The 144,179-nt window shown below is 39.3% G+C and overlaps 3 protein-coding genes across 4 annotated transcripts; 1 reads left to right on the top strand and 2 right to left on the bottom strand.

The window, feature by feature from the left end:
• Nucleotides 1-21,903: 21,903 nt before the first annotated feature.
• hsbp1l1 (heat shock factor binding protein 1 like 1) lies at nucleotides 21,904-24,363 on the bottom strand. The gene is made up of 3 exons (XM_084739285.1): nucleotides 24,130-24,363; nucleotides 23,993-24,059; nucleotides 21,904-22,152 (listed from the first exon to the last, which is right to left on the bottom strand). The coding sequence occupies exons 1-3, from the start codon at nucleotides 24,172-24,174 to the stop codon at nucleotides 22,058-22,060; spliced, it is 207 nt and encodes a 68-aa protein (XP_084595411.1). The 5' UTR covers nucleotides 24,175-24,363; the 3' UTR covers nucleotides 21,904-22,057.
• A 2,337-nt stretch (nucleotides 24,364-26,700) lies between these two features.
• On the top strand, nucleotides 26,701-65,575 carry slc66a2 (solute carrier family 66 member 2). Of its 2 annotated transcripts, XM_084739688.1 has the most exons (5): nucleotides 26,701-27,585; nucleotides 29,119-29,252; nucleotides 34,005-34,055; nucleotides 46,715-46,931; nucleotides 64,236-65,575. In XM_084739688.1, the coding sequence occupies exons 1-5, from the start codon at nucleotides 27,383-27,385 to the stop codon at nucleotides 64,444-64,446; spliced, it is 816 nt and encodes a 271-aa protein (XP_084595814.1). In that variant the 5' UTR covers nucleotides 26,701-27,382; the 3' UTR covers nucleotides 64,447-65,575. The 2 variants fall into 2 exon arrangements, with proteins under 2 accessions (XP_084595814.1, XP_084595815.1); XM_084739689.1 differs by lacking the exon at nucleotides 34,005-34,055 and having other exon boundaries at nucleotides 26,707-27,585.
• A 22,039-nt stretch (nucleotides 65,576-87,614) lies between these two features.
• kcng2 (potassium voltage-gated channel, subfamily G, member 2) lies at nucleotides 87,615-128,346 on the bottom strand. The gene is made up of 3 exons (XM_084738798.1): nucleotides 127,905-128,346; nucleotides 115,556-116,456; nucleotides 87,615-89,247 (listed from the first exon to the last, which is right to left on the bottom strand). The coding sequence occupies exons 2-3, from the start codon at nucleotides 116,342-116,344 to the stop codon at nucleotides 88,420-88,422; spliced, it is 1,617 nt and encodes a 538-aa protein (XP_084594924.1). The 5' UTR covers nucleotides 116,345-116,456; nucleotides 127,905-128,346; the 3' UTR covers nucleotides 87,615-88,419.
• Nucleotides 128,347-144,179: the final 15,833 nt, after the last annotated feature.

Here is a 144,179-nt window from a genome sequence, read left to right as displayed (position 1 = left end):
CTGCCTCTACTTCCCTTCACCCCCCTCTAATTCAAATATGTATTATTGAAACCATATTAATTGATATAAAATGAATCTCTCGCCCTCTAATTGAAATATGCTTTATTGAAAATGACATGAATATAGCATGAACCTCTCTCCCTTTTACTTCTATGAATATTCATGGATGTATGTGTGTGTGTGTGTGTGTGTGTGCGTGCGTGTGTTCAATGGCAACACAGGGTTGCCACGGGAGACAACCCATCGAGCCTGTCCTCATCCTCTCATCCTTCTCTTCTCTCTTTCATCTCTCCTATCCTCTGTCCTTCCATTAATCTCTACACTTTGGCACGGTTCACTGTTGTACTTCCTTCGACTTGTCTTTTAACTACTTATTCTATTGACATTGCAGTTTTTTGGGGGGTTTTTTGTTGCAGATTTTATGCTGCTTCATATCGTTTTATTTAAAATTACTCTCCAATAAACTCATCTTCCTCTGAAAACAAGTGGAATTATCGAATCACAGGATGATTTTTGAGAAAAAATGATTTAATATGGATATTTCTTACAGTGTGCTGTTATTCTAATAAGGGCAGGCCTGGAGGATGTGTGGCTCACAGCTTGATTTCAGGCCTATTCCCTCAGCGAGAGGTGATACAATCTTATTCATGCTAATTGATGGGCACGTTGGCAGCCCGATAATGAAATTCAAACCTCCATTCATGCCTCGGTGTGCGTCTGAGGTTTGCGTGCGTGTGGTGTATAATTCTGCGTGATGGCGGCCTGTAAACTGTCTAATTGACCTTTCCAAACGCCACAAAGGACGGCTCCTCTGCCCGCCTCCTTCCAGCTGGCTATTCCCTCCCTTCTCCTCTTTCTCCCATCCTCCTTTTCCATTCTCCCTCGACACTTCCGCTCCTCCTGTCCTCTAGTTTCTCCTCCCCATTTTTGCCCTTATTTTCATTCATCCATTCCCTTGTTGATACAATATCTCTGCCATTGCTGATCTGATCTTAAGTTTAAAAATGCTGCTGCTGTAACCACTGCATGCTCCTCTTACAGACACCCTGTTTTTTGCTTCTGAAATTTTAAAATTCTCACAGATCCTTTAAAAAGATACATTTTGCCTGATTGAATGCTACATTTACATATTTAAATTAGAAGAGTGTACTCAATAGAGTGCAGATCTCCACCAGTCAACCTAAAAACAATATTTGTATGTAAGATTCTTATAAATAACTGTGATAAGTGGGACAGTCATAAGTGTCAGTTAATGCTTTTTCTTCTTTCATCTGTTTGTCTGATTTAGTTTAGTTTTCTCTGTATTGTTTTATGCTGCCATCTTGGTCAGAAGAGGTTTGCAAAAGAGGTTTCTGATCTTAGAGGTACAAGCAGTGGTGGACAAAGTACTCAACCCCAGTACTTGAGTCAAAGTATAGATACTCCTGGTCAAATATTATTCAACTACTAGTGAAAGTTGCTCAGTCAAAATTTTACTTGAGTTAAAGTACTAGAGTTCTTGCTTTTAAAAATACTTAAGTATTCAAAAGTACATGTTTTTAAAAATACTTAAGTATTCAAAAGTACAAATTACAAAGTACATTTTCTAATATCAATACACGCTGTATTGTTTTCATGATGCATTTACAGAAGCTTGTAACTCTCTGAAACCATCTAATGATGCACTGATGCTTGTAGAACCACTCTGCTACACAAAGCCTACAGAAACACCTATAAAAACTTCAGCATAGAAATACAATCAAAACCAAAAAGGACAGTTATTGTCATTTTCTGATGTAACTGTATTAAAATCACATCATAACATTAGATTGAAGATAACTGTAAGAAGTTCTCCAAGTCTGTTAAATAACTGAGATTTCTTTCTGTCCTCAGAGGCAGTATATATACATGAATTATACTGTATTTTTCACCACGATAAAAACAATCCAACTTTAAAAGCTACCTGGAATAATGAATAATTATAATAACATCTTGAGATTTAATTTTGTCTTTCTCCTGCCATCACCATTACCGCTTTTTGTTTGAATGAAAGAGTGGGAGTTTGCTTGTTCTTGTTAAAGAGAGCACCTGGATGATGTATTTCCACTTTTACATCAATCCCATTTGAGAGGAGCTACTGTGATTGGTTTCCTTTTGTGAGGAACACAGCATGTGATCAACTGCATTTTAGAAAAGAAAAAAACAGCAACAGCTGACTTCAAAGCTCAGTCGAAAAGTAACAACAACCTTCCTACAAATGTAGTGGAGTCAAAAGTACAATATTTGTCTTTGAAATGTAGTGGAGTGAAAGTAATAAGTTTCCAAAAAAACAAATACTCAAGTAAAGTACAGATACACAAAAAATGTATTTAAGTACAGTACTCAAGTAAATGTACTTCACTACTGTCCACCACTGGGTACAAGTAAAGGTTAAATAAATACAAAAATATATAAAGTTCTGTTCCTGCCCTCTCATTCTATTATCCTTGCTTGTCTTTACTTATCTTCCTCCCTACCTGTCTTTCCTCTTCCTCTTTTTACTTCTTATCTCACTGGCTGTAAAGAGTGTGCGTGAGAGGAAGAGATGACGAGTGAGTGAGTGTCTAGGAGACAGGAATGTGTCCTAGCAGCTGATTACCAGCACTGATGATTAAACACACCTTGTGCTGTGTGAGTGTGTGCGCGCGTGTGTGTGTGCGTGTGTGCGTGTGTGTGTGCCATTCAGCTTTGTCAATCAGTCTGGCAAATAGTCACAAGACCTCATCTACTTTACACAAACCTGTAGCGTACTATAGGGTTGGGTACCAAGCTCTGTATTTTTGAGGGGAACCAAATTACATTGGTACTACAGAGTAGGGGAGTGTGGGGTAAGACGAGCCACTCAGTATTTGTAATGGGAAATTCAAAGCTGCTGAGGGCAACACATCTAACCAAACTCAAAGTATACTGAATCGGTAAAAAGTGTTTTATGTTTAATAACCTAAAGGCAAAGTTGCCCAAAGGAGCTGTAGCCAATGTTAGAATCAGAATCAGAATCAGAAATACTTTATTGATCCCCAGGGCACCCTTCAAGAAAGACTAGAATATAAGTATAAGTATATATGTACAACAAAACAACAAAAATATACAATAATATATATAGTAGTGGTACTAATGTACTAATGTAAAACACTAAAACAGCATGGTGAAGATGGGAACAAATGAACAACTAGCACGCCTGCTAGTGCTGAAGTTTACCTTTACCCTCCACAGAGGACAAACGTTACCAACGACCAACGTTAGCCAACACTCAGCTACTAGCTTCATCCAAAATTCCTTACCGACATGACCCTACCAAAACAGTGGGTGAGATTTATTAGTATGTACTAAACCTTAATATGAAACAATAGTACATAAATTGCATTATGGGGAAATATCACAATATGCTTCGTCTGAAACACACACAACAGTGGTAAATGCCGACTGATAGTTTGGAGGTTTGTTACAATTAAAATGACATTTTTGCCTTTACAAAAACAATAAAATACGGAATAAAACGCCTACTGTTGGGTGCCGGTATTGTATCAGTTCTAATGTGAACAGTACCCAACCCTAGTGTCCTAAAACTTTGACTGTCGTCTTTCCAGGTTTCCTGTCTGGAACAGTGACTTTTCTCTCATCCCTCCTTTTAATGACCCTTCCTTTCTTTCCTTCACCGTCTCTCTGCGTCTCCTCCTCTCTCCTGTCTGTAGCGATGTAATGAGATTAGGGAAAATGTCTCGTGATGACCTCTCCATCGCAGGTCAACATCTGCCATTTTGTTTGATGGTGTAGATAGAAACTGGGAGTCAGGCTGCCTGAGGCAATACCAGCACTGCAGCATCAGAGCTGCAGAAGAGTTATAATGCATCGTGTATGCAGAAATGTTCAAAAGTGACAGAAAGTTAATGTCATGGTGTTTATTCGGGATGATCTTATTATTCAGACTGAGATCAACCTCCAGATAGGCAGGAGAAGTGGAGCTTTAGATTAGCTGAAATCTACAATCTTCTTAAATCTGCTGATGACAGAACTCATTCCTGCGTGTGTGTTTTCTGTAAGTCTATAAAATCTGCAGTGAAAGTTGCTTTTAGGAGCTCCTAATGTGCCTTAAAGGTAGAATCAGCAGGATTTGTCTGAGCTGTTGTAAACTCACCAGAAATAAACCAGGATGTCAAATACCCATGTTTTGGGTTAACAAAGCCGGTGGACAGTGGTGGTGACAGGATGGTGTTTCTTGTCTTCAGTGTCGGTTTGTTGGAACTGAAGTGAGCTGAAGTGAACTGCTGGGCTGATTTGGAGAGTCACTGGAGGCGGGGGAGAGCTGTTGGGAGGCCAGGGGTCTGGATTAGGGTCAGTCTCTTCACATGTTGTCAGCAACTATGTTCTAACTAAATGCTGACTTTTGGCTTCACACTGGGCATGAATCACAGTCTCTGTGTTTGTTTGAGCCATCCACCATATGTGGACTGTCTTACTCTTTTACTGCTCCTGTCAACATTACTATGGCCAATAAAGTTGTGAAGTTGCCACTTAACAATAAACATAAATATGTGTTTTAATACTAATAATAATACCTACACACCCATTTTCCTGGCTAGGATGGGCTGGCATCACATTGTTTCTTTGAGTGATGCTCTGTGGAAGTCTCAGCATAACATATCTGAAAATCAAGTCTGAAAACCTTGTTTTTGCTGACCTCCAGTGGATTAACTTGCTGCAGGTGTGCACCAGGAGCCTGTTACCTCACTGGATACAGGTGCAACAACACACACACCTCCTCTCAACACACCTAGCATCACTGCTGGAGAGGGCACTGAGACACTGCTCTTCAGCCTGATGTCAAGATACTCTTTCACTGAAGACTCTTGAGCTGCCAGTATACCGCAGGATACCAACGATCCTGCTGGATTAGGAACGGCTGTGTCAGACCAAAAATCTGACATTCACAGCCGCCTCACACTGTGACTGGTCGGCTGTGAGGAAGGAGCCAGGGTTTGAACTCTGTAGCTTGCTTTTTTCATTTGTAACATGACTATTTCTGTCTCTTTTCATGTGCACAACCAAGTGCAACACTATGACTGAGCTGCAGAGAGGACAGCGGGCAGACAAACTGACTAATATCTGAAATTTACTGGACAAAAACAGCCTTCAGTATACTCACCACTTCAAAAAATGTTATCCGTAAGAAATCTGTTACCACTGGACAGTTGACCTGTCCAAAAACCCAACAAAGGCGTCATATAAAGCTGGAATAGAGGAGTATTTTTTTAAGTATTCTTTTTTTCAGCCCAACAGCACAACCTTAAATGTGATATTGCTTTTATACAAGAGTTAAACTGGCGCCATTTATTAATTAACAGTAATAAGCAACCAGAGATTATTATTTATTCTAGCTACTTAGTGAAGGTCAACATGTTACCGCAGTACAGCTCCCCTTTAGTTTTCCAGATGGAGCCACAAAACTGCCTCCAGACTGTTGATGTTTATACTTTTGAGATGCGGACCAGACGGGCCGTGACCAGTTAAAAAGGTCGGACTTGGTCCGCTTCCAAACTGACTCTAGAGCAGTTTGTTTGTGGTCTGAATGATTTCAGATATGTGACTTTAGTATGATTTTAAAGGCTGAACTACTAATAAATCAATCTGCAAGTGATAAATTTGCTGTGCTTGGATCCAACTCTATACACTTTGTCAGATTAAAAAGTGTGTTTGTGTAGTCACTGTAATGTTAATGTTGGCTAAAAATTCTTACAACACTGTCATGCTGATCGATACATGCAGTTAAAAGTGCCAGTGATGCTGTATTCTATAGATAAATTCTATAGGCGAAGTACTGGAAGTTACCAAGCCGCCATTACTGTGGTCTGTCTCCCTATGCTCCCAGAATGCAAATTAATCCTAACTGTCATACGGAGTTTACAGTATTCTACCTTTACACTGCTTTTTATGCAATATTACACTTGACAGCAGTGTCTAGAAAGTCTGGAGGAACCTGTGCAGTTCAGCTGCTCCAACAGTCGTGTCAAACTTCAACTTTGGGGGAAAAAAAAGGGAATGCAAAATACACAAACCTTTACTTCTTGAAGAGTGCTGCTGTCTGAGAGCAGAGACTCTACAGAGATTCACTGAGTGTACAGAGGACCATGATTTGATTTGTCTCTAAAAAATCTTCTATACCTGATGGAAAATGTGTACTCCATCACTTAAATGTGGCACAGGTGGTCTGTTTTTTTCTCTTCTTCATTTCTGGCTGTTGTCACAACCAACATCTGACTACTATGTAACATTTGAATAATGTTAATAAAAGGAACCTTCACCACTTACTGAGGGTCGCTGTCGATCCAATTATCCATGCTGTCACTTTTAACAAGTAACAGCAGATAGTGTTGACTCAAACCATGAAAAATCTTGCCAGTCTTGCAAATTTGGGGTTCCCTTCTAGACCCAACAGCAGACACCAAGAGTGACGGACATGATGCGCCATCGCAGCAATGGTGGCGTTGCAACATGGCAGAACACAAAAAGCGGTCTGAATTTGTCTATATGGCACTCATGGAATGTCTCTCGTCCAATCAAATTACTTGTTTGGAACTAAGTGTTGCATAATCGTTTATATATCCTGAATATTTTGGCCATACCTTTAAATATATATTAGACAAATAAAAAAATAATATTTGTACTTATCAAATGTTGATTTTTAATTGGGTTCTTGGTTTTTGTGTCTCAGGCAAGTTCTCCCTCACATAAAAATGTAATTTAAATAGCAACTTAAAAGCAACATCTTACAAATGCTGGTTATACGTCCATAAAAACTGACATTGGCATTGGCCTTAAAAATCCAATATTACCTGAGGCTCTCTTCACTGATAATTCATATTACAGTATGAACTTCTTCTCTTGCCACTTTTTTCCAGACAGCTAACGACTCTCACCTCTCTGTAGATGGAGTTCGCTGGTGTTAATGACCCTGTCTTTTAGTAGACCAATGGATGTACCACCTTGGGCACTGAACCGCTTAATCATAGGGGGACAAAAAAGGGAGCAGACAGGGAAACGGGGGGGGGAGTGGTGGTCGGCAACCATGACGATCACTTCCAATCGGACAATGATTTCACTTCAGCGGCTTCACATGGGAAGAGAAGAGGAGCATCAGAGATGATACAAAAAAAAAAAGAGGGAGAGGAGAGAGAGGTAGTCTGACAGATCCTTAATTAACTGTGGTAATGAGTTAGAGAGGAGAGGGGAAGGAAGGGAGGCAGGAGGAGGTGGGGAAACAGTAAGACCTTCTGCACTGTAATACATCTGCACAATTCAAGCAGGCCATATGCTCCACTTTTTTAATGTTCATACACACGTCAAACTCTCCATTCACACTAATGCAATTTACAATCATAACAGGAGATTTACCAAAAATCAAAGTGCACCGCTATTTTACTAACACTGGGTTCTGTATTTCACACACACATCAACAAAAGCAAGCTTCTCATAAACAATAAACTCATAAACAAGATAATCTTATAACGTCATAAACGACTGTATATTAAATAGTGGAAGAAGTTTTTGGGTCTGGAAAGTGAAGCCAATGCAGAAGTGCTTTAAATCTGCATTCTTTTCTAATGGCCATCAGGGGGCGACTCCACTGGTTGCAACAAGAAGTACAATTGTATGTATCCTAATGGAAAAATCCTAACTCTAACCACCCCTACTTTTCACTTGATTTGTTACAGGTTCCCGATGAGTTCATGGTCTTAACTATGAGTTTCAAATTTCCAACAAACTCAGATTCAAACTCAGATAAATCCATAACTTTATTCAAGGTAAGTGGGTTTTCTCCTCCCCTTTACTTGCAGTAACTTTGGAGAAAACACAAGATATGTTGCATACACCCGAGAGTGAGGAGGAAAAGGTCTAAATGCGATGTGAATAAAACTTTATTACCTCGTCCTCGAACCTGATTTCTGAGTCACATCAGTTAAGACAACAAATCCCACGATCCCAAGCGACTTGAAGAACAGTGCTGCTAATGTTAGCCTAAAAATTCAATCAGCTGTGAACAAAGCTCAGGACTAGTCGTGAACATAACCTGTATCCCCACAAATGAGTATAACTGCCTCCAAGTTCGGGTATCGTCCGTGTCTGTATGAGTCGCAGGGCGGTTTGTCAGTAATTCATCAGTATCTGGCCAGTTGGGAGTAAGAAAAGGCTGGACATAATCTCGTATTTTATTGGAAGTTTTATAGCAACTAGCAAGTAGTTAGCAGCTAGCTAGTAGGAAACACAACATTACTTTGAATAAATTCTGTATTTCTCTGGGTGTGACCATTATTGGTAGAATCTGGGACAGGACACAACTCAACAAAATATATTTGTTGAGCGTTTTTTGATATTTTAATTCATCATCATTTAATTCAAATCATATTATATATAGCTTTAATGGAATATTATAATAATATTAATATTTTCAGCACAATGCAGGACACATTACTCTGCTGTGAACATTACTGAACTGAAATGACTCATATAATGTCACCATTATAATTTGAAAAATGTAATTTCATGTGACGTCACTGTCCTCAGAAATTACTACATTATAAGGCATTTTGTACCTCTCACACAAATGTACTCATGAACACAAACAGGCACACACATACACGCACCTGTTCACACACACTTGCTTTTCATCTCCCTGGCCTGTCTATTTCCAGAATGCCCCCAACCTGCACACACATGTCACTGACTCACACACACGCGAGCAAACACAAACACAAACACACGCACGGATGCACACATACCTGTCGCGGGAGAGCACACACGTTTCACTGCCATGGCTACCGTGAAGCTGACCCAGTTTCCATGGCGACAGAGACGGGGTCGGTTTCTGGCTGCCGATCCCCAGGACACACCCATTTTTCAGTTACACAGACAGGGAGAGGGATGGAGAGGTGGGAAGTGAGACGGAAAGGTGCAGACAGAGGAATGAAGTGATGAAATAGTTGAAGAGAGACAAATGGAGAGAGATGAGGGATAAAGAGATGAGGGAGATGGAGAGATGAGAGGGGAACAGGAAAGCACTTCAGAAAGAAGAAGAGTGGAAGTTGGGACCAGCTTGAGAACAGGGTTTGAAATAAAAGTATAAAAAACAGTAAGAAAACACATTATGTTAGAAAATGGAACAGGATGGAGTCTTGTATTTCTTAGGAAAGTGGGTTTATGTAACAAAAAGTAACCAGGCCTCTCACAGTGGTGGAAAAAGTGCTTAAATCTCTTCTTTAGGTAAAAGTAAAATCACATGTAATACACACTAGAAGTACTTCCTGACATTTCAATATATATTTGCATGAAAACTCTCCCTTGTTGCAATCGCAACAGTTAACGCAAATTCAACCAATCCCTGTGAATTCTGCATGACCTTGTAATTTTTTCCAATCAAAGCAACTTTTTTGCAAATTTGACTAATCATCATAGCTTCCTGCAGTTCCACCAATCATAGCAGTCCCCCGCAGCAACGTCATACATGTATGTTTCAGTGAACTGATGAAGAACATAAGGTTTGTCATCATCGTCATTTATCTATATGTAATGTCAAGTCTTTTAGGTAAGGTTACTCTGAAAACTCAAAACAAAATGTGGTTTTATTCTCACTGGGAACCGAATTTGCCACTTTTTTTTTTTTTTTTGCATGTTTCACATGCGTCGTAGGCGGGCTGGTCTGGCTGGATGACTGGCTCAAGGTCACTGTGCTTCCTTTTCCCACATTTATGAGTACAGTTCTTCATATGCTTACATGTATGTGTCATATTTCACTATCCAACCAGTGTTTGCTGAGAGCTAGCTTTAGCCTCAGCCTGTTAGCATGAATACTATATCATGTATGCAACTGTTCACTAATTTCTATATTTAATATAGGGTTCCTGTTTTAAAATGTGTCACATGGAGACAGACTTCTCGGCTGACTCAAGGACTTCTAAAGCATTAGCATTAGCTCACATTAGCCATTTACACTTATGAAATCTGCTAGTGAGACTCTCATTTTAACTGGAAAAAAATACAGTTGTCAGCTAGAAATTAGAAGCTGCTTTTGTTTACTTCTCTGTGGAATCAATGACCTTGTGTTTGAACAACTGAAGTCTGCCACTCTCATTGTTGTAAGTGGCATATGTGCAGCGCAAGAATGGAAAGTTTGACAGGCGTAGCAACAGTAACTAAGGATGACGGGGCTTAGAAAAGGGTCATTTTGCTTAAACAGGGTTTTTCCTGCCTATCTAACTCAAGGGCATGCCACATTTGTATCAGTGACAGCCACCTTTGTTGAAAATTCAGACAAAAATACAAGGACTTTTTTTCATGCCAATACTGTTGTACTGGCTTTCCCATATTAGAGAAAAAATATTATTTATAAATTGTTCTAAAAACTCCAAATCAATACCAAACATTATTACTACACTAGACAAATAAGACCTATTTTTTTCATTGAATTTTAGTGCTTATTTTCTATTTTATGTTAACTTTTTTTTATCAAAATTCAGCATTATGGACCCATCTGTTGGAACCTGTTCACTGGTCACATTGGAAAGCTCTGTTCCTTCATCATTCCTGCCATCACTTTTCCATCAGGCTCTGTGTCCTTTTGTTTTATCAAAAAATAGAGCCAGGAGAGTGAAATGTGCACAAAAATATTGCATACAGATATCTGCAGCTGATTGTTTTTATGTTTATTCCTGTGCCAAAATAAACAGTGTCATTTGTCACAATTTTAAATTTTATTTTTATCTTTTTGTTTCATCTTGGCATAAAATTTTAACCCCTATATAGATGCTTTTGTCTGTCAAATCATGATTTTGTCATCTAAATGCACTGTGTACACCACATACTCCACGTTCTCCAGCCTCTTCCCCAAACATCCAAGGAAAACCATATCACATCCTGCTGTATATCCCAACAGAATTGCATCCAATCTGCCTATACTGTACATGGGTACATTTTTAGGTTGCATGTGAATACTTGTGACATTGCGAGTTTTAAGCTTTGTAGTTATTTAGGTTTTCATGCAAATCTAAATGGTCTAGTGCAGTGATTTCCTTTATACCTCAAGACTCCTTAGAGGTCCAGCATATAAGATTTACAGAGATTTATTAGCAGATTATTGCAGAAATGGTGCAGGTCTTCCTCCACGGAGACCGCCATGTTGTACCGCTGTGTTTCTACAGTAGCCTAGAAGAGACAAACCAAATACTGGCTCTAAAGAAGACCTTTCACCTTTTTTCACAAGTTTCCTGGCCACAGTAGGTTCTTCTAAGCTCTTGGAAGGAGAGGGTGACATTCAGGCTACATGAGCAATGTGCGTGCAGCTCACACGCTTATGAAGCTCCACTTGATTTAGAGATTCTGCATCTTGCCTGGCACACATGGTACTTATTATCAACATCATACCAGCAGCATGACACCTCAGCACTAGAGTTAAAGAGAAAAACATACAGAAAAAAAAAATCAGGCAGTATTTTTCCAGTGCTCTGTGCACTCTGGTCACAGCTGTCACTGGCGTGGAGCCATATAAAAAAAGTTTTTTCAAGGTTTTTGAAAATTGTGAATCACAGATGTCCTTCACCATACACTCATGAATGTGCACAAAATATTTAGAGATCGATGGGTATAGTATGCAAGATTAGCTTTGGACAAGCTGCAGGTCTGTTGATCACACACATGTGAGCAATCGCATGATCTCCTCCCAGCCTACGCCTTGCTGAGATAATAATAATATAGTCATTTCTCCCCTGCTCCTTTGCAGACCTTTTCTGTCCTCTGCTCTTTCCTCCTGCCATGAGAAGACTTGTGTGGCAGAACAAAGTTGGAAATCGGTTTCTATTCCTGTAGATATAAATGTATTACAGCAGACAGAAGGTGATCTATGTTACAAAGGCCCTAAAATAACTGCTGGGGTAAATTTAGGCGCAGCCCGCCTCCGGCACAGTAGAACAGAATAGAATATATGAATGAGCCCTTGTATGGGCTGCGAGTCTGCATTTACTATGACAAAGATAACAGGTGGTGGTCATTTGTGGTTTGTTTGTTTGTGTGTGTGCAGAGAGAGTGAATGAGAGGCGAAGGTGACAGGGATTTTCACTTCAAAGGCAGGCAGGAGCACAACACAGATTAAAGCACACCAGGAATCAAAGGGCCTCAGGTGGGAGGCAACACACAGGTGTCCCCCTGAATGTATGTATGTATGTGTGTGTGTGTGTGTGTGTTAGTGTGTGTGTGTGTGTGTGTGTGTGTGTGTGTGTGTGTGTGTGTGTGTGTGTGTGTGTTTGCGTGTCGCAACAGAGAGAACCCATCTATTTTTAAGTCTTATCTCCCCCACCACCTTTCTTGGTTCTTGCTCTTTTTGGTTTGTTTGTTCAATTCAAGACCTTCAAGTGTTACTGTCAGAGATGAAGGACAATCTCCCACAGATGAGAGCCGCTCTCTGACTGTGATCTTGTGTAGACGTCCACAGAAGATACAACGTTTGAGGAACCTTTTATAGTGCGCAATATCCTGTGTTGCACAAAAAGCAGTGCTGCCACTAGTGCAACTACTGCTACTGCTGCTGCAGTGATGGAGGACCAATTCAGACCTCTATTTGAAGGCTACTTGAACGGACAAGTAGAGGTCTTTTTGACAATAACAAAAGATGTAGTTTGATGACATTGCAAAGTGGTGTAGGGTCATAGGAGTAGAGGTCCTCATGGGTCAAGAAGTTTGTGCTCGAAACCAAAAAGACTTCCTGGACCCAAACTGGAGCCATGTCCTATTTGAAAGCTGGAACCAGACATGTCCAATGTGTCAGAGAGTGACAAAAGGAGTCGGCACACATGACTAAGCATAACGTGAATTGAAGCTTCAAGCGGTGATGATCGGGCCCTCACACCTTGTTCAATATCACTATCAATATCACTTCCTGTCTCTGCTAGGTGGTGTTACAGAACAGCTAGTAATTATATGTCATGTTCCAATATATTAAGTATGGACCACACCGTGACAACTTGATGCAAATCAAATGGTGATTTTCACAAAAGGTTTACTTTGTGGTGCCGGTAGGTGGTGCAATGACTATGAGTCCTAATTGGTATGTAGACATCATCAGGCCAGGACTCTTATTAAATGTGAAATTTTGAGGGGATTGGACAATTTACACTGAAGTTACAACAACTTCCATTTTCATGGTGAAACATCAAAATTCAACGCCACGCCATGACCACACTGTTGAACAAAAATGTCATCTTTGAATAACTTTTCATCACAAAGATATCTAGATCGCTACCACCAATTTTGAAGTTGAAATCATTAATTCTGTGGGAGTATTTTGTTTAAATACAATGTATGGAAATCACCCAAAATTATCACTACATTCAAAATGGACAACTTCCTGTATGGTTTAGGCAATTAGTCAAAGAGGCTTTTCTTGTACAGCACAGACACAGAGATTCTTGCTTTCTTTTGTACAAAGGTCTCATGTGAACACGCAAACATTCAAAACTTCAGATAACTGTGTAAATGATCTGCCTGTGCGTATCTGAGTGCACCTTTTCATTCATGAAAATGGCATCAAAGTGTAAAAAGTAAAGCTCTATGAATTTGGAGTTTGACGCTCTGCTTTCAGAGATCCTTAAAGACAAGTCTGTCATTTTAACAGCGACAGCAGTGGAATTAAAGGACTTGATAAAGTAAAGAAATGGGAAAATGAGTGCTGTTGTACTGTCACTGAAAGAGGACATGAAAATGACTTCAAAGAAAAAGAAATGCCTCGCCACAACAAGGCAATCGATGACTGCAACAGGAGGAGAGAGATGAAGGACAGAATAAGTGAGGATGTATCTGTGGAGAGAGACTTCATGAACCTGCATGTGAACAGGGGCAGAACTACCATATGTGCAGGTAATGCAGTTGCATGAGGCCCTGCGACTGACTAGAGCCTGTGTGCACGAGCCTCGAATCATTCACTAAACAAATACAGGCCCTAAGTCTCATGAGACAACATAAGACTGTGCTAGTACAGCTTCTATTTCTTCACACACCTTTTCTCAGTGAGGTGTGGATGGTATTTATAGTGCTTGTTTAGTCAAGATACTTGGGTTATGGTGCGACATATTTGCTGTCATTCACCAAATAAATAACATTACAATAACACAAACTAAGTTTTACATATACAAGCTTATAGTTTCATGACTCATACACCTATGTCACGTTTCTAAATTAAGTTTACATAAGAATTAATTGGCAATTTCTTGTTCGAGATTGTACAAAGAGTGCCCACGTAGAATTCTGGGTTATTACAGTTATGGGAATGCGCGATACCGCCATGAGAGAAAATCAACAGAAAGTTAGCTAGTGAAATGTTAAGACAGCAAGAAAGTGAGAAACGAGCAATATACAAAAGTAAGTTTTAGGAGCTAGAATTGAAGGAAGCAGCACATAAAGAAAAAGCAGATTCCTAAAATAGTTTTCTTTCAGAAAGTTTCAGAAAGTTGGGCATGGGTTATTCTCATGGATGTATTGAAAAGAGTGCATCTGTGATGTAAGAAGACCTTATTTATTATTTTATTTGACAAATAATCAACTGACATACTTATATTTTTGTTTATTTGGTAAGGCCACTGCATGTGAAGTTATATGGCCAATACACCTGGCTGTAGGTGATAATGTGTCATTAAATTAATGATTACAAGCTTTATATGTAAATTTACAATTAAATTACAATTTGAAGTTCAGTCAAACAGGATAATGTCGACATAATTATGAAGAGGAAGCTATTTTTCAAGCTCAAAATGTCTTCAGACTAATAAAATATGCAGTCATTCATGAAAAACTTCTGTCTGGATAAAAGCTGAATGACTGCACATGACTTGTATGACAGGTCTGGACCGTTCGTAAACTGTGTTCGTATCTGAAAGAAAATTCAAAATATGAGAAAATTGGTGAACGCGACAACTTCTCGTAAATCACTCATATGCACCACTTAAGAAAAGTTTGTATGAGTGGTTCTTGCATGAGGCCCATTGACTTGGGAACTGTTCACCTGTAATGGCTTTTTTTGCTAAATCAGGTCTTTACCCTGGTTACCAAACACTCAAGATAGCATCTGAAAGTTAGAAAGTTTCTGTAATACACGCCCAGGTGATTTTAAACTATTGAAAACACGGATATTATATTCAATTTCTGCAAGTAGATCCCCCGAAATCTTACACACTGGGCCTGAACAAAATAGCTAGCTAGGTCTGCATGGATGGATGGATGGATGGATGATTGGTGCAAGGATCCGTGGATAATGAGAGAAGAGGGGAAGCCACTTTAGACTATTGACATTTACTTTGTGTTTCACCTCGTAAGTGAAGTGTGCAAAAGTAGCATTAGGGAGAGGGAGAAATAGGGCGGACAAGTGTACACACCCACATGCAGTCTCACACGCACACTCGTACACATCCTGAAGAGCTTCCCCCCCCTATCCAGTGCAGAATGCTAACCAAGCGGACAGCCATTAGAGCCCGTCCCTCCCTCCCAGTGGAGAGCACCCAGCGTGGGCCACAGGGCTGAACCTCTCAGCCTCCCCTCTCTGCCTCTCCACACACCCACTCTGCACTTCACCGCGGGGAGAAGAGCGTGTGAACTCCATTTACCGCCCCAACTGCTAAAGTAGCATCGTGCAATGCTAAAAGTGTCTCAGTCGCTCGCACTCACACTGTGCAAGGAACAGAATACACAAGCTTAACACACTTTTTTTTTTTTTTTTAATTCTCCACTCTCCTGTGTTTCAGTTGTTTTCTGAGTGCACATAGCCATGGGTAAACACACACATATACACACACACGCACGCAAATACACTTACATGTATACAAGCTGACAAGTGCCTGCTTCAGTACAGGTTGCCATAGCAACACGGTCAGCGGCGTTCTTGCACTTTGGCTTGGCCGAGCATGACAGTGAGGCTAGTAAGTACACTCACACATGCACACGTGTACCCCACCTCTTTACATGCACATGCATTAACACAACATGCATGCTCACCGCACACACATCCAGGCAATTACTGTATGAACTGTGTTCTGCTGCACGTGAGACATGTATGACAGTCTTAGTTTTATTCATCTGTCATATTTCTGCTGGTCATAGAGGTGATTTGGTGGCTGTAAACTGTCTTAACATTGGAAAACTGCCGCAGTGCCAACATTAACAAATGCTGCCATCTGCAGCGCAAACACTGCTAATGCATCAACAACCACAATCTCTTCATGTGCAAGTATGTGGAACTTAACATCAATAACATGAATATTGAACTTCTCACTCCATTACTGTCTGCATTAACGTGCTGCTGTGACTTGACACAGCGTTTTTCTCCAGACGTGGAACTGAAGGGATTTGCTCCTATTCAGATATAAGAGCATTAGTGAGATGAAGTCCAGCACTGATGTTGCGTTGGCTGATCAGGTCTGACTCACAGTGTTGCAGTGCCTGGAAACCACCTTAAAGTTACTGTAAAGTGTGTTCTGAGTTTGTCACGCCTCAGAAACACGTAGTGTTAACCACCCAGTGACCTGAAACATGGACACTCCATGTAGCAGCTTCATTGGACATGTCCAGACATGTTTGAGCCACCAGAGCCAGAGGACGGTGACGGGATGGTTTTTTTTCCTCTGTGTTGTTTTGTTGGAACTGAAGTGAGCTGAAGTGAACTGTGGGCTGATTCATACTGAGAAAGTCACTGACAGTATGTTTGTAACTGACCATTTTGTATGGTGGCTGTGTCATTGGTGTGTCAGTTTGTGGGGCTTATATAGTGTTGGGGGGACCATGCCTCCAACACGTCACTGAGCCATGTTTCAGGTCCACCCCAAAAATATCTTAGTAAGTCTATTGCAAGTAAAAGACAGGGTGTGACAATGTCTTCTTTTGCCCAAGAATTTTCACTCTACACACCTGTCTACATGAAATCGAAGGTGTTCATGAGTGTTTAATTGTATATTCAAGCATTTAAAAGAATCTTTGCTGCATCATAATCCCTATTATATAAGATGCCATAATGTAGGGAATTACAAAACTTCATCAAGCACTGAAAATAAAGTTAATTTAATAACTTAAGGCTCCATTATTAAAGCAGACACATTTTATTCATTTTTCTACAATAATCACTTATGATGCATTGAAAGTTGTAACAGTAGTGCTGCTGTTTAATGAATTCTTATTATTTATGAGTATAAGTTCAGGACCACGGTCAGCAACTCACAAACTCACTGTAATGAGCACATATGAACACTAGAGGGGAGCACAGCTTCATATCAGCAACACTATGACCACAAAGAGGTCGTCAGTCCACTGTATATGTCTTATTTTCTACAATCCAACTAAGACCCAGAGGAAGAAATGTATTAATATTTAGATTTCTTTTTACGTAAGAAATTTTTTTTTTTTTTTCAAAAATGTTATTTATGTTTTATAACATGTCCCCTTGTAGTGGACATCAGGTCACTATTTACACACATTACAAGGCATCAAATTGGTAATAATACATTTTCATTTCCTCTGCATCCACCGCTATTTCTTTCTTTCTCATTTGATGAATATTGTGGGATCATTTGTCATTTTAACACTTATAAATTTGATCATATAACTCCCGTACTGCTAAAACAATGCCTTTTCTGAAATTCCTGAAATTTTTGAAATGTCAGAAAGCCCAGTGTGTGTGTTTTTTTAAAGGACATTAGGGTTCAAATTAACTGCATGCATGGTGTTTGAAATAAAAGGCCTCAGTGTCATGTCCCCCACAGAGGACACCAGAATTTACATTCTGCTGACATAGGTATGAGCTCTGACCTGACTTGGCCTTGCCTATGATACTAAATAATACATGAGGAAAGAAATGTACCTTTATCTGAGAATTACATACATGAATATGGAAATGTTCTCTTCACAAGCTGCTTTCTCTGACATGCTTTAAATTAAGGTATCTGTTATTTTATCAGTCAAAAAAAAAAGGATGGTGGCAGGGGAAGAAATTTTGCTAAAACTTAAAAGTGGTAACTCAGCAGAGTGCAGAACTGCTGTTAGGCAACAGATGGTGAAGCACCTACTGCAATGTCACCACGGCTGCGCAATGCAACCAGCTGAGATTTGCAAACTTCTGTTGGCTTGCGGCTCCTAGTGGCTGGTTAAGAAGTTTGAGAAGTCAGTTGTCATTGGTCGTTGCCTCGCGGTTTTAACCAGTCAAGCTGCAGTTTACATCCATGTCTGTCCAGACTAATATAATATACGTAGTGAAGACTTTGAAGAAATTTAATATGGAACTTACCACTAAATTGGCTTGTAACTTTGAAGGAATTTAATAAAAGCTATTAAGTGTTTTTCTGATTAAAAAAAAAAAAATGGAAGTTTTCACTGTACATGTATGATTCCAGTGAATAATTCCCAGTGATAAACATGCTGTCTTCACTTAAGATACTATTTTTACAGTGGAGTACAGAGGATAGAGAGCTGAACATTATGATGTCACAGTGAAGCTGACCTTTGACCTTTTGAATATAAAGTGTCATCACAAGAAACTAAAGTAACTAAGTTAATTAGCCATGTTAAACCTCCTCAAGTGTAAGTCTAAAGTTATACAGGGACACATTTTAAATTTGAGCTTAGAGTTTGGTGCAACATAATTTAAAGTTAAGCCAGGATTTAATCAGGTTTCAAAATGAATTCTTGTTGGTGCAACTCAGCCAAAGTGTTTAACCTCTGTTGCTTATTTATCTTTAGAAAACTACTGTATATTTCATAGCAGTAGTATACAGTTAATATGGATATCTGCACTCAAATTTCTAAATAAACGGAACTTGAGTAAAGATACAAAACTTGACATTTTATATGATATGAGCACCAATAATGTAAATGTAGTAATAATGTTAAAGTGATATATCTGGAAAACTCTAGAAAGTATTGATTGATGAAATTGTTTCAAAAAAATCTTTATTTGGTTGCTGCATGTTAGCTTTGGTGCACAGTGATTAACAGTCACAGAACTACAGAAGCTACTATCCATTAAATTGATCTGAAGGCTAATCTGAGTACAACACCAGGTACATTGAAAAGTGGTTACACAGGTTAAAGGACAGAGCTGCAACGATGAGTTGATTGTAAAAAAAAAATTGGTTGCCAACTATTTTGATAATCGATTAATCGTTTCAGTCATTTTTCAACCAATATGACAGCAAATTAAGAGTCTTTGGGTTCTGTCGGTTGTACAAATAAAGCAATCTGAAGACGTCACTCTGGGCTCTGGGAAATTGTGATGAGCATTTTTTCAAAACTGGCTGTCCCTAAGTCCCACCCCTTTTTGGTCTGTTCTCCACTAACAATTGAGGAAACTTGGTACCTCAACTAACTACATCTTTTTACTGTTAACGTGACACATAAGTCACATCTTGATGTTGTTTGCAAAATGCTAGCTAACTATCTGCTAAGGTTAATAAAATGCTTGCTAACTAGCTGGCTAATGATTGATGGAGATTAACTAGCTAGTTAGCTAGCATTTTGCTAACATTAGCTAACTAAAGGTGGTTATTTGTGGCTTTTACAGGTCTCTGCATCATCTTTTAACCATCTTCAAAATTTGGTTTACTTTTCAATATAGACAAGCCTAGCACAAAGCAAAAAGGGGCGGGGCATAGGAAGAGTCTACTGTGAAAATAATTCGCAGATTAATCGATCATGTAAATAACTGTTAGTTGCAGCCCTAAAGAGGACAAAGGAAGACATATGATATGGCATACAGCAGTGTGTTACATGATATAAATGGAAATAAATTGCATAGATGTAATAAACAGTATATTCTCTCAGAAATCAATTTGAAGTATACTAAACAATATAATACCACGGTCTTGTTAACAGTGTGTCAAACTACAAGTGACAGTCACCACTTCATCCTTACACAGTTACAAGGCCACTGTATAGCTCACTTTATACTGCATTTTACAGCTGTTTAATGGAACCACCAAGAAGAACACTATTATTTAGATTACTGTAGTGCAAATGACACAAAACCAGGTACAGTGAGCTGCAGTTTAAACCATTCAAACGATTTTGGTGCTTTTTTTCTGTGGAACACTTTGTCATGCAGAGTGTAGGCTATTCACCACTGTGATACATCGCCTTTCCTTTTTACACTCAGTAAGCATTTAGGAACTGACAACACTAATTAATGAAGTTTTGAAAGCGAAATTCTTTCTCATTCTTGCTTGATATACGATTTCAGGTGCTCAGCAGTCCGGGGTCTCTGTTAAAAATGTTCCACACACTTTTATTTATTTTTAACACAATGCCCCAACTTTTCTGGAATTGGGGATGCATTTCCCAAACCTAGATTTTCTCCCAATAACGTCATGACTAATTTTACATGCCACTGTGTGCATTCTAGCTGTCTTTTAGGATACAGACAACCTACCCATGTTGGTCTGAGCAAAGATCACTGTTGGGTAGGACACAGTTGAAAATGTAGAAGTCATTATCTAAATTATCTGCTGTGTATACAAGGACTACAACTTCACGCTATACACACTTACTTTGATAAAAAACAATGAAGATGCCCTTGTTAATTTGTTTTGAGTGTGCGTTTTGGCTTCAGAGTGCAGCTGAAAAACAGTGTAGCTCAACTGTCAGCAGCTTGACCACCTGCTTCCGACACAGGTTTCAAGACATAACAGAAAGATTTCCAAAATATTGCATGAGGTAGTAAATGCATTCAATGTGTACGCTACGTACAAACAAGATTTCTTTTGATTATAAAACAGTGAATGGAAAGAAAACCCATGTCTTTTTACAAGAGATCTCTACAGCAGTGATACTGAACTTGCATCCCGTAGTTGGTTAATTTGAAAATAAATAATTTTAAAGGATGATATGTTTTAATATTTATTAATTTTATCTGATAAGTAACGTCATTATTAATGCTTGCCCCTGGTCCCCTGTCATTTTGCAAAAGTGCCCCTAGGCAGAGCAAGTTGAATCTCCCTGCTCTACATGATAGGTTTGTACAGTTGCAATCTGACTGGACAAGCTTTGAAAAGAAAAAAAAAGTCTTACAACAAAAATAAATAATGTTCATCATGTTCAGAAGCTCCTTAAAGGGATAGTCTGAATTATCTGAAGCTGCAATGCACTGATGTGGGCAGGGTCTGGAGCAAAATGTATTTTAGCCACTTAAAAAAAGCTAAAAGTTAATGCTATATTTTGACTATTTTCAGTGCGTTACGTTGCCATCAAAGAGCCTTTTCTGATGGGAAACTGCTGTTACATAAGACACTCTCGCTTAACTACACTCCACTGGCAAAATCATTACTTTCACTTTGCAGAACACAGGACATGCTAGTGTACCGCGGCCTAAATCTGTTAGTTTGTTTGTGTTATTGTTTGACTTTGGTGAATTTGAACTAACCCTTTAAAACACCAAAGTCACACTCACACACACAAAAGAAACCCAAAGTAACACAATGAGGCAGCAACTCCTCATACTGAGTGGTAAAATTGCTGATTTTGCCACTGAAGTCTGATGGCTTGAGAAAGAGCAATATTTGGTTTAACAGCGATTTCTCATCGGAAAAGTCTGACAGCAACATAAAGGTGAAAATATTCTAAATATAGCAAACACTGTCCACAACACTACATTGCTTAGCTTCCTACACCACGACTCCTGCTATTTCTCCAAACTAAGGGCGTGTGACCGCCATCTACTGCAGGTAACACACTGGCTATCGATAATACCTCATACAATCCTACTTCAAATAATATGAACTATCCCTTTAACCTGCGTTAGTACTGAGAGATACACACAGATCTTTTAGGAGTATTGTAGCACCTTTGAAAACACACATTTGGCTAAACATTAGGTGTCAACTCAGAAGTCCCACTTCAAGACGTCTGACGAATGAGTGGAACTTTATAGTCACCACTTAAGTGACATCACTGCTGGCAGAACGAGGAGAACCCCTCAGCTTTTGGAGGTCACATGGCGAGGAGCTCGTCTGTCAGATGAACTGTGGACCTGCTGTCACTTTGAAATGTCCTGCTCCTCCATGCCAGCCTGCGTCATGAGCTCGGCCACGTTCTTCTCAAGGTCGTCGATGCGGGTTCCCATCTCATCTAGTGCGAAAGTGAAGGAGCTGTACGTGTCGCCCGGTTAGAACCGGACAGCAACAACACAATACAGGAAAACACAGCAACCAGTTTTAATTATCAATACAACTGTATGTCACACACATGTGAAAAGCAGACACTTTGACTGGGTCCTGATGATGCAAAATGACAATAAACGAGTTGCCTGTCAGTCTGTAAAAAAAAAAAAAAAAAAAGTCACTGTTGACACAAACTGCACCAGGACTAAAATATGTTTCTTTTTTTCTCTTTTGGTCTGGACCAAATTAACCAAACTACAGGTGTGAAAACACCCTACGTCATGGGACCTACTGTCCGAAAAAATAAACAAATAAATAAATAAAAATGAAAACCTAACAGTAGTCTATGGCTAGAAACAAATCATTTTTGATTTCTTTTGAACTATGCCACAAATTACACGTTAGTCAATTTAAAACATAATTTTATAAGTGAAGAAAGCCTCACTTTGTTGTAGGTTTGTCTCTCGCCTCACACAGTATACATCATAAACACCAACCTTGCTGTCCCTTGTAACCTGATGTGTTTTATCCAGTGACTCCTGAGGAGAAAGGACAAGTAAGACCCGCTGTTATGAGACTATGTCCCAGTATGAAAACACATAGGCATCGTAGCTTCAGCAGCTAACGTTAGCTTTTGCAGGGAGAAATGTTTGTAGCCTTTCTAATAATGTTTCTTCACATCCTGATACTTCAACGGTGACAAAGAGTGACTTTATTGACTTGTAATTTTTTTTTTTTTTTCAAACAACTTATGTGTAATTTGTGGCAAAATTCAAGTAGGATCAACAAAACATTTGTCTCTTGCCAGTGACTACAGTTCATATTAGGTGAGTTGGAGATGAGCCTGGCCTGCCCAGAATCCATCACCTACGATCCCGACTTGCTCGTGTCACGTGTTATTCACACACGGGCAACGATAACCTCACGAAACCAAGGTGGCTGCAGCTTTTAAAGCCAGGCGCCACAGTTGCTCTCCACCGACTGCAAGCGCCTGACAGTCACCTGATTGATGAGCTGACAGGTTCTGATTGGTTCTTTATTTTAACAACAAACATCACGTGTTGTATAAAATACTAATTTCTGTGTAATTGTAATATTTGACACTAGATATATTTTAGTCTTATGTTGCGCAATTAAATTTTAATCTGTTAACAAGCCTGCTTTCCAGGTGAGGCGCACTTCCTCTCAAACAAGCCTATTTTTTCCAATGTTAGGTCCCATGGTGGTCCACCAGAAGGGGCGTGACTTAGGCACTGTGTTCTCTGAAGTGTGCATAATTAGTGTTCTTTCATTTTGCAGAGGCATTTCTTCATTAAACGTCTCCTAAAGCCTTCACTAAAGTCTGGCACCAAGCACAACAAAGAACGTCCTGTATGTAACAGCTCTCTTCTTCTTTATTTTCCTTGTACAGTCCAAGAAGAATAAAATTTTAATCAATCAGTCTTAGTTTCCAGATATAAATGGCTCATTCAGGAAACAAAAACACATCAATTCTTATTTCCAGTAAATATTATATTCCATTTCTGCCATATTCTGACAATAAATCTCCATAAACCTTACTCATTGGACCTTCACACCAAGTTTGAACGCCCCCTAGTGGCCATGCACGTTACCACAGGTGTGTGTTTGACTGTGAGGACATGTCTTTGACCAGCAGGTGCTCTCAGGTGTGTTTAAGCTAACATGACACGTCTTCCAGTGGACACCACAGACCACACGTTGAGCCTCAAACACCTAAAAGTGAAGTTAACAGCTGTAGTGTGGGTGTAAACAGTTAACAGTCGGAACAGGCAGACAAAAAAAAAGGATATTTTTGGACTCCAGCTGTGCAGAGACAGCCTGGAATCTGCCTTGAAGTCTCTGCAGTGTTTTCTCCATCTGAAGAGGAAGAAAGACGTCAGAAAAGAAGTGTCTGACAAGAGACACGGCTCACGTGAGACAAACTTACCGCCTCTGTCATGTCTGCAGCTGCTTTGCTGTCTGTTTTTGACATCGTGTCTTCAACAACACACACGTCTCTCCATGGAAACTCAAGTCTCCACCAGTCAACCGGACTGTACTGGTCTATCTGGTTAAACTGGGACGTGACCACGACGATACAAATCCAAACTCAGCTTCCCATCAACATTAACCTAGCTGTGACTCCCATAACTTTGCGGTAAGTTGAGTCGACAGAGAGGAAACAACATGACTTCCGCTTGTAGTGTTCGTCATTTCAAAATAAAGGTCACTCGACGAAAGCAGGATCCATTATTTTTCTTTTTCATTTAAGTAAAAAATTAAGAATAAATAAAGTTATTTTAATGGGTATCTACATTAACCTGTAAGATATGGTTATATCTAGTCCCATCTTAATGCTGGGAAAGGTGCCAACAATGCAAAATGTGAAGTTAAAATAATTTGGTTAGTATGTCAAAATAATGACAAACCTTTTCAAAATAACGAATCTTTCTCAAAGTAATGGCTTAGTACCTCAAAATAGTACAGAACTTTCCCAAAATAGTGACTTAGTATCTCGAAATAATGGGAATCTTTCTCAAAGAGGTAGTATCTTGAAATAATGAGTGAATGAATATTTTCAAAATAATCAGAAACCCTTTCAAAATAATTAATTAGTATCTCAAAATAGTAAGACATTTTCTAAAACAAAAATTAGGTAGTATCTCAAAATAATAAGAAACCTCAAAATAATGAGGTATTCTCAAATAACAACTTAGTACCTCAAAATAATGAGAAAATGTCTCAAAATAATGAGAAAATGTCTCAAAATAATGAGAAACTTCCTCAAAATGAGTCAGTATCTTGCAATCATGAGACATTCTCAAAATAACCCTCTTAAAATAATTAATCAGTATCTCAAGATAATGAGAAAAATTCCAAAAAATATCACAGCATCTCAAAAATAGTAAGAAAAATTCTCGAAGTAAAGAGGCCATTTCTCAAAATAATTAGTTAATATATTAAAGTAACAGTTATTGCATTAACATAATGAGAAACGTTCTCAAAATAATAGCTCAGATATGAATTATTTTTAGATACTAACTCATTACTTTGAGAGAATGGCAGACAGTGGCGGAAATGGGCTTCCACAGATTTGACCTCTTCAACTCTTGACACGTTTCCCTCAGTCCACATGGTTTATGCTTTTATTATGAAGGTAAATCTTACTGCATATCCGCTCTCATGCTGACTTACTTGTGCCAGCTTGACTTTGACATCCATGTTGATATGTATGCATGGTTGCATGTGGGCAGAGCATTTCTATTAACTCTTTATGAACTGGTTCATCCTGTCAGACAGGTTACTGTGTGTTTTTTTTGGGATGTTGATGAGAAACAACAACTCCCTCTCTCCAGACTGAGGCTGTGGTTTTTATGTAAGAGATTATCCTGGATCATACTGACAGATGAGAGATGAGAGGTTGTCTGCCATGAGGGTTACGTAACTTTCATTAAGCCTTATAAATCTTTATAATCTGGATTTTGTGTCAGTGGCAGTCTGTGTTCACTCTTGTTGAATATGTTAAATTTTTACTGTGTAACATAATCACAAATACCTGTTAATGTGGACTGCAGTATTCCATGTGATTCATATGGCACTGGTGTGAAGTCAACTAAAACAAACCAGATTACATGAAATATTTAAGGAGCTCTACTAGGCAGAGTTGAATCTTCACTTCCTGTTACTGTACTGGATGTTACTCTTCAATACAATATTTATTCCCTGCATCAGGGCTGGATTAACTCAGCGAGGAGGCCCAGGGGAAGAGATTAGTTAGAGTGACAAAGAGCCCTTTCAAGGTCTTGGGGGTCCTGTTTTAGCCTTGGTCTTCAGGAGGACTGTTTGAAAGTATAATGTTTAATTTTAGACAGTTAATAGTATTTTGCTTACCATTAAACCATTACGACACCTTTATTTTGAAAGGGGTCATTGCTGTGTTCATTGGTAATGATAATGAACTGTGTCATTAATATTAAACTGTAACTGTAATGCTGTACAGCCACATTATTAATGTTATTCTACTTTTGCTGCTACTATAGCTGTAATCTGTATGCAGTATGCATGGTACACTGTAAAACATCAAGTTCTGGCCCTATATGAAACATTCTGATCATTCCATTATTAGAAATGTGGTCATTATTCGGCCCTTATATCATTTGTATCTGACCCCCGTGAAAAATAATTGCTCACCCCTGATATATATCTTTTTCACAGCAGCCATTTTTACATGAAATAGTAGATTAAACCAAAGACATTGAAAAAATGTATTTTATGTTTTTATTTATTTTCCTTGGGGTAAACCATAATGCTAATCAAGGTTTGGTTCCATTCAGGTCAGAGTCAGGACGCTGCTTGCGCATGTTGGCTAACTAGAAAAGCTCTGTTGCAACTTCAGACAGATATTTGATTTTTTTTTTTTAACCAAGAATTGACCTTATATATATTACATAAATATAAAAGGCTAAAGCTAACCAAATAACTATGCAGCTGCTGACACTGTACGTTTAGAAGTATCGTTTCAGTTGGTGTGTGAACTATCTTGATCGAGTCGGACATCTTTGTCGTCTCGCGTAACGTATGACGTTTCAGGAAGTGTGGGATCGACCATAAAACAGAAATACACCGAACATGGGCCAGTTAGTGAAAAAACTATTGTGATATGTGGACCCTGGAATAAGAGATTCTGTTTTGTTTCAAGTCTTCTGCAAATGCCAATGATTTCATGGTGTTTCTGGGACAGCAGGGGTTTGTTCGGCTTAGTTTAGAGCTGCCTTTCAAAACAACGCACAGCTAGCATCAACAGAAGTGTTGAATCAGAGATGGGACGCATTGAGCAGATTAGAGGCTACAGACGTCTCCTCCACTGCAAATATTACCCCTGCCTTCAGTGAGCCGTGTTCTTCTGTCGGTACAGTAGGTAACACGTTGATGTTGACACTGCTTGGACGGTTGCTGTCAGTTATTTCTGTGACGTTAGCAGCCCCGGCGCGTCGTTTCTGATTCAGCGCTCGGTTAGTGATGGCGTGGCAGTAGCTGCTTCTTTGTCCGTGTCAGGACTGAAAAAACACGGATGTTTCTCTTTTCGCCCTGTCAAAGTCGTCACAAGGAATCGGGGGAGGAGAAACGCGGCGCTTTGGTCTCCATTGAGCCAGTGACACCTAGCTGACATCACTTCACAACTTCTTGGCCAGGTGTTGAAGATGGAGGATGAGCTGTTTGACCAGATCGTGGCCGTGTTTAACAGCCTGGTGTCGTGGGTCGCTGCCGGTGCCATGGTGTTTGGTGGGGTCGTGCCCTACATCCCCCAGTACAGAGACATCCGCAGGACACAGAACGCAGAGGGGTTCTCAACCTATGTGTGCCTGGTCCTCCTGGTGGCAAACATCCTACGGATACTCTTCAGGTAATAAATCATTCCCTGTCTGTTGTCTCTGTTGTGTGGTGACAAATCATCAATCAAAAAATATGCCAATTTAACAATCCTTTGCTAGTAAGATCAAGCATATAGGTTATGGGTCAATACTTGGCATGTCTCAAGAATCTATGGCATATTCTCTGAAATTCGGCTTAAAGGGATAGTTCAGATAATTTGACGTTGGGTTGTATGAGGTACTTATTGATAGTCAGTGTAATAGCTACAGTAGATTGCTGCGGCTCGCCCACAGTTTGGAGAAGCAGAGAGGAATGTACTGTTGACAGGGTTGGCATCAAAACATATTTCGGCCACCTATACATGTCCACCTAAAAATCAGCATCAGTTTAAGTGAATGCTAAATTTTGAATATTTTCACTACTTCACCTTGCTGGGAAACCACTGTTTTATAAGCCATATATCGCTCCTTTCGAACCAACCAAACTCCATAGACAAAATTAGTAATTGCTTTCTTGGAAAACAGGAGTTACAGGTCTACCGCTGATTTGATCTGTTTGTTTGTGCATATTATTGTGTGACTTCTGTGTTTGATCCAGGCAGAAGTGGGTCAGCAGCTCCTATATTCTGCAAGGTAAAATGACTTTAGTCTTTTGAGTTTGGCAGCTTTGGAGAGAATGATATTTGGCCTGTATTACTGTGGTTTCCTGTCAGAAACGGCTGTCAGACATCAAGGTTGAGAGCTGAAAATAATCAAGATATAGTGTAGGCCTACATGTAAACTGACTCATTCACATTTACTAATAAAAGACCTAAAAGTGTTAAATACAGTAATCTGGTAATTGAGAAAATTATGACATGAAAAATGACTGATGATTAATCCGTCATCAGAATAGTTGGCAACTAATTTTCTTTTGATCAACTACTCCTTGCAGCTCTAGTCCTCTGTTTCCTTGACTACTAGTTGCAGCTTTACAGGAAATCGTGCCTTCTCATTTCTCTCTGTTGCATGGTACCAAATCCTCACTCAAAAATCTGTCACTTTAATACTCTAAAACTCTCTCAAAGTATATATAGCTTATGAAACAATACTTGTGATGATTTAAGAATCAGTGGGATACCTTCTGAAATTCGGCTTACAAGAGATCATTTTAGGAGCTTCCGTTGCATTCTACAGGGTGGCAACAGGTCCTTAAAACATATTAAATGTATAATATTCACGTTCACTAATAAAAGGCATTAAAAAGTATTACAGTTTGTCAGGGAATGTCTTAAATATTTATTTTTTGAATGCTGCAATGGTAGTCTAAAATGGTCTAAAATGAACTCCCAAGTGCAAGAGTTGAATTTGAACACCTCTGTTAGGCTGTTACAGGATTGGTTTTGCTAAAAAATGTATTTGGACAAATGATCTTTTACTCAACCAGTTATTGTCATGTTGCATTACTTGTAATTTCAAACAACTTATGTATGCATGATCTTACAGCACCGGTGGCAAAACTTTGCCTTAACACCTGCCATGTGTTACATAAGAAGTTCACACACTCTTCTGTTTTTCTCTATCAGATTCGGCCGCTACTTCGAGACACTGCTGCTGTTGCAGAGCATCATCATGATCGCCACCATGCTCATCATGCTGAACCTGTGCACCAATGTCCGCATGGCCACTGAACTCAACACCAAAAGACGCTCCTTCATAGGTCAGAAACCCTCCACGGGGCCTCTTTACACTGCAGATAAAACTGCGTGACAAAATGTGTGCTTTTAAGTGCAGCTTCATATGTTGTTTGCCTGAAAGAGCGAGCGAGCATGTGTGTGTGGGAGTGAATGGTGATAGAATGTGCGATAGAGATGTGATTGCGTGTGAGAGGATAAAAATATCTGACTGTGTGTGGGCAGGTGCATGTGTGAGCATATCAGAGGACTGTAAGAGTGTGTGAATGAATTTGCACAAGAGTGTGAGCAAGGTGTTAACAGGTCTCCTTATCTCCCAGTGTGAGTGACCACAGGGCCACTTCTTATTGTAGTAATGTGTGAATAAACCAGTAACAGCTGCTTCCACACTTCCACAGGTGTTGCAACCTGTGATCAGAGGTGAACTTTGCCCTTTAACTAGAATGATGATTGTTCCCTGTGACATGATATGCAGGATGTGTTAGTTAATGGATGAATTAAAGTCCCACCCCATTTTGCTCTGTGCTCCAGTAACAGTTGAGCAAGCTTGGTACCTGGCAGAACCTCAGTAAACTTTTTCCTTTCCTGTTTCCTGTACTGAGATAAGTGTGTGCTGGCCTCGTCTATGTTGAAAAGAAAAATCAGATTTTGATGATGGTTAAAAGATGCTTCTTGGGGACCTGTAAAAGTGACATATACACTGTGTATCAGCAAATGCTAGTAAAATGCTACCTAACTAGCTAGCTAATTTGCATCAGTTGTTAGCTAGCTAGGTACATCTGATAGCTAATGTCAGCAAATGTGAGCTAACTAGCTAGTTTATCTACATAAATCCTTAGCTAGCCAGTTAGCAAACGTTTTGCTAGTATCAGCTATCAGATGTAACCATAGATAGTAAAATAAATACTGGGTGGAGCATCCGTGACGTCACACATAGGTTTCTGAAGAGCTCACAGTGCGGTGGTTCTGGCCATTGGAGGTGCCTGACTCTGCTAACTTCCAACAAATCTGAAAATGAGCAAAGAGGTAGAATGTGGGTGAGCTTAGACGGCAAAATGAAGTGGCTACCTAACCAAGATGGCACCTCAACTTTAAGCCTTAACATAAGTTAAATGTGTCAGTAATATAAAAATTCACTGTTGTCTCTAGAGACCAAAAATGTTTTTTGTACCCGTCTGTTAGCATGTATATTTTTACTGTAAATTTGGGCATTTTAAAAAACGGGGACTAGCATTTTGCTAGCTAAACCAGCTTAAGATTTTGACATAATGTCAGAGCTGTCTTGGTAGCTGTCTGTCTTTGTCTGTTATGTTGTTGTCATCACTACTGCATTGCATTGTGGGATATTTATGTCAGCATAGTGTCCAGTGCTTGCATACTGGAATATATACCCAGAAATAGTATGCACCTCATGTACTATTGGTATCAGACATAGTAAAAGAAATACCACTGACTGTTTTATCATTCTAAACAGTATGTTAGGAATTTCGGACACAGCCATCATCAGTTGCTTTTACAGGTCCCCTGGAAACATCTTTTAACCATTTTCAAATGCCTGGTACAGATCATAAGAACAGGAAACAGGAAAGAAGAAAGTTGCCTGACCCTCTGCTGGGGACCAAGCTTGCTCAACTGTTTTTGGAGCATGACGCAAAAAGGGTTGAGCTTTAGAAGAGTCAGTTCTCAAAAATCAGCCTTCTGAAGGAAAATCACTGGCTCCGTAATACACCTCAACACTTGTAAATGAAAAAGAGTTTGCTCACTGTTACCATTTTCAGTTAGAAGACAGGTGCCTGTTTTGAAAACGTAAACAGATGCTGGATTTATTGGTCCATTATTAACATCAAATATCTCATAAAGTAGTAAGTTGTTTTTGATTAAAAGGGGACTGTTTTCCAATTCTGTTAATCTTAATACGTATAGTTACAAATGAGATATTAATAACAGATCCAAAACTATCTAATTATGTGCCCCTAAGAAGGAACTCATAGGGAGAAATAATTTCAAATGTCCACAGGTCAAAGCCTACAGCCATTTGCAGTTAAGTTAACTGAAACTGAGACATCACTGTTCCTGGAAACAGAGAGTGTTTGTCTCTCTAGCAGCCCTATTGAGTTATTCAGTTCCCTACATGCTGACTCAATGGATCCTGTTGTTTTATGTACATCCTCTTGTACACAGACAGACAAGGAACAGCCGTCTCTGGTTTTAACGGCCATGTGTTTCAAACCTCTGTCATGTGTTGTATGCAGAGTTTTCTATCCAGCCATACTGTATACTTGTGGTCCAGGACTGTTCAGCTCTGCCTCTGCCTCCCGTCCCTGTGGCAGTCTGAAGACAGGGCAGGAGAGGACACTTGAATAATGAGCGCTAATGTCCTTAGGCCCAGTAACTGCATGAAAACTCTGGAATATATTACGGAAAGCACTAAAGCTGGAGTCTCCATTCAAAAAGGAAAGCCTAGATACAACCAGTATGATTCAGGAATAATTTCCAGCATCGAAAGATTAATTTCCTTAGACCACTTGGACTTAACAGATTGTTGAATTTACTACTCTGCAGCTGAGCTTCTTTCTACATACAAGTTGTTGTATTCATTTTGTACAAACCAGTTATGATGGTATACATGTTTGTTAGTGGAACAATGACGCAGTCCTGGTCCTGTTCAGACATTTAAAAACTCCTGTTTAAGCTCACCTTTAAAGGAGTAGTTTGACATTTTGAGAAATGGTGCAGTAAGCGAATCCTGACACAGATGGTCGATTGTTGAGTTTCATTCCCAGGTTGTCAAATAGGGACGTTTTGGGAACGAGACTCAACCATCAACTGTGTTTCCGACCTGTGATTTGGCAAAAGTCATCATGGGTCAGATTTTCTAAAGCCTGAAAACAGAGCCAAGTGGAGGAGCAGAAGTCTACTTTTCTCTCAAACCACTCGAGTTACATTGTGCTTAAAGTTTGTTATGAAACTTTTTCCAGTGACGCAGAGTATAAACTCCTTACCCCAGCTTTAATCTGTCCCAAAATATCCATCTATAACCAACAGCCAGTTAGCTTAACTTACACTGGAAAGCAGGGGCAAAGAGCTAGCCTGCCTCTGACAGAAGGTAACAAAATCTGCCCAGCAGCACAGCTAATGCTCACTGATTATCACATTGTATCTCATTTTTTAATCCAGACAAAATCTACATACAAAAATTACAAGCTGTAGTCTTACAGAGACTTATGTGCAGGACTATCTCTTTGCTGCGAGCAGTAAATTCTTGATGTCAGTGTATGGTTAGGTGCCAGGTAACCAGTGAAAGTACATTTCTTTATTCTCAAAATGTCAAACCTGTTGCTATTGCCCTGAAAATGTCATTTTTCTCAATAACAATAGTCATGAATAAATAAATAGCAACCAAAGTTACAGTTTAAAGAAAAAACTCCCCCCTGTATAATTTAAAATTTAACACTAAAAACAAGCTAATCTGCTTCAGGACAGTATGGGTTTGCTGACCTGGCCAAACAGCCTTAGTTTGATTGATTGAAAGAAATATATGGCATCATCTTTTTCCTGCTAAGTACTGCATCGCTTCAAACTATTAAAGGCTGCCTTCATCTGCAATCTTTTCCGGGTTTTTCAAAGGGAAACTGCCACCCATTCATACGCTAAAAGCAGTGATGTAGGTTACAATGCTGATGACCTCCCTTCCCTCAATATATGTAATAAATAAATAAATATTTTCTTAGTTCACAAGTAGTAATCAGTTTAAGCCATTAGTCAGCTAGTTGTCGCCTGTTTATGATATTAATTTAATTATTTAAATATATATTTTTGTGGTGCGAAGGGAGTCGCCTGTCAAATGCTAATGAAAATAGGACTAATGGCTTCACACCTCCTGTCCCTGCCTGAACACGCTGTGTCGTCATCGTCCCCGGAGTCAGGGTCCTGGTTGCTGTTGCTGTACATGACCAGGGTATCGTTACTCTACTGCTAACTGAGCTAACAGCAGCTACAGCACAGCCAGCAGCAGTGTAGCGGTGACTACAGCACTACAAGCGAAAAGGTCTGTGTTACCACAGTCCCCGGGCCTAACGGCGAGGCACGGGTCCCACATAGAATTTGAGCTGGGGTTTAATTAATGAAAACATGATCGACATAGACTTTTCTCACCAACTAATGGTTTAGTCAACTATTTGGGGGCAGTCCTAACATATTGCAACATCATCATCATAGGTCAGGTCACGTGGGAAAAGGTTTTTAAAAGGGCTTGGGAAAATGCTTTTGGCACTAAAACATACTTAGACTAAAATTGAATGATCTGATTTGAATACGTAGGGAACACTGCTGGGAAGCTAAAGAATAATACAAAAAAACTAAAATAATGGACCTGCCCATTAAAAAGAGTGCAGACAAAACCACAAATACAGAAACCTCTCTTTGTAAATCACCAAAACTGTTGTAACTTTGGCAAAACATTGTGTCTTTATGCAGGACCACCTCACTCATAGCAAGAAGCTGAGGGAGAAAGTATGTTTTCAGGGTCTTTAAGGTGTAAAGATACCAAGGATACTTGAACAAACTCTGTAATCAGGGAATAAGACATCATTTTAAGATGCCACTAATTAGGAAAACCTGAAAAGTCTGACCAGCTGTCACACAGTGAAGTCATGCCCAAGTTCAGTAACCTGACACATCATGGGTCACCTGTGGCTTTTCTGAAAAAAAAAATGAAGAAAACCAAGCTCTTTTTTTCTTTCCCTGTTTCTTTTCCTTTATTTTATTTTTGTCTGTAGCAACAGACAGTAAGGACGAGGAGATCAGAATCCCTAAGAGGATCTTTCTGGGTATGTACAGATCTTACTGTGTCTGCCATGAAACATCAGATGTAGTTCATCCGCCTCTCCATCTCTGTGTCTCGTGCATGATGCCCCAGCGTGGCTGTCTCCCTCCAGACCCGCCACCACTAACCGAATGACTAACACCACCTACCACCACATGTGTGGATGAAGCATGAGCCCATTTCACCAGCATCGCATGTAGTCCTGTCGTTGCTTCCTCGTCTGATTCATGGAACATTATTTAATGTCCGTCCATTGTGACCACTGCTGTGATGCTTTCAATGCATGTGACACTTCACTACAAATGAAGGACCAGCTTTCATTGAAAAACCTGTGTGGATGTTATTCTGCATGTTTTAGTTGTGTTCAAATCTGTCATTTATATGTAATGACAGAAAAAAATGATGTATTCTGAACTCATATAGACTAGTCATTAGTAGGTGACACTTTTTTGAAGGGGTGTGCACAAGACTGTAATTACAGTGTTGTAACAATGTCATGACACCTGTCATGAACATGAAGTAGTCTTTAATATTTATGAACAGTTATTGTCTCATTTGGTCAATTATGTAATTTTAACTACAAAGTTGACACTGTTTTTGAGACGTCTTTGTTATGATAACTTGACATTAATCAAGACAAACGTCTTTGTTATGATAATGTGACATTATCAAACTTAAAGAAACTGTTAAGCTTTATGTTTAAACATTACATGACACTGTCATGTGTTGTTAAACCACCAAGACCGACGGTGGTCTGTTTGATGACGGGGAGTACAGTACCGAGGTGGTTTTCTTGCTGGCTTTAGCCCCTAGCATCCCAAGGCTGAGTCAGCTAATTAGGTGGCTAGCTCCACAGCTAAGGAAGCAAACTAGCTAACACCAGTAACAGATAAGAGCAAACAGTGGTTAGCCTTCTTTAGCAACAAGTAAACTAGGTAACCACCATCTGTTCATCAGCTAACTCTGTAACCTTGGTACTGTACTCTGTCGTCAAACTGTCCAAGAAAGTCCAAGAAATTATTCAAGACACGTTACAAAATCATTTGACGGCGTAACAAAACTTAATGACGTCTTTATGACAAGTCCAAAATGTACCACTTTACTTAATGTCAAAGAATATACGCTTATAATAGCCTCATGACATCCAGTGTCAAAACCAACCATCTATGACATCATAAGGTAAAGTTAAAACGTAATTCATAACAGTTTCTTTAAGTTTAATTATGTCAAGTTGTCATGACAAAGACGTTGATATGTACTGTTCTTTTGGTTAATGTCAAGTTGTCATAAGAAAGACATCTCAAACAATGTCAACCTTGCCTAAAGAATGACACAACTGACCAAATGACACATAATGGTAACAGTTAAAAACATTCATTAAGACTTGTTCGTGACAGGTGTCATGACATTGTTATGACAGTGTAATGACAGTTGCATGCAGACCCCTTCAAATAAAGTGTTGCCCTTTAGTTATCAGTGATTTACAGTAGTCTAACTTGTTGACTGTACAATTTTAAGCTGCTTACTGATTTCTTGTAGTTCTAACATTTCTAACTTTATGCTTTTGTTTTTGCACTTTGAAATGATTGATATTCAATCTCAAAACAAATGTGTTTTTGTGTGTTTAATGACCCTTAAACTGGTGCATGCTGATGTTAGCCTGCCCTGAATCATGAATGTAAAGCTTCTTTTTAATGGCTAATTTATGCAAAGTCTAATGACTTGTAATTTATGTTGTCTTCTAACTGGCTCTTTGAAAATCTTGCTTTGAACTACACTTGGTTTCAACACAATGTCCATTTTTTTCTCATGGATATGTGACATTTGCAGTCGTAACGGGAAAAAACAGATATCAGTCTTTCTCTGCATGTGTGTGTGTGTGTGTGTGCGTGTGCGTGTGTGTGTGCGTGCAGCTGTACATTAAGGCAGATCTTTTTTTTTTATCAATAATTTGATATTATTGAAAAAGTTTTTAACATCTTCCATAATTTCAGTCTTCCTGAGAGGATACTGAAGTTTATACACAGCATTTTCTGGTGCCTAATTTAAAGGTAATGCAGATGTTATATGATGTACTTACTCATAGTCAGTGTATTGCCTACAGTAGGTGGCAGGTAGCACACGCCCAGTTATGAGAAGCAGTAGGAGTATCAGCAGAAAAGCTAAGCTTTGGTCGGCAACAAAACATATTTTAGCTGCTTAAAAAAGGTAGACCTTAAAAAGTCTATATCAGTTTAAGTGTACACTATATTCACAATAATTTTACATGAGAGTTACTGGTCCTCCGCTGCATCAACTGGTTACTTTGTGTTACTGTGTGACTTTGGTGTTTCAAAAATATAGTTTGGATTCACCAAAGTTGCACAATAACACAAACTAACAGATCAAGGCAGTGGGAGACAGCAACTCCCATCTCCTACGAGGTAAAATTTCTGCTCCTGCAAAAGGAATGTGGTTGGTTTGGAAAGAGCGGTATTTTGCCTATGTAACTGTGGTTTCCTGTCTGATGACAAGTAAAGGAGTGAAAATATTCTAGGGTGGAGCACACTTACACTGTTATTGACTTTTTCAGGTGGATGTTGTTATACGCCGCTAAAACACACGCTGCTGACTCTGTCCACAGCAGTACATTGCTTAGCTTCCATGTTGGTACTCCTGTCTGCTTCTCCAAACTGGTGGTATGCCAACCACCATCTCCTGTAGATTATAACTGATAATGGATTAGGGTTGCAAATTCTGCTTTATCTAAGTGGAAAAATATGTATTTTTAATTTTGGGGTGAACTGTTCCTTAAATGTCTGAGGTATTTGTTGAATTATTTCATGTTTGTATAAACCTGTCAAGTATATTGATTTCTTCCAAAAAGCACTTAAAAGTTCAGTGTATAAAGCATACTGTTTACAGTAAGGATGGACTTTGAGACTAGGACACAGCCTTGTTGTTCCTGGTGTGGGCACTAGATGGTGGTAGAAAACAACATTTGTAGGATATGAAAAGGCACTTGTACACTTGGCTCAGTGTGCTGTAATACATAAAAAATTCTCCTCTTGGGACTGACTAATGCACACTAGATCGTTTAGTATTGAAGTGCTATTTTGCACCCTTTTGTTGGATGTTTTCAATCATTTTAAGAAAAACAGGAGCTGAATAACAACCAGTTTTACCAGAATTGTTGCTTTCTGCATTTCAGGCCATTTGTCTGTTCCTGGCATCTGGCATCAGCTGTTTTTGCCCACATGTCGACGCCGGCTTTTCAGCGCCAGCAGCTCAAGCCTCTGTGAATGGTCATCGATCAGTGAGCTCTGCCAAGCGTCATTAGAACTGACAGAAAGCCATGTTCTTTGATCGCAGCTTTGCTGGTCCGTGCCTGCTCATTGATCTGCGCGTGGAAATATCAAGCATAAGGGTGTTGTAGTCTGCTACTGGTAGAGGCGTGAAAACACTCAGGTAGAGGGAGGGAAGAAGTGAAAAAGTGAAGCAGAGCTGGGGATTGGTCGGACACGCGGCATCACTTAGAGGCCTGGAGCAACTGTGCTTGGTGTCGGGGCTGATGCACAATGGAAAAGCAAATTATAGAGAGTTAAGAGTATAAGATACAGCACCAAGCCGGTGTCAGAGTGCAGCCGTCAGGTGGAACAGCTTCACATTGTTTCTGCAGTGACTCACTGTAGTGTTTAGTCAGCAGGACAGATTCTCAACCTGTACATTTCTCTGATTGTTCAGTTTGTTCCTTTTATGTCCTCTAAGCCTTCATTGTATTTGTTCTTATAGCAGCACAACATCATTATCACGCCAGGCGCTTCCATCAAGCAGCTGGACATTTGTACTCGGAAAGAAAAACACAATGTTGCTGATTTATAATAGAGCTTTCCAGGACGCCGAAATAAGGCTGCACTGTGATACAGTAGATGTGACTTGCTGTAAGCATTACATGTGGAGAAAGTGCACTTTAGAATGGGTAATTCGCTTAGATGACATCATGCTACCGAGAGCGTACAAAGGTTCAGAGGGCGCCTGTGGTGCCTCAAGCACAATCGCACAACTGGCCACATCTGCGCCGTACAATATGTCCTTTGTTGTCTTCCGTGTAGTTTTACTTTTCAGACGGGAGAAGTCCTGGTGTAATAGCAGCTCAGTGTGATTTATATGGAAGACCGCCTGCTGCAATCCTTTAAGGAGATTAAAAGATCAGATCATTTGGCTGTGTCAGAATCCGAAATGCTGGCGATCACTCAGGTGGAGGCAAAAGCGATTTAGAAGGAAAAAGTGAGACGAAATATTTGCAGAAAAAGGTCTGTCGGTAACGATGGGGAAAGTTTCATCTTGTCTAATGTTGGAAGAGTGTGAGACATTGGAGCTATTTTGTGAGAGGGGATGCAGGGATAGTACACTGATTCGCAGCCAACAGCACAATAACTACATTCACCTGCATCTCCACATGATTTACAACACACATACACATAAATATACACAAATTAACTGAGACATTCCTCTGCGTATCAAGAGGATTTACAGTACAGGAACACTCAAAGCCAACAGCCCAGTAAATTCACCTGTATGCTTATATTCACCTGGGAGGTGACTGCTCCCCTTCTCTTATCTGCCTAACAGTATAGGTAGCCTATTGACAATTTTGGGACAGTGTAACCTCCAGTGAGAATGGCTGTTCCAGTATCAAGTGGGCTGCTGTTTGGTGCAGTAAAGGGAAGTTGTCTATAATGAGGGGGTGCTATCTCAACCCCCGCACCCTTACTTTCATTTGTGGCCTCAGTCAGACTTTGCCGTTGTTATTTTGAAAACCTGAAAGAGGAAACCCTGATTGGATTTTTTTTCCCCAAAAAATCTCCAGCAGCATTTGAATCAATTTGTGTCAACAGGCCATTAAACAGGGCTCTGCTCTGTGATTGAAAATCCTGTATGCAAACTTGCAGGCGTCTGTGGTTTCAGACTCTGGGGGAGCTTGCATGTTTGTTCCTGAAAGGCAGCAGCTCTGTGTGCCACAGCCGCTGTCTCATTCACCTTCAGCTCAGAACTAGTTTTTGATAATTCAGCTGTCAGTAGTGTAGTAACAGTGAATGGAAATCTGGGAAGGGACACAGTAAACAGCAAAGTATTTTGATTAGAGGAAAACTGGATCAACTTTTGCAGAACTTTTGTGTTACTATTGAGTTTTGCACAAAAATACAAAACTTGGACAGAACGCAAACCTTTTTAGATTTGGTTCAGTGTTCAGATCATTGGGTTTGGTTGGTCTAGAATGGCATATGAAGCCAACTTGCATGCAGGACCTTCTGTGGCCCTCCTTCAACTGAGTAGCTAACTTCAGGTTGAGCTCCCTGCTAACTTGACTGGAGTTAAAATAATTAAATTGTGCAGCTCTTCTAGACTTTCCAGTAGTTATTATCTGGTCCAGATGGATCAAACCCATTGTGACTGTGATTATGCAGGGTTGTAATTTTCAAAAAATGTATCCACTGTTTTACAAATGCTTCTTTCACAATGGAAGCTTATAGGGGGAAAAAAAAAGTCTTTTTGGGCTGCATCAATCACGTGAGGGACATAGTGGCCATTACACGGTTTGACCACTATGTCAAATTGGCTTCAAAACCCGGCGCTCCCCCTGGGGGCTGAGCTTATTCTTTACAGGATTGCAAGCGGCTGGAGCCAGTCTCAGCTGACATTTGGTGAGAGGCGGGCTACACTCTGGACAGGTTGCCAGACAATCATGCACGCTCACATTCATACCTACAGGCAATTTGCGGTCGCTAGTTAACCTAACCTGCATGGCTTTGTGCTGTGGGACAAACCAGAGCACTCAGAGGAAACCCACGCATGCAACTTTCTTGCTGTGAGGTGACAGTACCACCCACTGCACTGTCGCTTAACTTCATGTTAGATAACTTACAGACTCCATTCCAAAAAAAAGATGTAACACTGCGTAAGACATAATTAAAAACAGAGTGTAGTGATTTGCAAATCCTTTTTGACCCCCCCAAATAGTCAGTTATGTACACGCCTTCGATGTCTTTGCAAGTTGTAAATAAGCCCAGCAACCCGACACAGAAGAAAACAAAATACCACGCTGTCACCGTCCTCTGGCTCTGGTGTCTCAAACATATCTGGACAAGTCCAATAAAGCTGCTAAGTGGAGCGTCCATGTTTCAGGTTGTTTTCAGGTCACAGTGGTGTTTGACACCGAGACAGCGGAGCGGACACACCCCCAGCATTTCAGAGCAAAAAGAACTGCTCATTTTTTCATGATTTTGAGACCAAATTTTATATACTTGGCAATTTTTTTTAATCATTCAAATGTGGCTTTGTGGTTAATAACATGTTTCAGTGGATTGACAAACTCAGAACAAACATTTATTGTTGCTTTACAGGATCATTATGACGTGTCTAACGATAGACGCCAAGCTCAAAATAAAATTCTGTGAAGTGTTCTATCACTTATTCTCAAGTAAATTAACCAAATCAATAAAACATTTTGCATTTTGCCGCAACACCTTTGGAACAAAACACCAAAACTTTTATTGTGAAATGCAGAAGTCGAAGGTTTTCTTCCTTTCCACCAAAATATTTCTTCCATGTCCCCTCTTGAGCTCCCAAGCACATGCAAATGACTACACTCGGAAGATATAACATCCCACATTCAGCATTTTGACATTATAACATAATAACAACTGGTTTATTGGAATAGCAACGGCAAATTGAAAAAAATAGACCACTTTTTATTACCTTTCCCACAGAAATAAGAAATTCAGCATCTCTGAACTGCTTGTGGCTTGTTCATAAATGAATCTGGAAGGTTTTTATAAAACCTGCAGTTATCTTGGTTATGTCACAATGATTGAGTGATACCATACCACAGAGATGTTGGCCTAATGATGTTACAGAGGTACATGGCAACAGATTTCCATTTCTTTCTAATGTTTGGTTATGGCTCATTGTTCATTCTGGTCCCATGGGGGTCTGTACCTGTAGCTTCATTGGGTTTGTCAGCTTCGAAATAAATCACTGTATCCTGTAGGTGCAGTTATCCGCTCCCTAAGGGCATCTAGAGGCCTAACTTTTCAGTTCTTTTCAGGGGAGATGTAGCCTGAAGTCAAGGTGGCAGTGCAGAATAGTTGCTGTGCTTTGGCTTCCCAGCGAAAGCCTGTTAGTCACTGTGAAGTAGCTCCCTGTCTAAAATTCCGAAAATGAAGCTTGTTGAAATCTGAGGTTCAATTTCCCGGCCTGTTATAACTGTCTTTCATTATAATGTTCCTGCTTCTCCCACGGGTGCTCTTGAGTGACAGCAAGTCATTATTTCAACTACCCCCGTAGACTTTTCCTGGGCTGAGCTGAAGTTTGCCGGGAACAGTTGGTAAACAAGCCATTGAAATCTCCAACTCTGACCCGTCTTCTTCCTACACATGTACCGCAACTCTGTGGGACTTCAAACTGAGCTGTGCACAAGACGCTTGGCCACCACAGGGAGTCTATTGTGTGCAGCTCCAAGTCTGTTCCCACACAGTGCTGCCGTTGCTGCCACTGCACAGGGATTAAAGAGGCTGAGGAGAATGCCCCAGGGTACACAAGTGGCACAGCAAGAGAAGGTGTAAGGCAGGATAAGGCTGCGGTACAGTACTGCGATAAACATCCCGAAGTGGTCAGTGGGAAATGGTTTGACACACTGATCTGCACACAAGATGTTGTTTTTACATTTGCTGCTGCATGGTTTGAGAGCAGATTTATGTATATCTGAAGCCTACACATGCAGGATTAAGAGACGATGACGCTACAGCACAGGCATGAGGGAGTGTAATTACTAAAACATAAGGCTGAGAAGGGAGTGCACAAATAATTAAAACGCGTATCATAATCACAACTTATTTTGCCAGATCCAAAGATGTTAATAAGAAAGATTTTCTGCTTTTTGCAAAGTCCCTGGCCACCAAATTAAGCTGTAAGAAGGAAAAAATATGTTTCACCACAGAGGAATCTTTACACATGGTCCTATCCTCCTCCACTCCCGGATAACAGAGACTGGGAAAAGTTCTGAAAAGTAGGGATGCACAATATTATCTGCATGTCATCAGTATCTGGAGATAAAGGCTTTAAAATGATACATCGGCATGGACTCAAAATGACAATATTTCTGCTGATATGATGACATTTGTGAGTGAAATCAGGCAGAATAAGAGTGATCATAATGCCCACAGCATTGATGATACATTTATGTTTGTTTGAACAAGCCAACTTCATATGGAGTTGTGAGAGTTTTTTAGCATACTGCTAACTTAAAGGATCACTTCACCCAAGAATTGGAAGCACATCTTTTTCCCCTGGCCTGTAGTGTTATTTTTCCATCTAGATAGTTTTGGTGTGAGTTGCAGAGTTTTGACGATATCAGCTGTTTGCCTTCTCTCCAGTATAATGGCACTAAATGGCACTCGGCTTGTGGTGCTCAAAGTACCAAAGAAATGCATTTGGAAAAACTCAAAACCAATGTCTCTTTGCCAAAATTATGACTCGGTTGCTCAAGGTAATCCACATACCTTGCTGTGAACAGTTTCATGTAGGAACTACTTTCTTTGTAGTAGACAGAAAGTAGTTCCGGTAGATATTAAAGTAGCTCTGACAGATCGTACTGCAGAGAGAAAGTAGTTCCTACATGAATCTGCTCAGAAGAATGTCTGTGGATTATTTTGAGTAACATGGTCATGATTTTTGGAAGAAGGCAGACGTCTATATGGCCAATATCACCAACACTCTGCAACTAACAAAAACAAATCTATCAAACCAGGCTCCAGTTCAATCATACATATCATATATTTCATATCATACCATTGGAGCCACACATTACATGTATCATGTGTTGAGTTTTGTGTTTGGTGTGAGGCTCTGTGTGCCTTCAGCAGCCAGGTTGGTGTTGAACGCTGCTCTATTGCCCCTGATTGCTCTCCTCTGTGTTTGGCTGTTATCAGGCAGAGCCAGCCTGGTGCTGGTTGGCCCAGATTCACAGTCTTGTGGCTGTGCTGCCAGCAGGGCTCCACAGCCTCACCACAACACCTACAGAAGAACGCACTGCTATACAGTACACATAACAGCTCTCGACGGATAGTCTTAGTGTTGCTTATGCTCAGAGCAGAAATACATGCCCCATTATACCTTTTAAGAACAGTTTGCTCGTGTTTTGTTCAACACTGCATTGTGTGGTAGTTCTAAGGCTTTGCGGTGGTGAATCGTGGTGTTTGGAGTGTGCGGTGGGCTGACAGGAGGCTGTGACCTGGTTTGAATTGCTCTTTGAGATTTATTCAGTTAAATTTATGGAATTTGTTTAACTCGCCTATGAGAAAGGAGCAATTGGATTGGCTCAATATTGCAGAGCCGGGTTAGCTGGCGTGCGTACCTTGCTGCCTTGCGCATTCATTTAGAAATGCCATCTAAATGTCAGAACCGGTCACCATTAATTCTCTAATGAAACAATATTTCATTAAATCATGAACTCAAATGTCAAAAACGCTTGTATTCTTTCACTTCAGATTTGATCGAGTGTTGGAAAATAGCAGTTTAGCTGTTTAATGGCGAAGTTATTCCAAAACAATGCTTCTGTTTTTGTTTTGTCATCTCTACAGTATAGGCTTTCTACTGGGGGCCAATGCAAACCTATACTGTAGGCCTCCTCAGAGTGCTTAGATGTGCCTCTTAGATAAAGAGAGCCTCATTTAAACGTGATTAAATGAATCGGCTCTATTGCATTTGAGGCTTGTAGAAATCCCATTTAAGATACAGCAGCGCAGAAACATCTTTCGCTCTCAGCCATGATTAGATTTTCATGATAAACTCTTTCAATGTCCTCTGCTAACGCATTAAACTAGCAGTTACATGTGTTCCTTATGCACGGCCCTCACACCATAAAAGCACGTTGTAGAAGAAATTGGAGGTGAAGATGTCTCACCTTGCTTTATTGTACCTGTTCCCTTCATCAGCGATAGTTAAACTAGTACCTGAGGCGATGGACGCCTTGAGAATATTATCACAGTATGATTAGTATTGGCTCGGTGGCTTATTACAGGAAGCCAGGGGTTGTTGTGCTCAGAATCCTTATCTAATCATTTCCTCGGACAAAGAACACACACGAGAGGTGATAGGGCAGAAAACAGGGCGTAAATCATTCATCAGTGTCCAGATTCCCACCCAGCATGTTACTACTGTGTGGAAAATACTATAACCTTGGCTGTCACCCTCCCTCAGGGCTTTTTCGCCACCTTTCACGCTTTCTCACAAAGCTCCCTCCCTCAAGACCCAGAAGTTAAAAGCTTCTGTTTTTTTGCGAGAATCTGAATGAGAAGGAGTCCAAGTTATGTGCAGTGCAGTTCAGTTCGGCCTATTTGTGGCAGTGACATATAGTGTTTTTTTTGTTTTGTTTTTTTTCTGAATACGAGCAGGAGATGTGGGAGTCCTGTGAAAATTCGCAGCTCATGTGTGAAGTTAGTTGAAATTTTTTTTTCACAATAATAGAGTTTTTGCTTCCTTTCTATTCAATAGATACAACTCAGAAAAGAACAGATGGGATTAATTGGTAATTTTTTCCTTGTGCTGGAAAATGAGAGGCGAGGTAAGCGGGAAAAATTTGTTTGCATGCAAGTGCAAAAGAGCATAGAGGTGTCTCACAGCTGATGAACTAATGTGGACTTTAATGGGACAGTTCACCCCAAAATTAAAATACATTTTAGTTTTTGAGATATCGGCCACAGAGATGTCTACTCTCTCTCAAATATCAAAGGACTAAATGGTCCAAGTCCTGTGTGGCACCAAACACCAAAAACACATTTCAAACCAGTGTCTCTTTCTCTTCTAAAAGTCATGACCCAGAAATTCAAGATAATCCCCAGACCTTGATGTGAGCAGTTTCGTGTAGGAACTGTTTTCATTCTATTAGAAACAAAGTAGTTCCTGTTGATTTTACTGCAGACAGAAAGTAGTTCCTCCATGAAACTAATTTCTTATGTGTAGATCCGTGCTCCATAGATGATGACGTTTTATTTATTTTAATTAGGGATGCATGATACGGATTATTTTTCAGATGATCTCAATAACCAATAATTTGCTTTCTTCACATTTTTGTATTTTATTCCATTACTAACAAATAAAATATCACATTTTTGGCCCTGATATGTATCGAGCACAGTTTGCATGTCCTCCTCGTGTCTGTGTGGGTTTTCTCCAGCATCTTCCCACAGCACAAAGACATGCAGATTAACAGGTTAATTGATGACTTTAAATTGTCCGTAGGGGGGAGTGTGTGTGGTTGTTTGTCTCTGTGTGTCAGCCCTGTGGTGGGCTGGCGACCTGTCTAGGGTCTACCCCGCCTCTCGCCCAATGTCCGCTCCTCCCTGCAACCCTTCAAGGATAAGTGGCTACTGATAATGAATGAGTAATGAATCCCCAGACTATATATACATATACATTATATAAATTTCACAACCTTAAATGTGGTTCTCCAACAGGATATTTCACAATTATGAAGAACCTTTATTGTCCAACATGACATTATGAAACTAAAACTGTAAACTTTCACAGGTACTTTTAATAACAAAGTGAAACTTTACTGTTGTCTGCTTTACGTTCTACCAAAAAACAAATATTATTACCACTTTCAGCAGAATCTACAGGTCGGACTGTAAAGATCCAACAATTCAATATAGCGCCTCCATCAAATGCTCATAAAAGACAGATTAAAAACAGAAAGATCAAACTTCAAGTTTCAGAGGCTGAGATCTGACTTTTAGCCTCCAGTATGGGTCAAGAAAGCATCAGAAACATTGGATCCTATTACCATTTCCCATGATGCAACCCAACACATCATTTCTCCATTCCAACTCCACTCCAATATTCTGCTTCCATACATATTTGTTGGTTTTAAGGCTTTCAAAAACAACATTTTCACTGCAGTAGTAAAATTAGCTGTCCTGCTTGCTGTGCTCAAAGGGAACCGTGTGTCTGTATCAACGCAGCAGTCTAACAGCACCACAAATAACATTCATGTTGATGAAACTGACAAATTATAGTCATTAAAGAAAGGTGATTTAATAAGAAAAGATTTACTCTTTTAATTGGATTAATCACTTTATTCAAATGGTCTGATGATGACAGACATTTAAATTTTAATTCAGAAACCTCAAAAGAAGCTTTGAATGTAAAAAGAAAAAGACATTTGGTCCAGCCCTATTAAGCCTGGATAACCCAGATGACATCATCAGGGTTATTTTGTCACACTCCCTCCACAACCACAGATGACATTATACAGCTGATTTTTATGTGTAAAATGAGGGGACTGCCCCTTTCAGAAATGCAAAATCATCATCATGTTGTTTGTTTTATTTTAATTTTCTGGATATATTGAATATTGCATCCTCTTGGGTTTTCCCCATATTAAAAGTTGTCCACTGTAAAGTATCTGAAAACATGCTTTCTTGTCTCTCTCTCTTTTTTTTGGAACTGCTTTGCTTTACTGTTTTTATTTTTACAGGACGAGCGCACACCAAGTAATGTCTCTGTTGCTGAGCCAGTGCTGGCCAGCTGGTTTAGAACTGTTCTCCCTTGAGTGACTAGGTGTTAAAAAAAACATTTCTGTGGACTCATTTATAGTTTGCTTTATGTTGTGCACCTTTTTAGACTTTGACTGGAACCACTTCTGGTCGTGGAGTCACTTCGTGGACTACGTGCAGTGCGTGCTGGCCTTCACGCTGGTGGCAGCCTACATCACCTACCTCCTCCTGGACTCCGCGCTCTTCGTGGAGTCTCTGGGCTTCCTGGCCGTCTTCATTGAAGCAATGCTGGGCACACCGCAGCTCCACTGCAATTATCAGAACAAGTCCACTGAGGGCATGAGGTACGGAGGCAATACTGAACATCCTAGCTTGTTACATTCACGTGCACTGAGAATCTAGGGGTTTTTGGGAACTTTTAGGGGCCACAATAGAGACGGATAGAAGAGCTTTGAGTCAGACCACGAAGAGTTACATCGATCCATCACATGATAGACTCCTTAGCCAACTGAACTACCAGGATGCTATTTTACTCCTGTATTAAACAGGTTACAAAAGCATTGAAATATTTTCTTTTTATGTTTTTGGTTTTCATCGACTGCAGTAAATAACCAGTCATACAATCAGTCGTCCTCAGACTTATTACTTAGTCACAGGATCTCAGACAGTAAAGTAAACAAGTTTAACCACAGCTGTGTTTCTCTAAATATGCAAGCAGCTGTTGTCACAGTGTGTTTCATGTACTCAGATACTAGATATGCCTGCAGAAAGTCTGAAAATGACTCAACACAAAACTATCTAACTAACTGATAAATGATTTACACCCTGTTTTCTAAATCATATTGCCAGGCAGCTATTTGGACTGCAAAATGAATCGCAACTTTTGTGGGAATGGAAATTTTTGCATTTCACTTTCTGTGAAAAAATATAAAAATGATTATGATGTGATTTTTGCTGGGGTCTGTACCTCATGTTCCCTCACGTCTGAACCGGAGAATGTGATTGGTAGGCAGAGTCATCTGTGTAGCACCACAATGCTTCATTTATAATGGTATGTTGTGACACATTTTAGCTTTTATCAAAAAATTGCAGCTCCCACAGTTTGGAATGTGGCCATATTGCGATAATATTTCAATTAGCTCTTCAGCCCTGGGGTGATGAAACTGACGACAGTGCAACACTGAGCAGTGCTAGAATTTCACACTTTAGACAGCTCCCTCCAGAACCACAAATAACATTGTACAACTCACCTTTATGTGTAAGATTAGTGGACTGCCCCTTTCAGAAAAGCAAAATCATTGCCATGTTGTTTTTGAGTATTTTGGATATAATGAATTTTTATCCTCAAGGGACCTGGATCAAGTTTGTTGATTCCCAAAATTCATTTTAAAGTGAAACTCTTTCACTGTGATGTGTCTTTGCATCACCATCTTTATTTTTACAGGATCAGTGCACATCAATGAATATTTCTGTTGCTGTGCCAGTACTGGCCAGCTGGTTTAGTTTTTTCTCATTAATGGTCTGCTTGAGTCGTGCACCTCTTAGACTTTGATTGGACCACTTCTGGTCTTGGAGTCGCTCTGCAGTGTGTGCTGACAGAAACGCTCCTATGCGACACTATGCAGCACTAGGATATTATAACTGAACTATGACCAGGACACACACTTTTCCTTTTCACTGACTGTGTGCAAATTAGATGTTTTCACATCACAGCCGCAAGTCTCAGAAGTAAAAGAGGAAGCTCATGTGGGCTGGTGTAGGAGTTGATTGTAGGGCGACTGTTCTGCTCTGCAGGGGCCCTGGACTGACACTAACCAGGCAGCAATCAGTTACTCAAGATAACCCACACACCTTGCTGTGAGCAGTTTCACGAAGGAGCTATTTTCCTTCTGCCATATGCCAACCATATCACTGCGCAGAGGGAAGTGTGTGCTCATGACAGCATTTGATGTAAACATAAATGGCGTCCTCCTCAGCCGAACTGTAACCTCTAGTCTGTGAGCAGACGTGTGCGTTCCTTGATACGGTTGGTGGGTGTAGTTCAGTAGTAAGAAATTAGTCGCCGCATGAAACTGCTCACAACAAGGTCTGTGGATTATCTTGTGTAACTGGGTCATGACTTCCGCAAAGAGACATTGCTGTTGAGGGTTTTTTGTTCTGTTTTTTTGTTTCGGTGCTTTTGAGCCTCACAAAGAGAAGGCCGACATCTCTACGGCTGATGTCTCCAAAGCTCTGCAGCTCACATCAAAAACAATCTAGATGGATAAACAGCACTACAGGCAAGAGGGAAACTTTTTGATTTCAGGGCTGAATTTCAATGTATTGTTTTCAAGGTTTAACGAGTGCTTGGATTTTGGATAAAGTGCTTGAAACTGCTCGAAACTGTAATTGCACTATTTTCTTCTTTACTTGCAGACAGCTGACAGATTTTGAAAAAAGAAACTTTGTTGTGTTTTCATTTAATTTGTCACCCTGTATAATGCTGTCACAAAGCATGATTTTGGTTGTTTATAGCACAATAATATCAGATTTAATTTGATGAAGAGAAATAATCATTTTGTATACAAATATGTAACTTACAACGTAAAGTGCTGGAAAAGCTTAAAGTGCTTGAATTCGACTTTGAAAAAGGTGTAGGAACCCTGTGATTTTGGGGTGCACTGTCCCTTTAACATTAACCCCCAACCCGAGTATCTTCTACATCATTTCAAGTGCTTTCTGATTGGTTGGCTCGTACACGTAGGTTGTAGCAGCCATCACGTTGTGGGACTTTGCTCTTGAATTTGTGACTGTCAGAACGAAGCCGCAGGCCGTCTCTGGTCGTGTGGACATGTCTCATGGCATGGACGCTCTCAGAAAGCCGAAAGGTTATTTACTGTCACTCCTTCTTACTTCCTCAACTATCTGAAGTACAATTTACCAACAGTCAGTCAGACGGCAATCACAACAAAGCTCGTTTGTGTGCCTGATTAATGATAATGTCTTTACCGTGATGAGTACTGCTTTATTTATGAACATCACATCCATCACACGCAGTGAGGGTGTGTTGTCCTGTAGCACACACTCGTGAGTAATGGCTCCAGATTATATTGTCTCACATATGATCATTAACACTGACACGTGCTTATTAAGTATTTCTGGCACCTGTCGACCAGGCTGTAAGGACGGAGGGGCTCCTGACAACTATTTATTATTGCTAACATGACAATTTGGCCTCTGAAGTTTCTCTGAATATCGATGCGGTAATGAGGTGTTCTGCCTCGCTGTATCTGTTGCTGATGTATCATTTTGGCTCATTAATGTTGATTTGCATCGAGTCTCAGGCTGTAATTAGACAGAAATAGATTTTTGAAAGTATATACTGTTTCAGAATCACGTCTACCAGCTTTACTGATTTTCAAAATAAAATACAACATTGCACTTTTAGCACCACATGAGTAGAAGCAGATACAGATAGTAGAAATAAGATAAAGAGAAGTGTTGAATTTGTGAAAATAATTGAACAGATGAAACTGATATTCTGAGTAATAAAAGACTCGCAAGTTTGAGATTGTCCACAGAGCGCGCAGGCCTGATAAAAAGCTTCCTCGCAGTGTGTGTCCTGCCTCAGAGCAGTGTGTGTGTGTGTGTGCGTGTGTGTGTGCCCCCCCTCCTCTGCTGGTTGGCTTTCTGCAGCAGACAGATAACAGAGCTCCAGCAGGGCTGCCTGTCCACTTAACCGGCCATGACAGCTCCCACGCTGGGCTTTGCCATACCCTCTCTGTCCCATGCCTTATTTATTTTTGATTTTTTTTGTGTGTGTGCATGTGTGTTTGTGTGTACTTCCTACCCACCCGACACTTTGTCTACCATCATTGTCCACCATGCTGTCCCCAGTACATGCTGACAGGATAAGTCCACCCTCAGTTACTCTTATATTTCTAAGTCCAATGGATTATTTCATGATAAGCGTGTTTATCTTACATTTTGTAATCCCCACTTTCCATGATGTCTTTACCGTCTATGTGGTTTCCCAGACTTCATTTTAACAAACCTGCAGACAATGGTAACAAACATGCTCTCAGTCAGGGTGGACATGCTGTAGCCTGCAGTGGATGATATGGATAAAATCAAATAACTGTTGGTGCTTTTAGAAAAATATTAACATAGTGAGATTTTTTGATAAATAGTCATCAGTAATGGAGATATAATGAATAAAAAAAAAAAATAGAACAGTCTGGTAAGTTCATAAAATTCAAATCAGAAAAATGCTGCTGTAATGCCGCCTTTAAAACCAGGAAAAGACAACACTTCTGTTACATTATAAGATTCTAATTGGCTGCAGGGTGTCCATTAATTCCTGATTTACTGTGCTCGGGATGCTTTACCAGTGAGACAATCAACTCGAGCGATATAGTATTTTCTGGTGCATTTAGAAGAACTGAACTGAAATAATCATTTTGAGCTTGTACATCAGCTGTAAAGTGCTGGAAAAGCTCGACAATGCACTTTGAAAATGCTTAAAAAGTGTTTGAAATCGACTTTGGAAAAGGTAAGAACCCTGTTATGACAGTGTAATGACAGCACACCTCTTCAAATAAGCTCTTACCGCGTTTTGTATCAAGAGTTTTGAAATTTAAACTCCAAAGCCCCAAATTAATTGTAAAACACTGTAATCTCCAGGCAGCATGAAGCGTCAGGTTTCATGTCAGTTCTTTTGTCTCCCCCTGCATCAGATTCTGCAGCCATCAGCCGGTGCAGATAAAGCTGCCATAGAAGGCAGAGGACATTGTCATTTCCAGCTCTGTTTATTGTTTGTGTCCTCTCCTCCCTCTGTGCGAAACCTGTTGAGTCTGGTTGGCTGTTGCTAGGTTACTTTACCTCAGCACTCCGTTCAAGGTTCCTGTGTGTGTGTGGATGTGTGTGTGTGTGCAGGGATAGGAAGCAGATCCTATAAAGTGAGGATGTTTTGAAAGCTGTGCAGTTTTTAGAAGCAGTACATCTTAAAGCAGAACTTCGGTGCGGGTTTGTTTTTATGTTGACGGTGTGTTGAGGCACCCAGAAGTAATGATTGGGGAAGAAATGAAAACAAATGTGCGTTTTGCAGAGACAAAAAACAAACCGACAGGAGCAGTAAAGCAGAATGCCCTTTCCTGTAAGTGTGTGGAACAAAAAAAACAACATTAGATCCTGTGCAGCACATCCGTGTGGAAAAACATCAACCGACTTCCTCCCAGTTAATGGGCCGGCCAGTGTGCCACCACTCCAACTGGCAGAACAATTGTAACAACAAGTGTCAGACTGCTTCCAGTTCTTGCATGCTCAGACGCACAGTAGGAAACTTCACCACCCTCCCAAGTAGGCAGGGGATGGAGTCAGAGGAGGGTAGAAGTCGCCAGTAGAATGAATCATATTGGATGTCCCGGCTGTGTATACACACACCAGCGCTGCACCGTGACACACTGTCAGACAGGCAGCAGCAAAGCAGCTTTTAATAATGCAAGAGTCAGGGGGAAGTGTGATGAGTCCTGCGTTGGAGGTGTTGGTCCCATGAGGACGTGACTGAAGGCACTTATTATTTCTCTGATGTTAATTCTCCCCCTGGGCGTCTGTTAACCTCACTGATGCTGTTTGACACCAGTAACTGCTCTGTTACCATAACGGGGCTGTAGAGGTTTGCATTAATGCCACCTATACTTTGTTTGTGTGTGTGATGATCACGGTATTCCCTGTATCATCCGCCTCTCTATTTTCAACCCCCAGGGTCATTTTACCACTCTTCTTCTCTTAACCACTCAAAATTCTCAATAATCTTTGAAACAGTAAATCTGTGATTTCACTAGGATTGACCTCTGATACTCCCTTAAAAATGCAGTAGGCCTATTGGGTATTGGCAGGTATGTACTGATTCTACAACATCCCATTTGTCTGGTTTTTTCCCCTAGGATGGTGAAGTCGTGCTGTGTCTTTTTTTTCTTTACTTTTTTTTCTAATGGTATCATATCAGTATTCAGTATCAGCCAATGTGCAAATTCCAGGTATTGGGATGGAACAGATGGTATCGAACAGCTCTACACAGAGGTAGAGAAAAGTATGTTTATTATTTCTAGCCAATGAGCAAAAACGTTAGCTCTGTGAGTTTTGTCTGAAAGCAGGGTCTTCAGTCTGAAATTTTGGGGCTAAAGCTACTGATGTATGTCCAAGGCAAAAAGCCAGCATCCTCACCAGACGATGATTTATGTAGAAGACATGCACATAAAGAGACAGTGCTCTTCTTGTATTCCAGTGTACAGCTAGTTCTGAGGGTCTGCAACCTGTGGCTCTGGGGCCACATGCAGCTCGGATGTTTTTGTAACATTTTTATTTCCATTTATCATTGTTGCAGGCCTACTCCTACAGGAGTTTTGAGCCCAACACAAATTCTTAAGTTCCTCAAATGTTTTGTTGAGATCATTTACTTGTCTTTTTCTTTTTTTGCATTTTAGAAGCCAGAATATGTATTTAAAAATATTAGAGTAAATGTATTGAAGTGAAGATCAGTGATGTTACATTTTTTTGTATTTTGAATTAAAACCTTTTAATTTTCAGCCACCAAAACAATGAAAAATCACAGCTCATTGTGACCAATTTTTCAAATATATATATTTTTTTGAAGTTCTAAAACCCAAAGAATTAAGTTCATCTAAAGAAGAAAAGTAAATCGTCTCAACTAAAGATTACAGGCAAAACTTAGTTCATTTCAAAAGTCAAAAAGTTTGGCAGTACAGTGCCTTGAAATTTTGAGTTGTCACCATTTTTTTTCACAATGTAAAGTGATTCTCCAGCTTTAAAAATATGTAGTCTATAAACGAAAATTTTAAAAAGGTTTTTATATTTTGTCAACTGAAATGTGTATCATGGCTCGGTGCCTTTTCCTCTAAATTTTGGCGGTGACTAGTCCTCTTGAGTCTCAATAAGCTCTCTATGAATACCAAATAAAAAATAAATAAATAAATAAAAGAAAGGTCTTCAGAGAGAATTTAATAGTTGCAGCACCAGGCAGACCTTTTCCTCTCTCTTTTTGGCCAGAGATGGCTCTTTTGATAGTGAAGGTTGCAGACCCCTGAGCTAGTTATTATCATAAGTAGGATAAGGAAAAACAATCCTCTTTGTATGCTTAGCTTACCGCAGGCTTGGACATATTAATGTTTGTATTTTCAAACAATGTTTTACTTTAAGAAAAGAAAAGAATTTGAAGATGGCAATTTACTGATACAAACTGAATGCTGTCCCAAGAAACTTTGACCGACTTTGCTGGAATTTAAACTTCTACAAATCCAGTAGACCAGGACAGAGCTAACATTAAATCACCTACTACACAGTGGATGTGTCGGTCCAGAACGAGTCTTTTTCTGACATATAACCTTTAACCCTAAAAAGTAATGCTAGCTGGAAGTAATCTCAGTAAGATAGCCATGTCAAAGCAGAAAAACACTATTTAATCATCAGTTTCTTGCACTTTCTCTCTTGTGGTTGTAGCTTTGAAAGGCTTAAGACTGACACCGCTCCTCAAACTATTGAGATGGAGAGTATTGCTCTCACTACAGCTCCATACACACCATCATAGCGTGTGGAAAATCCCCAGATTGACAGGAGAATTGTGTGTGGGTGAGAGGTTTAAAATGTACCACTTTGTGATTCACTCCAAAAGTATCGGCTATATGTGCTGTTCAACAAAAACATATGGTAAAATTAAATATAATACCTTCTTATAAGTCAATACGACTGCTAGCCTTTCTCAACAGTGCTGATATTTAAAGAGGATCTTGTGAATGTACCCGTCCTCCTCCTCAGTCTTGCCTTATATTCCCTTTGGCTCAGGACACCGTGTTGGATTTTGTTTATTGTCTTTTCTCTCCTTCCATCAGTTCTTATTAGCACAAACTCAAGTCAACATTTTTACCAATATTTGGCTTAAAAATGTGTTGCTCTCTTCCTATTTGGTGCCATAAGACAAGCCAGTTCTTGTGCCTTGCGCATCTGCCCAAGAGCCTTGCCCTTTTTGCAGACTCTAGTTATTACGCTGCACTCTGAAGCAGTTATCAAGCCTGAACTGCTCACATACACTGACTGGCAGCCCAGACCTCTCATTTTACTGCTCATCCAAACAAAGGACAAAGGTCATTACGCATTGAATTGAAAACAGAAGTATCTGACAGTCATAAATTCTGGATATGAAATGCCGAGTAGAGGCCCAGAGGCAGCCTGTGTTGTTGGGAACAGGCTTGTTTGCTGCCCATAATTAACTGCAATAATTTGTCTCAGGCATTAATTTGACTTTTTAATACGTTTTCAAGCATTTAATTTAAAAGTCAAACAAAATTAAAAAGCCCCTTATGCTGGCTGCGTTGCTATGGCCCAGTTTTTAAGTTCTGCAATTATTGTTTTCATCAAAGTAAATTGACATAATTGAAAACTTTTCTTGAATCTTCTCAACCACAACGAAAAAACAGTTGAGATGCTGCGTAAAACATAAATAAAAGCAGAATCTTTTGATTTTCAAGTCCTTTGCAACCCATATTCAATTGAATACAGTTACAAAAACTGCTTAATGTTCAGACTTTATTGTTTTTCGTAAATATATACTCATTCTGAATTCGATGCCTGAAACACGTTTCAAAAAAGTTGGGACAGGAGCAACAAAAGAGTGGGAAAGTTGTGGATTGTTCAAAAAAAAACCTGTAAGGAACACAGGTAAACAGGTTCATTGGTAACTGGTGACAGTATCATGACTGGTATTAACTGCTCATCTTCACAGGCAAGGATGAGGCGAGGTTCACCTCTTTGTGAAAAATGTTGAGTTTAAGAGCGTTTCTCAACATCTCACCATCTACAATCCAGAATATCGTTAAAAGATTCAAAGAATCCAGAGGAATCTCTGCACATGAGGGCCTCTGACCTGTGATCCCTCAAGCAGCGCTGCATTTAAAAAAACAACATGATTGTATAAAGCAGGTCTATTCAGTTGGCGGCTGTGGGCGGAATCCGTTCCTTTAACAACCTTAATCCGATTTTATTTAAAGAACCTGCTAACACTTTAGCTTTATGGAGGTTTTACATTGTTTATTAGAAGATCATCGTGTTATTAGTAGTCTAATTATCCCATTCATTGATTTTTTTCTGTTGTTAAGGACAGAGATACTCAAGCTGTTTAGGCAGAGAGAATTTAGGAGTCAAACTGAATGAATTTATATAAAAAGTTGTTAAATACAACATTGTATTTATTAAAACACACACTTGTAGGTTTACACAAGTGGATTTTTTTGCACAAAATGTTTCTTTTCCAATTGTGAAAATAGATTAAGTGGAGAAAAATATAAAAAGGTGCATTGTTTTACACATTTAAATTCCTAACTTTACTGATCAGACATAGGAAATGTAATCGTCCGGTCTCTCGGTGCTTTACGTTTTTTTTAAGTCTGGCTCTTCTAAAAAACTAATGGTATAGACCTGGTGTAAAAACTCCAGAAAACTGTCGCTGCAAATATAAATTCAAGTTAAGATTCTAACAACTTCTATAAACACCGTCGATTTCTCTGGGACCAAGCTCATTTGAGATGGACTGAAGTGTCCACATTTCAGATTATTTTTGGAAATCGTGGACATTGTGTCGTCCAGGCTGAAGAGGAAAAGGATCGTCCAGATTGTTACCAGCACCAGGCTCAAAAGCCAGCAACCGTGATGGTATGGGGGTGTGTTAGTGCCCATGGCAACATGGGTAACCGTCACATCTGTGAAGACCACGAAGGTTCTAAAGATTTGCAAATCATTGCATTCTGTTTTTATTTACATTTTTAAACAGCGTCCCAACTTTTTTGCAATCGGGTTTCAAGTTGAAACTGGATTTGGACCGAAGTATCTCAGCCAGTGCTACTGTAAATACTTGAAGATGGATATTTTATGGGGGGCATTAGGCCAGATGTATGTGCGGTGTGTGGGGGATGAGAGGGTTTTGAAGTTAATAGTTTTCAAGCTGCTGCTGCTGCTATTATTAGACATCTTGAGCTGGGAGAGCCAGAGTTACATGCTGATACTGACCAGCCGGCCATAAAACAAATAAAATACAACACACAGACAAACACAAAACAGGGAGATGGGACATCCAGACAGCCAACTGAAGCCTTATAAGGTTTGTGGTCTTGAGCTGCATCCCAGTATGCTAGATAAGAGTGCCAGAGCCTTATTTAGCCTGCAGGCTGCTGTCCACACACACACACACACACACACACACACACACACAGAGCCACGTGCTGAGATGGATCTGTATTGACTACTGATGCTGCCGGCCCGGCCACCCCTGTGGCCAGCTGCATGGTGCTGCAGTGAGTAGCATGGCGGCAGAACAGAGCGGTTTTGGCTCCCTGCAGCTGGAGAACCTTAGGATCATCTGTCCAACCCATCCTCCCTCCATCTGCTCACATCACTCCGAGGGCTGCTTCCTCCTTATCAGAGGAGATGAAAATGAATCAATATCTTTCTCGTCCTTCAGGGGGAGAATCCCACTGAGATTTAACAGTCGAAGGGAATCTCATTTTGTGAGGCAAAGGAGTCTGTGTTTTGTATGCGATCTGTTTTTTCTCATTAAAAAAAAATGACACATAATTCAGCGAAGGCAATAGACAGAACTGATGGTATAGGCAAGGACCATGAAGAACTGTAAAATGAATTTTTAAAAAAGTGGCATTTAATCTCAAAATAAAAGAAAAATTAATATAAAATTACTTGTTTATCGTAAAGTGCAACAGCCCAGACCCTCAATATCTGAAGACAATTGAACGATGAGTTCCAGCAAAGGCATGGCGAGGGTTTCAAACCTTAGATCTCTGCAGATATGTGTAAAATGATGCGTACTTTTCCTTCAATATCTCCAGTACTTTGTGAAATCATTTCTATATGAGACTATCAGGGTACACCCTCACAGTCTAGTTTTAAGTTCTCTTTTAAAGGACAGGTATGCATTTTTGTGTATGACACATATCTATATGTGTGTATATTTGAAAGAGTTATCGCTGTTGTTGTTTCTCCTGTCCATACTGCCACAAAGTGTGTTTTCCATTCACATGTTTTTATGTGTATTTTCAATTTGGAACACCAAAAACTCAGGGAGGAGAGCAAGCAGCAAAAGCATCAAATCTGTGTAGAGCGACGAGGAGTAAGATTGGGTGATGTCTACTAAACTAGTATATGATGATGTCCACAGTGAAACATCACGATGAGCTAACGGCTAAATCCCCCAGGAGGGGCGCGTTAGCCGGAGCTGATCGCAGCTATTTTACACAATGCTTGTGATTTCACCAGCAGCGCCTCGGTCCTTCCATTCCTTCCATTGGCAGAAAATGGCAGAAATGGAATATGATATTCATAATGTTTTTATCAGTGTATAATCTTGGCTCTACATACGGCCATTTTTGCATGTTCATGGAGGCCATAGGTTCTCCTTAGAGCAAAGATTGATCGATCAATTAATCAATTAGTTGTCAACTATTAAGTTAACACCAACTATTTTGATAATAGTTTTTATCGTTTTGATTCTTTTTTGTTTATTTTGTTTTGTTTAGTTTTCAGGCTGCTGCTGCTGCTATTATTAGACATCCTGAGCTGGGAGAGCCAGAGTTACATGCTGATACTGACCAGCTGACCATAAAACAAATAAAATACAACACTTTTTGTTTTTTATGAAAATATGTCCAAATTCTCTGATTTCAGCTTCTCTGAGATGTGACTATTTCCTGGTTTCTTTAGTCTTCTAAACTACTGTAAACCGAAGATCTGTGTTTCGGACAAAACAAGACATTAAGTGATCAACATTTTTCACCGTTTAATAGCAATTAATTGAGAAAATGATGACTGGTTAAGCAATAATGAAAATAATCATTAGTTGCAGCTAGTTCCCCTCAACACACTTGGAAGGGGATGGTGAGGGGAGGTGGTTGCAATCTGCAAGCTCACTGCAATACATGAAACAATCAGTGCAGGCTTTCATTTTAGCATATACATATGTTTATTCTTTTAATCCCTTAATATTTTTTCTCCCATAAATGTTTTCTCTTAGCTCCATAGTAATTCCCCAGTTTATGCTCCAGTGTGTAAGTGTGTTATGATTCAGTGCTGGACTCTCCTTTACCCTTTATAGAAGTTTAGAAGCAAACAGAATCACAGTTGAATCCTGAGAGATAGAAGCTGCAGAGAGACGGTAAGATTAAAATGAATAACAGACTTCAATAAATCTGTTTAGTAAGATGTGACTGAATATGAAAAAATAAGTCTTTATTAAATGATATTAATGCATCAGATATGCTTGGCTCCCTCCAGGGAGGGTTTGGGTCCCAAACAGACTGTAGCTGTGCAGCTGTTAATGGAGGACAGTCTGAAGACGCACCGCAGTGAGTTTTGTGTCAGTTGAGCAAAAACCATTGGAGGAGAGGTTTAATTAGTTTTACAGCTTTTGAGAAAAACAGAGTGATGGACTTCGTAATTCCTGCCAGCTCCAAGCATCTGAACATATCTGCCCACTGGCTGCCTTCAGTGAAATTTGCAAAGTGGTAGCACATATGACTGTTAAACAGAAGAGGAAGCTGTAATCTTGCTTTTGATTGCACTATGCTACAGATATTTTATAGCAACCATGAAACTGGCTCATAGTTACTAGGAACGTAAGGCACAAACTTGGACAGGGTTGCACCAACATGAATTAATTTGTAGACCCAATTAAATCATTTAGAAAAGTAGCTTAAAATTAAGAAAGAATACATTTACACCTCTCTTAAAACAGTTCAGTTTTTACCCCAAACCTTGGTTTAATGCTGTTGCACCAAAACATTACACTCATTTAAAACATACTCCAGTATTAACTTAAAACCAACACATGAGAAGGTTTAACTTGGCTGCATTTTTGAGATGGATTGAGCAAAATGATAAAGTTCTTCATAGAACAAGCAAGTTTAGAGCTTCTCTGTTGAGCCACCATGAGTAGGATAACGAGGCTAATTCACTTTTTAGCTTGTTAGCAAACAATATAAAGTTGTTTATTTAGCTGATTTTTTTTGTTTGTTTGTTTTAGCCAGCTAGCCAATAATGAAACTTATAAAAAAAAAACTTTTCAGCTAGCAGGCAAACAATGATTTTTTTAGCATGCTAGCAAACAGTATACCTCGCTTTACTAAACCAAGATCAGTTTTTAATTGCGCAAAAGAGCTCTGCTTAATTTTAAATCTGGATTTACTCATTTTAAATCTAGTTTTGCTAAACTCTAACTAGACCTAATGAAATTAATCTTTGTTGGTGCAACTCAGTCTTAGCGATGGATTTATGAAATGGCCAGTACAACCCAGTTCTGTACGGGACTTTAATGTAGAAATTGTGTCGCTCACTACAGTTCTACTTCTCCTCTCATGTCATTACTCTGTCAACTGTTCCAAAATGTTTGTGGTTGCCAATTGGTTCATCTCATCTTAAAATGGCCTATAAATGAATCTGTCTCCTTCAGTATTTTGGTATTAAAAGCAATACAAATACAAAACCAGTGCTGTTATACATACAGTTCTTCTGCAACGCTGTAGAAATTGTCTGGTCCAGTGCAGCTTGACTTCTCCACCGGCGTCATTTCATCCCAGAGCTCAGCGTGCTTTCCCTCTTCCACTCTCTATATACCTCTTGGAGAAAGTGACAAATAAATAGCCAGACATGTTCACGCCCTGTTCCCCCCGGCTCTCCCCATGTTACCTCTTATTAAGGAACCAACGGAAGAATTGATCAAACACGAATCCTGCCTCTCTCATCATTACCCGCAGGTACACGTCGTCATAACTCAGACAGCAGCTGCTGAGGAGCAAGGGGGGGAGGACGGGGAGAGGGGAGTGCTGAGGGAGGGTCTGTTCCCACAGAGCTAACAAGCTCCTTACCAAGAAAGCAAGAGTGTGAGGGCGGTAGGCAAGGTGGGGGGAGGCGAATGCAAACAGGTATAGAGAGGCGAAGGTGCCGGTGGAAGGAGGTGGTGGGAAGATGAATGGACAGGGAGGAAGAGAGAAGTGCTGTAGAGAGTGGGCTTAAGAAAAAGTATGTGAAAATGGAAGCCAGAAGGGACATTCAGAGATGCTGCAGGAAGAGAAGAAGTAAGAAGGGAGGATGAGGAAAATAGCAAGTTTTGCACAAATTGGCCCTACAGATGAAAAGGGCTAAGGTGAAGCGAGAGGGATGAATAATGCAAGAGGAGATTTGGGTGCGAGGCTTTGCCCCCAACGAGGCCCAGGACTTTTGGGGCTATGCTCATGTCTGCTCGGGGGAGAAATACTAGATAACCTCACATCCATCCTTTACATCTGTTAAGAGGCTTACGAAATGGCCTGGAATCCGCTAACGCTAAGACTCATCCTGTTTCCGTTATCGTCACGCCGCCCTGTTTCAGCTGCTGCGAGAATCCAAGCCTTGCCTGTGACGTGTTCACTTCAGCGTGTTCCGACATGACAAACTCAGTTGTAAATTTACAGTCACTTCTTGACCCCCACCATGGATTAATGGTTATGACCCTTTAATGAAATTACAGCTGTGACTGATCTTTCTTACATCAGTGGAATATTAAATCTAATGCATGTCAGATGTGGTGAAGTATGTCATGACCATCAGCTTCAGGTCAATGTTTGAACGCACGTACGGCGTTGAGAAATAAAGGCATCAAGCTGACTAGATGGTTCTTCCCATTACATTTCCACTCAACTTTGAATTTTTAATTTGTCACTTGACTCACATTATCGAACTAGCTACGCCTGTACGTGATTGTTGAACATTCAAAACCATGAGCATTAAAGGGATAGTTCACCCAAAGTGGAAATTCAGTCATTACCTACTCACCCTCATGCTGATTGAGGGTCAGGTTTAGTTTTTTAGTCCAAAAGTCACTGCTGGAAATACCTCCATACTGCTTGTCTGGTGTAATCCAAGTCTCCTAAAACCCCAACATGCCTAGCTGACTAAAGAAATGTTATTTACACCATATTTTTAGCCTGAATCTTCACTGTAGATCCTTAACTTGGAGCCACGTTCACAGCCACATGCACACTGTCTGAACTGGGTGTGCAAACAGCTCATTTATTCTTAACGTTAGGTACACTTTGTGCAGACGGAGACTTCTGTCCTTACTCTGCATTCATCTCAGCTGTATTTGTGCAGACTTACAGATACAGACAAAGCAGGGCAGTCGCATTTGTGGTCGTGGGGGCAGTGTAGCATAATGGTTTAAGCGAGGCATGACAAAAAAGTTTACGACCACCTCCATCTGCAGTACTCCCTCTGCAATTACATTATTAAAACCTCTTCCAACATCGCTGCATTTGTTGCTGTCAGAAACTTTTGACTCTTCTTCCTTCCCTTTTTTTGAGGTAACTTGACTCTGAGAGTGGCGCTCTCTAGTGGACATATCACATAGCATTCATGTCAACAAAAAGGATGCATAGTAGTGTGTGGGCAGTGATGGATTATATCATTTAAAACTACATATCTATTTTAGGACATAAAGGGGCATTAAATGAGCCTTTTTTGTGTCTTAAGGATAAAATATCTCCACACTAAGGACATGTCAAGGTGGCCAACTGTCTCATGTTTCATTACAGTGTTTTCATGGTCCACTGCACGCTCCATGTGCACATCTTACTAATAGAGATCTGGGAGCCAGAAAATATGAGGACCACTGGATATCTTTGTAGAACTGTTTAATTATTAATTAATTAACTATGTTTGCTACAGTGTTTTGGTTATGGACATTGGTCATGAAAACATCAAACTATGGAATCTGCTGATTGGATCAGCTCCAACTGTAGGGATTTACCCAACCTTAACAATACAATCATTGCCATGTGCAGATCTTTATTTTATAGCTAGACTGGTGTTTACAGTTGCCACTTGTCTTAGCGACACAACATGCTTTCCAGCACTCACGTTTTTGCATGGCTGGGTGCCATGAGGGAAAAATCATAAAAGGGGGTGCCATAGTTTAAAAATTTTTGGAACCACTGGTTTAAAGTGCATCTAGAAACCACAATGAAATGCATCAAGATTGATCAATCACATTGTGCATTTCTTTCATATTAATCAGTTGCAGCATATGTATAAATTGGAAAAGTAGAGTTAAGCAGTTCAGTCAGTCACAGTTAAGTGCTGATGCGTGCTGCTGCCCTGCAGGTCAGACACCAGGCTGAAAGTGGTTTGATAACTAACAGCACTCCTGCTAACCAATGTGCACTGGATTCAAGCGGAGGCAGAAAATCTTGAGACAGATATCTCAAAACCTGGACAAACAAAGCCAAAATTATCTTGCATGACTAGATAACGCTGGGGATAAACCAACCTTTCAAATTCAGTTGCAGTTGGCTCAGTGACAAAAAATACCTCCTGCAAAGCTTATTCAAATAGTGCTGACCAACCAAACTGACACGCTTGAGCGAAAGGATTTTAAACGTCTCAGCATGTGTTCATATTGTTGTAGGCAGGTTGCTTTAGGAAGCACATCTGAAGGGTCCTGTGTGTTTATGTGAGCACAGGGGTGCATTGTAGACACAGCGCTGGCTCAGTCTTTTCTTTGCCAGCATTGCCTACACGTATCCCTCCCTCAAGCAACAAAAAAGTTTATAAAAAAAAAAAAAAGCAAAGTCAAATAAAAGTGAGCTCTGCAGCAGTACAAGCACCAGCAATGCTTTAAATGGGGCCTTAAAGGACTTAAAGGAAGCGATGTCCCCACCTTTGTTCCGTGCAGTTGTATTCTGCGTCTTTGGAGACGAGGACATGTACATAAAGTTGTGCATTTGGAGCCTGGGGCTTGGTTCTTTTCCTATGTTTCTTCTTCTCTTGTTAGGCTTCCTTTTCCATCTCATTAGTTGTGTTCACAGCGCTTCTCAGTGCCAGGAAGAGGACAGAGATTATGCTTAAAGTAACTCTGCCTGCTCAAATCACATGGGCGCTTTTCTCCAGTCGCTTCTAAAACAGTGACTCTTTTATTTAACTGTAACTCATCCCCTGGATCGTCTCACAAGCGCCCTGTGAACAGTGATCTCAGTGCGCACCGGAAACGCACGTATGAGTTTTATAGTTAGAGATGTGCCACAGGATGTGGAGTTGATGAGAAGTGTGTGCCCTCAGAAGATTCATTATTCCAATTTCCCATGGTTGTTATTATAGCAAATTTGTTTTTCCCTTCTTGACTGAACTGATTATCCTTCTTCTCTGACCCCTTTTCCTACTGTTATTAACATGAGCTCCTGGTCACTAAATAGAATTTAGACAGAGAGAAAATATATCAAAACCAGGTGGAATTGCATTTAAGATGTATTACAGGGTTGTGTAAGGTCTGGTGACAAGGTGCTAAGGCTAAACGGGGAAATGTGTGGAAAGTATTCCATAAGATTTTTTTTTATGTAATTATGATACAAATACATTCTAAAAAATACATAAATTACTAATTAGAAATATATAATTTGTGAGCATTTTTCACATTTTATAGACTAAATGCATAATCGGTTCATTGTAACAATAATCTGCAGATTAATCAATAATGAAATCAATTGTTAGTCGTAGCTCAAGTTTAATTAAAATTGCATCAGTCTCTTTTATTCATCATCCGCTCTCTTCCTCTCTCCTCCCAGTATCAAGATGGTGCTGATGTGGACCAGCGGCGACACCTTTAAAACGGGATACTTCCTGCTCACCCAGGCTCCCGTGCAGTTCTGGACGTGCGGCCTGCTGCAGGTCTGCGTGGACTTCGCCATCCTGTTCCAGGTTTACTACTACAGCCGCTACCCGCAGAAACCGGTGTCCCACACCGTCTCCCACACCACCAGTGCCAAGGCCCTCTGAAAGCCTCCGCCAGCTCCCAGAGGACGTGTCAACACTCAGAAGCACCAGTGAGGAAGCACTTTTAGAGGCGCTGTGGAGATGAATAAACATACACGAGTACCAAAGCACCTTGAGACGATGAAGGCTGCTCACTCTCACCTCCAAGTATACATAAAGACACATACACACACCCATAAATAAGGCATGAACATACACAGACACTTGTGTTGGTGTCTGCAGTGATACCTGAAGGACACTTGTTACAAACAACCTTTTCATTTTATTTATGCTACTGACTTGTTCTCAATGCGACAGTATGCTTGTGTCATGGAATGCAGACTTCTCAAAGAATATATCCTTCAGTCAACTTGTGCATGTGGAGAATATTATGCACACACACATGAATATGTTCAGTTTATAAACTGCAGATTTATGCACTGAAATCTGCGCTCAAGGAAACGTGGACCAGCTTTTGTCGTCCACGTTAGCTGATGATTGTTGCATGGACCCTCTGCCTTAAAACACACGTTCAGACATGGCTTACCAGCAATAGAAATGTATGAATGAATCAAGAAAAAAAAAATCTTACTACTCAATATTACTGAATGTACCAAACGGCATTTGTTATTTTGTAGTTTTTCCCCAACTCCGTGGTGAAATGCTGGTCAGTCTACCACTTGTTGGACAGATGGTTGCCATGTGCTGTGCTGTGCCACCGAGGCTCAATCTTCTGGGATAACAGGAGAATGGAGGCAATCAGACTTTACCAAAAGAAGAAAATTTCCAAAGGCGTGGAGATGCAATGCACTGGCTTTTAAAAAAAAACAAATGGTCGTAAACGTAAGTGGTCGAGCTTTGTGAAAAGACTTAAGGGCTCTCTTCTGTCTGAAAGCCAGTAGTAGGAATTCAGGTGTTGAGGACATAAAACATCATGACCAGTATTCAGGCTGCATGGGTTGTCACAAGGCCAATGCCGACATTTTTTTTTTACTGAAGCTCTTGATGACATTTCGTATATAATTTAATATTTCTCAGCATTGTTAGATAGGTGCAGCCACCATTTGTACAGTCTGGACATTGGCGCATAAACACAGCCTGACAGAACACTCCAGTGGTCAAATCTGCACAAATAATCCAGGGCAAAAAATTTGCTTCTCAGTCAGTCTGAACACAGCTTTGAGATTTAAAAAGAACAAGATTTTGTTTGGAATTTATTTGGCTGGGGCAGCAGGTCCTCAAATGATCATTCTGGTTTAGTACTTTGTGCTAAGTTCATGCAGCATCAGTAGAATGGGAAGAACAGGAAGACCTGCCCTTATCTGACTTGGGAGCATTTTTCTAAGTTGCTGCTGGTGTTGTGGTCACACCATTTAAAAAGTCTAAATTAGCTACTTTTGCTGTTGACTGCAGATGTGTTCTTTTTTTTTTTTTAAGAAGATGTAACTGCCACCAGCTTATTGGCATTTCTATAGTTCTTTCTTCGCTTGGTGGGAGATAATATCATAGCTGTCAAGATTTTCCAATAGTTCAGTCTCAAAATTACAACTAGGAAGCTGACTTGAATGTTTTTTTTCCCACTTGGCTGCTTGGAATCATGGATCAGTCACTGAATGGACACACTGAGCACAGTCCAAAGGGTCACACAGCAGAGACACAAAAGATCACAAAAAAACACTAAATGACCACAGAACAACAACAATGACCCAAGTGACCACAAAGATACACAGAATGACAGCAAAGACACACAAAACTACCACAAAGACAAACAAAACGATCACAAAGAGACACAAAATGACCACAAAAAGACTGCAAAGACCTGCCAAACAACCACAAAGAAACAGAAAAAGACTACAAAAAACTGCAAAAGAACCACAGACACAAAGTGACTACAAAGAGTCACAAAATGACCGCAGAAACGCAAGCCAAGAGACACAAAACTACTATAAAGACACAAAATTATCATAAAAAGGATGCCAAATGACAACAAAAAATTGCCAAATGAGTCTCTAGATTGTTTTTTGTCTCAGGTTCTGGGTAGAGATGTGGTGATTCCAATTTCAGATTTTTTTTTTCTGGGTCTCACCTGCCGATTCTCATTTTCAGTTTTTTCTAAGACCTATAATTGACAGAACACACAAATATTTTTATAACTTTTCTTTAGTGTTGAATGAAATAGGATGTTAATAATAAAACACTGACTATTAAATAACCTCTACAATCTCCAAAAGTGCTCCAGGTTACAGCCAAGCCTTATTATATTATAATATTAAGAGTATGAAACAGAGGGAGCACAATCTCACGAGATCTCAGTGGTAACGTGACTTCACATGATCTCAGGTAGAAGCAGCTGTAAACAAACCAGAGACTGATGCAGTGTCAACTGTACCGCACCGTCAACTGCTCCGTCTCCTTGTCTCCTTGTCTCCTTGTGTGTCTGTGATGTCACTGTCTGTGTTGTCCAGCTCATGACGAATAACATTATATTATTATTATCTGGAAAGGCAGCCACATCGCTAGAAAGATCAAACAATCAGACATTATTTTAATGAGTACAGTAGTGATTGTTACCAATAGAAATTACAGTCCCAAGTTGTAATAAACCAGAATGATCCTTTAAGCAGAGGTTCAGTCTAGGTTTTACAGACTGACACTATTAAATATGCTCAGCAAAATCATATCTCCACTTCCCATCATATTGGCTGTGGGTAACAGACTGGTCACTTTATTATTTAGATCATAAATCCAATAACGTCCCCTGATATCCCTTCTGATGACTCCACATCACCGCGTCACGCAGGTTGTACTCATCACCATTTTGTCATAAGAAATTAATTTCCTGTGCAGGAGGAGAAGCAGCCGCACAGCAGAGTGGAGATTCTCTTTGTTACTGTTTCTGTGTTTTGTAATTTTTTCTCTGGGGAGGGGAGAAATGCCAAACCGGGAGGTGTCCGACTGTCAGCCCTTCAGTGAACTGTGGACCAGAGCAGACCTGATTCTGTCCTCTTCCTCAAGAAAGCCTCAAGAAATGGAAACTTCCCCTTTGTTCCAGTGGGACGTGGCAGGAGGTTTCTATGAATATTTCTTTCCTTGCTCCTAAATATACAAAAAGAAATCTGGTGGAGTGACACACACCAGTTTAGTCAACCTATTTATTTTTTTTATAATGTTCAAATGCCCCTGTAAGATCGCATGTGCCTGTTGTTAATTCAGACAGTTTTGACAGTGACAGTTGTATGGATGATATGAGAAACGTGACAGGCTCTTGTTATGACCTCAGACTTTCACTCTATTTACTGTTCCATGTATCTGGTGTTACTTTTTTTATTTGCTTTCACGTGTTTTGTATTATTTGGTTTATTCATTTTATCATATGAAGATTTTCCCATAGAAACTGCCAACTTTTGCATTGTGTTATTTGTGGAATCCACTCCTAGTTTGTTAAACCGATCAGATCATTTGATGTGGGGTTGTATGAGCTACATTGTATTTGCTGATGCCAGTCAGTACAGCCCCAATGAGGAGAAGTAAAGAGGGGCACCAGAATAGAAGCAAAGTAGTGTATTACTGTGGACGGGGTCAGCAACAAAACATTTTGAAAAATGGTCTACGGTATGTATAGAATGTTTTCACCAAATTACTTTGCGTCTGACGGTCTTTTCCAATGAGAAGCTGTCGTTATAGAAGCCAAATATTGCTCTCTTTAAACAAACCAAACTCCATGGGCGAAAGTAGCCATTTTACCTGGTAGAACATTTGAGTTGTTGGTCTACTGCTGCCTTGTCTACTTAGTTTGTTTGTGTGACTTTGTTGAATCTAAGCAATCCCTTTAAAACACTGAAGTCACACAGTAATACAAACTAACAGATCAAGGCACCAGTAAACCCCCAACTCCTATATTCTGCAAGGTAAAATTACAGATTTCTACCATGGAGTTTGGTTGAGTTGGAGAAAGCAATATTTGTCTTGTATAATGGTGGTTTCCCATCAGAAAAAAGGCTGTAAAGTCATGAAAATAATCTTAATATGCTGTACACTTAAACTGATGTAGTTTTTTTTTTAAGGTAGACCTTTTTTAAAGGACCAGTCTGTAGGTTTTAGTGACCTGTGAGCTTTAAATTAAAAACATGCTTCCTCACCCTCCCCTTCCAAGCATCCAGGAGAACCTACGGTGGCCCTGAAACATGCACAAAAAGCGATATGCACTCTCTCGAACCAGTGTTTGGTTTGTTCGCTCTGGGCTACTGTAGAAACATGGCGCTGCAACATGGTAGTCTCTGTGGAGGTGGATTTGCTCCCTCGGTGAATAAACGGCTCAATTGAACATAACAAAAACACAGCAACCCTCATTTTCTTGTGATTGTACACTGATGTAAACACACTTATGAATATTATATTATTTCTGCCATATTTTGCAAATCCTGCACACTGGACCTTTAAGTTGCTGAAAAGCTTTTTCTGGCTAACCCTGTCCACAGCAGTACATGGCTTAGCTTCCCTGCTGGCGCCCCTCTCTGCCTCTCCAAACTCAGGTGTGCTGACTGACTGTAGTTAACACACTGACTTTAGATAAGTACCTTCTACAACCCCACATCAAATAATCTGAACTATCCCTTTAATGTACCAAAAATATTCTTTCCAGTGTTTCTCATGCCATTTTTACTATGTTACATCAATTAGTTTGTATTTAATGTTTTTTTTATTGTTCATTTCAATAACTTATGACATCCATCAACATTTGAGGATGTTAAAACGCCAAGTTCTGTTGAGAATCTAACGTGGCATTGTCACCCAATAAAAGAGGACACGGAGAGACTTGTGCGTCATGTTTTGTTTGATGGAGACGTTTGTGTCAGTTGCGCAGACGTTCACCGTTGCTCCCGTCAGCTCGTCGTGCAGCTCTGGCAGACATCAGTTGTCACAGAACAAGAATAAGCCCCACCGGCTGTGGTCCTTCTTTGGGCTTTGAGAGCGTCCAAATAACAAGCACATAAATTGTAATGTGCTGGGCTTTCAACATCAAGCTCTGCACTGGCACAGAGAGGAGACAGGACACAGATAACAGATGTACCAGACAGGAAGGGTTAAAAAAAAAAAAAGATGGATTTGAAAAGGCATCTTCTAAATGCAGAAGCAGATTATTAATGTGTTCTCCTTTAAGTCTCTTCAAAGTGCCGTTAACCACGACCATGTCTGTCTCTTATAGATTAGCCTTGAGTGACATATGTGCATTGGTTTTTCATTTTTGTTGATGCTTGACTGTATTCATCTGTTGAACAAAAACTGAAATGATGAGAAAATTTGCCCTGAACACACACACACGCAGACTGTATGAATGTCTCGTCTACAGTGCATATACAGTCGATCAACAGAAAATACTTACAGAACTAAACAGCCACATGGGCCCTCGCTTACAGAAATGTATTCAACGATATCTCTAATTTAAACTCAAGGTCGGTCAGGAATTCATAAGCACAACCCTTAAAATAAGATTCTGAATTGTGCTCAGTGCCTCAGGAATGTGAGTGGGTGTGAAAGAGCTTCCCTGCATGATAAATACAGTAAAATAGATGGTATCAGGACTTTGCAAGTCAAGGTTAGATTGATGCCTGCTTTATTGTTTGTATTTTCAAAAAGCATGTTTCTCTTTTAACATAACAAGTAATATAGTTACTGTACTGAATCATAGACTACCACAAGGAACTTTCATGTTTTGTTGTTTTTGGAGGCTCCTGTGGACAAAAGCGGTGGCATTTCCAACGTGATAACCAAAAATATAACGTCAAAAATAAAAACGTCAAAAGGAAAATGTCCTACTGCTTCATTTTAACTGCTGAACAAACTGCGCTCTGTAACTTTGCCTGGCAAAATGTAAACTCTGGCTTGTTTAATCTGATTTCAAGGAGACTCCAACGCAGCAGCAGGAATTAAGACCAACTATATAGAAGTTGACCTTCTCGCCAGTGGTGTTAGTAACTTAGGTCATACAGAGGCATCAGTAATAAATTCAGGCTGTTTCGTAACCAGTTAAAAACTCTGAGTAGCAGCTTTAAGAAAACATGCTAAGTGTCTGTTTTTTGGTCAAAAGAAATCATTAATAGTCTTTTAGAAGGAGGAGATTATAATGGTTAAATTGAGCAATATGTTAATGGAGTCTGGCAGGCAGTCACTGAACTCCTACTTCACTGTGTATTTTTGGAGCAGTGGGCTTTTATTTTTGGTCTTGGTTTACAACAGACAGTTCTAAACAGCTCATCAACTTACAGTGTAGGACTCGCTGTTGCTTGTTATTGTCAAAGTATAATGTTGCGCTCATTTAGCTTCAGTGTCCCTGCAGCCTGCCTGAGCTTCTTAAGTCTTACTCAATCATAGACCATATTGGCGATTAAACGGGGGTCCAACAGGACTCGGCAAACCTAATGCTATCTGGGATAATGAGTTTGGCTGTGGTTGCTGAAGTGTAAACTTTCCCAAATCCAATAAAGACAAGTAATGTTTTGTTGCTCATGCTGACTGGAAGCTTAACATAGTCGTTAAAGCGCTGAGTGGCAGTAATGATAGTGCGACTGTCCTTATTGCTCTACATACAGTAGATTTATGCACTTTGAGCTGAAGCACCAACCAAGTTTTGAGATGATCTTGTTGCAAAATATCTGAGTGCCAGACTTGTTGGGAAGGACTGAGAGCCCTGTTTTCTTTACACTAAGTCTTCTGCCAGGAGGTCAGTAATGCTCTGTATCTCCACTCATCACAAATGAAAGCGCAAGTATAACTTGAAGTCATCACAAATGTCCGAGGCATGTGATCTATCACAGAGAACATGCTGTTGAAGTAAAACAGCCTGTATCATCTGCTCCTCCACATCCTCCAAGTTATCCAGCCTTTCATAACAATGTGTCATGACAACCACTATTTAAGGAGGACTTTTACAAATAGTTCTTTCATGCCCCTTTACCTATGAAAACAGATACAGAGGCTTCAAACAATGTAAACGTCACAGCCCATGTACTTGTGGAGTCAAAAGTTTCTGACAACAGAAAACGTGACGGTGAGGGAGGCTGTGATAAACTTCCTCTTGAGATGGAGTCAAAAGTAGAGGCAGCATTGTGGATGGTGGTCTGACAGTGGTCTGTTCAGTGACATTGTTGCCATGCTTGCCCACAACATGGATTTTGCAGTACTGTCATTACTGCAATACATGTTTTAGCATATTAAAATTAATGTGCTTCACTGTGATATACAGGTCGAGGGTGATACACTAGGGATTATTTTTCCTAAAATGGGACATTATCCATTCTGGGAACAGAAGCACACTTCAAACAACCAGTTTGGTGTTTTAAAAGTCATGATATTAACCCTCTATGGTACCATGTTGCCCTCAGGCAACAAACCCATTTTTGCCCTGTCACATCTCCACAATGCATCCCTTTAAATGATGCGATACTTTAAAAAGAGGTAAAACCATAGGGAACCATTAACAATGCTTGAATTTGTCACATGACCTCCAGGAAGCGATTTTGAAACCCTTCTTGACGGGCTTTTTCTAAGGAGACAGCTCTGCTATCCTGCTGCAAAAAAAGCATACATACATACATGCGAACATACATACATACATACATATGACCATACATACATACATACTTATGACCATACATGCATACATATGAACATACATACATACATACATACATTCATATGAGCATACATACATATGAGCATACATACATACATACATACATACATACATACATACATACATATGACCATACATACATACATACATACATACATATGACCATACATACATACATACATATGACCATACATACATACGTACTTATGACCATACATGCATACATATGAACATGCATACATACATATGACCATACATACATACATACATATGACCATACGTACATACATACTTATGACCATACATGCATACATATGAACATACATACATACATACATACATACATATGAGCATACATACATATGACCATACATACATACATACATACATACATACATATGGCCATACATATGACCATGCATACATACATACATACATATGAGCATACATACATACATATGACCATGCATACATACATATGAGCATACATACATACATATGAGCATACATACATACATATGAGCATACATACATACATATGACCATGCATACATACATACATGTGACCATACATACATACATACATATGACCATGCATACATACATACATGTTACCATACATACATACATATGACCATGCATACATACATACATATGACCATACATACATACATACATATGAGCATACATACATACATATATATGAGCATACATACATATGAGCATACATACATACATACATACGGCCATGCATACATACATACATATGAGCATACATACATACATACATATGGCCATACATATGACCATGCATACATACATATAAACATACATACATACGTACATACATACATACATACATACATACATACATACATATGACCATACATACATACATATGACCATGCATACATACATATGAACATACATACAAACATACATACGTACATATGACCATACATACATACATATGACCATGCATACATACATACATATGAGGATAAATACATACATACATACTTATGACCATATATACATACATATGACCATACATACATACATACATACATATGAGCATACATACATATGACCATGCATAAATACATACATATGAACATACATACATACATACTTATGACCATAAATACATACATACATACATATGACCATACATACATATGAGTATACATACATACATATGGCCATACATATGACCATGCATACATACATACATATGAGCATACATACATACAAACATACATATGACCATACATACATACATACATATGAGCATATCTCTCTATGGTACCATGTTGCCCTCAGGCAACAAACCCATTTTTGCCCTGTCACATCTCCACAATGCATCCCTTTAAATGATGCGATACTTTAAAAAGAGGTAAAACCATAGGGAACCATTAACAATGCTTGAATTTGTCACATGACCTCCAGGAAGCGATTTTGAAACCCTTCTTGGCGGGCTTTTTCTAAGGAGACAGCTCTGCTATCCTGCTGCAAAAAAAGCATACATACATACATACGACCATACATACATACATACATATGACCATACATACATACATACTTATGACCATACATGCATACATATGAACATACATACATACATACATACATATGAGCATACATACATATGAGCATACATACATACATACATACATACATATGACCATACATACATACATACATACATATGACCATACATACATACATACATATGACCATACATACATACATACTTATGACCATACATGCATACATATGAACATGCATACATACATATGACCATACATACATACATACATACATATGACCATACATACATACATACTTATGACCATACATGCATACATATGAACATACATACATACATACATACATATGAGCTTACATACATATGACCATGCATACATTCATATGACCATACATACATACATACATACATACATACATACATATGGCCATACATATGACCATGCATACATACATATATACATATGAGCATACATACATACATATGACCATGCATACATACATATGAGCATACATACATACATATGAGCATACATACATACATATGAGCATACATACATACATTTGAGCATACATACATACATATGACCATGCATACATACATACATGTGACCATACATACATACATACATATGACCATGCATACATACATACATGTTACCATACATACATACATATGACCATGCATACATACATACATATGACCGTACATACATACATACATATGAGCATACATACATACATATATATGAGCATACATACATATGAGCATACATACATACATACATACGGCCATGCATACATACATACATATGAGCATACATACATACATACATACATATGGCCATACATATGACCATGCATACATACATATGACCATGCATACATACATATGAACATACATACATACATACATATGACCATACATACATACATATGACCATGCATACATACATACATATGAGTATAAATACATACATACATACTTATGACCATATATACATACATATGACCATACATACATACATATGACCATGCATACATACATATGAACATACATACATACATACATATGACCATACATACATACATATGACCATGCATACATACATACATATGAGTAAAAATACATACATACATACTTATGACCATATATACATACATATGACCATACATACATACATACATACATACATATGACCATACATACATATGAGTATACATACATACATATGGCCATACATATGACCATGCATACATACATACATATGAGCATACATACATACAAACATACATATGACCATACATACATACATACATATGAGCATATCTCTCTATGGTACCATGTTGCCCTCAGGCAACAAACCCATTTTTGCCCTGTCACATCTCCACAATGCATCCCTTTAAATGATGCGATACTTTAAAAAGAGGTAAAACCATAGGGAACCATTAACAATGCTTGAATTTGTCACATGACCTCCAGGAAGCGATTTTGAAACCCTTCTTGGCGGGCTTTTTCTAAGGAGACAGCTCTGCTATCTTTCTGCAAAAAAAGACTCACAAAAAGTTATTTCTTGTCCCTTTTCCTCCTGGAAAAAAATGTCTTCACACTAATAGGTGAGTAAACTTTAAGTTTTGATAGTTTCATGCAACTTATTTACTAATTTAATAGTGGAAACTTGTTAAAATGCAGCTGTTGCCCTGAGGCAACAACGTGCCATCATGGAAAATTGCAATGTTGCCTGCAACAGTGAACCATTATGGAATCACTATAGCAAACACAACACTGACCACTGGCCTATTTGGGTGGAGAAAAAGGGCAGATGCAGATACCCTGGATGTAAGGGTAGAGTGAAACCACAGTGCACAAAATGTGTCACCTGCCTGTGCTTCACTCCTGAAAAAAACTGCTTCATGGAGTTCCATAAGCACTGAGCAGCAACACCACAAGTGATGGCAACACATGTCAGGAAAGACACAGGGGACTGACAGAAAACATGCACTGAAATGAAGCAGTGATGATCAAACACTGGAATTTGACACTTGTTGTTTTTGTTTTTCAAATAGTTATAGTAATGGTTATCTTTGTTGATTTAAGTAGTTTAAAGTTTTACACTTTACAATTACACTTTACACATTTATTTCAATGGGTTGTTCCTAAATGGTACAATGTTGCCTACAGGCAACATTTAGCCAAGAAACTTTTTAAATTCTTTTTATAATTCTTTTTAATTTAAAATTTAAAATGAAAGAACCCCAAAAACTTCCAAAAATAAAAATAAAAATAAAAATAAAATTTCTTCAGATTATGTTTATTTAGCCTATTTTGAGACATAAAAATACATTTCCCTCACTGGCATCATAATGTGTACCATAGAGTGATATGACCATGCATACATACATACATACATACATACATACATACATACATACATACATTTGACCATACATTCATACATACATACAAACATGTGACCATGCATACATACATACATATGAGCATACATACATACATACATATATACATACATATGAGCATACATACATACATACATACATACATACTTATGACCATACATACATACATATGAGCATACATACATACATACATACTTATGACCATACATACATACATATGAGCATACATACATATGACCATGCATATATACATACATACGACCATACATACATACATACATATGACCATACATACATACATACTGATGACCATACATGCATACATATGAACATACATACATACATACATACATATGAGCATACATACATATGAGCATACATACATACATACATACATATGAGCATACATACATACATACATACATATGAGCATACATACATACATACATACATATGACCATACATACATACATACATATGACCATACATACATACATACTTATGACCATACATGCATACATATGAACATGCATACATACATATGACCATACATACATACATACATATGACCATACATACATACATACTTATGACCATACATGCATACATATGAACATGCATACATACATATGACCATACATACATACATACATATGACCATACATACATACATACTTATGACCATACATGCATACATATGAACATACATACATACATACATACATATGACCATGCATACATTCATATGACCATACATACATACATACATACATACATACATATGGCCATACATATGACCATGCATACATACATACATACATATGAGCATACATACATACATATGACCATGCATACATACATATGAGCATACATACATACATATGAGCATACATACATACATATGAGCATACATACATACATATGACCATGCATACATACATACATGTGACCATACATACATACATATGACCATGCATACATACATACATGTGACCATACATACATACATATGACCATGCATACATACATACATATGACCATACATACATACATACATATGAGCATACATACATACATATATATGAGCATACATACATATGAGCATACATACATACATACATACGGCCATGCATACATACATACATGTGAGCATACATACATACATACATATGGCCATACATATGACCATGCATACATACATATGGCCATACATACATACATACATACATACATACATATGACCATACATACATACATATGACCATGCATACATACATATGAACATACATACATACATACATATGACCATACATACATACATACATATGACCATGCATACATACATACATATGAGTATAAATACATACATACATACTTATGACCATATATACATACATATGACCATACATACATATGACCATACATACATATGACCATACATACATATGACCATGCATAAATACATACATATGAACATACATACATACATACTTATGACCATACATACATACATACATACATATGACCATACATACATATGAGTATACATACATACATATGGCCATACATATGACCATGCATACATACATACATATGAGCATACATACATACAAACATACATATGACCATACATACATACATACATATGAGCATATCTCTCTATGGTACCATGTTGCCCTCAGGCAACAAACCCATTTTTGCCCTGTCACATCTCCACAATGCATCCCTTTAAATGATGCGATACTTTAAAAAGAGGTAAAACCATAGGGAACCATTAACAATGCTTGAATTTGTCACATGACCTCCAGGAAGCGATTTTGAAACCCTTCTTGGCGGGCTTTTTCTAAGGAGACAGCTCTGCTATCTTTCTGCAAAAAAAGACTCACAAAAAGTTATTTCTTGTCCCTTTTCCTCCTGGAAAAAAATGTCTTCACACTAATAGGTGAGTAAACTTTAAGTTTTGATAGTTTCATGCAACTTATTTACTAATTTAATAGTGGAAACTTGTTAAAATGCAGCTGTTGCCCTGAGGCAACAACGTGCCATCATGGAAAATTGCAATGTTGCCTGCAACAGTGAACCATTATGGAATCACTATAGCAAACACAACACTGACCACTGGCCTATTTGGGTGGAGAAAAAGGGCAGATGCAGATACCCTGGATGTAAGGGTAGAGTGAAACCACAGTGCACAAAATGTGTCACCTGCCTGTGCTTCACTCCTGAAAAAAACTGCTTCATGGAGTTCCATAAGCACTGAGCAGCAACACCACAAGTGATGGCAACACATGTCAGGAAAGACACGGGGGACTGACAGAAAACATGCACTGAAATGAAGCAGTGATGATCAAACACTGGAATTTGACACTTGTTGTTTTTGTTTTTCAAATGGTTTTACACTTTACACTACAATTACACTTTACACATTTATTTCAATGGGTTGTTCCTAAATGGTACAATGTTGCCTACAGGCAACATTTAGCCAAGAAACTTTTTAAATTCTTTTTAAAACTTTTTAATTTTAAATTGTGACTTCTTGATGTTATTAAATATTTTTGCATATGTTTATGAAATAAACAATGTTCAAATTGGAAAAGGAACGTTCTGTTTCACTTATGCACCATTATGGTACATGTTGCCTACAGGCAACGAACCCCAAAAACTTCCAAAAATAAAAATAAAAATAACATTTCTTCAGATTATGTTTATTTAGCCTATTTTGAGACATAAAAATACATTTCCCTCACTGGCATCATAATGTGTACTATAGAGGGATATGACCATACATACATACATACATACATACATATATACATACATACATGTGACCATGCATACATACATACATATGAGCATACATACATACATACATACATACATACATACATATGACCATACATACATACATACATACATATGACCATACATACATACATACATACATACATATGAGCATACATACATATGACCATACATACCTACATACATACATACATATGAGCATACATACATATAACCATGCATACATACATACATACATTCATACATATGGCCAAACATATGACCATGCATACATACATACATACATACTTATGACCATACATGCATACATATGAACATACATACATACATACATATGAGCATACATACATATGACCATGCATACATTCATATGACCATACATACATACACACATACATACATACATACATACATACATACATATGAGCATATATACATACATACATATGACCATACATACATACATACATACATATGAGCATACATACATACATACATATGAGCATACATACATATGAACATACATACATACATACATATGAGCATACATACATATGACCATGCATACATACATATGACCATACATACATATGACCATGCATACATACATACATATGACCATACATGCATACATATGAACATACATACATACATACATATGACCATACATACATATGACCATGCATACATTCATATGACCATATATACATACACACATACATACATACATACATACATATGAGCATACATACATACATACATACATACATACATATGAGCATACATACATATGAGCGTACATGCATACATACATACATGTGAGCATACATACATACATACATACATACATACATGTGAGCATACATACATACATACATACATATCAGCATACATGCATATGAGCATATATACATACATACATATGACCATACATACATACATACATACATACATACATATGAGCATACATACATACATACATACATATGAGCATACATACATATGAACATACATACATACATACATATGAGCATACATACATATGACCATGCATACATACATATGACCATACATACATATGACCATGCATACATACATACATATGACCATACATGCATACATATGAACATACATACATACATACATATGACCATACATACATATGACCATGCATACATTCATATGACCATATATACATACACACATACATACATACATACATACATACATACATATGAGCATACATACATACATATGAGCATACATACATACATACATACATATGAGCGTACATGCATACATACATACATGTGAGCATACATACATACATACATACATACATACATACATGTGAGCATACATACATACATACATACATATCAGCATACATGCATATGAGCATATATACATACATACATATGACCATACATACATACATACATACATACATACATACATACACACATACATACATACATACATATGAGCATATATACATACATACATATGACCATACATACATACATACATACATATGAGCATACATACATACATACATACATATGAGCATACATACATATGAACATACATACATACATACATATGACCATACATGCATACATATGAACATACATACATACATACATATGACCATGCATACATTCATATGACCATATATACATACACACATACATACATACATACATACATATGAGCATACATACATACATACATACATATGAGCATACATACATACATACATACATATGAGCGTACATGCATACATACATACATGTGAGCATACATACATACATATATACATACATACAGGTGAGCATACATACATACATACATACATACATACATATCAGCATACATGCATATGAGCATATATACATACATACATATGACCATACATACATACATACATACATACATACATACATACATACATACATACATAAATTCTTTTTATAATTCTTTTTAATTTAAAATTTAAAATGAATTGTTACTTCTTGATGTTATTGAATATTTTTGCATATGTTTATGAAATAAACAATGTTCAAATTGCAAAAGGAACGTTCTTTTTCACTTATGCACCATTATGGTACAATGTTGCCTACAGGCAACGAACCCCAAAAACTTCCAAAAAAAAAAAAAAAAAAAAAAAAAATGTCTTCAGATTATGCTTATTTAGTCTATTTTGAGACATAAAAATACATTTCCCTCACTGGCATCATAATGTGTACCATAGAGGGATATGACCATACATACATACATACATACATATATACATACATACATGTGACAATGCATGCATACATACATACATACATACATACATATGAGCATACATACATACATACATACATATGAGCATACATACATACATACATACATACATACATATGAGCATACATACATATGACCATACATACATACATACATACATATGAGCATACATACATATAACCATGCATACATACATACATACATTCATACATATGGCCAAACATATGACCATGCATACATACATACATACATACATACTTATGACCATACATGCATACATATGAACATACATACATACATACATACATATGACCATACATACATTTGACCATGCATACATTCATATGACCATACATACATACACACATACATACATACATACATACATACATACATACATACATATGAGCATATATACATACATACATATGACCATACATACATACATACATACATATGAGCATACATACATACATACATATGAGCATACATACATATGAACATACATACATACATACATATGAGCATACATACATATGACCATGCATACATACATATGACCATACATATATATGACCATGCATACATACATACATATGACCATACATGCATACATATTAACATACATACATACATACATATGACCATACATACATATGACCATGCATACATTCATATGACCATATATACATACACACATACATACATACATACATACATATGGCTATACATATGACCATGCATACATACATACATACATACATACATACATACATACATACATATGAGCATACATACATACATACATACATATGAGCATACATACATACATACATACATATGAGCATACATGCATACATACATACATGTGAGCATACATACATACATACATACATACATGTGAGCATACATACATACATACATACATACATACATACATATCAGCATACATGCATATGAGCATATATACATACATATATATGACCATACATACATACATACATACATACATACATACATACATACATACATACATAAATTCTTTTTATAATTCTTTTTAATTTAAAATTTAAAATGAATTGTGACTTCTTGATGTTATTGAATATTTTTGCATATGTTTATGAAATAAACAATGTTCAAATTGGAAAAGGAACGTTCTTTTTCACTTATGCACCATTATGGTACAATGTTGCCTACAGGCAACGAACCCCAAAAACTTCCAAAAAAAAAAAAAAAAAAAAAATGTCTTCAGATTATGTTTATTTAGTCTATTTTGAGACATAAAAACACTCCAAACATTTTTTCCCTCACTGGCATCATAATGTGTACCATAGAGGGTTAATCTGGGTCACATTAAACACATATAGTTGGCCTAATAAAGTCAGTGATTACTCAAAGTTAAAAAGCAAAGCTCTAAAATTTCCCAATCACTTGTCAGCGTTGTCAGGCACATTTCACCACAGCCAACTGTCGAGGGTAACTCCATCATACACTGATATTCTGCCAGTATTTCCTCAGAAGTGTTTTGGGATAAAATATCAATCAACTGTTCTTTCACACTGTGGACTTTCACTTGGAATTTAATGTAGCAGCAAACAGCTTGTTGAACCTCTGTGCTTCTTCATTCAGTGTGTACATAAAGCTGGTAGCAGAAACTCCCACAGGCTGCAACAATATTGGACTAATGTTGTAATATTCAGGGACCATCTAGAGAAAATGTGTGAACACTGAGCCTCATTTGAAGCCAGTTAAAGACGCAGAGTAATAGGTGGATGTGTTACATCATTTTGCTTTTTTGTGGAACTTTATACTGCAGTGCACGCTCAACTGGTTAAAGCCTTCTCCGCTGTGTGACCTGCACAGGTGTGTGTCTGTTGCTGCCACATGTAAATGTACTGATAGACCTGCCTCATGGTACACTTACTACTGTACTTAAATTTTTATGCTTTGAGTTGTCTGCCAAATAAATGCTGTTGACATGCCTAATTCAGCCCTTGAGCTCATGTTACGTTTAGTCTACTAATTAACCCACAATATGGAGCAGCTTGTCCCAAAATACATGAAGATCTACAGACAATAGATAGTGCCAGTAGAGTGAAAAGAGGTAGAGTCATGTTTTAAGCATAGTTTTTGTCGTACCATGATAAATTACTGCCAACATAAAAAAAACAAAATTTTATAAATTTTAGGTAATTTCGCCTACACTTACTGTATAGCCATTTAATACATTGCAACGTGGAGGGGGAATTCTTTTCACTGACTGACAGCAAACGTCACGTGTAATACTTTAGGATTTTTAAAACTTCTCAAAACGTATCAAAATAACGTTAACATTGAAGTTAGCATTACATTAACTGCTTAAGGTTATGTCAGTAACATCAAACATTAGCATTACACATGAAAAATTAAGATAACGTTAGCTAGCTTGCTACATTTTCACCCATAGTATGTGCAACTTACAAGGTTAGAAGAGGATTTTTAAAAGCAGAGATCTTTCTAAGCGTTATAAAAAGTGTGGCCAGGGATTCCCTGAAAGCTTTCTTTTGTTCTGGGTTATATGGCAAATGGAGTGAAATAAAAAGTAGATTACTAGCTCAAATACATAAAAAGAATAGAAGTACAATTTAAAGAAAAGAACATGAAAACTTGTTCTTGTTACTACCCGCATCTGTTGAAAAACAAAAAAAAAACAAAAACAAAGAGCTAATAGAGCAATGGCCAACTGTCAGTGTCAGGGAGAAGGAAACAGAAATTTTAAGTATATGTGATACAAACAGAGAAGTGTATAAAAAGTTCCTTAAAAATATCAGGAAAAATCATCTCTGATGCAGGAAATATTCTGCTCCAAATTCATTCAAATCAATTATTGTACTTTAACTTTTAACTTCCTGCAGTTAACGCCTCGACTATTTGGGTTAATTGTGCAGATCAGTTAATCATCACTCAATAATAAAAAAGCAGTCCCTTAAGGAAATAGGTTAGATGTCTCTTCTCTATTCAACCTTCAAAATATTCTCTCACTGACTTTTTATTCACACGTGGCTCTGGAAACACACTCTAAAGTCAGTGAAGATGAACTTCTGAACAGCACGGCCGTGAGGTGAGTTCAGGTCAGGGTGTATAGTAGCATTATTGTTAGCGTGACCTCGCAGCACTAACTCTGTGAGAACAGAAGAACTCACTGAACAGACTCCAACGTTTCATTGATACACTGCTGTCGGTACTTATCAAATTTACAGTGCACTGAGCTGACATCACTGCTGGAAACAAAACTCTTTTATTATTTATGACGGATGTGGGAAGAAAAAGAAAACATGAACCAAGCCGCAGACAAACCAATTTAGGATGTTCTAAGTGCAGAAGTACAGCACGCACTCTTGCAAATTTCAGAGCGTCCTTGTGTATAATAAATTCTTAAATCAAAGCCTCTCCACACGGGACTGTGTTCATTATAATCTTTATTACATTTTTCAAAAGAGGCTGTTCCTTCAGGCTATGGATTCATGACGCCAAGCACAAATCCATTTAAGTTGGGTTTCTATTCAAATGATGTCTTATTGCACCATCCTCATCAAAACAATATTTTCATTCCTTAAAACCTAAATATTGTAGATATAATAGTTTTAAGTGTTCTGTGTAATATATCCATGCTTTTTAATGATTCATTTAATCCAGTGACTGCGATTCAGAGTTGGCAGACTAAACATTACCTTATGGCATAACCTCATTTGCACTCTCAAGCACTTGCGCTACTTTGATGGGCTCCAACTTGACAACAATTTGGGGAAATGGTTTTTTAATGTGTCACTTCAAAGTACAAGGCACTCAAGTCGAGGAAAATGAAGTGCAGTATTTGCAATTATATGAGGAAATCCTGTAAGACTGTGAAAATGATGTGAATATCTGAAATTATTTTAGACTTGAGCTTTTGGGGTCCGTTGCTTTCACTGCCTGAAGGTGGGTGTATGACATTTTCCTCTTTGAAGAGAATCAAACTAATTACAGCTCTTGGAAAGTGTCTCTGACAGGTTTCATTTACATTAAAGGGATAGTTTGGATTATTTGAAGTGAAGTTGTATGAGGTACTCCACAGTCAGTGTGTTACCTACAGTAAATGGTGGTCAGCACGCCCCCAGTTGGGAGAAGCAGCAGGAGTACTGGTCTAGGAAGCTAAGCAATGTGCTGCTGTGGACGGAGTTAGCAACAAAAAGTTTTTAGCCATCTAAAGAGAAACATAAGTATCAGTTTAATTGTGTTTAGAATATTTTCACCACTTTACCTTGCTGTCATACAGCCTTTTTCGAAGGGAAACCGGCGTTATGTTAGCTAAATATGCTTCTATCCAAAGCCACCAGACTCCACTGGCAAAAACAGCAGCTTTACTTTGCAGAACACTTAAGTTGCTGATGAACTGCTGCCTCAGTGTTTTAAAGGGATAGTTCAGATTCACTGCAGTCACACAATAACACAAACACAAATGTGAGAGATCGAGGCAACAGTAGACCAGCAAGTAGACCAGGAACTGCCGTACTCTGTGAGGTAAAATGACTGTTTTTGCCAAAGGAGTTTGGTTGATTTGCAGAGTGACCTTTGCCTTATAGAAAGGTTGTTTCTTGTTAAACGATATTAATTCTTTAAGCTGGGTTTAGCTTCCTAGACCAGTACTCTAAACTGGGTGCATGATGACCGCCATCTACTGGAGGTAATACACTGTACTTCATACAAACCCACTTTAAGATATTTGAAGTATCCCTTTAAAGATTTTCTTCAGACATTTTATCCACTTTATACCAATATGTGACAAGAGGATTGGCACCAACATCATCTCCATCTCTTCCACAGATAGAATAGCTCTACCCAGTGTTCACTAATTGACATAGTATTTCATTTGTTTAATCTGTACAAAAACAAAGGTTTAAAAATGACAATACGTGTTTTTTTGTTTCTTTGTTTTTTTGGTGCTAGATTATTTCTTGGCTGGGAGCAATAACTTCCTGAAATGCTGTTGTCCCTGTGAGGTTGCCAGGCAGTGAGTGAACACATGTTTGGTAAAGATTAAACAAACAAGATCCAACATGTTAATTAGGGAGTTTGTACAGGGCCAGGCTAGCTGTTTATCCCCCTTTCCAGTGTTTAAGCTATGCTAAGCTAAGATAACGGTCTCCTGGCTGTAGCCCATATTTCATATATGGAAATGAGAGTGGTACCCATCTTCTCATCTAATGCTGCATTCCAGTCAAAATCAGAGATCGGAAATTCCCTGTAGAAACTTCCAACTTCCGTCTGTTACAGTGCACTGCGCCAAATGTCAACAGATTTCCTTGCCAAGTGTGAACACAACTGAACTCTCAGCAGTGCAGCCTTACAAAATTAGTCTTACAAACAACACAGAGGAAACCAGAACCAGCTACCTAATAACCATGGCTGTCATATTCTCATAATTTACATGTAGAACAGGTTTGACTATATGTTGTATGTATAATTCAGTACAATACAGGCAATATAATTTATGTGGCCTTTTAGTTGATGGTTTGGCATTTTCAGTGTGCACTTCCATGCCATTGTAATGTGATGTCAGACAGCTGCTTCTACATGAGCCCCTTGTCCATAGACATGAACTGGCTTGACTCGGTTTGACTCTACACATCAGCAGCTGAGCTAACCACCTGAAGGTCTGGAAACTGAAGACGAGCTTAGCTTGAGTCAAGTGGCTGTAAAACAGTGAATAAACACTTAACTTCCTATAAATTAATTACAAAAAAGTCCCATTGTATTTTACTATTTAAAACCTTTTATTATGAACTGACAGTTGAGAAACCCAAAATTTCAAGCCAAATTACCACAGTATTTTTTTTAAATGCTTACATTTTAAAAAAGTTTTTATCAACTCTTGATCTTCCGTTGAGATAGCTTACTTTTCTTTAGATAAACTTGAGTCTTTGAGTTTTAGAAACTCCAAAAATTGTATTTCGAAAAATGATTGAGTCCTCCTCCTCCTCTTGAAGTGAAAGTGAATAATGGTTAATATTTTAACATTTTCAATTGAAACCATTTAATATTCAGGCACCCAAATGATGACTGATGATTAAATACTTGTTTTTTGTTTATATGATGAAGAAAAGGGAATTACTAAAACTAAAGATTTAGGTAAGCCAAACTTTTTTGGTTTGTTTGTTTAAAAATGTAAGAGTTTGAGTGGGGTTCAAAACTCAACAATCTATTGCAGTAAGTTGCCTTGAAACTTTGAGTAGTTACTACTTCTTCTTTTTTTTTTTTTTTACAACACGTGCTTGTTCACTGGGCATAGGATGGGTCAGGTGTGACTTGGCCCTGTAAGAGACGATGGAAATGCAAATCAGCGCGGTACGGTTTGGCTCGGTGTGGCCAAAACTGCCAGTGAAGACCCTATGAAGTAGCAGGTAGCAGCAATAGGAACTTCGACTTCGAGTGACCTTCTGTTGTACTTTTTATCGTAGGAGGTTGGGAATTTCGAGATCTGAGCATTGCTTTTAAGTGAATAAGCATGTTTCCTGAAATAGCTAATTATTCTTTCAAAGCGTCAGCCTGTACTCTAGACAGAGACAGTGTGGGACCAGTCCTCTTGTCATTTGCCAATGAACAAAACTTCCCACCCGACTTTATAGCCCTTTGACAGATAAATTAGTTTGTGTTATTATGTTGGAGATTAATTAGCTCTGCTCCATTGCAAATGACTCAGCTCACATCATAATGCACATGTGTGAACCTTATATAACAGAGCCCCAGGTACAATAAGTTATTTGATTTGGCCAAAATACAATACAGAGTGAATGGAGATGATATTAAACCTCGATAATAAATCTGTGACATGTCAGCAAACAGCTTTTTCAGACAATCCTCTCAAACGCAGCTACATGAGGAACATTAATTATTAGTCTGAGGTCTGAAAAACAATGTGGGATGTTTGGGTGTGAGATTTCCCTTTTGCACAGATTTATCTCAAGTCTGAATCGCAGTCAGTGAGACAGTGAGGCTGACTTCAGTTGTTTAATCATGAATATTGTACTGTTAGCCATCTTTTAAAGTCAAATTTGAGGATAAAAAGACCCCTGCAGCTCCTCTGTAAAACTTGAGAAACTCAGTTACACTCTGGTGCACAAGCGCTTCACACGATCAAAGCCGAGACCTCGAGCTCCAGAGAGGAAAATCTCCTCCCTGCTCACAATCCTGCAGCTTGTCAACTTTGAAGTCCCAGCGCTGGGTGTCTCGACCTCCTTGGCTGCCACTCGAACGCAGACAGACAGACAGACGGACAGACGGAGCGGCTAAGTTTTCATGGACGATCTAATCTCAGCAGCCCTCTGAGCAGCCATGGACTTCCTCCGCTGCAAGGATGTGGCGGCGGCCTCCGTGATGCCGTGGTAGCTGTCCGTCTCCTGAGAGTCCTCGCTGTTCTGGGACTTGGTGCTGTCCTGCGAGTCGGGCTTCTGCCTGAGCGCCCGGCTCTGCTCCTCCTTCAGCTCCAGGTAGGAGCGCGAGAAGGTGTGAAAGATGGACGTGACAGGGAAGGCCATGAGGAGGATGCCGCTCAGGATGCTGCTGAGCGCCACCACCTGGCCGGGGATGCTCCTGGGCACCATGTCCCCGTACCCAACCGTGGTCATGGAGATCACAGCCCACCAGTAGCTCCCGGGGATGCTGGTGAACTCCTGCTTGGCACCCATCTCGCTCTCAGCCAGGAACACCAGCGGTGAGAAAAGAGCCATGGCCACGCAGAGGAACAGCAGCAACAGGCCGAACTCACGCGTACACCTCCTCACCGTTAGCCCGAGCGTCTGCAGGCCTAAGGAATGACGCGCCAACCTCATCACGTAAAAGATCCGTAGAGCTCGCAGGACTCGGAGGACCAACCCCACCTTCTCCAGGTAGTTGTTCCCTGAGCCCGCGGGCTTCTCTCCCACCGACAGAGAGTCCACGATGAGGGTGATGTAGTAGGGGAGGATGGCGACCACGTCGATGACGTTCAGAGGCGTGCGCAGGAACATACACTTGCTTTGCGTCTGAATGAAGCGCAGCAGGAACTCCAGGGAGAACCAGGCAACACACACCGTCTCCAGAACAAAGATGTTATAGCACCTCTGGGAGCACTCACCCTGCAAAGGGAAAAAAAGCACATAAAGACAGGCATTAAGGGTTGTGTTACACCAGCAATAACACACTTCAGTGCACGACACGAGGATGTGAACTCCAAAAGCGCTTCAGATAAGGCTGACATGAACACGCAGCATGAAGTCAGTAATTAAGAATCTATTTCAAAGCCTGCTGTGTGATTTGTGGGTTCATCATTGACAGAAGAGGTTGATGTGTTTGATCTCACAACAAAAAGGTGATTCTGTTCTTTCACAGAACAAAACACAGCGGAGACGCAGCTGAAAGATTCATGAAGTGTAAAACAAAGGCTTTGATTATCCCGTCTCGTAAACCTCACTGACTTGTACATCAAACCTGAGTGATCAAGAGCCGAAAGCTGTGAGAGGTGAGAGAGAAGTCTACCAGAGTCAGTCATAGGGAAGCTTTTTTGGACTTGTAATAATTTATAAAGGAACTCCAAATTTGCACACATATGTAATATATATAAGAAAAATATTTCTTCATTTATGTGTGTGATGTATATCTTAGGGACCACTTTACAATAAGACTACCATTATGAGTTTTAAATGGCTTATAATTAGGTTATTATTTAGGTTGTAAAGACTTCATAAATCATTATTACTAATTCTAAACAGGTTATAACACATTTTTAATATATTGATATAGGCTCACTATTTGGCAAGACCCAGTTACTGCTTTCTACTAATTAATTTTTCTAATGAGCAATCATAACCAGCAAATGCTGCCTTGATATAAAGAAAAAAAATATAAAATTACCCTTATTATAAAACAGTCCATGCTGAAAAAAATCATGGTAAATAATGGTAAATAAAGCATATGAATTTGATAATTTGATATTTTTATCTATCTATCTATCTATCTATCTATCTATCTATCTATCTATCTATCTATCTATCTATCTATCTATCTATCTATCTATCTATCTAAGCCCCTACAGTGGATTCTTAAAGCTCCCACAGCTGAAATATTCTCTTTAAATGATAATCTATTTTTTCAAGACTGCTGAAATAGCGTTCATAAATATTTGAAAATATAATTATAAGAGATTACTTGGTTATTAAGTCAAAGTCACCCCTGGAGGAGACTTTGAAAGTGCTTTTCAATTTTCTGCATTTATTTGAGTCTTATTAATGAACAAAAAAAAATTATTTGCTTTATCTGTGTCAGTTCATTGTGTGTATTAATTAGATTATGAGAATATGTGGAGACAGGCAATAAAGGAAACTTTCTTCAGACCCTTTAACTTTTAAATCCTTGAAATGTCATGTCAGACTGTGAAACAGGTATCTCTAAAGCATCTTCAGACGTAGTCCCCTGTTGTGTTACGTGGCTCGGACATTCACGACAAGACTTCTGAGTTTGTGCGGAAACGTATGACGACATTAGCGAGTCATCGGGGCAACAACTACATACACTGTGGCTGTAACGGTTATCTCCAGGTGTGAATGTTTGCAAGTGTGAATATACAAGCAAACCACTTCTCTGAGCATTTGCTCAGTCAACAGCTCTGCTCCATAGAGTGACTGCCCTCAGAAAAAATAGTCCTCCTCTCAGATTGAGCCTCATGCATTTTTCAGAAGATACACTCGGTTTTTGCATGTAGCGTGGTTTTTGCCCTTGAGACATCAAACTTACTAAGCCCATTAAGGACCATGTGAATCACTTATCGGCAATGCTGGAGCTGCACTTTTTCACACAGCAGCAGCAGCAGCAATAAACTGCTAAAGTCAAGGCTGAGAAATATGAGAAATTAGTCATAATATTGAGTGCATGGATCTGTTGTATTATGATCTTTAGTAACACCATTACTAGCCACAATCTTTTGGTCGATCGTGGTCAGAAATCGCCCCCACTGACAGATGAAGGTAGCTGCTGCAGTATGTTGTTTTTTTCCGTCCCCATACCGATTCTGTTTCCCCACAACCCCAAGACAGTTCAGTCCTATCCTGCTCACAATCACCACTCATCACCCACTCTTGGTTTTATGGTGGATACCCACAAAAACAAACCAAATCAGGAAATAAAGAGTCATATAACAGCATCTGTAGTCACAGTTAAGTGACAGAGATTTTGTACAACATGTGCACCTGTCACTTATGGTACTGATGATCAGTCAGTCAGTAACTTAGTCAAGTTTGCAGCCTTAGCTCCAATAAAACACCATCATCTTCTGGGAAAAATACAATCCACTGGAATAATCTGCCTCTGAAAAAGACCTGTTTACCACGACCCAGCTACAATCTTTGCGACACGATCTAATGCCGAGGTAAAGCTTGCATTTATCTCCTCCGATGACAAGGCGGGTGGCAGGGGTGGCAGATGCCTTGCCACCCTAGCTGCTGCCCCAGTTTTTTGGACCGTTCTATCTCAAAGCATGAAAAGTTGTGGCTGGTCAGAAATTTACAAGACTGACACTCTGAGGTCTAAATGCAAGTGAATGCAGCAAGAGATCATCGTCCAACACTTAGAATTTAATGATCTGTTCTGGACACATTTTAGGTTAACTGATGGGCTTATGTTCATTAAGGATATTAAATAAACACCTTATTTATTTTTATTGCCACCATGTTTCCACTGAATCCTTATCTCATGTGCCACAGCAATGTAATCTATTTGAGTTTAAGTATTTTATTTGGGGGGGGGGGGTTCCAAGCAAATACTGATATATGTGATTATTGCAATTAAATCTGCATATTTTTGCCACCCCTTGAAGTCTCTTTGCCACCCTCTTGCCACCTCATGAGTATTTCTCTAGACTGACTATTTCTCTCTACCACTGACCATGAAAACTGGCACACAGGATGCTGCTGGGAAGAAGCTTGCTCCCGTTTCTGGACTAATACATAATTGTATTTGGTATCGGATCAATGCACTGACTCACCGATGAAGCATTTTTGTCTGTATCTGAGGCATTTTTCAAAAGCGGTATCAGTGTCAGAACAACTCTAGTTTTTATTGAATGTAAAGTCTCAAACTACTAGTTTGAAATATGTTGCGTCACAGGCTTTGTGAAAAATGACAATAGCGCTTCCGTCCACCCACTCGGGATGGGAATCGAGAAGCAGCTCCACTTCCAAATCCAATCCGTCAGATTTATATGCCTCAAAATTTATAATTTCCTCTCATCAATGCCCATATATATTTTCTGACAGTTGCACATTGCAAAACACAGCATCAGATTCGTGAGTATACACTGCTGGAAACCTGCAACAAGGAGTCACGGTGGAGAGCAAAGCGTGGCTTCATTTCACCGAGAAAGATGACAACAGTGCTTGCTAATGCTAATGCTAATTTCATGTAAGGATGGAAATACCAACAACACACTGAAAATGCTTCAATTCCAGGAATCCCATGCATTTGACACTTAATGTTAGCATGCTAATGTGAGCATGTAGCATGGCTGGAAACCTCTATTTCAAGGTCCAGTGTGCAAGATATAAGAGAGGAATGAGGCAGAAATGGCATATATATTCATTATTATGTTTTATTTAGTGTACAGTCACCTGAAAATAATAATCATTGTGTTTTTGTCACCTTAGAATGAGCCTTTAATATATACAGAGACCGCCATGCACCATCAAGGGTTTACAGCCTGCAAGTCCACAGCTAGATGTCACTAAATCTCACACACCGGTCCTTTAAAGATTCTACAGAAACTCCTGGACATATTTCTTAGCAGAAGCTGGTAAAAAAAAGTGCTTAAAAAGTAAAATCCTAAACATACATCACAATGTTATTGCACAGGTTTACAAGCGAGGTGCCACTGTAGTGATGGAGGCTTGTTTAAATCTTCCTAGCACGCAGATAAACTGTATCTACAGCACAGACTTCATTCAATTACACAACCTGCTTACTGTGGAGTAAAAAAAAGAGCATGAGGACATATTGAAGCTTATTTTCTATTAGTCAGTGTCATATCAGAACGTCTCCATTGGCTGAAATCCACAGTAAAATTAAAATTAACAATATGGGAGTTCTCTGCCTCAGCACAGCTCCATAGGTCCCTGGCCAGCTGCTAACAAGCCTTGATACTCTTATTTTGAATTGTGAAATGATAAAATAACTATGAGGTCAACAGCACAGCTTGGCAGGCATAGGTTTGAGGGGATTTTAAGCCAAATTGGAGCAGTAATTTAAAAACAAAAACACTTTTTGTTCATATTCTCCCTTTTCAGAATGCCAAAAACATTTGGATAGATTATAGAGGCAGAAATGCTTTGCTGAATATTATTATATTTAGTCAAACAGCCTCACTGTTCAGATTGAGGTAAAATATCAGCTCTTCTGTACAGTCCAGGTCTCATACTGTCAGAATCATATTTTCTGTTTTCTTTTGAATTGGAATTTTTTTCCTTCCTAATACCAATTCCGATACCAGAACTCTGCATAAAAACAGTGCGTAAAAATAATAAAAAATAAAAAGAATACAGTAGAATATACTACATTGTCTACCCTTTGTGTGCAAAAGCCAGATATTTGTCTTTGTTTACAAAAGGAGTACATTAAAACACAACATATGGCATACAGACAGGACCAGATAAAATAAATCTGCATAGAAACACAGCTGAGTTGGGGTCAAAAGAATAGCGGTCTAAAGTTAGCAGTTGGTCTGACCTATACGTTTTCTTCATATTAATAAAAATGACTGTAAACTGCAGACATATGCTGTAAATAACGTTTACGTTTGTTTTAACGTTTGTTCTTGTTTTTGTCAAAATAATCAAAATTTACAGTATTTGACTATATTTTGGAAGAAAAGTACATTACTGCTAGAGTTTGGCTGTATTTTTACCGCAATTTATTACAGTGTGTGTATCACTGGAATTTTCCAATACTGGTATTGGAAGAACCCAAGTTTCTTTCTCTAAGCCCTCATATGCTTGAAGTCTGGGTTTTGATCCACCTGCGAGTCCTCGAGCTCCTGTGGCAGACCTTTTAGAGATGTACAAAAGTATTTTCTTTTTACCAGTTTCCCTAAAATACTTTGAGATTACAGCGCTGCAGCACGATTTTGAAGCTCTGCTGATTTAAATTTGAGCTGAAATCCACCCTCTAACCACATGCTGCCATTTCACATCCAAAGTAATAAGAGTCTGGAGCCAAAACAAATAAATGTGCTGCTGTCCAAATCCTTCAGGAGCTCACTCATTTTCACATGCTAACCAGTACGTATCACACTTCCTCTGTCACTCTGCTCCTCGGCGTCCACGGGGGAGTCTGTCTGCTTGTGACACATTTGCAACTGATACCGTCCCTTTCCTTGAATTTGACCAGCGTGTTTGGATTGTTCTCTGCCAGAGGCTTTCTGGCTGAGTGCATTTTCCACTCCCTCCTGCCCATTCTCCATCTCCACGCTGAAAAGCCTCTCATGTATGCGCAGAGGATCAAATTAAAAGCACACAATTATCCGTCTCAGCGATCAGGGGACTTTGACCCCGTCACAACTGAAGACAGGCACGTAAACCAAACAATGTGAGGAGCGACGGCTCACTTCTGATCACCGCAGATAGCTTGGAGTGGGTGTGATGCACAAACAGACGCACTTCAAGTGGCTGTGTCTTCGACACACCCTTTCTTTTAATGGATTTATTAACCACTCTCATTTGTTCACCTCACTGGGCCCTGCTGTGTGTACTGAGTGTCTGTGTGTTTGTTCTGCCAGCCAGATTGAGTTTCAACTCTTTTCCCCTCTCTTCCAGAAATCATCTTAAAATGCTTCTGCACAAAGTAAGAATCTTGTTACTGAACAACTACATGGTTGTGTGTGAGCCCTCAGGATTTTAAGGTCAAGTGAGAACGACCTCCATCCCTGAGAAGAGATGGCAGCTTTACGATAGTGTGCGCTACAAACACTAAAACTAGGCTTCATGTTTAGCCATGGTTTTTAATATTTAAATACAATGTGCAAAAGCAAAGAGGCTGCATTTGTTTTAAAAAGTTCGCCTTATATTGCGGTCGACACAATTGGATGCTCTCACACACATGAAGCAATCAGCTGCCGGGCAAGTTGTGTTCAACCATAAATGTTTAAAGAGATTAAAACCAGTTACATGCAGGATGAAAAGGGCTCTATTACCAACAGCTGGTGCAGAAGATAAAGTAAATGGGTATACTGAAATGAAAGGGCTCACTTTTAACGTGCTTCATTTCTGCTTCTCACATGCTTCACACAAAGACACCAGTTTATCCATGCATGGATCAGTAGCTCTGATGCTCCATGATCAAACATGGAGTATCAGAATACATAATAACAGGGCACCAGCATTACTGTCAAACTGACAAATGAGAACTTGTAGCAGTTAAAACAGAAAATACAAAGATAAAGTGGATAGATTATTTACCGTTATGCACTTTTCAAGATTTAAGACAAGGTTTAGTTTTTTTTAGACAATTTTGTAGATACTACACAAAATTTATGTTAACCAGCAAAACCAATCAGTTGCTAGTCCTACATGAAGCCATCTTCTTGTAAAATCCAAAAATGCAATGCACTGGAACTTTGGTTAACCTCATTCAATGCTCCTTTTTGCCCCCTGAGGCTGGAGGGCAGAAAACACCCACTGGAGCTACAGTCTGCAGTCTTACTCATAGGCCGTTTTCACACACCTAGTTTAGAACTGTTGTGAGCATTTCAACCAAAAATAAATTGGTTCTTAATGTAAAAAGTTAGTTCCTGGCTTGAATCAAAAAATAGCAGGTTTTCCTTGAGAACCAAAGTTGGCGTGTCATATTCTACAACATGTCGTGGATTGTGTAACGCTCACTGTCGATGACATCCTTGACTACGGTGGTTCTGCTCAAAACTGGAGGAAACACAGGCTGTTTCACTAGATAGTACCAAAGCTCCAAGAGTCTTGGAATCCAAGAACTGGAGCCCAGAAAAGGTTTGAAGCGAAGCTTGACGTTCACTCATTCGCTGCAGTGAGTGAAAGGGATGTCAGTCGACAAAATTTTGCCTTTATCGTGGGACAATATCATGGGTGCAACCAGACAAGTCAAATGACAAAGGACTGTTCCAAGTTATCAATAAAGAAACCGTCTACCCCAAAATGAAAAATACACATTTTCTCCTGGCCTGTAGTGCTATTTATCCATCTAGATAGTTCTAGTATGAGTTGCAGAGTTATGGAGATATCAACCGTGGAGATGTCTGCCTTCTCTCAAATATGATGAGATTAAATGGCACAAGTCCTGTGCCGCCCCAAGCACCAAAAAATGCATGTGAAAAATTCAAAACCAGTGTCTCTTTCCAAAAATCATGACCCAGTTACTCTTGACCTTGTTGTAAGCAGCTATTTTCTCTCTATTATCAAGAAGGCAGTTCCAGTATATTCTACCTGCAGAAAGAAAGTAGTTCCTACATGAAATCCTTGCATACAATAGTCCATCTTCTACCTTCTCTTCTCCCCCCTCTGTCTCTTTCTCTCATACACACTTGCCACAGCAGAGCTGTGCATCGCAGCATCTGTGTCACTCATGCTGCCTGCATTTTGTCGGTCTGCATCCAGCTCACACTGAAGCTGCTGTCTGTCTCTGTCAGAAAGACGGTGGTTTAACAGACAATGGAGGCAAAGGGTGGGAAAGGAGTCTGTGGCTGTCTGTTTGTCAGAGACACAGACAGGGAAAAGCAGGCGCGCAACACATGAATCCACCTAAAGAAGCAGTAACTTGAGCACAAGATTGACACAGACCGATGAAACACCAGCTGCACAAATGAATATACATTTAGACATTTGTGAACAGTCAAATACAAATTTTGCCATTTGATTACCATGGCAACAAACAAAGCTTTGAAGCATTCGGTGCAGCCCGATCATTTTCATTAGCATGTTAGCATTTGCTAATTAGCACTGAACATAAAATATAGCTGAGGCACTGGGAATTTGGATGTCATTATGCAAATGATATTTTGTATGTGCTGTATTTGGCATTTGACAAACTGAAGTTTTACCTGATGATGATATCAAATTTAGGGATAACCAAAGGGAGACCATCGCAATCCATCCAGTGTTTGCTGAGATATTTTATTTCGGACCAAAGCAGTGGACCATCCAAAAACCAAGGATCACGTTCCTTTACCATGAGTGTGACTCTCATTACGGTCATCGTAGTATGTAAGGCAATAATTGTGCACAGCTAAAACATGTAATATCTGTAATATTAATGAGCACAGGCAGAATTCCAGTCATTAATGGACTGGCTGCAGTTTAAGTGAATTGGTAACTCTACACAGCCCATGCAGGCAATATATTTGTCTGTCTATTTATAGCCCTGTAAAAGACTGACGACCTGTCCATGGCGTACCCTGCCACTCACCCAGTGCATGCTGGGATAGGCTGCTGTCCCCCACAGTTAACGATGTATTCAATAACCATTAGTGCTTATTTAACCTGCTACTTTTCCCCCGTCAGCACAGCACAGGTCCTCGTGCCTGTCTACTGCACGTCCAAACACTGTCAGTCAATTATATTTTTCTGTCCTTGTTTTAATTCTTCTGCCACAACCTTAAAATTACTTTTATTCAGTTAAAAATCTGTGACATTGAATGCTGGTTTTGCGATTCTTGCAAATAACTAGGATGCCCGGGAAAGTGGAAACAGCAAATCAGAAGGACGGTGGGGCAGAGAAACCTGTTTCGGGGATATAGAAGCTTACTCTAGCAGAAATAATAACAAATAATACTGATGTACCCGCAAAGTTAATAGCTTAGTGACCTGCTGTGTGTAATCATTTCTCAAAATGACCAAATAATAATATCTTATCAGTCATTCCCTGACTGGGCTGTCCTAGCTTGCGGTTAGTGAGTTTCCTCAACAATTCTGTGTTTGTGTGTGTGATTAGGATTCAGAATATTGATAAACAGGCAAAGTGTTCTGCCTCAACCCAGATTCAATAATTACATAATCAGGATTACTCTGTCTGGAACTTTTTAAAGATTTTAATAAACATCATCTTTGGCAAGTAGAAGAGGTCTAATCCACCTCCGCCATGGACATTGATCAAATTTTTTAATCATTTAGGAAATTTATTTACTTTTCAATAGCCTGAAAACGCTGCTATAACTCACACACACGGAGTGCTGGCCTCTACCCAAGCAGTTTTGTTGCTTGTCAATATGTATTTATTACAGTCGGTTCTGTGGGGAGGGCAGGGGAACTTTATGGCTGGTGCTTTCTGTTCTGTGCTGGGCAAAAATATTTCTTTTCATTCCTTTCAACCTAAAGTCTGGAAGCTTTCAGAATACATACATCTGCTCCTGAAGTTCCCTCTGTAAAAGCCACTTATACACATTCACATTCCTTAGTGACCACTGCTCAGATATTTGTGTAAAAAAGAAGTACTGATTGAACTTTTTTACTCAAGTAAAAGTTAAAAAAGTACAGGCTCTGGAATGTATTAAATATATAAAAGTAAAAAGTAGCCCTCTGAATGACATTTCTACCAGCTGTTCCTGTGCAAAAGTTAACTGAACCTCACCTTTTCTCAGTTGAGTCTCGTTTGCTTGTCGTTTTTGACTTGTTACATTTTTTATGTCAATTCTGTCTTCTTACGTCTTCTTATGTCTTTTCTGTCATTTTTGTGTTGTTATGTATTTTACGTTGCTTGCATCTTGTTGCATTTTTTACGACATTTTGGTCTTGTTACATATTTTAGTCATTCATGTCTTTTTACATCTTTTATGTTGTTTTTGTCTCATTATGTCTATTGTATGGTTTTCTTCTTGTTACGTCTTTTACATCATTTCCGTCTCGTTAGGTCCGTCGTGTTTGACATGCTTTTATGGCTACACCAAAGAAGAAAAAATCTGTCCACAAAATAAATACTCAAGTAAAGTACAGATACCTGAAAAATTTACTTCAGTACAGTAACAGTATTTGTACTTTGTAACGTCCCATCCTTGTCTACTAAAACCTAATTACCTAATACTTTGCACTGTGTATTTGCACTTCTGGACACATTAATGCTCTGTTCCGCCTGCACACCTGATAATGATATAGCTGAATAGCTGGCCATCCACTTCAGCCTGCAACAATAGGAACACTGTGTCTTTACCCATACACCCATGTACTGTTATTTATATCCTGTCCCCTGCTGCTGTGACAACCCAAATTCCCCACGGGGGTCATTACAGTTTCTTCTGATCTAGTCTAATCTAAAGCACTATTGATATTGATGACTATTCTCTGGCAAAATGTACTCTCTCACTCTCTCTATCTGCCCCCTGTGTTAAAATACATCATTATAATTGATCAACCTGATCTCTTCAGTCAGCATATACAAAATAACACAGAAGGGTGCTGTTCCAGTGGGTCGGGGGGAGAGGAAAAAGTCAACAAAACCGAACGCAACAACAAGCCCTGGAGCAAACTGGGCAACTTCGCCTATAGGTGGCAGCTGTTAAAACTAAGCAAACATGGTGTTATATATTTACATTATTAATCAGATCACCCACAAAAATCACTCAAAATCAGCAAGTAGAGGGGCGCAGAAACAGCTGTTTATGGTTTGCAGGTCTGTCTCTCACTGGCTGCCTTTTAACTTCACTTGTTTCCCTTCTGTCTATGGATTCCACACAGTGGGGGGAAATGGAATTAGCGGTGAAAGTTCTATTTAAAACCACCAAAACGGAACACGTTCTTCATTTATTGATCTCCTCCGCTTATGCACAGCACAGAACCTACACAACCATTCTGCTGCAGAACAACACCTTCTCCAAATATAGGCAGTTCACAGTTCGCATACTCCGTTTTTACTCCGCTTGAAGATCGAATCATTACTAAAGCGTATGGAGGCACAGAGGAGGTACCAGATCCAATCAAATAGGTGCCAGTCCCAATGTGGGAGATCCCGGATCACGTTCTGGCAGGATCCCCTTTGCATATGACCACATCCATAGTCAGGTCATCTTTTTTGTCATGGAAACAACAAAAAACACACAAGATTGTGATACAGTTGCAGGTTTAGGAAACTATCAGGATTTGGGTTAAATAAGTATGTTAAGTTATGTTACTTACATAAATCTGCTACATCTACTTACGGACATATATTAAAACAAGTCCACGATGACTTTTGGTTTGGCACAGGACATGGACAGGCTCATTTACGAATGAAAATTGAATCTGTTTCAAACGATGTAACTGTCACTGCCCACACCAGCGTGGATGTTAATCGATACATCCACTAGAGGGCACACCCATGGTATTTGGACTCATCTGCTCTCCTGAAGTTAACGGGAAGAATTGGCGGATCACCTGCAATTTGAAAGCATGAAGTCGTTTTATTGGAACACAGTTTGAAGAAACCGGACTGAACTGATGAACAGAAGCAGACAGAAAAAGTCAATTAGTAAAAGTGGTCCAGTTAACATCATCAACAACAGTTGCTTCTTTACCATTTACATTTGTACAGAGGTTTTCTGGTTTATTGTGATTTAGCAAGAAGTCAGTCAACTCATTTGTTCCAAACAGCTCTTACACTGCTGTTTCAACACAAAGCCATTATAGGCAGAGTTTATTTGCATTAACATTTATGAGCAAGGCTAATGCAAATCAATTGGGCTGAAAATGATTGCCGAGAAATATATATTTATATATATATATATATATATATATGTATATGTATATTTGAGTGATATTCCACTCAAGCAAAACATCTGAACACAACTTGAAAGCTCAGTCCCCCGGGACTCCAAATCTTCTCCATGTTCTGATTAGATTTCAGCAGATCTGTACCCTCACATCCCCGGAGAACTATCAGTCATCTTCTCCACGCAGCAGAGTGCTTCCTTTGTGGTCACAGTGGAAGAAGTATTTTTTAAAATATCAAGTATTACTGGACATAGTTTCAGTTAATGGCAGACAGACTACTCTAGCTGCAAATGTTTACTAATGCAAATGCTTCTATGGTAACAGCAGAAGGATTTTCTAATACTTAAAGTCAATGGGGCTCCCTCTTCATGTGTTGAGAGGCTGTTCAGCTGGGTGTGCTTGCAGCTCCACAGGGAGGAGCAATTAGAGCAAGAACAGCTGAAGCATTTTTCTGTTAGCAGTAAGTAACCACAGGATTGGAGAAATACATAATTTATCCTCTTTTACTCTCTGTTTTGTAAGTTCTCAATTAATTCTGTCTCCAAATGACAATTATGCACCATTCTGCTAAATAATATGGAGGAACGTTAAGATACCTGTGGTGGCAAAGCCCCAGCAGGTGATCTAACCATTTCACCAATGCTGAACTCCACAAGCCTTTGGTGTCTCCAAATTGTTAAACTTTCGAAATCTTAAACCTGGTCTGTGATGCATAGTTTCCTTGTTTGTTCATATTCAGACACAGACTAGTCTGGCTCACCAGAGTGGGTGTAAACCTGCCATTGGATGACTTGTTTTAGTCATGGCAAAGTTCAGAGTCTCTGGGAAACAACAACCACCTCCAAATAGCAACCTAAATGCTGAAAATGGCAAAATAGCACCTGGGACGCTAATGGCATGAACATAAACAAGCTAGCAGTTGTTATGTAGTGTATGTGAAGCCAGACACTTTCTCCAGTGCTGAGCACTTTGGAGATAATCTGGCTATATGAGACTAGACACAAACCAATGCAGGCACCAGACACTCTTGTCATTTTTGGCTACCAAAGTCTTGTATCAACAATTACTTATTTCTGCATTAAACACTGACCACTAGGGGGCAGAAAGAGTCCAAAACAAACTCAGTTACACAGTCCTCAAAAACCAGGAGACTCTTGAGGGGCCGCTACAGCCTGCAACACTTCTTCTCGACCGACGTAAACATGAGCTGAAGCTTTTATTCAGTCTTCAAGGCTATTTTTCCACAATACATGCAAAAACATGAGGTTGGTGTGAAGTAAAAAGGCCCTGAAAATGCATTTTATCCATATTTTGGAATGAAGGTGGGGCAGAGTGTGGTCTCTAGTCCAATAGACTTTACCTTCACTTCATCTTGCAGCTGGTAAGCAAGACACAAGGACTTCTTGAACTTTTTCTGCAGTTTGTACACTGTACTGTAAATTTACTGCCAATAAACAACATCACTGCTCAACTTTAATCCCTCTGTTCTGATAACCCACACCTGTCTGATCTGAGTGCAGCCATAGCACACTTTTTTCCTTTCTCTTTTGCTCATCCACACCCACTATGTACACACACACACACACACACACACACACACACACACACACACACACACACACACACACTACAGTGATTATGCATCATGTTGATGGAAAACAGAAAAGGAATATTCACACATAACAAAGGAAATCTGCATATAGCACAGAAGAAGCTCAAGCTCATTTGCTGCTGGACATTTTGAAATGCACGCCACTTCAGTGTGGCATGAACGTTGTTGTCACGTGAGCGTGATGCTGACATGATGTTCTGCAGTCTAGACAAAGGGTTAACCTAACACTACCTGGTGATTCAATCAAATATATATGGATGTCTGGGTATGGATGTGTTGGGTCATTTATCCATTTAGACAGGGGAAGACTGACGGGGCATGACGGCTGACCAATCAACCTTAATTTATCAAGGTGTTGCAAATGCTCGGATTCAGGCAGGGACATGACTATAAAAAGGGTTTGTTAATATGAAAGGAATGCATATGAGCTTGTCAAAATTGTAAACCAAACACCTGTCAGATTGTGTTGGCATCCAAACAACTTTCAGTTTTCAATCCCTGAAAAACAGGTGCAGCCTTGATGTTTTGTGAAGTACCTGTATGTGCTGGTCTGGTTTAGTATACTGAGTTATTTGATTCAACGTAATTTAAAAACTTGAAATTACCGCCTTGTGGTTGTATGACTCCTCTAAGTAGTCAAGTTGCAATTTACATCCATGGTTGTCAAGACTTATACTTGTAATATATACAAAAAAGTCTTTGAAGGAGTGAAAGGTCGATACAAACAGATCGTCATTTGATCCGTGAACGTCACCTGAAGACCATGTCTACATCACGATTGGCCACTGCAGCATGACATCTGGTTCTCCAAAAGTTGACTCTGTTTCAACTTTGAGATGACTGGCCTTTTCACTGCAACACAGACTGAATGTGACCTTAAGTGTATATTTTAAATAGAAGTTATCATGTTATCACTTGATTAAAATGTACAATTACTCTAAAGAGACATGCTGTCCCATCACCACAGTTTCAAGGTGGGCACCAATTCTAAATATGCAAAATGTGGTCAGAAGCCCCCCTTTCATTCTTGAATTATGGCATTAAATAATGGCAGGAAATGTGGTTTTGCAGAAAATGATGATGTCACAGTGAAGCTGACCTGACCTGGATATAAAACGTCATCAATTCATCATTACATATTCGTGTGAAATTTTGTCATAATTAGTGTATTAATTCTTAAGGTGTGGCCTTCTAAATCTAATAAGTTAATCTTTGAGCCCAAGTGGACGTTTGTGCCAAGTTTGAAGAAATTCTCTCAAGGTGTTCCTGAGATGTTGCATTCACTAGAATGGCTATGAGAGGTATTGATATTGCTAAATGTGGGTTTAAATCGCAAAAACAAATCCCATCCAAACAGCCACTGGCCACTAAGCCACTAAACATCACTAATTTACTGGTCTCAGCTCAGCTCAAATATAGTCTTTGGTGGACTTTGGTGTATTTTGCAACTAAAATTTGAGACAGTGTGAGTAAATTTTTCATCTACTCGCGCATGTGCGACCAGTAAATTTGCCGGGTTTTTTTGTTTTGATTTTTTAAATATTTTTTATTGCTGACAAACTTCTGCTCCACACTCCAGCCCAGTAGTTGACAGTAATGCACAAATGAGCTGGTTTGCATTGCTATCATTTCATTACATTCATTACAGCGCATTTCTCCTCTGTGACGGGCGGGTCTCCCCCCTCGCTCCTCTCTCACAGCACACACCGATGCACCAGTACACACACACACACACACTCAGAGAGCAGAGGAGAGAGAGTTTCTGACCGTTACAGTAAAAAAAACAACAACAAACAAACAAAAATTGTAAATGGATGACCAGTGGTTCCCCAACTGTTCACCCTGCCAAGCAAAAATATCGGTGTTTTTTAAACGAACCGTACGTGGCGAGGTGGGAAGCACAGGTAGCTGTGTGGCCAGTGTTAGCCAAAATGAGAGCATCTCTCCCAGCCCCGACCACAGCACTTGTTAATCTCCTGTTCCTGTTAACGTCGCCATGACTAGACCCAAACACACCTGTTCCAGCCTTCCACCGAAGCACGCAGTAAAAAGCTGCAGACGGGTCACCACCGTCAGTCTGGCTTTGATCCAGCATGGCTGTCAGACTGTAGATACTCCGCATGGCTGTACAAGAGCGAACTTAGTGAGTGAATTGATTAATGAAGATGGATGGATGGATGGATGGCAGGCATGGCACCAGGATTTTAACTTTGGGTGGGTCAAGGTAACTTCGGTTGGGCCTTTTAATTACAAAAGTTAACACTATTTCCAACTGGTAATCTCACTTTAACAAAAATCACTGGTATCATACTGTGGATGGCGACGAGCACTTCCAGTTGATTATGACACTTTTAAAATCTTTTGAACAGTTTCAACCTGCAGTTTATATTTATTTCAAGTGGCACAGGATATCTCCTTATCTATGTTTTCACTATGGATCAAGTAGATCAGTATATCAGTTCGTTAAGAAAACTGTCACTTTATTCCTTTTAATGCATTTTCATTTGATCTGGCTGGATTACTCTTTAAATTGATTGTAAGGAGAGAGAGAAACGAAGCGACAGAATGATGGGTGAGCTACAATGACTTTTAACAGGAGAGAGAGCGTGCTGCGATTTCATAAACTTAATTATCTGTGCTGTGAAGGTAATCTGAAGACAATCAAGTCAGACAGCAACATTCAGCTCTACGTCCTGTATTGTCTACATTTTATAGACGTTGTAGTTTTGATGAAAAATGCATTTGCATGTATAAAATAAAACAATGATAAGCTTTCCTCAGTACACCGGTCATTATTCCTGCTGAACAACCGCCATAGTGTGACGTGCGTGCGCAAGCGTAACATATCTGGTGCGACGAATTATGGCCCACTGTGATTGGTCCATTGGTCTAATTCCAGCCCAGGCCCCCACCCCCCTCCCAAAGCAAAAAAGCTGGGGGAAACACTGTGATATAATATAATACAGTGAAAATGAGAGGAAATGTTAATATTTACTTTGCAAGTTGATTTCAGTGTGCGCTCCTAAATTTTCTGCTTGCGCTCCTAAAATTTTAAATTAGGGGCCAGTGTGCTCTTAGAAAAAAAGTTAGTCTGGAGCCCTGCTTCATGGGATTGTTTTTGTTAAAGAACAAACAGGGCATATTTTAGGATCAACAACATGAAACTTAAATTAATGAATAAACAAAATATTATGCTAAAATTATGTTACAGTGCAGTTGGGCAGCTTTGACAGAGACTATTTTAATTGACATTACCTACTCATCTGCTTTTTGTAAAGTAGCATATTAATATTTACAGCAGCTGTTTGACAACCCATTTTTATATTGTATTATATTTCCATACAAATATGTTGGGACTCGTCCTATCTCTGTACGTCATCTATCACTTTTAGAAACTGAGAGGAGAGAAGGTAAAGACGGTGATAAAGTTCTAGCATAAAGCATAAATATTCCCATGTGGATTTACAGTTTGTACTTGGAAAGAAACCGCTCCTCGCTTCACCCGAAATTATTCACAGAACACTGAATGAGAAACACAAATCATCTCCACCATGATGGATTGCACATTTCTCTGAGTATGAACAGCAGTATTTCTAACTCACAGTCAGGAGGGATGAGTGATGTGCACCTCCTATTTTCAGCATAGACTGAGACAAAATTCTCTCTATTTTCCAACAGCATTTGCACACATTTCTCTTCCACACGTGCACACCCTGTGAGCTCTGGCTCCCCGTTCCCCTGTGATGATATATGGCTGGGGTAGGGGTGTACTTTAAAGTGGCTGGGATTTACATCAGAATGGAGTGTATAGGGCTCTGAGGCATGAGCCGAGTCACTGAAAGGTTAGATTCACAGCCCGGGCTCTCGCAGGAGATAAATGGGACGAGAACACAGTTTTCAAAGATGCTTATGTGAACAGAGTAAGCAATTCTGAGGGAAGAAATTGACAAAACACTTGAGATGTTTAATCCCCTATTCATCCCGAAAGTGTGGAAGAGGGACCATGAAATGTGAAATGCAATATAGCTTCATTTTTTTTCCTTTTTGCTTGTGTGTGTGTGTGTGTGTGTGTGTGTGTGTGTGTGTGTGTGTGTATGTGAGGGAGAGGGGGGGTATAAAAAGGTCTCCCAGCCACTGAATGCCTCTCTAAGAGCCACATTAGATTAGACAGCCAGGCTAAGTGCTTTCCATAGCAGGCGGCTCCTTAAAAACTTCTGGTTTCTGCCTGAACTCGCTCCAGCTCGAGTGACCAAGTGCATAAAGATGTCTGCTTCCTGGGTTTAGGTTGCACTGCCCTGCTGCTTTACGGCGCAATTTCATTTGGGCCAGAATCCACAAGTCTGACGGCTTCATAACATGATTTCATTTACTGGAAAATAAAAATGTTGAGAAGCTTTGTGTGTCTTACATGTCTATGTGAATGTGGAAGGAGTCACACATGGACCTACACAGGATTAGCTATCACCTAACTCAGCTGTTCCCCTCAAAGCACTTTAGCACCTTTCAGCTCACTGTTTTGGTGTTCTGGCCTGCAACTTCACTGTTCTGGTTCATTCTCATTGTCCTCATAGCATTGAAAAAGCGGTACAGACCAAGCCAAGTATGATGGTCATAGAAAGTTGCCGATATTGGTGGTCCAACAATTGTAGTGTAATGTCATGTAACTTAATGCTGTCACCATCCAGAGATCTGTGGGGAAGTTATACTCTGTTACATGTCTATAAGCACCGACTTGAGTTGAACATTGGGGGTTCAAAAAATGTCGGCCTATATAACATTAAGATGTGATGTGGTGAGGGGTAAGGATTAATATTTTCCCAAAAAATGGGCACACTATCCCAGTGTATGTGGGTTCCAAACCTGATCACTTTAGTGTTCCATCTGGTGGTATTCGTAACTGTTATCGAGGCACATGAATGCATCAACATTATGATCAATACAGTATAAACTGTACATGCTACGTGCGGCTTGACCTTCGCTGCGACTGCATACAAGGATGAAACGCCAAGTTCAACCTGTGATCTGTTGCTGTCTGACCGAACAGCCTTATGGAACATATATTTTACAATTCTTTATATTTTAAACAAACAAAATTTGTTAAATCAAGTCATTTGGTGTTTTCAGCTTCATGATATTGAGCTGAGACAGATTCTACATTCCTCTTTGCATTCAGAGGCTGCAGCTGAGCGCAGCAGAGGGGTCGCACCATGCGCACTTCTATGTTCAACATAGTATGATCACTCAAAGTTAAAATGTAGTCCTCCGAAAAAGTCTCCCAGTCACTTGGTGTGAGGCTTCGATTGGATTCTTCAGGAGATTCTGGCGTCTTTCTTCAGAGAGGGGAGCTTTTTGCCACAGCCAACTGCTGAAGGTAAATCTATCATAATATATTTCACCCAGATGTGTTTTGGATAAACTATAAATCCAGTCTTCTTGAAACTTCGGGCTTTCATCTGGAATCGGGTCTGAGATTCCAAATGTCGCAACAGACCTCAGTCCAGCACATTTTATCCCTCCAGCACAGCGCACAATTTTCATCTTCTTTGTTTCACGTTTTAAAGTATTTTCACACAAAGCTGGTGACAGACATTGTGTTGTGTCTAATTCAGATGGCAGAGCCACAAGTTACTGTATTAAGTGTATTAATGATCAGAGGTGTTTGAATCCATGGCACTTTGTGATTGTTGACTAATTAATTAAAGCGCTCAGTGTGCTCATCTGGTAACACATAAGAGCAACAAAACACACACTACCCAGCATGAAAATTAAATCTTGAGAATAATATTTATTTTTTTTGCTGTGCCTCAAGATTGGGGGGTCGCTGCACCCCCAGTTTCAACTTAGGGAGGGCATAAAACCCGACCCCCTCTGTAGATGGCACCACATGTCACGTCACTATCAATCTTTTGCTGATGTGTTTTGGGTAAACCAATGTGCCGTTTTAGGACAACTCAGGAAAATACCATCCAGAGCTGGACACAAATATATTGCAAATTTCAACCAAAGTATGAGTAAATCAGCGAAGGAACATTTGAATAACGCTTGATCCATCTACTATCATGTGATTATCAGGAGCTGGTTTATCAAGATAGGCAGTAGTGGCATCAGTTCTCCAGTCATTATACTGTTGCAGACGGAGCGGGCGTATTAATGTGAGGAAGTTTCCATCAGATGGAACAATCATGGATGTATTACAGAGCTATGGGGGAGATGAGGAGACTATCAGAGCGGAAAAAGCTGATCAGTGATGTGAGTTCAAAGTTTGCTACAGCAGATCTTATTCAAAGGTGTTTCCATCTCAAATTAAACACATGAACTCTTTTTCAAAGAACAAAAACACCTCAAGCGAGTGTAAAAAACTTAACTCAATCAACCTGCTATCAACCTGCTCTGTGCAAATAAGCAACTGTTTGCTAACATATTAGCTGTAATAAATTAAAAGGTGATTTTATGTCAGAGTTGTTTTCAAAGCTTGTTTCCATTTCCCCAAACTGGCCAAAAAATCAGTTATTCCAGGTTTAAATTAATAATACGCTAATATAATTCATGTAATTAAAATGCTCTAAGTAAATGTATTAGTCAAAGCAGGAGCTCTAAAATGCAAATTTAGTGGTATTTAAAAGCTAACAAGTCAAGATAGATTGAGGTAGGTTTAGTATAATAAGGCAGTGTGACCAACATAGAGAGCTGCTGCCTGCATGATGCCAGACTGGAGCCATAACCAAAGCCTGAAAAACATTATACATAACAAATACACAATATATTATAATATCGAAATGGGTATCTGAGGAAATGATCATTTCATTAGTTTCATTAGCATAGGGAGGATCTGTGCAGATGTAAATGGCTGGCTATCAAAGCTAATGGATATTAGGAAGCTGTGTAATGGAGGAGGATGAGTGGGCGGACTCGACTGAAAGAGATGTGGTAATTAGCGAAGGCAATTCACCAAGTTGAGCTGGATTCAGGAGAGTGTTCAGCTACTGAAATGCTTTGCTTGACATTAGAATGAATGAGGACAATACAGGAAGCAAAGCCCACTCACAGAGCACATACATAAGTTTTCAGAGCAAGGCCAAACTTTTCTCCTAACATGGTAATGAGAAGAGAAGACGCTCTGCAGCCAATTCTGCCTGACACCTCGGGACACACCGTGACTGCAGTGCTGAGAACATATTGGTAAGGAATCGTGGGGTGCAATCACACCTGTGAGAAAGTTTGCTTTTTCTCTTTTTTTGTGATCAATATTCATTTATTTGCATGCAGATCAATTACCAGCTACCCAGAGGCTGTAAACAAAAGTGCACTCACAATACTTTTTAACAAAGTAATGTTTTTTAGTAGTGTGTCACCTCATATTAACAGATTTTATTTTAATTTACTATCTGAAGTGTTTGTAGCATATAGGTCTGGGGATTTATTGAATATATTCACTATATATTCACATATCAATTACTGTGCAATACAGTATAAGAGACAGTGTGTTTAAAGTCCCTGTTGTTGTAACATCACTGCAGCATCGTCCTGTACTCTTCACAGCTGGCCCAGACTGTAATACTAGCTAGTTAGCAGTTACAAGTCATTATGATTTTTTTTATGCCATCACAAGAGAAAACATGATCAGTCATCTGATTGCGTACTCTACCCATGGTTTCTTGCTGCGCACCTCCAAATCCTGTTTGGGAAACCTTGTTAGATTTTCTTAAATTGTCTTTAGCCTGACTCATAGCTGCTAGCTGGAGACTCACACAGGTTAATCACAAGTCCAGCTTCCTTAAAGGGGAAGACTCACTTGGAAACACACAGGTGCAGTGAGGAGGCTGTGGGTGTACTAACCAGTGGTGGAAAAAGTACGAAAGGTCCATCACTTAGTTTGTCTATCACAATAACCACAATTTTGAAATGCCACGCAATTGGCAAGACAAACGCAGGGGATGGAAAGCAGCACTTCAGTGAGTATGTTTCGGCATCTTTTAAATTTCCTTACGTTTTACCCTTTATTTCGTAGATTAAACTTCTGAACTGTTGCACGGCTAATGTGGCCACTCCCAAACTGAGGTAATGTTGGACTAATGTTGTAATATTGAGGGACAGTTAAGAGAAACTGTGGGAATGTTGAACGTCATTTGAAGCAAACTAAATAACAAGAGTAATAGATCGGATGGTGGTTACCTTTATTGTTATACAGAAGCCGTCCGGTTCTGCTCTGTGATCCTCGTTGTTGGTGTGTGCGCCTGTGTTACTGCTGTTTGGGAATTTACTAGACAGAAACGCCCCGACGTGGTCAAAATAAAGGAATTCATTCGCTTGGAAACATTGTGTATGTATGACAAGCTACCAGCAGGGAGCTCGTTACTATAAAGTTGCTGGCTGGGCAGTGAGGTGAAGCCCTAATGATGCCAACTTCAATGACTACAGAGGAAATTTCATGACGGTGACAGCCCTATTACCTAAGTAAAGTATTAATACCTGCTACACTGTGGAAAACACTCCACTACAAGTAAAAGTTCTGCATTATAAACCTTACAACGGTTACTAAGATATGCATAATAACAATAACAACATTTACTTTAATTATTCATTGTCAAGAAAAATGGTTCCTGTCTGTGTTTTACAGTTATGATATTTGTTGCGTTTTACTGCTGTACATGTTTAAGGTTAAGCTAATTTTAACTATTTTGCATGCTGTTGGGTAGTTTGATCTACAGCAATACATCATATTCTACAAGATCATCATATGTTTGCATTATTTAACAACTTGCGTTTATTTTAGAGAAAAGGTATGCTGTGATATATATCTTACAATATCAAGATATTATTTATAAGCTATACTGCTCGGCTTTAGTGATATATGATACGCAAAGAAGTGGCAGATTGTGGTTTGCCTCCCTTCATTATGTAATGCAAAGTTTTACAAGAATGACAGCCACCTCATTATACCCATAAACCCTTGCGTTTTTGGGTTTGGCTCCCATGGCTGGTTCAGGTTAGGTTCTTTCTCCTAATGAATTCCTCACTCACGGAGGAGGAGCTCACTTTTTCAGGCATTTCTGGATGGTTAATTGGTGCCAGAACGACACTGGTTTCAGCTGTCCGGAGTTTGAAACACAGTGCGTCCTTAATCACACCTGTCGCTCTTCTGATTCAAATGATTAAAACTGCCGATCTGCACAGGCGTGTAATGAGAAACGCTGCTTAATTAGAGATAAGACAGGACTATGTTGAAGCTGATAGCCGTTCATCTTTCACCCACTTTGTTTTCCTGATTGATTTTCCCTTTGAAGCTCACGCACTTCATGCTAACATCCCCCTCCCAGCTCGCAGCCTGCTGATGAAGACGTATCTTTGACAGACGGAGAAGCTGCGGGGCTCTTCTTTAATCATACTATGGTCTGCTCATGTCATTCAAGAGGGGAATTAGTGTGATACAAAGGCGCTCTGGAGCCAGATCTCTAAGGCTTTCTGAAATCGCTGCGGCAAAGGCGGACATGAAAAGGCTCGGGAAGAAGACGTCGTCAGCTTTAATATGCTTTTTTGCCCCACTTGTCACAGGCTGTGGCAACATGTGTAGTTAGTGGGAACAAAAGCCTGAGGTAGAAATATTTCTCTTCCTGCAAGATGAAAGCTTAACGCAGCAACAAGTGGATGTGCTCTCCTCTCACTTTCAGACCTAATTAGAGACCAAAGACTGTACTTTATGAGTGTCATCATACAGGCTCCAGCTTTGGGATATTATCAGCTGTTTTATTCTTCATTTATCTGCCCTAGTTTTGTTGTCTTGTCACATTAACATCAGAACGTATCTCATATCTCATCATTAGTACGATTAGTTTTGCGTGCTGATCAGCGCAAGACATCTACAGCGATATAGTGGGTTGCCACATACTGTTGATGAGACCAGGTTCTGGTCCCCATTGGCACAACGGTACCAAATCTGGAAACCTCACTTTGATGACAAGTTAATTCTGCCAACTGCTGCCATCTGAGCCATTTTCTTGCTAGATTTGGTTACTTATTAGACCCTTGTGACTTCTCTTCAAAAAAGAGCCAAACAACAAAACTAGTAACTTTTTGGACAACAACACTTGAAAAAGCCAACCAGAGACATGAAAAAGTTGAGGATGTGCATATCAGTGTTCCGAACAACCAATGGACCCACCAGGCTATTATTTTTTGGGCACATTTATTATTATATGCTCAAGGACCTGTCATGGTAGCAGTGATTCACAATTTTTGAAAAGTCTGTTTCACTGACTGCTCTGTTTTATACCAAGTGCCAACTCCTCACTCCTCATAGACAGTTGGGGCTGCAAATCATCAACAACTGCTAGGCTAAAAACAAGGCTTAACATCTTGTCTGCTGTAGGCATTTTGGTCTTTGTCTTGGCTCAGAAACTGACATCCATTGAAAAAGTTTTGTCCGGAGCATCTGCAGATCAAATCCATACCCCATATATTGTGATCCACTTGGCTGGATTGGACATGAATAAATCTTCTCTGACATTCTGACTGTACCTTATTGGCCAGTGCTGTATGAAGCCGCTATGCATCAACACAGTCGCTATATTGGTGAGGTCTGCTCATAAACAAATAACACTGTCTATTGAGAGATGCAGACTTCATTACGAGAAAACTTACATCTTGAATCTGAGAAATTGAACATGATAGTCATTTATTGAAATTAAATTCAGTTACCAGAGACAATCTAATTAGTTCTATGCCAAAACATTAAACATCTGAATAGACACAACTTCCACTGTAACATGCAGTCTGCAAACTATGAATAGAATAGAAGAGAATAGAACAGAACAGAATAGAATAGAATAGAACAGATCTATGAACATCAAGGATAACCTATTTAGAATTTCAGCTTTTGTGAGTTTCTTCAAAAATCTACTGTGTTGTTGTAAAGCCACCTGGATGCTTGAACTTTGCTAAAACCTTACCGAAATGTTATTAAGTAACAATGTTTTTTCAGTTTGGTGACCACAAGATGCTTAATTACAATACCATTACACTTCTCTATACATCTTAAAGAAAACTGAGACTATACAACAAAAACTTTTGTGAATCTCCATTGCATCTGACAGTTGTGGCATTGCAGTAGGTGCTTCACCATTTGATGCCTTGACGAGATCTGCACCCTACTGAGTGCAATCTTCAAGTTTAACACTATTTTAATGTTTAACTTGTATTAGTTTCATTTAACATTTTATGTACACAAATGTATGACAGGAAATTCAATCCAGGCTGCATAAAAAGTTTGTGAGATAGGATACAGTAGTAGCTTGAATACCAAAAACAGCCAATGAAAAAACTGGTTGAAGTTTACGCTAAATTCACTAATTTCCATGACACTATTTAAGATACAATTTAAAGTTTTGTTTTTGAGCAACTATAACAACTTTCCATTGAAAATAGTTGACTGGTCACTGCACCCTGCTGTGCTTTGCCAAGAAATAGTTCAAGCACAAAAGTTCCTAAAAAAAACACAATTTGTAATTTTCAAATTTCTCTCTGTGGGGATTAAACAAATGGGATTCAGTTTGTTAATTATAACTTTTGAGTTGTTTCCAGGCATTTCTTTCAATTTGTGGACAGAACCAGGTTGTTTCCCCTTTGTCTCCAGTCTTAATGCTAGGCTAAGCTACCCAGCTCTGTTAATGCACAGACATGAGATTGATATTGATCTTCTCATCTAACTCTGAGAAAGAAGGCGAATATGTGTATTTCACCAAAATGTTCCACTTCAGGAGTAATACGTTTTCTCTTGTTTTCCATGATAAAATGTTGGTGTATTCACAATATCGTTGTACTGCAATTGTTACATCAACGATACTTTCCCAAATGCCATGGACAGTCCAGTCTACATAGCTGTTAAAATAAAAATCTCAAATGGAGCGTCAAAATGAACATGACACACAGTATAAAACGTCCCTTTAAGGCTCTGATGTGTTTACTGGTCAGCTGGTCTAGATAAGGCTTGGGTAAACAAGCCTTTAAGTGTACAGATTAAGACTTCATGGCTACAATTTGCATAATCATCATCTTATATAACAATAATGAGCTTACTTCATATTCATTTGAGCTTATTTCATATTCATTTTTGGAAGCAGGTCAAGAAAAACCAACATGGATGCATGGGGAGAATATCTTTGGGATTTTGCAAAGCCCAAACCCAGAGAGACTATCCATTTAAAGATTTGTAAATGTAGCTACAGCTTTTTTTTTCTGATCTTCATGTTGTGTATGCATTGTCAGTTACTGCATACATTTGGGAGAGCATGGATCTCATGTTGCTATGAAGGAATGCATGCTGCAGAAGCAGTGAGGGGCTTCGCGATAATCTGGTATTCAAGTGAATGGAGAGGAAGCCTCGTTTGTCCCTGAGCCTTCGCCTCTGTCTCTGTCACGATGATTTACAATAAAGCCCAGGAAGACTCTGTATGTGGGCTGCTGCATCAACATAATCTGAATTCTACTGTAGCCGCTGCAAAGCATTCCCTGAGGCTGTCTTAAAAAAAAATACAGGAATCCTGAGACTGGAGTTCCTTCAGATTATAGTTATGTGTGTTATATAATGTCATAACTATGGTGTTCATCATGAAAATCTGTTCAGCATGTGATAGTTTTAATATTTGTTCTGCAGTGAGATGCCACAGAGAGCACACCATTTTACTCCATGGGAGCCAGCATATTTTTTATTATACTACTGTCTGTTTTTTTTTTTTTCCCTATCGGCAAGCCTTACCTTCAAAATTCAGAGACCCCTTGCTTTGGAACTAGTGAATGGCCATGGCTGCAAAATGATTCTGATGCTGACTGCAGCTGCATTTGCTGAATGAAACGATTCCAGTTCAATAAATGTGACTTCATTCAAGAAGCCATGTATAGGAAAGCAGATATGAGTTTGGATTTTTTGGATAATTTAAATTTAAATTGAATCTGTGAACAAGTAAGGCAAAGAAAGTTTGAGTGGGTGAGCATAAGACTGTCATTACACTGTGATAACCATGTCATGTCTTTTGTCTTATGCGCACCCCTTCAAATAAAGTGTTACTGAAAGTTCTTACTAATTAGTGAACTCACCCTCTCCTCCTCCTCTCTGAGGTCTGGCATGGTGCTGACACACAGCGTCACAGCGGTAATGGCTACAAATAACACTGACAAACAGGCGAAGATCTTCCCCGGCAGGCCAGAGTGGGGGTTCTCCACCATGTCCCTCAGTCTTCGCATGCAGCCCCCCGTCTGAGGGTCTTCCGGAGGCCCCACTCCGGGAGGCTGCTGGCTCTCCTCGCATGACTGCGGCGTGGTGAGCTCGGCGTCCTCCTCCTCCAGCCTCTGCTGCTCCTTGTATTCCTCCTGCCTGAGCCGCAGCTTCCTGAGGCAGCACCAGTCCAGGTTGTTCTCCTCGACCCCCCAGTACAGCAGCTCCTCCTGGAAGGACAGAGCGCACATCTCCCTCAGGAGACGCAGCTTCCCCGCTGCTAAGAAAGTGACAATTGTGCGGAAAGCCAACGGGCTTCGGTCAAAGAAATACTCATTGCGGCTGCCGTCATAGTCGTCGCACACGTCCATGATCTCGGCCTCGTTGCTGCAGCTACGCAGCTTGCCAAGCCGTGTCAGGGGGAACTCATCCAGCGTGGACCAGGGGATGCGATACTTGATGCCCCCAACGTTAATAATGGCCGCCCCGTCAGCCAGGCCAATCTCATCTCCGTCCTGTTGGCGAGGCTGAGGCTGGAGCAGGAGCTGGGCTCGCTTGTAGAACAAACCCTTCTTGGAGCTGACCTCCTGCGGGTTCTCCACACGGTTAAAGCGGAAGGTGGTGAACTGGTGTTCAGTGCTGCCTGCCAGGAAGGCTACCTCCTGGTACATTATTGCTGCTCTGTTGGGGGACCCTGTCCTGAGCTATGCGATGGGAGGGGGGCTTCACAGGGTAGGTGAGGTGACAGGAAGTTTGTCACCCATTCAGCAGTACAGCATGTTTCTGTAGGACAAAAAGACAAGTCAACAATTACATTTATTCAGTCTCTTTACCAGACATGTGGACTTCACATAACTTCAGTCACATAACTTGGACTGAAGTCACAAATTTGATGACTTTAGACTAGACTTGACAAAATCAAAAAATCAAAAAAGGTTCTTTGAACCAATATGACAACATCCAATCAACTCGCAGGAGGGAACAATGAAATTTGACATTTGAAGTTGCACAACAAACACTAAGTCAAGGCCCTGTTGTTGTTATTACATTTGATGAAAAACATAGTATGATTTGTTAAGGACTTGACACTCGAAGTTTAGGATTTGAGACTTGGCAGTCTTGATTTGGGACTTGATTCAGGACTTCCCTGTCTTGACTTGGAACTTGAGTGCAAAGACTTGCAACTTACTTTTGATTTGCAAATCAATGACTTGGTCCAGACTCTGGCCAGACACTTTTTATGCTTGCAGGGCTCCCATCTTTTTATCTCTACTCTATCAAACATTCCAGACAAGTCAGTCCATGAAAGGACTAATTGCGTCAGTGTGCCTCAGACAAAGTGCTTATTGGATGGAACAATGTCTAATATTCCCTCCGCTCTAAGATGTTCAAAATAAGGAGGCTGCATCTGACATTATTTGTAACTTCAGAAACCAATAATTTGACGTGTGTGCCCACATTACATAGTGTGTGGAGGTGAGAAACTAAGCAGGGCTTGAGTCTTCCTCTCAAACTCTCACTTCTTATTGCTGTGTCTTCGCCCTCTCTTACAGCCTGGTTACAATGTTGGTAAGCCAAATTCATTAAATCGCCGCAATTAGTGCATTTGTTCATGGAGGCAAAGTACAACTACAAAAATTTCTACCAGTTTCTACAATTTCGTTTACCAGTAAATCACCTTAATGGTGGTGTGCTTTGAGAGAATGGGGAGCACAAATGTAGGAAGCTATCTTGCCCCACTGACTTTCATTTAACCAGAGTATAAACTGTTCCACAATCATGGAATAGAAAATTATCACAAAATCAGAAATTGGTACAAATATATCTTATGGATACACTGTATGAACGTTTTGTCCTGTTTGCAACCAAGCGGAGGATCCTGCAGTTATAAAACACAGCTAGCCCTGTCTGTGGTCACTATGTCACCAAGCCTCTAGAACTAAATATTTTGTGCAGGTGTTTTGTTGCTGTTTCACTTTGTAGGGTGTGATCATGCCTTTAAATCACAGGATTTTTTTTTTGGTCTGAAATGTGACCATTCAAAACAACTACACACCCTTGTTCCTTCAGACGTGGTTGGACGTCATGTCGTACAAACTGGTTTGTTTTGAGCATATCTCAGCCTTAACTGTGACTTAAGTTGCATATCATCAGGCAGAGACAGGAGGAAAAGTGTAAATTCTATTAAACTGATCCAAAGAATCTTAACATCATGGCTTGTACCTTTTTTTCATGGACTTGAACAGAACACAGTTAAAGATGACCCACGAGTTAAAAAAAGTCTCAACAACTTCTCTGGAGCCTGATTGCAATCTAAGCTCAAAGAAAGGCAACTCAATGTCAAATTGCAGCCTGAACCCGATGCAGAGAGATTAATAATGTTGTTTTTCTATTTACCGCTTCACCAGGCTCTGGAATGAGACAAATTAAAGCACTGTACAACAAACTGTGAAAAAAATCAGCACCATAATGTTGATGTAATCACAGCACAATGAGCCAGATAGGAACTCATGTGAAGTAAATATACTGTATAACCAAGGTTTAACATGTGTGGTAATGATTTATTCATTTTACATTTTATATGAACATACATATGTATAATTTAAACCTGTCAGCATGAAAAAGAGTCTATAGTTTGAAGATCAAATGGACAGCAACTGGAAGCATTTTTGACTATATGGTGAATCTGTCCACCAAATGGAATTCATAACATGTACAGCCATGTAAAGTAACTAAATCCACAAGGTTATGTTTTCTATACTGATGTGGTACTAAGGACCTCTATGATAAAGTTTTCTGTGTAATTTATTCTGCTGTCGGTGGAGAAAACATTTCAGGGACAACAACGGCAACTAAGGAAAATTTATTAAAGGAACAAGGACAATGGGAGAAAATTCACAGGAAGATGAAAATGATTTCTCCACAGATGTACTTAATGGCTCTGTCGGAGTGGAATAAAAGAGAGAAAAGGAATATGGTAGAATAATCACAATCATCACAGTGGCCGTGCCATCAGTGTGTCAATGTGACATGTAGTTGTAAAGTACTTTGAGTGGTTGATAGAGAAAAGCGCTATATAAAATGCAGTCCATTTACCAGTCCATTTATGATGTACATGCTCATATATTTATTTAATTTATGGACATCATGCATTTTATATGTAGAAAGTCTGTTATGTCCGGTTTCTGGTGATTTGGGGTTTACATGCTCCTCTAGAGCAGTGGTTCCCAAAGCAGTTTCCGAGTTGTTATATCATGTGTGTGTTTTTTAAAGGGATAGTTTGTGTCTTTTGAAGTGGAGTAAGGTATTTACTGTTTGGGAACCACTGGTCTAGAGGCTGAGGAAACACTGTCTCTCAGGTTCAACCTTTCCAAACAAGGTTTGATAGAATCAAATAAGAGCTAAATCAGAAAAGGTGATGATCAAGCAAAAAAACAAAAACAAAAGGCTACTCTGACTCGTTTTTTGACTCGTAAAAGTTTCTGCTGAATCTTGCAAAAGCGGCTGTTTCTGCTGAATCTGAGCCGTGTCATAACTCCCTGGTCGAAAAGTAAAGCGTGCCACTCTGTGTCTCGTTTCACATCTAAAAGCTATTTAGATTCAATTACACATTTCTGAAGCCATGCCGTCTTAACAAGCTGAGACATTTCTTGTTTTATTTAACATGGGCACCTGGATACACAATCCAGAGAACACAGGCTGCACGAATAGCCTCATGCCAGTGATGCTTTACTCAGTAAGACTGACTGGACTGTACTGAACCTCAGGCAGTGGAGCCGATGGAGGGAGGCCGGGCACATCATCACAACAAATTAAGAGTGGGACCCCTCTAGCTATCCTCAGAGTTTGCTCTTCTATTGTGAGGCCAATCATTTTGAAACAGGCCACTCTCTCCAAGAGAGGGGGGTCAGAGCGCGTCACCTCTACAGCGACTCAGCAAAGTGCTTCTGACAGGAGCAGTTTATTGAGCATGACACTGCACCCAGGGGTGGCTTCAGGAGCGCAGAAAGAATGAATTCAAGTAATAGGAGGAGCTCCACATAGGGGTAACATGTCAAATAAGGTTTACTGAATCACGGAAATGGTACATTTGATCAAGTCCAAGATTAGGCCACTTCCAGCAGTGGACTAAAAAGGTGGACTTGGTTCAGTCCTCACTGAAGGAACTGCTTGACGTTTTGAGAAATTTGTTGAAAGCATAAAGATTAGAAAGAAGGCGAGACAGTTGACCTGGCTCTGTCCAAAAGTAAGAAAATACACCTACCAGCACCTCTAAAGCTTATATTATCTAACATCTAATTTATTTAATTGATACAAAAAGTGTAAAAAAGTTGTAGTTTTACGACAGTAGTTGCACCTCAGAAAGCTGTTAAATCTGGATTATACTCCCAAACAGATGCATATAGAAAAAGCTGCAGATGTAGTAGTTCTGTTTAGACTATACTATCTGGAGTCCACTTGGAGGATGCATTCTACACATGCACAGCAGATCAATGTATGCAGGATAGGGGCCGCATGGACAGGTGAAGTCTGAATAATACTGTTGTGTGAAGAGACGAAAAGGTATAATCCAGGCTTTAGTCAACTAAAAGGCTCATTTATGCTTAACGTTAGATACGCTACATTCATCTGTATTTTGCACATTTTTTGAAAGCTAACGGATACAGTCTAAACAGGGTAGTACCATCAGTAGCCATGGGGGGGGCTGTGTAGTCAATTGTTCAAGCAAAAACATGACCACAGGACGCAACAAAGAAGTTTTCATGTCACAGTATATTTAATGGCAATTCAGACCAACGCTGTCTCTGCTTTTGCATCTTTTCCAGGAGGTTTATTATTGTAACCTTCTCCAGCATCGTTATTGACTCTTCTTCTTTTAGGTGATTGGACTCTGAGTGGCGCCCTCTAGTGAATGTATTGCTTAGAACACATGGGAGTACATGGGCAGTGATGGTTACATTGTTTGAAATAGACATATCTATTTTCGTATGTAAAGGGAGCCTTTGGAAGTGCTGGCAGGTGGACTGTTTTAGCCTTAGGACAGAGCGAGGCTAGCTGTCTCCAGTTTTATGCTAAGCTAAGCTACCATCTCCTAGCTGTAGCTTCATATTTACAGTGCAATTTATTGCAAATGTTTATTGAAAATCACATCAGATTCAGTTCTTTTAAAATGAGTTCGTACTTCATGCAAAGTCTGATAAATTGCCGCATGTGATGTCACTTGAGTCAGCATCGGTTAGGGCTAAAGAATCTGGAAAAAAATTGGGGTGTGGAGTTGAACAGGCTTACCAGACCCCTGCAGTTTGTGCCTCTGTTTAAGGCTAGCGACTCGAAGCTTCATTAGGCACTACTAGCATATGGTCAAGTTGCATTGTGGGTAATGTTGTAGGCACCGGATTTTGACATGGAAGAAAAATGCACAGGTGCAACAGGAGCATGTGGAAACTGTCAACCAAGTAGTTTATAGTCCTGAGAAGAGACTGGACAAAATGAAAGAAAACACCTGAGTAGGAGGGTGGTGGGTTTGTTGAATCTTTGAATCTCAAAACTTACGTGTACTTATGTCTTCTCAGTACAATTTGCAAAACAAGTATATTAGTCATACATATATTACTTCTTCCTGTTTCACAATTTAGAGGCAGTTGTTTAGAGGACTGTGCAATCGTACAGTAGTTTGGGAGTTTGAGAAAAAGTGTACTGAATATCCTACGTATCTAAAATTATCCTGAAATACCTGTGTGCCCACAGTTGTGTATTCTTGGACTGTTCCTGAAGGAACACAGACCAACAAACGTGAAAAAAGTTATACCAATTGTTAGTGGAAGGTTAAGGGAACACATTTGTCATTTGTTGTGAATGTTTGAAAAATAAAAGGGGGGGCGTTGGTTTATTCAATGTGGAGTTTTTCGTGCCACTTAACTAATCTTGTAAGTTCTCAGATAACTTCAGACAGCTGGTATCAAGTTATGTCAAGTAGGGCAGCAGAAATATGAGAGGAGGGAACCAAATGCAGACCAGGGGGCGGAGCTAATGCACTTAAAATACTCAAAGTCAAAATACAGAAGGCTTATGGAGGTTAGGTAGGCACAGGTCAAACAGTCCAAAGGCAAACGAATCCAAATAGGTAGGCAGAAAGAAAATCCAAAATCCAAAATCCAAGTTCAAAACAGTGGGAAAACAGCTAGTACACCTGATGCTAGAACAAAAACAAACTAGTAAACCAGCACATCTTCATACCTAAACAACAGAAAAGGTTGATTCAGATTAAAATAACTACATTATGTATGTCACATGATGGCGTGACGCTTTACACGTGTCATTTACCCTATAAAATGGTCACATTTTGATTAGGTTCTCCCTCTAATTCATCTGCAATGCTTACTACACCCACTTGGGGGCACCGCCTAACAACAAATGGACATATAAGTCTTAAAACGTGCATGTTTCTCAGGTGAGGACGGACTGGGCAAACAAAGAGGGGGGGGCACTAAATACACAGACAGGCCAATCAGGTTACAGGTTAGACTAATCAGCAACCAAAAAAGGCTAACCCAAGGCTTGAAATAAAGCAACAGAAACCAGAGCAAAGGCAAGAACTATAAAATAAAACAGGAAACAACTAAACTAAACCCCAAAATTGTGACACTTGGGGTCCTAACTTCAATATTATAGTAAGTCGGTAAAAAACAAGTCAGACGAGGGCCTTGCCACACTAAAATAAATACTCTTATACATTGAACCAAGCCTTTGATGCAACAATTACATACAAGTGAAAAATCTCTTTCATTTCAAGTATTTTATACCACTTTCATCCTTATTACACAGGGTTAGTACAGCATGTGAGGTCATGTTATTCCCTTTCATCTTCAACACAAGAGGCTTTTATGACCTGTGACTCTGTGTTGCTTGTATTTCAGATGTTGAATCTGAGTCAGTTACAAACATCCCATAATCTCTGTTTTCCTTCCACAAAGCCGGATGTTAAAGATGCTTCTTTCTAAGGCGGATTTGTCACTTTCTTTTCTTTCTTTCTTCAGAAACAGTACCTGAAAAGGACTAAGCACTGTTCAGGTCTGCATTGTTCTTTTGCCACCAGTTGCTCATGCAAATATAATTTGCATGCCTCTTTGCATAAATCTGCAGCCCCATGCATCACTGATACATCTGCCTTCCCACATCCACTCGATCTTCATCTTCGTCAAAGGCCTGAGGCAGACGTCTATTTTGGGACACAGATCTTGAGTGACACCTGACCTGCTGCTAAATCAGACTGATTGGTTCTCCTCTGAGCGACTTTTTGTCAGTGACAGTCTGTACTCAAAAATATGAGGACAATTAAGTTTCTTGCCTGAAGAAGCGGCGTGGCAATCAGCGCAGATAAAACGATTTTGTAATCTGGAATGACGCAAAATGTCTCTCTCGCACTGCAATAATCATGGAAAGAGTACTTCTCACAACATAATCACGTACGTAATAGACGGAGGGCCGGAGATGGAGAGCACATTTTAGATTCTGAGTCACAGGAACTGATGATTATGTTGACCAGCCGGGGATTGTCTGACTAAAAAGGTGCTTTATTACTGATTCTGGGAAAATGTGTTAAATAGAATGAGCCATGATGGCATGAACTATTCTTTAATTCAGAGTAATTTAAGTGAACGCCTTCCGTGTTTTCTGTTTGTATGTTTTATTGCTACTTTCAGCAGAAAAATGTTTAAGGACATGTTATAAAAGTAGATGGTTTATGATCAGCTTATGGTGCCGAAAGGACCAACATTTGAAAAACTCAACAGCAACAGCAGCCTCTGTCCAGAAATCATGACCCGGATACTCAAGATAATAGCTTGTTGTAGCAATTTCATGTGCGAACTATTTTCTTTCTACTAGGGCTGCACCGAATGATTTCTTGGTCCATTGTCATGGTACTCAACAGCAAAATTAGTATTTGATTATACACATGTACATATCACGGCAAAAACACATCTCCAAAACGTCAGCTGTTCAGGAGAAAAGAAAAACAGCCAGATAAGACAGAGAAGCTGAACTGATGGTATTTTCTTGTGATAAATGTGAACACTTTTTAATTACACTGTTAAAATTCTGAAATATTTTGACATCTGACATCCCTCTCACTCACAGCAGTGAACGAGTGGACTCACTCTCCTGTTCAGATCTCAGCTGAACAGAGAAATGTGTAGTTGAGTCTGAGAATCCAAAAATATTGCAGTCTTTACAGGCCCACTTTCAACTGAGCTACACCTGCCAACCGAATCACCGCGCCAAAGAAAGTGTGCATCTACTCATGGATGGTTACAGATCAGCTGAGGAGGACACCACTTCTGTTTACATCCTGAAAAGTCACAAGCACGAGCCTCTCATCCATGAGTAGATGCGCACTTTCTTCTATGGTTGGCAGATGGAATAAGAAACCCTGAGACACTCTGCCCTGTGAATTATCATGAGTAAACGAGTCGTGATTTCTGGAAAGAGACGTTGTTGAGTTTTTCAAATGTATTTGTTGGGGCTCTGAGCACCACAACAAATATACAAATACATCACCTAACGACGATGGGCTGATGGACTTTTTTTTCAGATTCTTTGCACTCTTTTCACACGGCAAATTAAGGCTTTAATTCAAACAAACCAGAGTTGGTGATTGTTGGTGGAGCTGACAGACTAACAAAGATGGTTTTGGTGAGTTTAACATTTTTTCTGTCACGTTTGAATTAAGTATGTTTTACAGGAGCCAATTAAGCTCGTCTTAGTTCAGTAAAAGAGAGAAACTTGAATTCAGAAGGTGTTCAGAGGGTTGTAAAAGGAAAATAGGTGAGAATATTTAATTTCTTGACACTTTGTGAGTTTAACGCAACATAGTGAATTTTGCTGCTTGCACACAAAGTTTTAACACATCACCCAACTGTATTACATTATTTCCTTGAGAAGGCAGAAATCTTTGCAGCCAGTATCTCCAAAACTCAGTAACTGTTCCTTGAATGCTATGGGGACAAAGGGATCACCATGGTTACAATACAGGCCGTTGTCACTTTAACGAGAACATGTGCTGTTTAGGGGCATTCACTCAAGTGACTGATGCTGTCATTTTCTTTGGAAGAGAGTCTCTGAATGCACCATTAACTTTGTAGCCTATAAGTCAGTTTTTCTGGGAAAAGTTGGCCCACTCACTTCTGCAGGGGCCCACCCAAAATACAATATCTGCCTGCCTGGATCACTGCCGGAGACTTCAGAACTCCGTCTATCACACTTTACATCAGCAGTGCTTTTCAGAAGTTTCAGAAGCACCGTGACAATCTGTAATTGAAAATAAAACCTGCGCTTCGAGCCCGACAGTCAGTGTCAATCAGTTGATTCAAAGGGCTGGATTCAACAACGTGTTAGACAGGGAGAAGGAGATAATGGGCTGAATACATTCCTGGAAGGGAAAGGATCTATTTGATGGAGAGCCTGAAAGTGGAGAATGTGATGTTTGCGTGGAAGCGCAGTTATTAGGACGGAGAGTTTAGAGATCACAGCAGAATACAAAAAAGAAGAACAACAGCCGCCTACTTACAAACACATGAAGAATGTGGCACATCTCTCCTCTCTCTGCTTTTTTCTCTGTTTTACATTCTCATTATAAGCAGAAAGTGGAGCAGAGGCTTCCTATCTCCAGTCTGCAGGTTCTCTGCCCACCAAAACACTTTGCTCCCATTAGCTCACCTTAAGCTACAAAGGAGGAGGAGGACTACAGTAATGTGTGAAATAAGCTGCTATAGTATTTGGTAGCGAGGCGAACCTGATGCACAACATGTTGAAAAGCACCGTGAGACAGAGCCGGCTGCCATATTCAACGCAATCTGTTCTCATTAGTTTGTTCTCTCTGGTTTAAAGGGTCCACAGGAGAGACACGAACATCCACGCATCAACAGGTTAATGATCCCGGTACAGCAAGGCAGTGACACGGACATATGGACAATCCATACAAGACAGTAACAGAGGTTGGGGGTTGTGGGGGGTGAGGGGGTCTCTGACAAACATGATAGATGTATTAAAAGCTTCTCATTTACTTAATGTGTAACACCTTTACTCAAATATTGACACGCAAATCTGCTTATCCACGGACATGAAAGTATGGTTTGTTTGTAAAATGACACTACTCTCTCACAGATTTAAAAATTAAAGTAAAGCCTGACTGATATATCAGCTGACCGATACTATTGGCCCAATATTGACCAATCACAGCTACACAGCTATATTGATCAGTATTGGCATATATGTTGTCTCATATGCACAAATGTGAAAAGTGTGTGTGTGTGTGTGTGTGTGTGTGTGTGTGTGTATTTACAAGTATGTATTTATGTATAGAACAGAACCAACATTTTTTGGGGCTGATTCCAATACTAATATTACAGAACATAAAATCTGATATGGTTTTATTGATAGTGTTAATATATAGTATAATTTATAGAATATTTACACACATTTTTTGCAATGATCCATCAAATGTTGTTGTCACACACTTTTCATAAAAATAAGTAATGCCAGCAGGATGTTTTACAGTTTGAAAATAAACTTTCCACAGTGAAAACAAGGCACTCAAACAGTATTGTTCTGTTGTTTATAATAACAATAAATAATCATAAAAACACACAAACAGAACAATATATACATTAAAGCTAAAAAAAAATTAAAAAATAAACCAATCTGCATTATGTTGTGTGGAAAAGAAAGAAAGTTTTCATATCAAAGCAAACTGAACAGCAATAGGCCAATATTGGGCAAATAATATCAGTCAGCCAATAAATTGGTCAGGCTTTAGTTTTTTTTTGTAATCAAAAATACTAGTGAAAGTCTACTGCTTCAATGCCCCTCATTTTGGATGGGCTGTTCCAACACAGACCCGAAAAAAATGCCTCCGATGTTACCTATAATCATAGTCTATGAGTCTATGCACTAATTTAATACATAATTTATTAACCCCCTAAATGGGACCCTGCTTTTTCCCAGCAACATCCCGTATGTCTCCCCCGGGTGGTGAAGTCATGTTCTATGTCTTTCATTCTGTAAGTGTTTGTTCATGTTTTACAAAGGGTTTAACCTGAGTCAGGCCACACAACAATGATAACAATCATATATGAGATATTAGTCACTTCATTGTTTTATGCATTAAGTTGTATATCTTAACTCACTGGTATCAGATTGGTACACCTAATTGGCTGAATCGTAGAGTAGCTTAAGTTTAAGTTAGCTATATTCTATTTATTAAATTTCTTATAAAGAATACTGAATATTAATATTTTTCTCTCTCTAATATGTGTATCAGCATCAGCCCCAAAACTCCAGTATCAATCAGACTCTGACTGAAAGATGTTATTAATGACATTGTTACATGAACATATAATTTAAAAAAAAATAATACATCCAGAACTTTTAGAATAAAAGCACCACTTCCTTAAAAAAGAAAAAAAAAGTGAATTAATCATTTAAAATGTTTACATATCCAAAATAAATGTTTTGTTTATTTCTGTGTAGGATGTCTAATGTTTGGCTCCTGGTCAACTACTACAGCAACCTGACAGACATGCACTAGTAGTGAAAAAAGCCTAAATATAAAGCAAAGTGAAGTCAAGAGCTCATTCAATATACAAGGAGGCATCCCTGAATGAGACTCAGCCTATAGTAGCAGTGTAATGTTTCCCATAGGAACAGAGTAATACCATCACAGGAGGAGATAACATTAAGTAGGACACTCAGAGTCCCTTCAGGAACATTATAGGACTGTTATAGTAATGAATAAAAATACTACGAGGACATTATGAAAACATTAATTGAGAACAATTAGACCCTGTGGCCCCTTCACTGCCCCTGTAGACAAATCAAAGGAATATTACAAAGAAATTGAAGAAGTTTGTCACGTGTGTGACACACACTGTCTGCAAATAAGTTGATTTGAATGAACTTATATTAGTGATACTTTATTTCATTCATCTATTTTATTTTATGACCTATTGCTGTTTAGATTATTATTGTTAATTGCCTTTAATATTGTACTTGTGCTTTGGCAGCACATGACAAATATCATGCAATTAAAGCTTATTTAATGTGAAAATTGTATTATCTGTGCTTCTGTGATAAAAGATTTGTTATTCTAATGTTTTCCTCGTCGTGGCTCCGAACCCACTTGGCAATTTCGACCTCTTTGTGGCAACAAAAACAACCAGTTGTCAGACTTACCCAGTGTGTTGTTGAGCTTGTGTCCATCTGTTTCAGCTCGCTCGCATGTTCGCGCCCCTCAGTCTGCAGCATGCCTTTAAGTTTTCCACGCAGATGCTCTGGATCATTGTAGTACAGTTAATTAAACAGTCAGCTCACATGCCGCACGGAGTTTTCAAGTCTTTCTTTGCCGTTCAAAATAAAAGCGCGTTTAAACGCCCCCCAAAAATCATTTTTTGGTCCTTTGGAGACGCCAAAGAGGTAGACATGTTACTCCACATCAACACAGACTCCGTCACGCTGCTCCTCTCTCCTTCTCCAACGTGGCAGATGTTGCAGAGGAGTGTGTGTGTGTGTGTCTCAGAGCAGGTGAAAGGCTTGTTTGCAGCTCACTGGTGGTCACACACACTCCGCTCTGACTGACTGTTCAGGTGCGTCCGTGGCTGCGCGCTGCGCTCTGCCGCCAAACTGCGTCTGTCTGAGACCACGAGCTGCTTCAGTTCAGTCTCACAGCGTCAGGGGGAGTGTTTGTTATGTATGTCTTCTCACTGTCAGAAGATAAGCAGGATTTTTTTCTATCTTTGTGAATAATTTGGGCTGTGTTTATTTTCCTCATATTCTTTATCTGGCAACAAAATTTGCTTAGAAAAACATTTCTGGGTTGTAAAGTTTATCAGTGGCAAACAGTAATGAATGACGCTTATGTAGGTCATTGAACTATCATCTTAGCTCAGCTGCATGTCATTATGGTAATAATACTTTATAGTAAGGGCGCATTAATTATTAAGAATTCATTCATGTAGTAGGGGAGACTGGGGATAGTAGTAACACTTTGTTTGACCATCAGCAACTCAGTTGTTGTCCCTGCTAGATCTCACAAACTTTGATACATGGTGCTTGTCTTCTGCAAGTAAAATTCAGCTGGATGTCTACAACACAATCACAAATGATGTGATGATGATGTAATGTCAAATACAAAGAGTTGCACTGTTACAACCTACCCCATTACTGAGGATTTTTAACACTGGCTATGGATAAATATAAGAATGAGATGTAATTTGCTCCAGTTTCTTAAAGAACACATTCAGAGTGACAAAAAAATACTTATTTCTTGTAAATCTTTCATTTTTGTGTGTATGTGTTGACTGTCTTCCTGAATGTGCATATGTCACAGAAGGGTGCCATCACATAATCTCAATGAAAACAAAAATTACATTCTCACCAGAAAATCTTTTTTTTTTTGGTCCTAAAATCCACAGTGTTGCTCACAGAGATACACAATACTGATGTGTTACAAATAACCACACCACATCACTAACGTCAAAACTCCCGTAGTCCCCTACTTCATGAAATATCAGGAATGTACAAGTGTAAACAATATCTTATGCATGAATAAATGCAAGACCAAAATGTTAATGCGACAACTAAGGTGTGTCAATCATCATTATTTCTTTATTTATTTTCTTTTTCTATTATTTATGATGCTCATATTTTCTTCTCAGCTGAGTTTGCAGTTAAAGGGGCAGGGCAAAAAAAAAAGAAAGAAAGAAACTGGCCACTTAAAGCAGCGCTCATGCATTCTGTTAAAATTCCAGTGTGTAAACCATTACTTTTTCATGACTTCATCATGGTTGTGTCAGCCCTGCTGTATATTTAGTCATTATGTATCTGGGGGAAAACATCAACAAATTAGACCTTAATTTTGGACTCAGATTTAATGGGATGGTCACTCCTGCGTTTGCCCATGCGTGACTGTAGCGTCATGTATACAGAGAGGCAAAGTCCCTCCCCTTCCAGTGGACCAACATGGGAACTTACTTCAGAAAAAAGACGAGCAGTAGTTAATGGCAAGAGACAAGTATTTTCTGAGTTGCTCCAGAAGCTAACAGCAGCTGAAGCTTCAACTTCTCTGTGTTTCATACTGGGATCCAGTCACAAAAGCAGCAGGTCTTGCTTGTTCTCTTACTGCCTGGCTGATAAAAAGACCAGGAGTCACTGAATAAAACACTTATGGTGACGGTAACGTTTCAAGGGACAACAACGTTCTTGTTAAAGACAAGGCATTTAGGTCACTGAGCAGTTTCACACAAAACACAACTACACTACGACAAACATACGACAAACTGTGACTGTCTTGACTTATAAAGTTGTATTTTAAATTGACAAAACACATATGTGTAATTTGTAGCACCCTTCAAACAGAGTAAAAACAATGTGTCCCTCACCGTTGACTATGTACTTATTTTTTCCGAAGTAAGTTCTGGAAGGGGAGGGACTTCACCTCTCAATTGGCTAGCTAGTTAGCTATTATTAGTTCATGCTAGCTAACCAGCTAGCTAATGATTTGTTTTAATTTTATTTAAGTACAGATTTTCATTATGGTCAGTTGTTTCAGGTAGAGGAGGCAACATCACAATCACAAAAGTGACTCAAGCAAAGACATTTTGCCCCCCAGCTCCCTTATTTTCCTCCCTCTAACCCCACCACCACCCCACCCTCTAACCCTGACATAATGAATCAAGGCAGTGCAGCTGCAACAACTAGTCGATTAATCAATCAGCTGATTGAGAGAAGATTAATCGGCAACCACTTTGATAATTGATTGATCACTTCAGTCATTTATCAAGCAAAAATATCAAGCATTTACTGGTTCTAGCATCTTAAATGGAATGATGTGTCATTTTTCTTTATAATTTATGACTCTAAATGAAGAGTCTTAGGGTTGGTTGGACAACAGAAGCAATCTAAAAATGTCACTTGGCTCTGGGAAATTGTGATAAATATTTGATGGAATAAATGGTTGATCCATCAGTCGTGGAAGTAAGTTTGTTAGTTTCAGTCCCACAAAGCAATCACAATGTCACAAATTAAAATATTGACAATAAATTAATTTGTGGGATACTTTTCTCATCATCTTTGCTCCCTATGATGAATTCCTGGAGAGATCCACATCAGTTTCCCAGAAAAAAGAACTGCAGTAGATTAGGACGAGCACAGTGTGTGAGTGTGGTTAACATTGTGGCTGAGGCGGTCACCACACAGGACACAGACTCAGAGGCAGAGACACACCCAGCTGATACAAGAGGTGTGGCTTTGCAGAGCAGCAGCAGCTGAGAGCTTCTCTTTCATTTCAGCCCGGTCTGTCAACACAACGTCAGCTCGGGTGAGCGCATTCAGAATGAGAGACAGCAGAGAGAGACAATAATTGCAGGAGTCTGATTGATGCTAAAGTAAACAGTGGTTATGGCAGTAGCAGCATCCATTTGCAGCGTATCTGGTTTGCTAAACGCCTGCTATCAGCTCAGGGTGAAAGCTGCAAATGTGGTGACATAAAAAATGACTATTGCCCGGATTTTAAATAGGAACCATTTTCACAGACTAAAAATAGAATCAAGGACAGGTGATTGTTTTTAGGGGCTTCATGCTGCTTATAGATAATACCCGTCAGCCACAGAGTGTGTTGTTAAACTCCTATTCATCATACTGAAGTGTCCTTGAGCAAACCAGGAGACCTCCACCACAAATAACACTCACCAGCTTCAGAGGTGCTGCACTGTGTCTCAGTTTAACATCTAACCTCCCTGTCAATAAAAAAAAAATCCTTGAGAGAAAAAAATCAAACTTTCATTGACTGAACTTCTTTTGGACAAAAAATAGCACATCTTTGAAAGGGATAGTTCAGTATTTAGTTACTTTAAAAGGGTCAATATCAGTTTAAGTGTACGCTGTATTTAGAATATCTTCAAACAGTGCTGTCTTTAAGCCAACCAAACTCCACAAGCAAAATCTGTCATTTTACCTTATAGAACACAGGAGTTGCTCTTGTACCAACATCTCAGTACTTTTATTTCTTTTGTGTTATTGTGGGACTTAGGTATTTAAAAGATTCACCTAAATCACACAATAACACGAACTATCAGATCAAGGCAGAGGTATACCAGCAACTCCTGTGTTCTGTGAGGTAAAATGACTGATTTTGTCTATGGAGTTTGGTTGCTTTGGAGAGAGCAATATTTGGCTTGTATAACGGCTGTTACCTGTCAGAAAAGGCTGTCTGATGGCAAAGTAAAGCTTTGAAAATATTCAAAATATAGCATACATTTTAACTGATATTGATCTTTTTAGATAGAGCTTTTTCAAGTGGCTAAAATACTTCTTGTTGTTGGCCCTGTCCACAGCAACACATTGCTTATTTTCTGTGCTGACACTCCTCTGTGCTTCTCTTAAATGAGATGATGTCAATCAGCATCTACTCTAGTTAATACACTGACTATCAATAAGTACCTCATACAGGCCCACTTAAATATTCCAAACTATCTCTTTCCGGCCTGTAGCATTATTGGACACGATGCATGGCTCATTAGCATAAGTCGTATGTAAAGCACCTGCAGCAAACTATTTCAAGTTAATATGAAGTAGCATATATTTCCCATTAGTTTACATTCATCGTCATGAGAAACACTGACTTTAAAGTGAGCCTATGTAACCTTTACTGTGGCTTTTAAAGGGAGATGCTACATGCTACAGTGCAGCGTAATAGTGGCACGAGTAGAGAAGAGTCAACAAACTGACTCAAACTGACTGTTATAGAGCAATATCTACCTAAAGTTTGCTGATATTGCTGTAATATTTGTAATATTAGCAACAGGGCAGCATCAGTGGTCACACCCACTTAAAAATAACAGTGTGTCTATTTGCACCCAGGTGAAAATAGGCACATGGCAGCTATTGAGCTATTTACACTCAACCCCCTTAATATGGTTATAAAAAGCAACAAATTCTCCATATATAGGTTGTGGTGGATGAATAGATTAAGCATACATGTCCCAGTAGGTTCAAAGTTAAGTCTAGTATAGTATTAGACACTAGTGGTAATTTATTTTTTTATTTATTTAAAAAAATATTTAGACTTAGTTGACAGTGTTTCTTTTTAATTGTTATTTGCAGTTTGTTTTCAGTTGTTTAGGAAAAGATCATGGTTTGTCTCTTCCATGTGGGTGTAAGTAGCCACATTGGCTAGTCCCACCCTGGGTGCAAATAGCTAATAATTGTTGGCTATGGGCACAAGGGTGCTAGTTTCTGCCATGTAAGGCAAGGCAATATACTGAGTGTGAATAGCCACACTGGCTCTTCCACCCTGGGTGTAAATAGCCACATAAGCAGTTCCAGCGTGGGTGCAAATAGCATCTACCATAAATAATGTGCTGAAATGGTGGCATTTATTGCTCTTTTATTTATTTTTCTTTGATGTGTCACTCCTGCCCTGACTTTGCAGAAGAAGTGCAGAAATTATGAAGCCTGGACCTTGAAGGAATAAAGATGTCGAATCCTGCACTATCTGCGACATAATCCTGAGTGGACAATGTCCTTATTCATGTCAAAAAACACCCAAGTAGGACATTTTGGGGAGAAAAGGCCATAAAGATTTGATCCTAAGAGATCCTTTAAATTTGGGGAAAAGTTAATTGGAATTTTTAATGGAGTGGGGAAACTCACAGTCAGCAAAAAAAAAAAAAAAAAGGAACCCTTATGAAACCCCCTCTAGGAATTATGAACTCTGCAAGTCCATTTCTCTCTTTGTTTGTGTCACTTTAGTTGGTGTGTTCCCACAGCTAATTCTAGCTCACATCAAGGTAAGAGATCCTCCTGGGCTGCTTTTGTTGGCCGACAGACATTATTAATCTGCCATCCATTCCCTGGTTTTCATCTCTCTCTCAGAAGCCAGACTCCAGACTTTTTCTGTCCCAGCGTGAACTTCTTATTCAAGGTAATCTCCGTTCACATCATTTGCTAAAATAAAAATGGAATTTTTAAAATGTGAAATCACATGTAATTGAACCATTCTGAGTCATCCATTACATGAAAAGCTTGCTCACACATACATAGCCATGGCGGACCAAAAGGAAACAAAAAAAAGTCAGCACAATTGAGTCTGCAGTCTGAGAGATAAGTAACTACACATAAGTTACAGTGATACAGCTATTAGCCGCTCTCTACAAACGCTTGACATTGATGAATTACCATGCTCTGAAAATGCTGCATCAGCCATGTGGGAACATAATAAACTTTGACTTCATCATTTCGCTCCTCTCCCTCCCTCCCTCCCTCTGCGAGGGGATGAAGTGACTGGGCCGTGAGTAACGAGCTGCTAAACCTGCGATTATGGTCACAACATGTTTCCAGCCTTGTGTCCTCTCAGGCCTGAAATTGTAGCAGAGGAAGAGAGGAACCAAAAAAAAGACAAAAAAAAAAAAAAAAAAAAGATTGTTTGCAGTCAGTTAATGATGCTTGTTCCTGCTAATGTTCACAAAAACAGCCTTTCCATGGTGTTTAAGGATCATTAACTATGTTTTTATTTAAGGACCATAGAGGCTTGGTCATGCTGTAATCATGAAACAGCCTTTGTCACCACGTTCCAACCTGTTTTGTTAGATGTATCCCTACGGGTCTGTCAGATGAACTTGGCGCCACTTGTCACGGTCCAAATGTGTTAATTTGAATTTTTCATTCATTATTAAGTAAGCAGGTACTGTCACAGTTTTGTTTTCATTGAACTGTCACTGTTTAAGTTGGTCTGGTCAATTTTGCATTTGTAGGATTCCTACTTCCTCTTAGAAGCTGGACATCATTTATACATTACTTCAAGCTAAATACTTAAATTTTGTTTCTGCTACTTTGTACTGTTTAGTTATTTATGCATTACTTTTAGCTATCTATTTTAGCCGTTCATCCATTATTCTTTTTGCTAACTATAATAACTGTTAGCTATCTATTTTAACCATTTATTCATTTTAGCTAAGAATATTAACTGTTGGGATAGCCATCTTATTTCCTATATAGCTTAGTAGCATGACCAGGCGTTAAAAACAGGCCTCAAAGTGAAATAATATTTAAGCTGACAAGAAAGACCGGGCTGTAAAACCTATGGTTCACATCTCAGTCGCATTGTGCTTATTTTAGCCAATAGCTGCTAGCTTTTAGAGCTTCATATCACTGCTACTATTCTTCTTCTGTATCTGTTTTGGACTTTCATCCACAATTTTAAGCTAACTAACTCAGTTGTTTGCTATCTGTTTTAACCATCCATTATTTTAAGCTAGCCATATCAACTGTTAGCTATGAGTTTTAACCATTTAACCATTATTTTTTGCTAACCATATCAACTATTAGCTATGTGTTTTATCTATTTATTTATTATTTTAAGCTAACCATATCAAGCATGTCAAACCAAGCTAAATAATTCAACAGGTAGTTATATAATTTAACCATTTAGGCCTATCCATTATAGTTGGTTATTTCAACTGTTATCTTGGTCTGTTTCAATGATTTATCAATTACTTTTAACAAGCTATTCATCATTTTGACCTAACTATTCCATCCACTTAATCTGATTATAGCTAATTAATTTTGTGTTTATTCGTTTTAACTTTGCCATAGCTAATTTTTGTTTTTATGCTCAAAATCACAAGAGTTTTACAGATAAATCAATGTAATGCCCTTTTTTAGTTATTAGTTTATTTTTAATGATATGTTTTCCCTCCAGGATTGATTAAATATTGCTTGTATTGTTTGTACAGGTTTTCATTAGGTCTTGCCGGCAATATTGATCTATTTTCTCTACACAATATGTTCTTTTTCAAGGGCGCAGCAGCTCTACCTGAGTGAACACGTGCAGCCTCCTCACACAATGTAAATTATGAATAAGCTAATACCAAGTTTTGGCCTCGTGATTATGACCTGCAGTCGTAATGAGATGCTCACCTTGTGCAAGATCTCGTCATGACCCAAGGCAGGCAGAGGGGGCTTCAATATTAATGACGCAAGCTGTTGATGAGTCTACCTGTCAGTCCGCTGGGGCTCATCTCACAGCTTGTTCAGATCAGGCAGTGCAGAGACCTTCTGGTGAAAGAAAAAGACTGAGCTCAAAGTCTGAAGGCAGACATGTCCTTGTATGTTGTCAATAAAGTGGTTAATGTTGTCTGAGATTGTAGATTAAGTAGATTTTAGGGTCCCCACCAGGCAGGTTTGGCTTACTCAAAAAGGGGGAATTTAGTCATTTAGTTTGGAGTTGTGTTAAATTAAATCAACTTAATTTGAACTCTGATGAAACCAGATTTAAAAAAATAAGTTAAGAGCCACAATGAGAAAACTAAATCTCCTTCCTCAAGGAGAACTGCTGAGCCGAGTACAGGAGTAACAAAGAAGAAGTGATCCCAAATGCACCTAATGATAAATTGAGACATTTAACTGTGTTCTGTCTTTGGAAAGTAGACGAGGAGGTAAGGCAAGTTTATTTGTATAGCACATTTTAACAAGGCAATTCAGTGCTTTACATAAAACATAAATGGAACATAAAACAATATAAAAGAGACATTAGTGATGCTAATGGGCAATTTTTCATGTTTCTTTCACCAAATAGAAAGGTAGATTACAGCAAAAGGGTCTATTCCGTCAACGTCAGTCAGATTACGTTCACCTTGTTGATACATCTGACTTTTGTTTACAATATTACTATTATACTCCCTGTTACATTCTCCACTGGTGGTTTGGGGATGAGGGGAGTAACAGTTATAAAAAGTAACTTAAGTTCAGAAAACACTTAAACACCAAATTAACATTGACTTAAAGTTTTAAATCAGACAAGGAAGACATGAACTGAACAGACCAATAAACACAGAGAGGAAAGTTGCCTCTAACAGGGAAGCTAGAGCCTCACTCACTCTGAAAGGGAACAAGGTGGCTGAAGCCAGCCCAGGCTAGCAGCATGGCAGCAACACACAGTCTATCCCGCCATCATAGAAGTAGACAGCCACACAGACCGAAATCAGCCACCAACCACCACAGCTGTAAGGAGAGGAGGTGCAGCACCTGAGCAAAGAGCACAGGACGACAAACAAAATATAGTGGCTCTACAGAATTATTATAGAACTAGACAGAGCATTGCCACTCAGCCTTTCTGCCAATTTTTCCCAGTGGCCCAAAAAGCATTTTACCCCAGAGGCCACCAGGTCTGTAAAACTGTTGACAGCTATGACTCTTTCTATTATAATTTTTCAATCCATGGGTGTTATATATTGGTAAAATTTTACTCAAGCCAAAGAGCGATTTTAAAAACCTGTGACATCTCCACAAAGTCTATGGGCTGAGTGGGAACTCTTGGGCGGGGGAAGGGGGGGATTTACTGTGCATATTCAGTGACCTGTGTAACCTGGAAGCTAGAGAACTTTTTCAGCTTATGATCGGCATCTTTGCATTCACTATCTAGCTCATTTTAATAAACACTGAATGAGTGACATGTTCATGTTTCTGTTATAAACATGAACATACTTCCTAAAAATACTTAATGCAATTTAACTTTGGTGTACTAGTTCTAATAAATGGGATTAATTTGAAATCTGAAATAAATACTTTCATACCAGGGTTGAAAGATAATTTTCCTAATAAATCAAATGTACCACAGTGTTAGGCAATGCTTTAGGATAAATTAGAAACTAGATCCAATCTGATTTGATTAACATTTCATTACTCCAGCAAGTACTGAAAATTGCAGCCCATTTCCAGCAGCATAAACTTGAAATGTTTTTCTTCTTTTTCTTCAGTTGGATGTTTGAGCTTTACTGCGCATAATTATTTATGTATGTATATTCAGAGTTTGACAATAGAAGGATGTTTTCACATTCATCTGCTGAAAGTTTCTCTGTGCTTGTTACAAATCTGGTTTTAGGGGGCCGGCCTGCGAGTATGATTTGTGACATCACAAATAGTCTCTAAGCCAATTTTTACTGTGAAATATGAGACATAGAAACCTTAGAAATGAACCAAATTTGCACATTTAAAGTGTTGGAATTCTAAATGAGGTAGAAGGAGTGGATCCATTTAGTGATTTTAATGTGGAAATGATACTTTTTAAAGAGAAAAAAACATACCAGACACATTTTTGTTACAAGCAGACTAGACATCTACATGTCTGGAGAAGAACTTTGAAAACACTTTCAAAATATATGTCGTTTATTTACATTTTTTATGATTATTTTTATTTTAGAATGTGACTGGTTGTAATAATAATGGCCTTAAATAAGGTGTCATTTCTACTTTTATCTAGGTAACACTTTGTTCCAAATAATCAAGACTTTCATAATAAAAAAGACTTTAAAAGAGCAACTTAACAACTGCTGAAAATCTTGTTTTTGTTGACATCGAGTGGTTAAACTTCTCACCTTCTTAAATCTGCAGAACATCTGTTTATTGTTCTAAACATTTTGGGGAAACATGCTCATTTCTTTCTTGCTGATAGTTGCAGTAGATAAGAAGATTGATACCACCCTCATATCTGTACAGTAAAAACATAAATCTCAGCCAGCAGCTGGCTAACTTAGCTTTGGTTAAAGACTGGAAACAGGACGATTTCTTGGCAATTTCCTGAGTCTCCACTCATTGCCTGGCAACCTCTCAGTGATGAGACTCAAGGACATTTCTATGCCCAGCCAAGAAATGGTCAAGTACAAAGTATAACCACATCACTTCTATTTATGTTTCTCTTTTTATACAGATTGTAAAAAGAGATATATCAGTTATTGAGGTGCTCAATAACTGTAGCTTTGGACAGAGCCAGGCTACTGCAGCTGTTTGTCCATGTTCCCGTCTTTGAACTAAAGGTCTAGAGTGTAAGATTTATGGTGATATAGGCTATTGGCAGAGGTGGAATATGTAATATTCAGAAGTATGTGTTCATTCGAGTGTAATCACCTGAAAGTAAGAATCATTCTGATTTCATTACCTTCAAAGGAGCCTTTTAGATAGACTACCTGCTGGGGATTTTCTGCCTGTTGCACCTCCACCGGAGCCACCGGGCCAGCTGCAAGATCGTCAGCTGGGACCGGCTCTTCACAGATGTTTCACCCCTTTGATCCCAGAACATCTCAAGGAGGTGAGGCAGTGTCAGGGGCGTTTCCTTTCCCTCCCCCTCCAGCACTCACAAGGATCCTTGCTTTTCTCACTCTATATTTCCTTCTGAGCACAAGCCGGAAAACTCTTTTGCTCCGCCTCCTGAGCGCCTTTGTCTGCCTGGATCCAGGGGGTCCGAGGGCCATCAGGAATCGATGGGTGGGTCTTCCAGTGAAGGCTTTGTAGTCGAACTCCATCAGGTGGATTGATGCATTCCACCTTGCTTCTGTGCACGCTCCTCATTCTCCTTCTTCCTCTTGAATGCTGCCTCCATACCGTCCTCCCATGGGACAGTGAGCTCAGCCATGATCGTCCTGGTAGATGTGGACTGCAGGAAAATGTCTGGTCCTTAGGATGTTGCGGCAATTTCAGAACTTCAGCTGTTGGCTCAGGTTGACTGTACATGTTAGGACAGAATACACCCAGCTGATGTTTTGTGCTGAAACTCCGTGACTGATGATGATGTGGTTGGGATGTTGACTTGCTGGTCCTGTTTGCTTCAACTTTGCGTGCTTCCAAGACCTCCTCCAGTTTCATTAGTACCCTTGTCGTGGCACCATCCATACATGCCCAAAAATGACTTGCAACCTGATAGCATGTGCTGCAAGCTGAGGCTCTGAGCATCACAGAGAGGGCAGCTAGTTTCTGAACCGTACCACAGATGTATATTTCTGGGACTTGGGAGGACATTATATGGACATAATGAGGTAGCTATCTACAGAGGGCACACGATTCCTTTTGAATTTTCTTTTCTTCTGTGTTGAGAAATGAATGTGTACAAAGTAATGATATATTAAATTAAAATTGTATTTACGATTTCTAGCTGTATATTGCAATAATTATGTACGGCTTTCCTCAAGGGAAACCAGTGTGCATTGCTACACTGTTTGGGAACCATTGTCCTACACATTTGGAAGGAGACAAAGTGTTTGCAATCTGTAAACTCACAGCTAGATGCCACTAAATGCTACACACTTGTCCTGCTGGTAGTCAGATTTTCTTGCCTTTGGACGGAGCTAGGCTGGCTGTTTGTCCATGGTTCAGTTTGTGCTAAGTTAAGCTAAGCTAAACGGCTGCTGGTGGTTGCTTCATAATTAGCAGACAGGGTTGAGAGTGGTATCTTGTCATCTAACTCTTGGCAAGACTTTGAGCAAATTATTTTCCTAAAATGATGAATTTAAGTTTTCATCTTAGTTTCAATCAATCCTCCTTGGTGCACCTTACCTTACCTACTATAACTGCTAACTAAAGTAATGTGGAACAAGTTATCAATTTAAGGTGGCATTATTACATTATCACTGTTAGTGCAGTTTGCAGTTTTGTGTTGCACCAGGGAAGAAAAAAGTATCAGATTCAATGCACTTATTTTCACAGCCTCAAACAACAATGAACACATTTAGATGGTACAATGCAGCCCAGCAGAGACACAGAGATCTAAACACAAATAGACATGCAGATATAATTTGTCAGACATAATGGAATAGAGCTGTTCCATTACTTTTTCACTCTGAGGACCATGGCGCGACAAGTAGTCACTGGGGCAACAGCTAATGGGGATCTGAGCAGAAATAAAGCTGTAAAATAAATGCTTATACTGAGTGGAAAAAAGCCAAATGTCACCCCTGAATGGCATTTATTCCCACACGAGCCCCGCAGCCATTTACCTCTCTCGCTGCATTTTCCTTTAAGTGAAAAAATATATTCCACCCTCTGCTGAAGGTCTAGCTCTTCAACATCCAGAAATCATTATGATATAATCAGTCATAATGGTCAAGTCATTTTAGTACAAAGGCACTTTAGAGTTGAATAAATTTCATAAATACGGTCCATTATGAGCACTTTTTATAGACCTTTTCTTAAATGCCATTCGACTTTGAATCGGAGTTGGGCTCCGGAAGTATCATCAAAACCAGACCTTGTCAGTAAGAGGCAGCACAAAGAGACAGGAGCTAAATCCTGGACTGCAGACAAAAGGAGATTGATATGCTTTTATTCATTCAAATGCATCATTTAAAGCTGCGCTTGTCAATATTTCTATGGTAACAATATGACTATGTGATGTGAAAAACTAATAGTGACAAACCTGCAGGGAATATCATCAAACTTTGTAATTCCCCTCAGAGCTTTTTACTGTCTTTTAGCTCATTGTTTTGGTTTTATAGTACTCAATTTTAATAACTAAAGTTTTAGGTTCAAATTCGGCTGTAAATAAAGTTTTAGTTTCACTGTTACTATCTCAAATGCTTTCTGTTTAGCTGTAATATTAGAAATATTGCAACCAGGCGGGCACTATTTTGTGCCTTGCTTGGAAACGGACCGAGCACCGAGACGTCACACATTTTGTAGACCACATTTTGTTGCTCTGACTGGTTGTAGGTCTATCCAATTGCATCCAGAAGCATTTCAGTCTGTGCATAATGAACTGAAGATGAACAAAGACCTTCCAGACTATTTCATGCGATGATAATGTTGCTAATGCAAATGCTAAAACCCACAATATGCTTCATGACCAGCAGATAAATAGTTAAACAGCCCACAAACATAGGTTTCCCTTCGACAAGGGAAGTGAAGATTAAAAGCTAGACACACAGTGAACACTGGACTCATCAGGTGGCTAAAACACCACTCTGAATGCTGAAGTTGCTGTCAGCTGGATGTGTAACAAGTTTGCGAACTGTTTGCTAACATATTTGCCATATGAGCTTTATAAGGTGATAAAAAGTATAGGGGCAGAGTGCAATTAAGTCCCACCTCCACCAGAGGGGAAAACAATTCATCACTCTCCACTGACTTGTACTGCGAAGGTGCCTCTTATCGCTTTCCACTTGCTAGCAAACAGTAAACAGTAAAATGTCTGAATGGTGCTGTGTGGTGGGATTCACTCCTAACAAGGCAGAAAAACCCCACACCTAAGCTTTTATAAGCTGCTGAACTGAAAAAATGGAGCCCTTATAAAGATAAAAGTAGAAACAGACGTGAGACATCGGCTCAATGAATGGGAACACTGTGGTATCCTGATACAGTGTGCTAAAGTTATAGACAAACTGTAGAGGTTGAAGGTAATGAAAGGCCTAATTTTGATCTTTGCTGGACTAAATGATCATCATTACTTGGTGATTTGATATCAATCAGTGAGATCATTTCTCCAAGAAAAGCAAGGAGTAGGGACACAATGAGTGTGACAATATAACTTCGTTGTGGTTTCAGCCCATGGTTTCATATTGCAATACTGATCATTTTCCCCTCCGGTGAGTGTGGCTTTCAGAGGTTTCCATCCAAATGTACTGCAAATTTTAACAGAATTTTGATTGGCACAAGAGAAGACAAATGAATGCTTGTTTCCATCCACTACCATTATCTAATTATTAGGACTTGGTTGATTAAGGTACGCAGTAGGTGGTGCCAATCGGTCTCCAATTGGAGAGGGGCGCAACAAGACGACATAATTAAAAAGAGCGCCAGTCAAACATCAAATGATGAAAATCAAATGAAGAAAACACAATGGAAAGATGAAATCTCCGTCGGTTTCATGTATTAATGAGATGAAGCTTACATTCATTCAGAAAAAGTCTTTCCATCTTCCATCAATTGCATTAACTCTTTTTTGAAAGGGGGGGGGGGGGGGGGGGCTCAACAGAGCGTTAAGACGTTTTTTTCTAATACTGCAACTTCCTTAAACCTTAAATGCAATACACATAAAATTGCACTGATGGAAACATGGCTGCTGTTGTGTTGCCAAAAAATGGATGAATACAGCCTCAGCCCCCCTGCCTTGAAAACAATGAAAAGAGTTGTCCTACTTCAGGGCCAGGAAAAGCTTTTGGGAGGCGAAAGCTTTTATTGCCAGACCTGTAAAAGCAGGTGGGTCCGTTTGTTGAGACTGGCTCTGATTTTAATTTAAGGACTATTTGCTAAACGAAATACCTTCAAGCTGGAAAAAAAAAAGAAAGAAAAATCAATATATTGGGTGTCTGGTGAGCTGAGGCGCCTTTATCCTGGAAAATAGAGCAAAACACACCCAGATGAATTACAGCTGGTGGTAGCCCTCCACAGTCTCAACCTTTTTCATAATGAATTTATATTGTTGAAGATGAGTGCACACACTGAAAACAAGTGTTTGTAGGTTTGTTCAGCAAGAGAAATTTGAAGAAGGGAGAAGTGTAGTTCAGTTCACAGTAATCTCAGTGCTGTAGATTGTTTCGTCTGTAGTTTCAGAGATAAGGGTGTTGAAGAAAGTAAATAATGTAGAATCTCCCGTTGAGCTTTCTTTGTGGTATCACATCCCATCAGAGAACAGGTCTTTCTCTGTCTTTATGAGCCCCATCAGGTTGACAAGTGCTCTGCTGCTGTTGTGCAATATTGAAGAGAGAGGAGAGGAACAGAGGGAAGAAATTCCCATACGGACCACTATCCTACAATACTGTGACATTTTTTTCCCTTTATGTCACTATCACATCTTTTTCAGATGGAAAAATCTAATCTTTACAAAGCCTGGAGGATGAAACAATTCCTCCGTTCACCAGAGACAGAACTGCAGCGATGGAAGTTCTCAAGGCCGTCTTAATGATGCCTGAATGTGCATCGGTGTACACATTGTTCACGTGTGCATCAACATGTGAGCGATGTGATTTGTGCAGAAGAAGAGAGGAATTTGAATTAGATTTGAGGATGTCTTGATTTGATTTGGAGGGAAACAGGCAGGAGAGGAAAATGTCACCAGGAAGCACATAAGCTCCAGCATCTAAAGGACGGGGAAATACGGCACTTACTGCACAGTTTACATCAGCTGTTCCAGCAGCGAGTCTTCAACTTGCAGCAGTCCCACGAGTCAGAGATGAAAAAGGGACTGCGTGCGGAATCTGACATCCCTTGTCAAACAGCGAGCACAAAGAGGAGCCCTGCCAGCATCAGAGAGCAGCCTCAGCAGCAGATGGATCTCTGGATGAACCTCTGCCCGCTGACAACCTGGGCTGTTTTGTTTTACACGCAGGCTGGCAAACTGCCCTGGCAGCAAAAACAGCTTAATGAGAAAAAAAATCTATACCCTGCAAAAACATCTGTCTTAACAATTCTCATATTGAGCCTTTAGGACTTATTTTCCTTGAAACTAAAACGGGCTGCCAAGTATGGGATAATCCATCTTGCTGCTAGTAGATTTATACCAAGAATTTGGTTGGAATGAACACCAACATCTTGAGACAAATAAATTAGATCACTGCACCAGTAACTAGAAGATTCTTTAAAGTTTCCATTAAGTTAAAATTGATTGACTTGAGTGTTTTGGTGGCATGGGCCTCACTGTGTAAAACCTTATGACTTTATTCACTGATGTGAGTGAAACTGGATTGTATT

Source organism: Lutjanus erythropterus, chromosome 16, assembly GCF_056507025.1.
Source record: "Lutjanus erythropterus isolate fLutEry1 chromosome 16, fLutEry1.hap2, whole genome shotgun sequence".
In the NCBI taxonomy this organism is placed as follows: Eukaryota; Metazoa; Chordata; class Actinopteri; order Lutjaniformes; family Lutjanidae; genus Lutjanus; species Lutjanus erythropterus.
This window is presented reverse-complemented; position numbering and strand designations above follow the sequence as displayed.

What these genes read in the sequence shown, in the direction of transcription:
- kcng2 (XM_084738798.1), bottom strand. Translation starts at nt 116,344, where the DNA reads ATGTACCAGGAGGTAGCCTTCCTGGCAGGCAGCACTGAACACCAGTTC. An exon ending in TCAGAGAGGAGGAGGAGAGG is followed by an intron (nt 89,248 to 115,555) that starts GTGAGTTCACTA and finishes TTCCCTTTGCAG; the next exon opens with GGTGAGTGCTCCCAGAGGTG.
- hsbp1l1 (XM_084739285.1), bottom strand. Translation starts at nt 24,174, where the DNA reads ATGTCAAAAACAGACAGCAAAGCAGCTGCAGACATGACAGAGGCG. An exon ending in CTGCAGACATGACAGAGGCG is followed by an intron (nt 24,060 to 24,129) that starts GTAAGTTTGTCT and finishes CTTCCTCTTCAG; the next exon opens with ATGGAGAAAACACTGCAGAG. An exon ending in TGCACAGCTGGAGTCCAAAA is followed by an intron (nt 22,153 to 23,992) that starts ATATCCTTTTTT and finishes TCACTTTCGCAC; the next exon opens with TAGATGAGATGGGAACCCGC.
- slc66a2 (XM_084739688.1), top strand. Translation starts at nt 27,383, where the DNA reads ATGGAGGATGAGCTGTTTGACCAGATCGTGGCCGTGTTTAACAGCCTG. An exon ending in CCCTAAGAGGATCTTTCTGG is followed by an intron (nt 34,056 to 46,714) that starts GTATGTACAGAT and finishes GCACCTTTTTAG; the next exon opens with ACTTTGACTGGAACCACTTC. An exon ending in AAGTCCACTGAGGGCATGAG is followed by an intron (nt 46,932 to 64,235) that starts GTACGGAGGCAA and finishes CTCTCCTCCCAG; the next exon opens with TATCAAGATGGTGCTGATGT.